At 40.8% G+C, this 120528-nt stretch overlaps 3 protein-coding genes, 1 long non-coding RNA gene and 1 pseudogene across 19 annotated transcripts; 3 read left to right on the top strand and 2 right to left on the bottom strand.

Annotated features, from left to right (window-relative positions):
• Positions 1-5944: 5944 nt before the first annotated feature.
• On the top strand, positions 5945-7326 carry LOC108403375 (protein N-terminal asparagine amidohydrolase pseudogene; annotated as a pseudogene).
• A 35412-nt stretch (positions 7327-42738) lies between these two features.
• CASP3 (caspase 3) lies at positions 42739-59113 on the bottom strand. The gene is made up of 7 exons (XM_036996542.2): positions 59002-59113; positions 51540-51607; positions 49278-49402; positions 46437-46565; positions 45930-46105; positions 45582-45702; positions 42739-44625 (listed from the first exon to the last, which is right to left on the bottom strand). Exons 2-7 carry the CDS (start codon positions 51590-51592, stop codon positions 44396-44398), a joined length of 834 nt encoding a protein of 277 aa, XP_036852437.2. The 5' UTR covers positions 51593-51607; positions 59002-59113; the 3' UTR covers positions 42739-44395.
• A 136-nt stretch (positions 59114-59249) lies between these two features.
• PRIMPOL (primase and DNA directed polymerase) lies at positions 59250-101479 on the top strand. Of its 13 annotated transcripts, none has more exons than XM_073219170.1 (18): positions 59250-59450; positions 62364-62469; positions 63912-64147; positions 65773-65870; positions 66717-66846; positions 71685-71832; positions 75993-76280; positions 77904-78066; positions 78825-78913; positions 80892-80981; positions 81057-81165; positions 84425-84507; positions 84588-84634; positions 87234-93146; positions 93352-93412; positions 93873-93963; positions 94763-94898; positions 95719-101479. In XM_073219170.1, the coding sequence occupies exons 3-14, from the start codon at positions 63968-63970 to the stop codon at positions 87483-87485; spliced, it is 1677 nt and encodes a 558-aa protein (XP_073075271.1). In that variant the 5' UTR covers positions 59250-59450; positions 62364-62469; positions 63912-63967; the 3' UTR covers positions 87486-93146; positions 93352-93412; positions 93873-93963; positions 94763-94898; positions 95719-101479. The 13 variants fall into 13 exon arrangements, with proteins under 13 accessions (XP_073075271.1, XP_073075273.1, XP_073075265.1 ...); XM_073219172.1 differs by having other exon boundaries at positions 87234-93963; positions 95719-95831; positions 98921-98983; positions 99314-101479; XM_073219164.1 differs by having other exon boundaries at positions 93352-93963.
• CENPU (centromere protein U) lies at positions 93721-118969 on the bottom strand. 3 transcript variants are annotated; one of them, XM_036996561.2, is made up of 13 exons: positions 117871-118195; positions 114311-114359; positions 112708-112825; positions 109533-109638; positions 105395-105455; positions 104776-105000; positions 101481-101544; positions 100368-100476; positions 97990-98068; positions 97778-97825; positions 96775-96836; positions 94916-95072; positions 93721-93938 (listed from the first exon to the last, which is right to left on the bottom strand). In XM_036996561.2, exons 1-13 carry the CDS (start codon positions 118017-118019, stop codon positions 93831-93833), a joined length of 1335 nt encoding a protein of 444 aa, XP_036852456.2. In that variant the 5' UTR covers positions 118020-118195; the 3' UTR covers positions 93721-93830. The 3 variants fall into 3 exon arrangements, with proteins under 3 accessions (XP_036852456.2, XP_036852461.2, XP_073075275.1); XM_036996566.2 differs by lacking the exon at positions 94916-95072 and having other exon boundaries at positions 117871-118969; XM_073219174.1 differs by lacking the exon at positions 104776-105000.
• LOC140845242 (uncharacterized) lies at positions 105492-109252 on the top strand. Of its 2 annotated transcripts, none has more exons than XR_012124031.1 (3): positions 105492-106242; positions 107944-108176; positions 108509-109252. It is a non-coding gene; the product is annotated as an uncharacterized lncRNA (long non-coding RNA). The 2 variants fall into 2 exon arrangements; XR_012124030.1 differs by having other exon boundaries at positions 107944-108260.
• Positions 118970-120528: the final 1559 nt, after the last annotated feature.

The following is a 120528-nucleotide window of genomic DNA, read 5'->3' as shown; positions in this document are numbered from 1 at the left end:
TTACTTTTAGTCTACTTCAGTGATCAACACGCACCTCTTAATAAATGCTCACTACATGCCAGGCCCTATACTAAACCTATCTTATTAATCAATTCTTCATTATTGGAACAACCCCATGTACTAGGTATTGATATTCCCAGTTTACAGATGAAGAAACTGAGGCTCAGAGAGATTATATAACCTGTCTAAAGCCACACAGTTGAGTAAGGGTATATAGAGAATACACACCCAAGTCTGTCTGTGCTGCGTCTTCACTACTTCCACCTCCTGATATCAAATTGAAATTCCTCCCTTTTTCCCCCTATAATTTGCTATTCTTTCATTCTTATTTCTGTCTCCTACTGAGGCTGTTCAGAAATACCACAGGATGCAGCTCTAAATTCATTCAACAAATACGCCTCGAGTGCCCACCTTAACACTTCATTCAGTCATTCACCAAGATTTACTGAGCCTGCCATGTACTGGGTACTGTTCTAGATGCTGAGGATACAACAGTGAGCAAAACAGACAAAAATCCCTGCCCTTGGAGAGTATACATTCAAGAAGGCGCAGGAAGCCAGTCATCATAAGAAGATACAGAGCGGTGGTTTAAAGATCTGTGCTATGGGAAAAATAAGAGAGGAGAAGCCAGAGAGGACCGTAAGTCTGTGTGTATGTGTAGGACTGCACTTTTAAATATTAAGGAAACATAACATTTGAGCAAAGACTTTCTGAGATACGATAGTTAATTTTATATGTCAACTTAGCTAGGCTCTAAAGCACAGGTATTTAATCAAACACTGATCTAGGTGTTACCATGAAAGCATTTTGTAGATGTGGTTAACATGTACAGTCTGTAAAGGAAGTCACCCAGGATAATGTGGGTGGGCCTCATCAATCAACTGGAAGACCTTAAAAACAAACCTGAGGTTTCCCTGGGGAAGAAGAAATTCTGCCTCAAGACGGCAACGTCAACTCCTGCCGGAGTTTCCAGCCTGCTGTACAGATTTCAGGTTTGCCCTCTCCCACAACTGCACGAGCCAGTTCCTTGAGATAAAACTCTTAATTTATCTCATATATATATTATGTGTGTTCTACTCTATATTCACATACATATGGTATGTGTACATGCATGTATACTAATATATACATGTGTGGTTATGTATATGTGTACACATACATGTGTGTATATACACTAATATATATGTGTACACACACACACACACACACACACACACACGCCTCCTACTGTCTATGTTTTCTCTGGAGAACCCTGACTGACACATGGAGTGAGAGTGTTCTGGGCAGAGGAGACGTGAGCCAAGGCACCCAGAGCTGGACACTGTGCTGGACACTGTGCTGGACGTCAGGCAGACGACTGTGAACTGTTTGGGTGTGTTTCCTTTCATCCTCACGCTTAGAGAGGAGTCAGATACACTGCCCTCTGACCCATCCGTCTTCTCCCAGATTCTCAGGTCTCTCCACATTCACTTGCTTTACTCCCCAGCCTTGACCCGCCATGGTCATCAGTTTCAACTCTTCTGTAACTGGCTTTTCTAGTTGCCCTGGCCTTTCATTACACCTGTCCCATTATTATCAGTACCAACTCATTTTTGTGTGACGGTGGAGTTTATGGAGTTTAAGAACTATGTTCACATACTTTGTTTTGAATTGCTCTCACAAAAACTGTCATGTGGGGAGGAAAGATAAAACTTTCCTTATTTTACAGATGAGAAAACTGAGACTCAGAGGTGAATCAACCTGAGTGAGATTACAGAATTAGTGAACAGCAGAGCTGGGTCCCAACCCGCCATTCACTCTTCAATCCATTTCAGTCTGACATTCCCCTCATTTCTGAACTAGAACGTTTTGCTTTATAGGGGTTGGGGTGGAGATTGTAGATTCTCATTAATTACATATATTAAGGATCTCTTGTCACATATATTACATATAGTAATGACATATATTAAGGGTGTCAGTCAAGCGGTGGGTTAGGAGAATTCTCAATTCCTTTTTAAGTCCAGGCATTCTTCCAGGGGTCTGTCTTCAAAACACATTAATAACCAGCAGTTGGAAGATCGTAAAAAGAGGGATCCGAGGCCCAAATGAAACCAAATACAAAACTGTAACTAGGAACAACCTTTCAAGGAAGCACGTGACTTTTCGAGGGTGAAATAACCGACATACAGCCCACTCTACAGTCTTCGGATTTCCCACTAAATGCTTGTATAGACTTAAAGAGAAAAAAAATCCACCACTCCAACAAAACCCAAGATTGTCGCTCTGTCTCACAACTGCCTGATTTCGGACAACTGCCAAGGGCGAGCTCACTTGGACCAGGGCATGGACGGGAGCGAGCCGCGGACACCGGGCGGGGCTTGCCTAGAGCCGGAGAAGCATTCCGGGCAACACCAGAAAACGAGGCAGCCGTATCTCTGCTGTAGGACTGCCGCTTTTTGCGACAAAAAAAAATGAGTTGCTCCCAAACGGCCCACAAGCCCCTCCCACCTTAAACTTTTTCTAGCCTTGGCAAGCCGGTTACCTAGGAAACGCCCCGGCCGGAAGTCGGGCTGCGCGGGCGGCCGCACGATGCATCCTGGAAGTTGTAGTCCGCGCTCAGAATGCGCAGGCGTGGAGGCGGGGTTGCCCAGGAACCTATCCCCATGGGAATTGTAGTTTCTCACGAAGTACATATATTAAGGGTGTCAGAAAGTCGGACGATTTAGGAGAGCTATCATTTCAGAGAGCAAGGGTGCTCTCTATGAATGCCGGTTGGACAGGGACACCGTTTGGGCACAGTGTGTCGTCCTCCATGCGACTGTAGATCTGAGATGGATCGAGATAGCCCTCAAGTGGGCAGAGTGGGACTAAGGACAAACCACGCGATCTGTTTGCAAGCACGACTATGGAACTACGAGAAAATATTGTAGAATCGGGGAAAGAAAGCCGTCCCAAAGACTCAGAGAAAGAACAGACTTCAGTAGAACATGAGAACAGAACCTCCCAGAACATTTTTGAGAAATTTTGGCCTCTTCTAAAAGGATACCAAAAAAGTTATGCATATGACAGGCAGTCTACTGATAGAATGGCACAGTCGGCAAGAATCTGATACAAAATGTTAAACATACTTGTTTTTTAAATGAGGGATTCCTTTTTTGCACGTTAGCGTATTTTCTGAATTCTTTGCAAGGGCTAAATATTCCCTTTTGGTATAAAATACTTAAGTATGAACAACACTAGGATAAAATACATAGTATGATACGGTTTCTGTTTACACAAAAAACTATATCACTTATATGAACAAAAATATGTTTGAATAAAAATTCATTTTAAAAAGGCTGGAAGAATCCACTCGAGACAGGGGACAGTGCCTAATTCCAGATGGAAGATTGGGATTCAGGGTGGTGGTCAAGACAGAGTTAGCTTAGTCTTACTGTGTAATTTTATAACTGGAATGTCATCTTCATGTATTGTTACTCATGCATTTTTTTAAATACATAAAATAAAAAGCATGAGGGAAGGAGAACAAAGCATTCAAACAGGTAAAGCACAGAGGAAAAATAGTAAAAAAAAGTTCCAAATATATTTTGAAGGAAATTTATCAAGAATTAATGATAACTCTTTTTGGATGATAAAGCTATGAATGATTTAAACTTTGTACAGTTCTATATTTTTCAATTTTTTATAATGGAAGTGCATATAAGAAAATTTTAAAAGTTTAAGAAATGGCTGGCAAATCCCAGGTAGGCTGTTACCACTTTTACCTCTGATCTGCCAGGCCGGGTACAGTCCATTTGGAGAATGAGGAAATTTCTGAAGGAAAAGTCCCATGGAAAAGTGGTATTTGACATAAGTGGCCCTCTCCTGATATCAAGTGGCAGACTAACACACTGATACGCTGGCAGTGAACTCTTAAAAAAAAGCCCTGATTTGTAGCACTGCCTGATTTCCATGGTGTTATAGGTTGAATTGTATCCCCCAGAAACATATGTTGAGGTCCTAACCCTCATTACCTCAGAATATTTCATTTTATCTGGAAATAGGATCATTGTTGATGTAATTAAGGTTAGATCATACTGTGGTGGGTGGCCACTTATCCAATATTACTGATGTCCTTATAAGAAGAGACACCTGGGAGAGTGCCAGTGAACACAGAAGCTTAATTGGGGTGATATATCTACAAGCCAAGGAATGCCAAGGATTGATGGCCACCACCAGAAGACAGGAAAAGGTAAGGAAGAATTCTACCCAGAATTTCAGAGGGAATATAACTCTGTTGACACCTTGACTTCTGACCTCTGGAACTGTCTAGGAGAATTCAGTACATTTATATCATGGATATTATGTTTATAATATCAATCAGTCGCATTATTACATTGGTTAAGAAAATAAACAACTAATAAATACATAAAATAGTAATAGTTAACTCTCAATTATTTTGAGGTTCTTTGTTAAGGCAGCCCTAGGAAACTAATACACATGGTATAAATACTTCTGTCATGGCCAATCGACATGACTTCACCGATTCCAAGTTGGGAAGGGGTCTACACAGCTAGTTTTTATGAGCCAGCATAAGCTGGCTCCTGCACTCCACTGAACAGCAGACTTGAGACTCATCTAAGCCACGGAGAATTCTAAGTTTTATCAGAGAAGAATGTGATATAGATTTGACTGAGACCTTTCAATGTAGATGTATTACCAGTGGACATTGTCTTATGTTGTATGCACATTACCTTTTCAAAGCTCCATGTTGTGTTTAAGAGGGATATGAACTTATTGCAGTTCCAAAGAAACAAATGAGAAGGGAAGGTAGCTGATAACCATCCAAATATCAGTGAAGACATTAATCTCAGATGACACCAATCCCTATGTATAATCGGTTTCATTTAGTTTTAAAACCAGCCAGCACTAACATATCAAGAAAGACAAACACACATGCAGTGATATTAGACACATATGAGAGTGTCAGGACGCTGGGGTCCTCCTGAAGAACCCCCTTCCTGCTCCTGTCACTCCAGTGAGGAACTGGGGCTTTGGAGTCAGCAAGACCTGAGTTCAAATTCCAGCTCTGCCAGTTACGTCCTATATGACTTGGGAGAATCTACTTAGCTTCCACCAGCCTCAGTCATTGTCTGTAAAATGGTGGTAATAGTGGAACTTAATTCAAAGGTGGTAATGATAGAACTTAAAGCAAAGGGCAGTTGTGAGGATTAATGTATTTAATGCAATACTTGGCGTATAATAATAAGTACTGAACAAATAATAATTAAGCATGGTACCAACTCCCTGATCTAGGAGTTCTGAGTCCAGGAGACGGAGCCACCCAGTACCCAGAGTCAGCTGCAGAAGTCTGTTCATCAGGTCTGACCGCAGCAAGGGAGGGAGTGAGGTGCCATACAGCCCAGGCGCTCTGCTGTCTGGTGCCCTGAAATGGGGGATCACTTGCCATCTCTCTGTCCTGTTTGAACCCTGCTTCCTCCCAGGGTTTAACTTTAACTCACCACTGATTGATTCAGCCCTGACCAAAGCAAACGGCAATGTTGAAAGGAAGCGACAAATAGGAGAGGTGAAGACAGAAAACAAGAGAGCACCTCTTTCAAAAGGCGGTGGAGCCCTCTGTCTTGACAGGCGTTGCCTGGCTCAGCGAGAAGTACATGAGCTCCCCCTTATCCTCAGGGTCTGCATTCCAAAGCCCCCAGTGGGTGCCTGAAACCAAGGACAGTACTGAATCCTACACACACTAGGCTTTTTCCCTGCGCTAATATACCCGTGATAAAGTCTAATTTGTAAGTTAGGCACAGCAAGACATTAACAGCAACAATAACAAAATAAAAGTATTATAACAATATATTGTAGCAAGAGTTATGTGAATGTGATCTCTCTCAAAATATTTTATGACGGTGGATACTCGCCCTTCTTGTACTGAGAAGAGATGATGAAATGCTGATGTGATGATGTGAGGCGGATGGTGCAGGCGTTGCGATGTAATGCTAGGCGACCACTGACGCCAGCATCGGAAGGAGAACCATCTGCTTCAGGTTGACCCTGGGCAACTAAAACCAGAGAAAGGGAACCCTGGGATGGGGGACTAAGGTATAGTATTAGAGGACAGAGTGCTGGTTGGCCGCAGGTGGTGGTCAGCCGATTACCAGAAACTGCCTAAGACTTTGTCTTTCCTGAATCTAGAGAATTGCTGAGGAGACCTTATGGTTTTAAAAGTAAAGACTGAATGATGCCACTATTTGGGAAGGGTGAGGAGCAAATTTTGCCTAATTTTATATGCACTTGAAATTCTCCATAATAAAAACTATAATCTAAAATAAAACAAAGAAAGCAAGTGTCTTGCCAATGGGTTTCAGCCCTGGCAAGTTCACTATGAATTCAATGTGATCAAAGAAATGATAGTAAAACGTTCTTGGGGTGAAAGGGTTATAGCCAACTTTGTTTCCACAGTGGTAGGTCAGTCACTAACATCCTGTTCACTCAGAGCGAGTGTGCCTGCAGCAAGCCAGTCCCTGCCTCTGGGCCTCTCTACCTGCACAGCCGTCCTCTGGGCCTCTGTCCTCGACGCTGCCACCACTCCAGCCTCTGCTCTGCCCTCCTGCAGCCTTGCAGCCGTGCCACCATGTCTCCCAGAGTGCTGGGCAGGGCTCCTTATATAGAGTCAGTAACAACATATTGCCCACAGGTGTGTAGTGAGGCAGCCAACCAGGGCCAGGTGAGAATCCTGGCCACAGGAACCTTCATTTTATCCACAGCAAGTAATGACTACAGGAATATTTCCCGCTTTTATTTGTTTTAGGCATCTCACTACTGCTGGAGTTGGGGGTGGAGGCAGCTTCCAGAGTCCCCCAGGACCTCGTCCAAACCCACCCAGTTCTGGAGGAAAGAGCTGGACTCCTCCAAGGTCAGTTTGTTCAACAATTGGACCCCAGAGCGTCTGTATGGTCAGCAGAGATTGCTTGCAGAGACCTCCCCAAAGGATGGCTCCATCTCCATTCTGGGTTCTGGCAGTGCCACTGCTTGTTACATGCTGGTCCTGAGGCACACAGGTGATGGGGGCTACCTGCTTGACATTGTGCTAGAACTGACACCAGAGCTGAGTTCCCTTTGATCACGAACCCCATCAAATCCTTTTCGCACCACGCTCAGTGCACTTGGCTGAGCGACAACAACTTTGTTGTTGCCAAACTTAATAACTTCGGAGTTGACAGACCAGAAGATGACATTCACTTAGTGACAGTAACAGAATTAAATAGCCGAGAAAAACATGAAAACCACTGTCCAATAACTTGTGGCACTGCTGTCCACATTAAAACTGCCCAGATTTACAGAGCCTCCTTCTGAGATCTTGGTGGGGAAGAGGGGCTACGTGCTGCGCAAGTTTTCAAGAGTAACAGCCACTCCTTTGAAAGGAATACCAGGCCCTCAGTGACCAGGATCTAACACACATACCCAGTCTCCTGCCTCTAATGTTCCATCTCCTGTTTCCCGTCCGCCCTCCAGCCACAGGGCATGACATGCGCTGCCTTGAAGGTACTCTGTCGCGTCATCGCTCCTTGTCCAGACTGTTCCCACCCCTTGGGCTGCTCTTCCTCCCCCTCCTGTCACCTCCTCGCCCTCAGGCACACCTGGAGCCCTGCCCCCTCCACAGGGACTTCTGACCTCAGAAAGACTTTCTTCTCTGCCCACATTGTACTTGGTCTCTATCTCTTTATAATATTTACCAATTTTTATTGTGATTGTTTCTATTTCTCCCCTCCAGGAGATAAAAACCTCTTAAACACAGAGGTGATCTTGTTTTTCTTGTTGGCCCTCCAGTGCTTGGCACATAGTAGATGTTTAAATACTATTTAATGAAACCCAGTCATTTATAAAGTGCTTGGCAGTTTACAAGGCTTTTTCAAGTGCATGATTTCTACTGATTCTAGAAGGGACTTCATTTTTACCTATTATTAGCACACCAGTTATTTTCAAAATGGGGAAGCTGAGGTTCATGGAAGGCAAGGAACTTAGCTTAAGCTATTCAGCTGGTATAGGGTCATACTGGGGCTCCAAAGCTTGGATCTACTTGACAAGAAATCTGAGAGGCAGAGAGGAGAAGCCTCAGATTGGCAGCTTCAGCCCACTGTCAAGTTCATCAGATCTTTTTGCTTAGAGCCCTTCAAGGAACGGAGGAGGCTGGGTATTTAAGCCTCGCTAGTTTTAAGATTTCAGCCATCCTGGACCTCAGTTTTCGCACGTAAAAAATGACAGGGTTACACTAAATAAATAATTCTCACTTATATTTCATGCCCACTAATCTTTCTATTCCAGAGATCCCTAAACTTTCTTGGTTCCTGGTGTCCTCAAGCCAAAAGAAATACCTAACAATTCTCTTTATTGAGTAGTAGATCTAAACTTCACGGTAGTAATTCATGTGGTGTCCACCAGATGTCTGTGTCCCTCAAAAACTTAAAATAACCCACAGTGCCTCCCTAAGTTTGAACGCGCTAATTGGTGTCCATGCTGCATCTAAGTTTATGATTCACTCATCTTTGAGGGGATTTCCTTACTCAGTTGGTTTCCCTGAAATATTGCATTGCTGTCTAGTAGTCAACAGTTCAGCATCATTCTTTTTTGCTTCAAGAAATAGAGAAAATGATTTTAGCATTTTAAGTGGGTTTTATTTGCCCATGTATATTGTTTGATAGAAAAATATATTATGTGAGTAAAGACTAGAGACATCTTTTTAAATATCTACTTCGTCTTGACTAATTTTAAGTTCAGAAGTATGAACAAATTGCAATTCCACTTATTTCTATTATATCATATGAGGTTAACCTTCAAGAACCTAATAGCGTTCATTCAATTTAGACTAGAATATCACAAATCTCTAGACTGAGTAGTATAATGCCCACTACTCAAGTAGAAGCATATTATTGTAATGACAACTCCAAACACTAAGAGCAGACCCACGGATGTTAAGTTGAGGTGTAGAAACCAGTATTCCCACTTGTTAATTTAGGGCAGAAATTGCCGAGTTATGTTGATTGCAAAGTAAAATGGACACTATATGGTGGACTGGGACTTGGGAATCCCATAGACTGCATGATCATTCCAGCCCTTACACATGCAAACTGCATGACCTTGGGTAGAGTTTGAATCTTACTTGCAAAATGGAGACTGATGTCTACATGTCATAGTTGACAGGGGGATAAAAGTCAACCAACACAAATGGCATGGTCCATGCCTGGTCCTTAGAGCACCAAGGTCCTAACAAATGTTAGCTCCTTTCCTGTCTTTGCTTTCCTTGCTCTACAACATTAGAAAAACTGTATTGGAGGCTCTTGTTATGAAAAGAGGGATCAGAAGAGTGTCAGTCTTGTGGCATGAGGGCTTGTTGGCATGCTTGGAGCTTTATGCCTACAAGATACTCACAGGACTTTCATAAAGAACAAATCGATGTCATCTTATTCCTCTGTCATAGCACTTCCTCCCCTTTGCTGAGATTTGTGGGCAGTGCCTTCTATGGCTCTCAATGCAACTCCTGCCCTACTGTCTGGGCGGCTGTCATAGTTACAAACCAGTACTTCACCCACAGATGCTACTACAATATATATGAGACCACAAACTGGAAATGCCTCCAAGATCATGCAATGGGCTTTTGGCAAACAGGGATGAAATGCCTTAAGTTTAAATTTCTACAAAATAGAACAGAAAATGATCAGTTGTTCCATATGTCTATCACGCTCTATTATATTTATATACATATTTGTGGCCTATTTTTGAGTGTAAGTTACATGAGAGCAGAGACTCTGTCATACATTCTCTGTACATCTGGTGCCTACCTAAGCATAGAGTACACCACAGGTGCTCCATAAATACTTTTAACATGTACTAAGACTGAATCTTGGTAGACATAACAATGCATGTGAGTACAGTCTGTTGACATGGCTGGGACTTCAAAATTCATTGTCCAACTGTCAAAACCTTACCCATCTTTGAAGGCCCAGCCCAGGAGTAAAGTCACTTCTTCCCAGACACTCCCTAAACCTCAACCCTGAGAGATAATCTTCCTCACTTCTGCATTTGAACATTGGCCACTTTCTGTCTTATGTTATAATCTGTTCAGTGGCAGGTATAAATTACTATTAACTCTTGCCTATTCATTGTTGTATCATCCTTAAGTGTCTCACAGTACCAATAGACAGTGGGTCCCCACAGATGCTTGTCAACTTCACTCCATATTAACAGCTAAGCTCTGAAGTTAAAAGCTTTAAAGTAGCTTTAAAACGCTTTTGGAAATAGGTATATTCATAACACAGTAAATATAGAAAAATAGTGACCTTCATATAATAGAAGGATACTATGTGGATTCACCTCTGGGCTTCATCTCTTACTTGCTGTTGGATATGGTCAAGTTACTTAGCCTCCTGTGCCTCTATTCCTTCATCTATAAAATGGGGGTGATAATAAAAATCCCTAACCCTTAAGGTCGGGACAACAGATGTAAAGGTCTTTGATGAGAGCATGTCCCATAGTGAGCACTCAATAATTGTTATCTACTAATGAAATAATAATAATAATAGACTCAAAGAAAGATTTCTACTTCATATCCAGCTTGTCAAAAGAATACCAGACATCGGAGATTTGGAAGGAAATGACATTGGTATGATTTTTTAAAAATTATATTGTGGTGAGAACACTTACCATGCAATTTACCCTCTTAACAGATTTTTAATATAATAGTGTTTAAAACATTATTGTTACCTCAAGACGATTGCTGGGCATAGAAGCCACAGGGCATAAATATGCAAAGAAGTAAAAAGCTAACCTTTTCAAACAATATGGCTTCTCTCTCACTTACCAACTTTACATTTCCCTTTATGGCCCCGGAAGATGACTGGTTAGCCAGAGACGGGTAAGATTCCTCAAGGGAGGAACAACCTAAGACAGGCACAGTCGCAGGGGGGCCATCAGGTAAGAAATTGGGGATCAACAGAGGTGAGGCTTAGAACCTCCCCCCCCCCCCCCCCCGTTCTGAGAGAAATCTGCTGCATCCGTGGATGTCTTATTGCCCTTGTCTAGCTTGGATTAGCACATAGTCTACAGGCACACACCTGATCATCTACATTTGCTCTCTTACAACACTAAACTATGTTTTCTACCTTTATCTTGCATCTACCTACCACTTCAGCATTTTATTAAAAATAATAATAATGATAATAATAATAATAATAAAGGGAGAAATGTGGTATCTACATATAAATCAAGGATAAAAATCAAACGAATATTCATATTTAAACTGATTGTTTATAGTTCATAATGCGTGATCAAAATCGAAAGTTTCTGTGACGACTGCCCTTGCACTGTTCACCATGTAAGAACTTATTCACTATGTAAGAATTCGTTCACCATGTAAGAACTTGTTCGTTATGCTTCAGAAGATTGGGGACTGATGAGAATTAGGCTTGGGGTGGATTAATGATTGTGCATTGAGCATTGACTCCCCTATACAGAATTTTATTGTTGTTAACAACCATTTGATCAATAAATATGAGAGATGCCCTCTCAAAAAAAAAAAACAGTATTGTTATCTGTAGACACTATGTTGTCCAGCAGCTCTCTAGTATTTTATTCATCTTGTGTAATTGAAACTTTATATCTTTTGTGTAGCAACTCCTCATTTCCTCCTCCCTTTAGCCCCTGGCAACCAGCATTCCACTCTGCTTCTATGAGTTTGGCAATTTTAAATACCTCCTATGAGTGGAATCATGCGGTATTTGTCCATTTGTGACTGGCTTATTTCACCTAGCGTAATGTCTTCAAGTTCACGCATGTTGTCACATATTATACAGGATTTCTTTCTTTTTTTAAAGGTGGAATAATATTCCATTGTATAGTTATACCACATTTTCTTTATCCACTCATCTGTCTATGGGTACTTAGGTTGTTTCCTCATCTTACCTATTGTGAATAGTGCTGCAAGGAAGATGAGTGTGCTAATAATATCTTTAAGACCCTATTTCAATCCTTTGGCTAAATTCCCAGAAGTGGAATTGCTAGATCATGTGGTAGATCTATTTAAAATTTTTTGAACAATCTCCATACTGTTTTCCATATTGCATTCCCACCCACAGTGTACAAGGGTTCCTATTTCTCCACGTCCTCACCAACTAACATTGCTCTCTCTCCTTCCTCCCTCCTTCCTCCCCCCTTCCTTCCTTCCTTCCTTCCCTCCATCCCTCCATCCCACCTCCCTCCTCCCTCCATCCCTCCCTCCCTTCCTTCTTTCCTTTCAGAACGACCATCTTAACAGCTGTGAGGTGATAGCTCATTGTCGCTTTGACTTTCATTTCCCTGACAACTAGTGATGCTAACATCTTTCACATACCTGTTGGTCATTCATATGTCTTATTTGGAGACATGTCTGTTCAAGTGTTTAGCCCATTTTTTAGTTGGAGTACTCATTTTCTTGCTATTGAGTTGTTTGAGTTCCTTATATATTTTGGAAATTAACTCCTTTCCTGACGTATGGTGTCCAAATTTTTTCTCCCATTCCGTAGGCTGCATTTTCACTCTGTTGTTGTTTTGCTCTCTGTGCAGAAACTTTTTAGTTTGATGTAGTCCCATTTGTCTATTTTTTGCATTTGTTGCCTATTCTTTTGGGGTCACAGCCAAGAAATCATTGCCAAGACCAATGTCATGAAGGTTTTTGCCTACATTTTCTCCTAGGAGTTTTACAGTCTCAGGTCTTATGTTGAGTCTTTAAATTGCTTTGAGTTGATTTTTTATAGGTGGGGCAAGATATGGGTCCAAGTTCCAATACATTTTTTTACATTGCTAGATTAGTTCTTTCTCTTTGCCATTGTTTCTGTGATCCCCACTTCAACTGCATGTCTGTCTTTTTCTCTTCTAAAATTTCTTCTCTTCTTGTAAGATTCATCCTGTAAGACAGGACCCAGTTCCCCTGCTCCACTTCCCACATCTTTTACTGTCCCAGATTGCACTGCTTCTGGTGCTTTCCTGCCCCATGTTCGGCCACCAAGTCAACAGGAAAAATTTCACATGTGATATTCTGAGATTCAACCCTGAGGTAAAAATTCCCCTGCTGTTAGTCATTCATATCCTTTGGTTCACAGAAATGTTGAGTCTAGTGCCTTCTAATTGCTGACCTAAATAGCATCCCTCAATTTTAAAAGATAATATAAAGTTTATTTTAGTAAAAACCGTGAATCATCAGAGAAGCTAATCAACTTGGGAATTCTATGAAATCATTTAAGCACACAAAGCCTATTTTCCCAGGTATTTTTCTTAGTTCAAGGCCACAAAAATTAGAACACAATGGAACTTGACTTCTAGCTCACATTTGCCTCATGTCTACATGATTATGAGTTACAAATCAGGTTAACAAATTGTTAAATAAAACATGTTGTAGTTTCCTACCATGGCATATACAGCATGGTGATAACTTAGAAGGCCGAGGGTGAAGTTGGTATTCTCAGGTTCCTTGGTGTTCTGTACAGGAATGTGGTGACAGAGGGAAAGCTGGCCCCCAGGCCTGGAGCAATCCCCCTCCCTTTCATCCCAGCCCTGTCCATCACAAAAGGGGCCTCGCATCCCCTGTGCAGTCTCCCTAAGCCCCAGGCAAGCTCCATCCACACATCCTCACCCCCCACAGACAGAAGCACCTGGAGTGTCCTTTGGGCAAGCACTGTCTACCCTTTGAAGATGGATTCATGGAAGAGGCCATGCGGGCTCAGGGCCGGTTGGACAAGATCCTGAGTGCCCAGAATGTGGTCCAGAAGAGAGGGTGCAAGCTCCAGGCAGGAGAAGGTGCCGCCAGGTGAAGGCCAGAGAGGCACCTTCTAAAGCACAGGGTTTAGGCAGGGGCCTTTTGCCTGAGTCAGCTCTCAACCCAGTGGCCCATCATGTCCTCCCAGCCCACTTTTCATTTCATTCTCAGCCACGGTGGATGGTTCCATGGAAGTGTAGACTGCTTGTGCTGTCAGCATCCTACCTGAGTGTCAAGCTGAACTCTGTGCCCACGGCCATCTCCAGTACTGTAGGAGTTTGCCTGCACACCAGTGCAACCCAGAAACACCTGACCGTTAACAGCCTCAGAGGAAGCCTCAACTAATACAAGGCAGGAGCAGGCAGGCAAATGCTCAAGCCTTCCATCTTTTTTGGGTGGACAATTCTGGACAGTTTTCTGTGAGCTTCCTTTAAGGTGCTGGTAGGAACAAGTCCGTTGCTTACAGCAGCAACCTCAGTAGCACATCCTTGTTCCGGCTGCTCCTTCTTCCCTGTCCCACTCTCCCCACTCTTTACTCTTGCTTCCTGGAATCACTTCCCAAATAAACCACCCAACCCAAGTCCTTACCTCAGGCTCTTCTCTAAAGGGTACTCAAAAGAATAAAGGGGATAAATCCAGGAAATAGAAGGAGCAGCTCCTTCCCAGTACAACCACATTGTCAGCACAACCTCCCCGGAATCCATCATTAGTTAAGGGCTTTTCCTTATTTTTTCTTAAACTCCTATTAAAGAAGCTTTTTTTTTCTTTGAGGGGGTGATCCCTTTCCTCTTATCTAAATTCCTTTTGTGAAGCCTTGCTTCCATGGTTAAAATTTCCCAGATTGACTTTGGGATACAGGATGGACAAGCTGCTTTTGGAAAATGAACAAGGGAAGCTGACCAGAAGCACATTGCTGTTCCTGTTTGACATCAAAGATACAATGAACAAGAGAAGTGCAACTGGTCCCTTTTCACAGCTGACTGCTGAAGACTGCATATACCAGATTTTCCTGAATAGATGATTTCACATTTTTGATGTGAGATTTATAAACACATTCCTCTAGATTTAAGATTTAGGAAACAGGTCACACGTAGCTGTGGGCAGACCAGGAGCTGTTTTCTGTTCCTGGGGCCCGGGCCTTAGGCTTGGCGTCCTCTGGGATGCATAGCACCCCACTCCTGGATGCCTATGGGAAGGAGCTCTTTGACAAAACCAAGAAATCCTTACACAGCCTGGCCCTGTTAGGGGTGCCCCATTGCAGAAAGCCCCTCTGGGCCAGGTTACCACTAGCTACTGTAACCACCTTATTTGGCACCAGCTTTTACCACCGGGCTCTGAGCAGAGAGCCCAGTGCCCAGACTTTGGCCCCTATGGGAAGTAGCCTACTACTCTTGGGCTGGCATGCCCTGGCTCTTTGAGTACCCTTGTGTTTAATTTCTGGGTAGTTTTTTGAGAGTTGGAGTAGAGAAAAGATTAAAAGAAAAAGGCAATTTTTTTTTAAAGAAAGAAGATAGGGTTACCATGCAAAAGATCATGGGACTCTTCTTTCTCATACCCAGATTCTTCCCTGAAGCTCCAGCCACTTACCTGAAGGTGAACCTGGTTTACTATTTTACCTCCATACTTTAAAAACCAAAAGTAGGATGGGTGGCAGAGAGAGTATCAACCTGGGAAACCATCAATCTTAGAGTTGGAAAGACCCTTAGACTTGCCCCTCACTTAACAGATGAAAGTCTGCTGTAAGATTATAGCCTAAGGTCATGTATTGGGTTTTCCTATGACTTTGGGAAAATTAATCCTAAAACCTAAAAGTCAACCATTTGTTACTTGATGTTTTCTACAAGCAAGGAAGGGGCTATTTTGTACCGTAAACTGGTGTGGAAGGATCCTGCAAGCTGTAACCTAATGGAGTTGATTTCATTATCTGTGCTGCCCCCCAGTGCTGGAGGTGAGAAGGTGCACCGAGGAGAAGGCGCTGGCATTACTGCACCCAGGAAACATGTTTACATACAGGAGAGCAGCCATTACCCACCATTATAATCAGTGCTACGGTAACCTCGTAGGTTTGGAATATCATCCCTACAGTCATGAATAAATACCTTTTTCAAGCACTGGAAAATCCAGTTTTAACCTCCAGATACAAGGTCATGGCAAAGTGTTTTAAATATTTCGAGTATTATTCAGCAAATGTTTATTGAAATGAAGCACAGACCAGGCACTGTTTAGACCTTTGGGGTTAGAAGATGAGGAATACAGGGCCTTTGGCTGCATGAACTCATGATTCTTGCCCTGGAATGCACAGTCAACAAAACATTGCATTCGGTGTAACGTGCTCGATAATAGACAGTATAATAATAATCTTTTCTTTTTCATATTTTTCTCCTAGAAACAGTGGCTCAACAAATTGTAAATGGAGGAGTACAGAGATACTCTCTACTCTCCTCTAACATCTGAAACAAACCATCCATAGCTGCCTCTCCAGGCTCCTCTTTTAAGATGCAAGCACTCCGTGGAAGATGATGTCTTTGTCAAATCCACCCCCCCTTCAGAGAGGTCAGCTAGAGATGACAGGATGTAACAGTACCCAGATAGTGTTTGCCCACCTTCCATAAACCTTTAAATCTAGTCTGTGAAAGGCTTTGAAGACAAAGTAAACAACAACAACAACAAAACACTTTCCTATTGTTCAGTTTTAAAAGCACCTGTTAATTTCATCTCTTTACTATTTTTCCAGTATTAGTGTAAAAGCAGCATATTGGCTTTTTAGTAGTAGTATCGTCAACATCAACCATCAGAGCTATCAGAGAAGAAAAATATAACTTGGTAACTGTAGGGTTGTCAGATCAAAACAATAGAAAGGGCAAAACCTTAAAATAAGCCTAATTACAAATTACATAGAAAATGGTTGGAAGTATGGTAGTGAGGCAAACAGAAAAAAAACTTAGCAAGCACTATTGCGAAAAGAAAATAAAAGTAGTGACCTGAACTTTGGGTGTCATTTTCATGCAAAATAGTAGAAAAGAAGAAATGTGCATTGACTTGAATGTAGTAGTAAAAAGTAAACTAAAATATATTCGTCCTTAGTAGATGAACAGGAATATGCTTTAGACTTGGGCAACTTTGGTTAAAATGATGAGAGCAATTTTGAGCCATTTAAAAAGAAAGCAATTGAGAGGCCAAAATTTAAGACTGATTTAATTTAATTAGGATTTAATTAGTGATTTAGGGGGAAATGTTACCTAAATAAGTGACAACCAAGGAATGACAGACATTCTAAGATAGCAGAAATTCACAGTGGCATGGATTAGACAGATACCACCAAGAAGGGACTAAAAATGATAGCTCTTACTCTTCAAGAAAATGTTAGGCTTTTGGGTCAAGATGACTGAGTGAAACTGGATCACAGATCTATCTCCCTCGATAATGATATAAACTACTTGAGGAGAAAAGCACAATTCCCCTTAAGTAACCAAACATGGAAAAGGGTATAGTCAAGCTATAATCTGCAGAAGCAGATTATGGCTATAACTGAAGAGAAAGAAAACTTTGGCAAGGTTCTGCCAGGTGTCAAACCCACTCTCATCAACAGTGAGTCCACTAGGCAGCACAGATGCAGAATCTAGGACCACAAACCATAAAGACTTCCGAAAATGTTTTCTACTCTCTCGAAATGAAAAAAAAAAATTTAATTTTAAAAAATCTCAATGCTATTTTATTAAAATTCCTTCAAATATTTTTATAGGAAAAGTTATATTTAACATGAAATATGTGATCGCTTTAATATATTTGATATGATAAAGCACAAGAGTGTCTCCAGAAATGAGTGTTCAAGACCTACCATATTTCTTACTGGCCTTCCTAATATGCCTCATGTCAAAGAAAAAGGGGCAAAGGACAAGTTTTACTTGGTCATGGAGCAAAAAAAAATAATTCTTCTAAAGGTCACCATTGATCTCACTTTCATTTCAGTCATTTTTTTTCAGTAAAATTCAAGCAAAATACGACAACTAAAATAAAAAATTTGCTGTATGTACTCAATAGTAGAATGGAAGTGACACATGATAAAAGGAGTGAGCTTACGAACTGTGAATAGAAATTATCCAACCTGAATACAGAGAGAAAATAGACTAGGAAAAAAAATGAACAGAGCCTTGGGACCTGTGGAACAATAACAAAAGTTATAATATTTGTATTATCGGAGTCCCAGAAGGAGAGAAGAAAGAGCGGGGATCCAAAAATTCATTTGAAGAAATAATGGTTGAAAACTTCCCAAATTTAGTGAAGGACATAAATCTGTAGATTCCTGAAACTGAATGAATCCCAAATCCAAGAAACCCATGCCAAGACCTATCGTAATCAAACTTTTGAAAACTAAAGGCAAAGAAAAACAACTGAAAGAATCAGAAAGAAATGATGCATTACCTACAGGGGAAAACCAGTTCTAATAACAGCAGATAACTCATCTGAAACCATAGAAGTCAGCAGGAAGTGGCACCACATTTTTCAAGGGCTGAAAGAAAAGAATAGGCAACTGTAAATTCCGTGTCCATAGAAACTATCTTCAGGAAGGAAGGGGGAAATAGAAACATCCTCAGATGGAAGAAAACTAAGAGAATTTGTCACTAGCAGACAGACCCTTAAAGAATGGCAAAAGGAAGTTTTCCAGATTGAAAAAATGATCACAAAAGAAGGGCTGGAACTTCAGAAAGAAAAGAACAGTGGGATGAATAAAAATAGGGATAAATATAATAAAACATCCTTCTTTCCATGAGTTTCTGAAACTATATTTGATGGTTGAAGCTATAATTATAACAGCATGTTTGGTGCTCCATATATGTATTGGGAATGCCTGAAACAATTATATTTTAAAGCAGGGAGGGTAAAAGGACCCCAATGGAAGTAAGATTTTCATACCTGAAGTAATTAAACATCAATACCAGTAGGCCATGATAAGTTATATATGTATATTGGAATATCTAGAGCAACACAAAGAAAACTATACAAAGCAATATACTCAAGAACCATATCTTAAACAAGATGCATCCTAAAAGAATGATCTAGCATCTCACAAGAAGGCAAGAAAAGAGAAAAACAAAGGAGACAAACAGAAAACAGATAATCTCTGTTACCTATATGTGTTATCCACTTGGGGAGCTTTGTTTTTATAACCTTTTGCTGCTTAACTGTCACACTTCACATCTCAAGTGAAAGTCACTCTTATGGGGGACTTTTCCCTTAGTACCTTGTGGCACTTGAGAGCAGACACTCAATTTAGAAGCATTTAAGTGTTTTGTATGTCAGTATGACAATTGAAGGAGCACATTGTTATCGTAACTTTTAGTTCCTGAAGACAAGACCACAGTAACTGTAACTGGGTCAAGGCATGGTATCCAGAGATACCTGGATTCTGGGTCTTAGCGTGAAGCTGCTTTACTTCCCTGTCACGACTCATTGACCAGCCCACAAAGTTCAGATGGAGCAATGCAGCAGAATGGCGGACATCATGGTGTGTGATCACTGTCATGTCCTGCTGACACTTGTGATGGGCCTAGGTCCTGTCTTCTTGTTGACAACAGGTAGGTTGAAAAGTGTCTCCTTGGAAATGTTCTTGAGTCTTTCCAATTGTATTGGGATAAACTTGCTTAGAGTTCAGGAAGATTGTTGAACAACATAGGAACACAGGTTGAGTTAGAGTAGCAGGACTGTCTTTTGTCCCTGTAGCCTCAAGTCACTCTTGGGACATGTCATGATGCCACTACTGATTGGAACTTGGTGGAGAGTGGGTTGCTAACCCCTGTGTTTAGGGAGAAAAAGACATAACAATGGAAGTGTATAAAATGAGTGGACTGGCATCTGCTTATTGTGGCAGGTAGGGGTTTAAGACATAAGAACCTAGCACTTGACAGACATATTAGTTATGGCTTGATGAAACCCCTTCCAGTGAGGTTTCAGCAATATGAAAACTTACAGCCCCAAATGTGAAACCACTGTTATTTTGTGCTCATCCAGATAGTTGGTTAGAGCCTTTCTTACTTGTAAATGAAATGTTGCATCTCCCATGCATCGTTGTTATCAAACACAACACCTTTTAACCCATGTATATCCTGCCAGTCATGCCTGGAAGACTCAAAGTCCTCCAAGCTGATATTTCATATGGGGAGAGTGCCAGTCTTTTATAAGCTTTAAATATCATGTTCATTAAAGCCATGGGCAGGGCCCGTTTGTTTTGAAGGGGTAGTATAGTTAACACAATATTAGTTCCAGGTATACAACACAGGGACTTGACATTTATATACACTACAAATGCTCACGGCAGTAAGTGTAGCTGCCATCTGTCGCCATACAAGGTCACCACAATATCATTGACTCTGTTCTCCCTGCTGCCCCTTTCATCCCTGTGGCTTATCTGTTTAATAACTGGCAGTTTGTACCTCCTAATCGCTTTCATCTATTTCACCCCTCTCCCCAGCCCCCTCCCCTCTGGCAACCATCACTTTGTTCTGTCTTTATGAGTCTGTTCTGGGTGTTCATTTGTATTGTTTTGTAGATTCCATGTATAAGTGAAATATGGTATTTGTCATCCTCTGACTTATTTTGAGCAGGGCTGGCTTTGACACATATCACGGCAAGTTTGTTTTTCAAAATGCAGTTTTGCCCTTTCGCTCTTCCTGTGGGTCTGGGTGGTGCAGGCAGTGGCGGCACTGTTGGTGTTGTAGGGCCTTACAGACTGTTCACACCGTCCTGTGAAATGGTGCGAGCAGTGGAGGCACTGTTGGTGTTGTAGGGCCTTACAGACTGTTCACACCGTCCTGTGAAATGGTGCGGGCAGTGGAGACATCCTGTGAAATGGTGCGGGCAGTGGAGGCACTGTTGGTGTTGTAGGGCCTTACAGACTGTTCACACCGTCCTGTGATATGTTGCAGGCAGTAGAGGCACTGTTGGTGTTGTAGGGCCTTACAGACTGTTCACACCATCCTGTAAAAGGCCCACTCACTCTTAATGGACTAGGCATTTTAACCACTAGAAAAAAGCCTTTTACAACCTTTGGCGAGAGGTATTTGTGTGAGTTGCTTCTACCCATCCTGAGAATATACAGTGACCAAAGCATATGTTTATAAGGATAACATTTTGTTTATCAGAGTAGATTGAATAATCATATAGCCTTCAGGGAGAAGGGTGTGCCGCCTTGTCCTTCAAGTCTTTCTCATCCTGGGGGCCTAAAAACCAGCGCAGTCCTCACAGTGGCCACACTGGCAAATTGTGGAGCATGTTACTGACTCTAATTATAATTAAAATTCCAAAGGAAATCCTTTGGGAACACCAAGCGGCCATAGAGGGAGTGCCAAAAGTAATTTGGGTACGAAGTCCCCCTGACAGGTTGCTAAGCATTTCCCTTCTGAATTTAGGGTTGTCAAAGAACTGGCTATTTTTTAAAAAATCAAGGGTCCAATCTGAGAATGAGGAACAGAAACGATTTGTGTTTGAGATCTGGCAATAAAATAGCCACAGAAGACAGTAGCATAAGGATCATTTGGTTATGTTAGCTCCTCCAGCAGTGAAGCACCCTTGAGGTTTTATGACCATCATTAGGCATGAATTACCCTGACACATAGCCAGCACAGTTAAAAGTGTTAACTTTTTTTAAAAGAAGAAACGGTGGTCACTTGAGGAAGAGCAAGTCCTGAGAACTAAGCGGTGGGTGGGGGGTGAGGGACTCAGTTTTTTCTTAAGCCAGTTTGGCTTAAGTGGGGTGGATATTGCCTAAAAGTCTTCTGTCTTGCTAGGCTCCCCTTTCCTGGTCCTTTGTTTTTTAGTCTGTGCCCATCGGCATTGCTGGTTGTCAGCCTCTTTTGTATTTGATCCAGGATTTATGAGACAAAAAGAAAACTCGGAACTGCCTGCCACATCGTTAGCTGGGTTCTGAGGTCACTCCCCAGCCTTCCTTCTTCTATCACCCTTAGAGTCACGTTTGCTCTGAAATGTCCAGGCTGTGTAGCTGTACTAGCAGGAGAAGTGTGCCTACTCCATCGGGGTCCCTACAGTATGTGTATGTCACTTAGGCAGGAATTCCCCTGGAACTGAGAAACAGCATAAATTTCAGATGTCTCTAGAGACTCACAGAGTGATCTAGATGAGAGTTTTCTTTAGTTGAACCCTGCACCTGGGTTGTAGAAAATCAGTGTTATTTGTATAAAAATGAATATTTTGCATAATTGAATGTGCTTCTTTTAAGACTACAGTTGATGAGTTTTGACCAATGTATATACCTGTGTAGTCCTTACCACCACCAAGATACTGAATATTTTCGTTATCTACCAAATCTTCCTGGTGTCCCTGGGCAGTTGATAGAGCCCCTGTCCCTGGCCAGGCAGGTACTAATACAGCTTAGTTTTTGCCTGTCCTAATGCTTTTTTAAATGGATTTGTATGGTATATACTCTCTACCTGGTTTCTTTCACTCAGCAGAATGCTTCTAAGATTCATCCATATCGTGTATATGGTGGTTTGTTTCTTTTTATTGGTGACTGCAGTCCCACTGTATGTATACCTTGGTTTGTGTATCCATTCACCTCTTGATGGACATTTGTGTTGTTTCTATTTTAGGCCATTATAAATAAAGGTGCTTTGAACATTGATGTACAAGTCCCGAATGGACTTTTTATTCTAGTTCTCTTGAATAAACATCCAGGAGTAGAAGGAGTGGCTCATATGGTAAGTGTATATTTAACTTCATACAAAACTGCCAAACTGACTTCACAAGTGGCTGCTTGATTTTGCATTACCAGCGACAGTGCATGAGAAGTCTGATTACTTCACTTCCTCGGGCTCGGGCTCTGGTGCCTGCCACCAACACCAGCGAGGACCCCACCAAAGCCAGCGTGTTTTCAGTGCTAGGCTGAGCCAGCACTGAAATTTTAGTACTTCTTACTAAAATTCGCCCACGCTTCCCCCATGTGGCTCTTTAAATTCCCTTGCCCTGGAGGGCTGAGTTGGGACAGACTCTGAGGTCTTCCCTCACACAGCCAAAACCTCTCTTCCCATTTGACTGAATTCTGGATTTTGAATCCACAAGTCTTTCTCAAGCCTAGCCATACTTTTTGTCAGCATAGAAGTCCCTTTTTAAAGTAAAAACTAACACTGTCAGGTGTCACTAAAAAGCTGAGCCTGAAAGAGATGTAAAAATCATTTGGACGGGTGAGGGTAGTAAAGACCATGAGACCAGTCAGGTATAGAATCTGAGTAGAAGGTAATTAACAAGATTATTTTGTAGCTATTTTACCTTGAAAGATTTATAAGTTATGTACTTGTAAAATGTGGTTTTTCTCATGAAACTTATTAATATTACAAGACTGTTTTTTCATTGCAAATGAGACAAAAGGCTATATGTAAAAGAAACATTCCTCAATTCCACTAATTCAATTTCAATTAATCTGAAAATAATTTTTACCCATCTCTTTATCTTTACAGTAATACTGATGCAGGAAACTAAAATGTATTTAGAAAATGCCTCAACCCACCCAACACTGGTAGTATTTTTTCCAATTTCTAGGTGTCACCTACTCATTATACCACTTGCTAAGAATCGTAGTTAACTGACATTTCTCTCTTTTGACAGCCAGAGTCACCCAGTCTGTGGAAATTTGAGGACATCACTGCAGGAGGCCCAGAACAGGGACCCTGATGAGTTTGGGCCTATCTGGGCCTTAGTTTCCCCATATTCAGATTGGGAGTATTTCTAAAATTAGATCTCGGGCCCCATGAGCTGTGTTGCCCTGGATGCACATTACAACCTCAAGATGTCTGTAGTAGGTCAGGCAGAATGGAACATGTGTGAGACGGTAAGAGGTGCTTCCTCCAGAGCAAAACATTTCCCAGAAGGACAATATTCTTTGAGGGTGTGCTATCTGGAATTTTTTGCTGTGATTCAATAGAACCTATTAATCTAGCAAGAAGAAAAAGCACAGTGTGAATTTCCAAGTGAATCAAGAGCTGACTCACAAGGCACCTGCCAAGTGTTCCTCCCCTTGTGTAAGGGTGGCCCTCCACCCTCACTTAGATGTGGGTGTGATCAAGTAGGTATGGTTGGCAGAGGTCTCACATGGCCCCCAAATTCCTGCCCCCTGGGCTACATGCCTTGTATGATTATGATTCTCTCCCCTTGAGCATAAGATGAGCCTGAGAATACAATGGGCTTTCCCTCTAGTGATGGACATAGGTTAGGTGGCAAAAGTGAAGGGATTCTGCAGATGTAACCAAGGTTTCTAATCAGTTGTCTTTGAATTAATTGAAAGGCAGAATATCTGGGGTGAATGTGACCTGAGCAGATGAATACCTCAAAAGGCAGTCCGAGCCTTCACTGAAGGAAGGAGATACTTGAAAGAGAGAGATCCTCCTGCCGGCCTCGTGAAAGCAAATGGGATGTTACGAACTGCCTGTGGAGGGGGCCACGTGACCAGGACCCAAGGGTGGATCTCAGTGGCTGAGAGTGGTTCCTGGCTGACAGCTGGCAAGAAAACAGGAACTTTAGACCTATAGCCATAAGGAACTGAATTCAGCCAACAACTTTTATGACAACTCAGACCTTCAGATAAGAAAACAGCCTGGCTAGCACTTTTATTTCAGCCTGGTGAGACCCTGAACAAAAAACCTAAAACTGTGCCTGGCCTCCAGACCGCAGAAACTGTGAAAAAACAAATGTGTTGGTGCCAGGTGCTCAGTGTGTGGTAAATTGCTCTGCATTAGGAAGATGCACATAGCAGGGAGCATTTGATACGAACACTCCCCCCAGCTTCTGCAGGAGCTGCTTGCTCCTTGACCGCAAGCACGAGCTCGGTGCCTTGCTCATAGTAGGGTAGCAAATCCAGCCTATTATGAGCTCTAAGAATCTGATGGAAACCATGCAGGATGCCTTCGCAAATACACAGGTCTCAAGGGAGAACAGAACTGATTGCCTGTTCAGTCCTAAGCTGTGTGTTTTAGACACATCATCTCTAATCTTCACAACCACTCTGCCAGGATGAGGTTATTTATTATAATCATTTTATAAGCATAAAAACTGAGATTCATAGAGGTTTACTCAAATGCCCAAGATCATGTAGTTAATGAGCAGAGATGTTAGCCTTCGTGGTAGGATTCATGGCCTGATCTTGCTGACTCCTAAGCTGGTGAACTTTCTATGTTACAATGCGGCTTTCCGATTCTTACCTCTGGTTTGCTTTTGCGTTCTAAGGGCCATGCTGTCACCCCGCTTCCCACGTGCCCAGCTCTGAGGCAGGCTCATGCCCTTTCTCCTAGCTCCCTCAGCTATAGCAGCGGCTTTGCTTTCTGGATCCTAGGGTAACCGATAAGCGAGAGAAGAATGGAGTTGGGTAGAAAATCAACAAGAAAAATAAAAAGGAAGGAAGTTATAGTGTTTAAAATGTACTGCCAAGAGATTTAGAAATTGAGTTAAGAAAACCCGTGTGTGCATCAAAGGATAAGGATCTGTCGATTTTCAACCAAAGTTGACTCTCTAACTCTGTAGCATTCCAACTCTAGCCTGGGACTTGTTCACCCTCCTTTAAGTTGGCTTCTTTAAATGAGGCAATGAAGTATGGCCCCTGACCATCTTGAGGGCACATTCTTGAAAAGTGAGTCTCTGCCATTTGTTCAGATTGTTTTTAAGAGTTTGAGATTTTTTTTCCTGCTCTTTCCTTCAGCTACTTCTCAGGAAAAGCCATGCCATGGCCCATTCCCTTCCAATCTTCTCTCAGTCTGATTGACTCCCTATATGTGCTGCTTCAGGTCTCACAGGGCCAGAGCTCTAACAATCGGGGGTAAGGTGTTTTCCCGACTGGTTTTACAGTTGCATGCTCTCTGCTGGATTCTGGTACATGCTTTACCTTGTGTTTTTAATTTGGTATCCTTTGGGGAAATAAGTCATGGGGGAGTAGTTGAAAGGGTAAAGAATTGGGAGTCAGAAATACCTGGGTTAATGCTCAGAAACTATCACCTACAGGCTGTGCAACTTGTGGCAGGTTGTTTAATGTCTGAGCTTTCATTTCCTCAGTTACACAGCTGAGCTAATAATACCTACTTCATAAGATCCTTGTGAGAGTTAAGGGAGATGATGTTTGTAAAACGCTTGGAATAGAAAAATTGCGTAATAGGAGTAACTACTATTATACTCAGGTGTGACAAGATGATGGTAGGAAATATTAACCGATGTGTTCCCATCACCTACATCACCACTTCCTCTTACTCTGTTCCTACTTGCTGCTCCCACTCTGTTCACTCGGCCTGTTCAGAGGCCTTCTTGGCCCCAAGGAGAACTGCTGAGCAGAAAGAACTAAGGACTCAGGGTGCTGAGCTGAGTTTGATGTTTGAGAGCCCAAGACCAGGTGTGAAACAGAAAGAAGCTAGTCTTCTCCTTCCCTCCCTGTCCCCTCTGCCACCATTCAAAGTGCCCCGAGCTGGGGAAGGGAAGAGACCTGGTGAGAAGAGTGAGTCAGGTCAGAGTGTGGGCCCCAGAAAGGGGGCCCGAGGCAGCCTCACAGACACCCCGCTTGTCCCACCCGGGTTCAGGAAACAGCAAATAGTCCTCCTCTGTGGTCTGAGGTGCAGCTGACTTTGAGGGGTGAAGGGTGGCAGAATGTGCTACCTTAAAATACGCCTCTTTGAAATAGGTTTATTTGGAGCTGATTAAGAAACTGCAGACACAGGAGAAGTTCAGAAAGCGAGTAGAAGGGACTCTCTTGCAAGAGAAACTTACATAAAGGAAATCTCCACTTGCAAGACTGTTTCCTTTTCTTCCAAGAAGAGAAGGATGACTCTTGATCACAAGAGACTTACCAATGGAGGAGGTATATACTTAAATCTGTATAACAGATCTGTTTACTCTGCTTTTCCCAAAAGGGAACTTAGCCATAAGGAGACCTCCAAATGGAGGAATTTTGGGTAGGAATACAGATATGTGTAAGAGCATAGCCAGCCAGAAGGGCCTGAGTATCCCCCTAGACAGTCAGTGCAATGCCCACAGACACAATGTGTTGGTTTTGCGTGAAGTGTGGGGTGGAGATCAGTCTTCCCCCATGAGGTCTACCAGGTAAAACCTTTGAAATTACCTAAGGTCGGACCTGAGAGATCATACAGGTTGTGGCCTGGAGTCAGACTCCTGGCTTCTCATTTTTGAATCTCTTACCTATAAACCAAGACCTAATTAATTGGATGTCAGTAGAAAGAGATTTATGACATCACACAAAAGAATTTCAGCTGCACATATCTTAGAAGGTCTTATTTATCAGTATGTATTCTAAACACACATTTGTTCATTCACTCATTTTTTCCACGTATACTTCCTGAGAATGGATACACCATAAATGTTTCCTGTATGGATCTTTATTATTATTTTTCTTAGAAAGCACAACATAAAGATGGTACCATACTTCTTTTCCCTACTTCTGAGGCACTAAATCTGACTTGTGTTAAGAATGGGAATAAATGGCCTGTTTTCACTACTTTCCACGGCTTACTCTGACATTGTGATCTTCACTCCTTTCCGGACTCGTTCATCACGTGACACCCAGTGAAGAAAACAACGCTCCCTCCAGAACAGCCGTGCCGACCAAGTGTACCTCGCAGCGGATTAAGGGGTCCTAAAAAGCTGAGCTATTCTGACCTAGTTTGGCCTTGTCTCTTTGTATTCTGGGAAAGTAGGCTTTTCCAAGACCCATCAGTTGACCTGCATTACAATTGGCCAGTCACCTCTGTTTTCTGAAGTAATTGCATCATCCAGATTTCCTTTGTTTTCTTTTTTGACAGGTAAATAGGTAGACAGGAAGCTAGCCAAAGGCTCTCTAGGCTAAGGCAGAATTCTCATTTCTGGAATTTTCTTTGACTTAGCTTACTTATTCTTACTGACCTAAAGGGAAAGGAAATAGCCTCTTATCATCAACTGTTCCCTGTTTACCTCGCCAACCATTTGACAAACTCCATGACAAACTCCACAGGGCATGAAATATGTCTACCTTTGTAGTGTTAGTACTTAACACAGTGACTGGCAAAGAAATTGTAAACAATAAATATTTGTTGAATGAAAGATTTAAATTCCCCAGGGATTGTCTGTGTATTTAGGGCAGAACCTGCTGGCACAGCTACCATCGGATCAAGGCAGCTTAGCATGATGGGCAGGTGGGTAGACTTCAGAACTAGACTCACGTGTTTTATGTTTCTGTGTTTTCCATCTGAAGTTGTATCAGCAGGAATGGCTCTGGATGCAAATGTTCAAAACAGAGACATAGCAGCACTGGCTCGAAACAGGGAACTACTATTTCTTCATGTGCCCTTAACTATATTATATTCTGGTTAAAAATTAGAAACAAAAAATAATATATGTGTATTTTCAGATTTTGAGCAGAATCATCATTTTTTAAGCTTTAAAAATAGGGAAAGCTCAATATGGGAGGGGAAAAAGATGGTAGTGTGAGAAGTGAGACAGAAAACTCCTCCCAAAACCACATATAACACAAAAATATAGCAAATACAACTAATCCTAAAAGAATGACCTAAAGACTGCAGATGAGACAGCCTACATCTGGGGAAAAAGAGAAGACTTCACAGAAAAGGATAAAGTAGCAAAGCTATGATCCAGCAGGACCCAAGCCCTCCCCTGACCCCAGCTCACCAGCAGGGCGGGTAGAAGCCCAGGAGGTAAACACCCACCCCTGGAGGTCTGCTCCAGGAGCACAAACCCTCATTACATGGTGCTTTGGAGATTAGAGGGGATGGAAAGCAAAGACAGGCAGAATACTCAGAGAGACTGAGATTCCAGCTGCTTGTGGAGAACAGGTATGCACAACCAGCTGCTCTGGGGCAAAAGAAAGGCAAGCACTTTGAAAGACTTCCCAACAGTGAGAGGGTTGCTAAAGGGGCAAGGATTACACCTAGCTTGCTGCTCAGGAGAAAGGACATGTAGACAAAATTGTCCTGGCACACACAGCCCAGCAGGTTGGAAACATTCAGGAGCTTCAGATGCTCCATCCCCCCACTGTGATATGCAGCCTGCTGCTCCTTTCTCCTGGCAGGCACCAGTCCTAACACCTGCTGCCCCCACAATCACTCCAGGCCAGCCAGAGGGTAGCCCTGCCTATGGCAGCTACAGGGGCATTACACAGAGACTCCTCCCTGCACACTTGGCCCACTGGCACTGCAGCCAAGAAGGACAAAAGAGCTCTTTCCTCCTGGCAGGTGCCGGTGCCATGAGCCTGTGACCCCTACCATTGCTCCAGGTGCTGGGCAGTTCCAGAGAGAAGAGCTTCTGGGCACTAGAGGGCACTGGCTACACAAAGTTATTATTTCATAGTAATCATTAGAAATATACAAAACTATTTTGTACAAACAAGAATCTCACAAACACAAGAAAGAGGGCTAAGTGAAACTGAAATCATCAGTCTTCCTGATAAAGATTTAAAAATAAAAATTTTAAACATGCTTATGGAGCTACAGAAAAATATTCAAGAGCTCAGGGAGGACTTCAAGAAAGAGATAGAAACCTTGAAAAATACAGCATCTGAAATGAAACATACAATGGAGGGATTTAAAAGTAGATTAGTTGAGGTATAGGATACAGTAAATGAAATAGAAATTAGAGAATAGGAAAACAAAGAAGCTGAAGCACAGAGAGAGAAAAGGATCTCTAGGAATGAAAGAATAATAAGAGAACAGTGTGACCAATCCAAACAGAACAATATTTGCATTATAGGGATACCAGAAGAAGAAGAAGAAAAAGGATAGAAAGTGTTTTGAGGAAATAATTGCTGAAAATTTCCCCAGTCTGGGGAAGGGAATAGTCTCTCAGGTCATGGAAGTGCAGATATCTCCCAACACAAGGGACTCTAGGAAGACAACACCTAGACATATAATAATTAAAATGGCAAAGATCAAGAACAAGGAGTGAGTATTAAAAGCAGCCAGAGAGAGAAAAAAGATCACATACAAAGGAAAGCCTATCAGGCTATCATCAGACTTCTCAGCAGAAACCTTACAGGCCAGAAGGGAGTGGCATGATATATTTAATGCAATGAAGCAGAAGGACCTGGAACCAAGAATACTCTACCTGGCAAGATTATCATTTAAATTTGAAGGAGGGATTAAACAATTTCTAGATAAGCAAAAGTTGTGGGAATTTACCTCCCACAAACCATCTCTACCGAAGTGCTCCTAAGGCTAAATAGCTGTCACCAGAGAAAATAAAGCCACAGTAAAGGAAATAGGCAAATTAATTACTAAACAAATGCAAAATTAAATCAGCTATGCACAAAGTCAGTCAAGGTATATACAAAGTACAGAATATGACACCTAATATATAAAGAGTGGAGGAGGAAGAAAAAGGGAGAAAAAATAATCTTTAGATTGTGTTTGAAATAGCATAATAAGCAAGTTAAGTCAGACTGTTAGATAGTAAAGAAGCTGCCCTTGAACCTTTGGTAACCACAGATCTACAGCCTGCAGTGGCAATAATTATGTATCTATTGATAACCATCCTAAATGTAAATAAACTGAATGCACCAATCAAAAGACATAGATTACAGAATGGATAAAAACACAAGACCCTGATAAGTTTTCACAAATGCTTAGGGTGCCTAACTGGTTTTCTTGGTTTCACTGGAGATGGCTGCTAATTGTAGGTCTGCTTTGCTTATGTAACTCTATTCCTATTATGTTAATGTGTGTGCGCAATTTAATTAGTAGTTTAAAACCTATACATGCTTATGTTACTCTACAAGAAGATATGTCAAAGAAATAGCCAATTTTCCCATGTTTTCTTCCATCTACTACTTCTATAGCTTTTCTTCTTCCTTCCTAATTACAACCCTTTTGTAGAATTCATGGCTTATTTTGAATTTGCCGAGTATCATAATTCTTCCAAGTGGTAAAGATACCTCAAGACAAATGCTGGGCATAAAACCCACAGGGCATAAATCTGCAAAGAAGTAAAAAGCTAACCTTTCAAACAGTATTGCTTCTCTCTCACTTACCAACTTTACATTTCCCTGTATGGCCCCGGAAGATGACTGGTTAGCCAGAGACGGGTAAGATTCCTCAAAGGAGGAACAACCTAAGACAGGCACAGTCGCAGGGGGGCCATCAGGTGAGAAATTGTGAATCAACAGAGGTGAGGCTCAGAACCTCACCCCCCCTGTTTTGAGAGAAATCTGCTGCATCCGTGGATGTTTTGTTGCCCTTGTCTAGCTTGGATTAACACATAGTCTACAGGCACACACCTGATCATCTACATTTGCCCTCTTACAGCACTAAACTATGTTTTCTACCTTTATCTTGCATCTACCTACCGCTTCAGCATTTTATTAAAATAATAATAATAATAACAATAATAATAAGGGAGAAATGTGGGATTCACATATAAATCAAGTATAAAAATCAAACAAATATTCATATTTGACCTGATTGTTTATAGTTTATAATGCGTTATCAAAACTGAAAGTTTCTGTGATGACTGCCCTTGTACTGTTCACCATGTAAGAACTTATTCACTATGTAAGAATTTGTTCACCATGTAAGAACTTGTTCGTTGTGCTTCAGAAGATCAGAGACTGATGAGAATTAGGCTTGGGGTGGATTAATGATTGTACAGTGAGTCCCCTGTACAGAATTTTATTGTTAACTGTTAACAACCATTTGATCAATAAATATGAGAGATGCCCTCTCAAAAAAATATATAAAAAACAAAAACAAAAACACAAGACCCATCTATATCCTTCCTACAAGAGACTCACTTTAAACCCAAAGACATACACAGACTAAAAGTGAAGGAATGGATAAAGATATTTCATGCAAATAATAGGGAGAAAAAAAGAGGAGTTGCAGTACGTGTATCAGACAAAATAGATTTCAAAACAGAGAAAATAACAAGAGACAAGGAAGGACATTATATAATGATAAAGGGGTCAGTCCAACAAAGGATATAACCATTATAAATGTCTATGCACCTAATATAGGAGCACTTAAATATGTGAAACAAATACTAACAGAATTAAAGGGGGAAACAATGCAATGCATTCATTTTAGGAGACTTCAACACACCATTCACTCCAAAGGACAGATCAACCAGACAGAAAATAAAGAGACAGGCACTGAACCACACATTAGAACAGATGGACCTAACAGACATCTACAGAACACTCCACCCAAAAGCAGCAGGATACACATTCCTCTCAAGTGCATATGGAACATTCTCCAGAATAGATGACATACTAGGACACAAAAAGAGCCTCAGTAAATTCAGAAGGATTGCAATTGTGCCAGCTAGCTTCTCAGACCACAAAGGTATGAAACTAGAAATAAATTACGCAAAGAAAACAAAAAAAAAAAGCCCACAAACACATGGAGGCTTAACAACATGCTCCTAAATAATCAACATCAATGACCAATAAAAACAAAGATAAAGCAATATATGGAGACAAATGAAAACAACAACTTAACACCCCAAAACCTGTGGGCTGCAGCAAAGACAATTCTAACAGGAAAGTATATTGCAATACAGGCTTACCTCAAGAAAGAAGAACAATTCCAAATGAACAGTATAAACTCACAATTAATGAAACTAGAAAAAGAAGAACAAATGAAGCCCAAAGTTAGTAGAGGGAGGGACATAATAAAGATTAGAGCAGATATAAATAAAATTGAGAAGAATAAAACACTAGAAAGAATCAATGAAACCAGGAGCTGGTTCCTTGAGAAAATAAACAAAATAGATGAGCCTCTAGCCAGACTTATAAAAAAAGAGAGTCTACACACATAAATGGAATCAGAAGTGAGAAAGAAAAAATCACTATGGACACCACAGAAATATAAAGAATTATTAAAGAATACTATGAAAAATTGTATGCTAACAAATTGGATAACTTAGAAGAAATGGACAACTTTCTAGAAAAATACAACCTTTGAAGACTGACCCAGAAAGAAACAGAAAATCTGAACAGACCAATTACCAGCAATGAAATTGAGCTGGTAATAAAAAAACTACATAAGAATAAAATCCCTGGCCCAGATAGCTTCACCACTGAATTTTACCAAACATTTAGAGAAGACCTAATACCCATCCTCCTTAAAGTTTTCCAGAAAGTAGAAGATAAGGGAATACTTCCAAACTCATTCTATGAAGCCAGCATCATTATAATACCAAAACCAGGCAAAGACACCACAAAAAAAGAAAATTACAGACCAATATCCCTGATGAACATAGATGTAAAAATCTTCAACAAAATACTAGCAAACCAAATTCAGAAATACTTAAAAAAGATTATCCATCATGATCAAGTGGGATTTATTCTGGGTATGCAAGGATGGTACAATATTAAAAAATCCATCAACATTATATACCACTCAACAAAAAGGACAAAAATCACACAATCATCTCCACAGATGCTGAAAAAACATTTGACAAAATGCAACATCCATTCATGATAAAAACTCTCAACAAAATGGGTATAGAGGGCAAGTACCTCAACATAATAAAGGCCATATATGACAAACCCACAGTCAACGTTGTACTTAAAAGCAAAAAACTGAAAGCTTTTCCTTTAAGATCAGGAACAAGACAAGGATGCCCACTCTCCCCACTTTTATTCAACATAACACTGGAGGTCCTAGCCACGGAAATCAGACAACACAAAGAAATAAAGGGCATTCAGATTGGTAAGGAAGAAGTGAAACTGTCACTGTTTGGAGTTAACATGATACTGTACATTAAAAAACCCTAAAGAATCCACTTCAAAACTACTAGAACTAATGACTGAATTCAGCAAAGTTGCAGGATACAAGATTAACACACTGTTAATTTCCTATTATACTAGGAAATCTGTTGCATTCCTATTATACTAATGATGAACTAGCAGAAAGAGAAATCAGGAAAACAATTCCATTTACAATTGCATCAAAAACAATAAAAGACCTATGAATAAACCTAACCAAGGAGGTGAAAGACCTATATTCTGAAAACTACAAGATGCTTATGAGAGAAATTAAGGAAGTCATCAGTAAATGGAAATACATCCCATGTTTGTAGATAGGAAGAATTAATGTCAAAATGGCCATCCTGCCTAAAGCAATCTACAGATTCCATGCGATCCCTATCAAAATACCAACAGCATTCTTCAACAAACTAGAACAAATATTCTAAAATTCATATGGAACCCCAAAAGACCCTGAATAGCAAAAGCAGTCCTGAGAAGGAAGAATAAAGCTGGGGGAATTATGCTCCCCAACTTCAAGCTCTACTACAAAGACACAGTAATCAAAACAATTTGGTACTGGTGCAAGAACAGACCCCATAGATCAATGGAACAGAACAGAGAGCACAAATATAAACCCACACATATATGGCCAATTAATATATGATAAAGGAGCCATGGATATACAATGGGAAAAAGACAGTATCTTCAACAAATAGTGTTGGCAAAACCCGACAGCTACATGTAAGAGAATGAAACTAGATTATTGTTTAACTCCATACACAAAAGTAAACTCAAAATGGATCAAAGACCTGAATGTAAGTCATGAAACCCCAAGACTCTGAGAAGAAAACACAGGCAAAAATCTCTTGAATAGAAACATGAGCAATTTTTTTTTGCTCATCTCTTTGGTCAAGGGAAACAAAATCAAAATGAATAAATGGGACTACATCAAACTAAAAAGTTTCTGTACCACAAAGGAGACTATCAGCAGAACAAAATGGCATCCTACAGTATGGGAGAATATATTCATAAATGACATATACGATATAGAAGCAACCTGAGTGTCCGTCAGTAGATGAATGGATGAAGAAGATGTGGTACATGTACACAATAGAATATTATTCGGCCATAAGAAAGAAACATACCCTACAATTTGCAACAACATGGAGCTGGAGGACATTATGCTCAATGAAATAAGCCAGGTGGAGAAAGACAAATGCCAAATGATTTCCCTTATTTGTGGAGTATACCAATGAAGCAAAACTGAAGGAACAAAATAAGAGCAGACTCAGAGACTCCAAGAAGGGACTAGTGGTTACCAAAGGGGAGGAGTGTGGGAGTGCGGGTGGGGAGGGAGGGAGAAGGGGACTGAGGCATATTATGTTTAGTACACATGGTGTGGGGGATCACGGGGAAAACAGTGTAGCACAGAGGAGGCACACAGTGGATCTGTGGCATCTTGCTGCACTGATGGACAGTGACTGCATTGGGGTATGAGTAGGGACTTGATAATAAGGGTAAATGTAGTGACCACATTGTTTTTTCATGTGAAACCTTCATAAGAGTGTATATCAATCATACCTTAATAAAAAACTTAAAAAAAAATGACATATCTGATAAGGAGTTAACATCCAAAATACATAAAGAGCTTATACACCTCAACACCCAAAAAGCCAATAACCTGATTAAAAAATGAGTGGAGGATCTGAACACTCTCCAAAGAAGAAATTCAGATGGCCAACTGGCACATGAAAAGATGCTTCACATCACTAAGTATCAGGGAAATGCAAATTAAAACCACAATGAGATATGACCTCACACCAGCTAGGATGGCCAACATCCAAAAGACAAGGAACAACAAATGCTGGTGAGGATGCAGAGAAAGGGGAACCCTCCAACACTGTTGGTGGGAATGTAAATTAGATCAACCATTGAGGAAAGCAATATGGAGGTTCCTCAGTAAACTAAAAATAGAAATACCATTTGACCCAGTAACTCCACTCCTAGGAATTTACCCTAAGAAAACAAGATCCCTGATTCAAAAAGACATATGCACCCCTATGTTTATCACAGCTCCATAACCAAGACATGAAAGCAACCTAAGTGTCCATCAGTAGATGAGTGAATAAATAACAGATAGTACATATACACAATGTTATATTATTCAGTCATAAAAAGAAAACAAATCCTACCATTTGCAACAACATAGATGGAGCTAGAGGGTATTATGCTCAGTGAAATAAGCCAGGGGTAGAAAGACAAGTACCAAATGATATCACTCATTTTTGGAGTATAACAAAGCAAAAGTGAAGGAATAAAACATCAGCAGACTCACAGATTCGAAGAAAGGACTAAGGGTTACCAAAGGGAAGGGGTTGGGGAGGGTGGATTGGGAGGGAGGGAGAAGGGGATTAAGGGGCATTATGATTAGCACACATAATATAGGTGGGTCACAGGGAAGGCAGTACAGCACAGAGAAGACAACTAGTGACTCTACGGCATCTTACTATGCTGATGGACAGTGACTGCAATGGGGTATGGGGGGGTACCTGATAATATCGGTGAGTGTGATAACGTCAATTTTGCTCATATGAAACGTTTGTAAGATTGTATATCAATGATAAGTTAATAATAAATAAACAAATAAATAAATACAAGTTTTTTTAAATGGGGAAGGCTTTTGGAAACCTTGAAGGCCCAGAAATAAATAATACAAATGAACAAGAGGATCTGGAAATATTTTAATAAACTCACGTAGAAGACTTAGATAATATTAGATATGGATGTTGCAGAATATTAGGTTTTGTTTGCTTCCTGGCATGTCCCTCGTCACTATCTCCCAAGCCTCCAAACCTGGGTCACCTCTGCTTGTTCTCCTGCCAGTGCATCCCTCTGTTTTCCACCTTTACTGCTTCTGCTCTGGCCAGTAATTTTTAGATACTGAGACTGATCATTGTATACATTGTATACATATACATTGTATACACTGTATATTGCTACCTGCAAGTACAGAGGTGAGCTTTAATGACAGGACTTCCACTTACACCTTGAAAGCAGGAGAGAAAGGAAGATGGAAGTTTCAAGTCCAAACCTGAATTGAGTGAATAAGTAGCAGAAAAGCTGTTGGCCAAAGCTTTCCTCTCATTTAGTTCCTGGCTAGGACAGATGACCCTCAAGCAGACCCCCAAGAGTGTCTCTCCAAATATCATCTGGGAACAGTGACCACCTGAGGTGCTTGTTTAGCACAAAGATTCCTGAGCCTCATCCTTGACCTGCTGAAGCAGGATCTTGGCTGGTATTTTCATTTTTACATGATGATTCCAATGCTTGCTTACTTTTGAGAAACTACAGCCCAACAAGATGAAGAGTTGTGGACCATCTCTAGACATGCTCAAAGTGCCATTTACTCTTATGTATGAAGTCAGCACTGAAAGAGTCCATGGAAATCCCAACTTTACAGATGTAGACACTAGGGAACAAGAAGTTGTATTTGGCAAGATCTTTCTACTTTTAGTGTCCTAGTAGAGACTGGGCCCCAAATATCCTCATCCCTAACCACCCATATGCTTATTGCACTGATCTGAATCTCTTATCTTATTATTTTTTATCATCTGTGCAATGGACCAGTAGGTCCCCCACATCAACATGCACTTTTTTCTCTAGCTCAGTATCAACTGAAAACTTAGATAAATCTGAAAAGAAATAAAAACTTAAACTGGAATTTTATCTGTGGAAATTTCTGTCAAATCACAAATAATGATCACAAAGTAGTGGTGCCCAAGGAAACTTCCTGGTAAAAAGATTTCTGTTGAGATAATTCTGTGTCATTTCCAATCTGCTGCTTCTCATTGTCCAGTCTCACCAGGCAAGGAAATTTTTAGGAGTACACATTTATTTCAAGTGGCATATGAAAATTTATATTAATGGACTAGAGTAGTGCCTCCCAAATGTTAAATCCATAACTCTGATTCTCATACCAGTTCCAACATCTGTGGGGTTTTTCCCCAACACCAGGTAATTCTTGGACACCAGCTTGGTGTCCTGCAATTCAACTCAATTCTGACACTACTTGGAGGCAGCATCAGATCCCGCAGCTTAAGGGCTCAAACCTGTAAGACTGCCACCATCCCCCCCATCCTCTTTCAGACACCAATTCCAAGTTCAGATTGCTACCTGTGTTCCCGATGACTGTCTATATTTCAGAGGCTCCAACAGTCCCCTCCTTGGATTCAATTTATTTGCTAGAGTGTTTCACAGAACCCGAAGAACATTTTGTTTGCTATAAATGAATATAACCGAGAAACAGCCAGATGGAAGACATGTATAAGGCAAGGGACAGGGATAGGGCGCGGAGCTTCCATGCTTTAGGTACACCGCTTCCCAGCATGTGTTCACTAGCCCAGAAACTCTCTGAACCCAGTTCTTAGGGGTTGTTACGGAGGCTTCACTGCACAGGCATGACGGATTAAATCATGGTTCTTTGGGAACTGCATTAACCTCTTGCCCCTCTCACCTCCCGAGGTTGGACGGGAGGGCGAGGCTGACCCACCTCTCTGATCACATGGTTCCCCTGCAGGCAGCCCCTATCCTTCAGTTTCTAGGGGTTTTCCAAAAGTTTCCTCACTGACATATAAAAGACCCCATTATCTCTCTCATCAATTAGGAATTTCCAAGGGTTTTAGGAACTCTTGAGCCAGAACAAGGATGAAGACCAAATATATATTATTATAAATCACAGTATCACAGGGACCATTTCAACCTGCAGGAGGTCTGATCCTAGCAAAGTGAGTAAAGATAATAGAATGTGTATGTGTGTGTTTATTACATACACCACCTTTCCTTGGGGACTATTATCCTTTAATCTGAGACCACGTCTCTACTTTGGGGCTCAGGGAAATGAGAAGAGGGGAGTTAAAATGTCTTTTTATGAATAATGGTGGTAAAGGTGGTACTTTAAAGTGTTATATGGCAACAACAAACAATGGATTGTTTTTTAATCCATAAAATCAAGTTGTAAACAGCTAAATTTTTTGCATTTTCTTATTAGTCTACTTCCACATATTGAATCTCATTTCTGCAAATCAGCGCCTATATGGAGGACACTTCATCCTACATTCTTACCCCTTAGTGCCATGACCTCATTTCCAAAATGGGCTCTTTCATGCTATTTCATCCTTCTACTTAATCAGTCACATCCTTTTCATGATCTGATTTGCCCACGTCCAGTCCGTTCTTGGACCAATATAGCCCATCACTTGTCTTTTCATTCCACTCCCGGCACTACTGTGGTTATTCAAATTCACCACGACCGTCAGGCCAGCACTCTTCTTATTTCCTAGAGTTAGTCCCTTTGTTTTCATTTCCCTCTGTCCAGCTTAAATTCCATGCTTTGTCAACTCAGCGATTCATTTCTCAGAAACCTGAAATCCGTGGCTCCTCTCTTTTTTAAATAAATGTGGGCAAAAGCCCAAAGCTGGATGCAGCCAACACATGTCCATTCCAAAGCCTCCGAGTTACTGGAGAGGATCAGAGGCAGGCTGGTACCGGTGCTCATGGCAGTGTTCTTACCCAGCTTCACTGGTCAACTCGCCCTCCCACTCTTGACAGTGACTGTTTCAAATCTTCTTACTTGCAACCCTTAAACCCACAATCACCTCCCTAACTTTGAGCAGTCTTCTATTTCATAGAAATATGGAAACCATTACAAGGGAAATTCCTGCTGCAAAAACAACCACCTAGCTTCATTTGCACCCAGACTCATACTTGCCCCATTAAAAGAAAAAGTGTCTACTCTCCTCTTCCCCCCAGATGCTCAGATTTACCCTTCTCTCATAGACCAAGGAACCCTATACTGGTCAGGTACTTTTCCCTCAAGTATTTTCAGTCTTACTCTTAATGGATTTTCGCCATCAGCATTTAAACATGCTCAACTCTCTCCCGCCTGAAACAAACATTTCAACTCACTTCCTCTAGCTACTCCGACTCTCTCTCCTTGACTTTCAAAGCCAATTTGTCAAGTTTCCTATACTTGTTATTTACATTTCTTTACTTTCCACGACTGCCTAATCCACACACTAAGCTGGCTTCTGCCTATTTGTACACAGAATCCCGTCAGGATCACTACATCCTCCAGTCACAAATTCAGTGCGTATTTAAAGCATTTGTTTCCTCTGGATTCTCAGAAGTTTGTTCACACGGGCGGCTTCCTCCGGAAACAGCTTCTCCTTGGCCTGCCTCACCCCATGCTCTCGTTTCCACCTCCGACTTCAACTGGGCCTTTCCGTCCCCTTTCCTAGGTTTAGATGTTGGAGCCCCCGTTTCCCTTTCATGCTTTCCCTGGGTGGAACCCCTAGGAACAGCACCCACAGCCCCCCTCAACCTCATCTACTCTCCCCTTGATGACTGTCCTCCAGCCACACTGGCCTCTTCAATGTCCCCTGAAGCCTGCCAAGGCAGAAACGAGTTTTAGGGAATATTTCAGTAAAGTCAGTGAAGTAGCTTTCAACACATTGGCCAACCATGCATCTAAGCAACACATTGGCCAACCATGCATCTAAGGAACGTGTGTGTGTGTTTGTGTGTGTGTGAGAGAGAGAGAGAGAGAGAGAGAGAGAGAGACAGAGACAGAGACAGAGACAGAGACAGAGAGACAGAGCTATAAGGTCCCTGACCTTACATTTAAGTCACCTAAAAACAAAGCATAAGGGGTAGATGAGACAATGGACTCTTTCAGCTCAAATATGCTGCTTAATAGCTTTTGAACCAAGTTTAAACTTGGCAAGAGCATTTTCTTAAGAGATGCTCACTTTTCTGAACATTCTTAAACATGCTCAGTTCCTCTCATTCTCAACGTAGCAAAGATGGTAGAGGTTCTGTGCATTGGACATTCTTTTGTGGATTTTTGTTGGCCAGCTCATCATGTGATACTATATTGTAATCATATTGCAGAGAATAAGGATGGAACAATTAGAGCATAAATCAAGAAACTAATTTGAATACATACCCTAGTTTGTTCTGTCAACTAAAAAGCTGATACTGAGAATTACTTTAGACTCAAGTTCTAATGTTAAGCAAGTTATGATTTCTCAACTAATACCTACAGAGGTTGAGGCAAAGAAAATTAAGCTGGACAAAATCCCATAGCATGGCACTTGGAAAGCCATGGCACCCTCTCCACCCCTACCCCTGGGACAGACCCAGGGTCTCATCACTCAGATAGTTTGTGCTACTTCTACCCTGGTAAGTCCATGGTTGAAGCCAGGTAATACCAAGACACGGTTCACAAAAGTCAAAATGATATAGAAAAGTAAACACAGGAAATGGAGGTTCCTCAAAAAGCTAAAAATAGAAATACTATTTGACCCGGGAATTCCACTCCTAGGAATTTACCTAAAGAAAACAACTTTTCAGATTCAAAGACATATGCATTCCTATGTTTATTGCAGCACTATTTACAATACCAAGATATGGAAACAACCTAAGTGTCTATCAGTAGATGAATGGATAAAGAAGATGTGGTACATGTACACAATGGAATATTATTCAGCCATAAGAAAGAAACAAATCCTACCATTTGCAACAACATAGATGGAGCTGGAGGATATTATGCTCAGTGAAATAAACCAGGCAGAGAAAGACAAGCACCAAATGATCTCCCTCAATTGTGGAGTGTAACAATGAAGCAGTGCTGAAGGAACAAAGCAGCAGACTCACAGACTCCAAGAAGGGACTAGTGGTTACCAAAGGGGAGGGGTGGGGGAAGGTGGTTGGGGAGGGAGGGAGAAGGGGACTGAGGGTTATTATGATTAGGACACATGGTGTGTGTGGGGTCACGGGGAAGACAGTTTAGCACAGAGAAGACAAGTAGTGACTGTGGCATCTTACTACACTGATGGACAGTGACTGCAATGGGGTATGGGTGGGGACTTGATAATATGGGTGAATGTAGTAACCACATTGTTTTTCATGTGAAACCTTCGTAAGAGTGTATATTAATAATACCTTAATAAAAAATTGTAGTAAAAAAATTTAAACAGTATATTCTTTAAAAAAAAGTAAACACAGGAGAAATCTCATTTCCATCCCTGTTCCTACCCACCATTTACATTTTTATTAGTTTCTTTAATGCTTCTGGTATTTCTTAGTACAAATGCATATTCTTATAGCCCCCTTTTTTTACACAAAATACAGCATACCATCTACAGTGATCTGTGTCTGCTCCTTTGACACTTAGTCATATATGCTGGAGATCTTCCCCTGCCAGCTGAGGACCCTCCTCAGTTTTACAGCAAATGGTGTTCCATTGTGAGGATGGATCATGTGTATTTAACTTGTCTTTACAGTTGGGCTGCTACCATTTTTTTAAACCATTGAAACAACGTTGTGATGAGTAACCGTGTATATAATTTTGTATATGCACGAGGTGTATGGGTAATTTGGATTCTAAGAAATGAGATTGCTGCTTCAAAGAGTAAATAACTTCCTAGGAAGTGCCACATTCCCGTCCAAGGGGAATTATAGCATTTGCAGTCCTGCCAGTGGGAGAATACATTTCCCCATAGCCTGGCCAACAGAATGTCATCAAACTAGGGTTTTTGTCAGTCTGATAGATGACAGATGATACCTTAATTTAATTTGCATCTTAGTATGATGCAGATTAAGCTCTTTACCTGAGTAAAGCATAAGGGACCTTTGGTCTTTTTCAGCGAATTGTCTGTTCATGCCCTCATTTTACCAGTTTTTCTGACTTAAAAGTAATATATGTTCATTACAGAATTATTGGAAGAAATTTAAAACACATGTTCATACTTATATTCCTTTCTAAGAACATAAATAAAGAGGGAATATTTCCCTGTCACAACTCCACCCCAGAAGTGACCACCAGTGATCTGTTGCACATCCTCAGTTCATTTTCTCCCATAACCCCACTTAAAATGCATGTGGTGGCACGTTTTATTTTAGCAGTACCCTTTATACTCTGTTACTCACCATTCCGCACATTACCAACCAAAAATATGGTCATATTTAGGGACTGTGATCTATGCAAACCTAATATCCTTCCTGGCGTCATGGTCATTTTAAGAGCAGGGCCCTCTAAGCAGGCCTGGGAAGAAGAGAGATCTGCTTATCTTATGCAGTAATTTGCCACCTCAAGTATTTGATTATAGGGTCCTGTTGTATCCTCTTTGATTAAAAACATCTTAACTTTAGCGCATCACAAACAACAACAAAAAAACCCCTGAACAGCTGGTAATTTTAAGTTGGTGTTTATATTTTGAAATAAAAATTCACAACAAAATTTTATAAAATTGTCACATAGGAAACCACCTTAAGATACCATTACATGCTTCATTTATTTAGAAAAAGCCACAAATAAGGTTGAAACAAACAGCTGTCACTTTTGTACATGAGTTCCTTTCTTTGAGCAAAAGAAAGCTCATGTGAAGCTCAGAGTGAAAACCAGTGAGTTGTGTTAGCCGGACACAAGGACGCAGGGACGGCTCAAGCCCTCCCTGGGTGAGGAGAATGAGCCTCCCTGGGGGCGCCGGGCTGCTTCTCCTTCCTCCCTGGCTTTCAGCCTCCCGCTGCACCACGGCAGGGGAAGGCTGGGGGACCCATAAAGTTCTGTGTGCCACGGTCCTTTCATTTCAGTCTGTAATTACAGTCTCATTTTTTGATTGTAAACTTCAACAGAAAATAACATGCTAATAATTTTACTACAGAGTACTATGATTTTTGTTGTGATGGTCAGAAACTTTCCTTTTCAGAACTTTCTGATTTGGTTCATTTTCTCGGAGACTCCTGGCTTGCAGGCAACCTCCATGCACACCAGTACCAAGAAACAAGTTATTTTTCTGAAGCTGTGGCCTATGGCTCTGCCTCCATCACACAGGCTGTACTGTGTCTACGCTCAGGCTCAAATCATCTTCTGATCTCAGGGTGCCCAGATGATTGATTTATTGTTTCTTCCTTATAATCTCACTGTTTAATATCAAAGTTGTATTGCCGTATATTCCCATAGAGTTTCTTCAATTCAGCTGCTAACAGTTTGATCCACACTTTGAGGTTTTTACGTAACGGCTCCTCATATATTCTGCTGGTATGTGAAGCCCAAGACCGTAGAGGGACAAAGGCCAGGATGCATGTGCTGGTGGGTAGGCTGCATTTCAGCACCTTGGAGTTCTACTGCTGTCCCCCTCTACTCAGGTTGCATTTAGCCTTAGAAGAATCGACTTGTTTGCTCACACTTTCTCTCAAGTAAAATATTTAGTTTCTTTTTCAACTTTAGACATGATTTTTTGGCAACAACGACATGCTCAGGACAAACATCACAAGACCATGCACTCAGATAAAAGATCTAAAAATACAGTTTACTTATCTCCAAATACCAGTTCTAAATCAAGGTCTCCAAGCCTTTGACCATGTCCATGGGTCCCCAAGTTCTAGGATACATTATTCTACATCATCATTTCTATGTTTGACAAAAACTAGAATGCAAACTCTTAAATGGGTGCATATTGCTATCATTGAAATTCATTACTTCAGTGTTTAACTTTTCCTATAATTACTTATAAATCCACAGTATCACTAATTATGAGAACTGTTAATTTGTAATCATTTCCTCTCACAATAATCATTTCACAATCCATTTTTATTTATTCCTAATTTTTTTATTCCTATAAAAAATAAATTAAAATAATTTAATTTATTCCTAATTAAGTTTCAATTTCAACTACCTGATTCTGAGTTTTGAGGTAGCTTCATAGTTTTGTTACAATGAAAGTGGCATGTTTCAAAGTACCACCTGGAGCATTAGATGAGATTTAAATGAGAGGAAAACATAGTTATCAGTTATACTATTTCCTCCTTTGGCATATAAACTAAAAAACAAAAAATCAAGCATTTCTTTAGTGATAAAAATACAGTTCTTTTGTGAGCATAGACACAATACATGGAATCTGTTTCTTTGCATGAAGAGCGGAATCATGAGAGTAAGACTCAAATTCTATTGCTACTTTCCGGTTAACCCGAGTAAGGATGTGTATAACCTCAAGTTTGTGAGCGTACTGTTTGAGCATAGTACAGAGTGACTGGATGAACCAGGATCCATTCCTTGAATTTCGCCAAGAATAGTAACCTACGAGGCAAAATATAGCCAAAATAAAATGAATATCTGATTTTACAAATTATTTTATAATCATAAAGATAAAAAACAAGCATAAACTTCACATGGAGGGAAAAGCAACGGTGCTACGCATATAACCTGTGCTTCTGGCAAGAAAAAAGAGTTATGGGCTAACTTCACTGACTCACTGAGAATTTTACTTTCTGGGCTTCCCTTCCAAAGGTATAAAAAGTATGTCCTAAATTTGTCTGTAGGGCATCCGAATAAAGTATAATAAACACATTACAAAGTATTAAAAAAGTTTTAAGAAGGGAATAGTGTATTTACTGTACTTTTTTTATCCATTGCTTTTAATTTAGTGCTTTACCAGGAAAGATGCCTGGAGGTTAAAAGAAATATTAAGCATATTTGAAAATGTAACACTGTTAAAAAATGTTTGTCCTGTATTTCCAAACTTTGTGACACCCTAGTTAGTATAATAATAGTAAGTATAATACTATAGTAAATAACTGTATGATATTTGTTTATATGATGACATGTACAACACAACCGTGGAGATTAATAACCTGTTCATATATTATTTACTTCATTTCTTTTCCCTCATCTCCCTTCTACCCTCTCATATACTATTCATGTTTATCTTCCAAAGAATTCCTGGAAGACATAACCTCTCTCCTCTTTCAGGAAGTGGGTGAAGCTCTGACTTGGCCCATTTTACTACATAGTATCCTATCTGGCTTTACGTTCACGAATGCCACTTTATGAAAGCATGTAACAGAAGATCCTTTATATAGGTGTAGTAATGACGCTTGTGTAAGTAAGCTTTTTTATATATGCATTATTTTTTAGCCCAACTTTGCTAAAGACAACTTTCTGAGACTTCTCTGTGATTAAGGTAGCTGTTTTTTTGAACAAACTCTTCATTGTTTAAATGAACATATAACATTCCTTTTTTGTAACTTTCTTACCAGGTGCTGTAGAATATGCATACAAGAAGTCGGCCTCAACTGGTATTTTCTGACACCCCATGTCATCCTGAGCACTACTGTCAGTCTCAATACCAGAGTCCAGTTCTGTACCTCGGCAGGCCTAGAGGTTAGAAAATAAACACTAATTTAAAAAAATATGTCTGGAAGCACCTAACTTATTTCTAAAGGCTGTGTAAAAGTTTATGTTAATTATGCAGAACCTTATTGATATGTCTAAAATTAAAATGTCTATATCTAAGTGAGTAAGAAAGTTGTGATAGTTCAGTTGATAATCCACAACTGGTTAAATTAATCCTCAGTAACCCAAGGTACTCAGTTATCTATTACCTGAATAATGAAAAGTTTGGGTTTTCCAGTTAGACTTCTACAACAATCCCCTCTGAAGAAACGTGTTAATTTTTTCAGGTCAATAGGTCCATCTGTTCCAAAAATTACTCCTTCATCACCATGGCTTAGTAGCACGCAAATGAAACTGCTCCTTTTGCTATGATCTTCTTTAGAAACTGGAAAATGTTTACAAATAAGAAAAAACAAAGCAACAAAAACCAATGCAACTTTTTTGAACTATCTCATATATACTGTGTGGGAGTGGGAAGAACAAACTTGAAGTAGAACTAAGAGATCATCTAAACCCAGCAGGGGGCAGAGCAACACACCTCAAACCATTTCAGGGCATTGGCATGAATATCTTACTTTACTTCTACAAAATATATAGAGAGCAGGATTACCATTCAGTATAGTTCCACAGTTCTCATGCTTTGTTATATGTTTAATTACAGCTAGATCATAACACAATATTGGACAATGAAGGTCATTCTTTCAATTATTTCTTACCACTGTACATCAATTCCATAATTTGCTCGCATGTAAGATCATTTTTATTCCTGACTTCATATTTCAAGTTTGTGAATGTTTCCCTGAGGTCTGCTGCATCAACATCTGTACCAGGCCGAGACTGCATTCCTTGGAACAGAAAGAATTACTTTTAGTTGCATTAAAAGATTAACTGCTCTGAAATGAACTATTTAGCCATTCATACAATCCATGATAAATTCTTCTTTTCAAATGCTAAGAAAGTTCAATTATTCTGATCATGGTGACACAAAGTCTTTTTAATTTCTTAGCATCTAAGACACTAAGCTATATCTGTGTTAGTCATGAGGTTATCTCTCACAGTTGCTTAGATAGTGAAAAAGAGAAACAACTTCAATGCTTAATGAGAGGTGTTTGGTTAAATCACTTATGACTCACTTATTCACTTAGGACTGGTATACTATGTTGCCATTAAAATTTTTGTAGACAAAATCTTGCCATGGGAAAATGGCCATTGTTAAAAAAAATGATCCTACTTTTATATATATAACAATACACACATCTCACAAACTCAGGGGAACTGTATTTCTTTAATTTTAAGTTTCCAATAATTTTAAGATACTCCTTTCGTAATCTTTTCAGGAAAAAAAACACAGACCACTACCACATTTATATTGTTCACCAGGCATTCTGCTATGGGTAATCTTCTTTAATCCTTCCAATCACCAAGAGAGTTATTATGTATGACTGGCTTCACTTGTACAGATGTGGGACATGAACACAGAGGTGTTCAGGGACTTGTCCAAATTAACAAAGCTAGTATTAGACTATATCCCAGGGTCCTGGACTTTCATTATTCCTTGTAGTTCCTTCCACGTTAAATGGACACGTTTATTGTATGATGTACTCAGACTTTAAGAAACTTAAGCATTAGGGGAACATACCTTAAAATTGACTTAATTTAGTATGAACAGAAAAGACTAAAAGTCTGTATCTCTGCTGATTGTATCTGAGTAGTGTGATTTTAATTTTTTTCTTTTGCTATAATTTCTCAAGTTTTTATTATGGCCATGTATTATTTTATAAAATTAAAATAAGCTCATCAAAGTTTTGACATCGGAAAGGCTGAGAACTCTATGCAACTGTATGACAGAGTGGCTGAATTCTGATCCTGACTTGTGAGTCACTTAGTAGCTGAACAGAAAACACAAGACTATCAGAGAATTTTCTGAGGACCTGTGCTTCAAATCTCAAAGCAGAAAAGGAGCTCACTCTAAGGCTAAAGCCAGACTAATGAATCTAAGTTTTGTTGTTTTTTTTTTAAGTTGAATGACATGCCCCCACCCCCCACTGTAACCCCTTAAGAACAAGTTAACAATGTAAAATTTTATAGGAAGAGGGCATCATAACTAGCAATGTGAGGCAGAATATCAAATGGCTGAACGTGGTGTGGTATCTTAATATATAACCAAAGCAATAAAATGGTACCATTCAGATTTAGACACCCATTTTCAACTATTCTTTATTCACTCCTCATAACTAACCTTAACACCAAATCCTGCTTATCTTTCTAGAACACTTTGGCTTCTTTTCACCACCACTATGGTAGAAAGCCTCTTAAATGGGATCTGCTACTTCTAGTTTCCTTAGTTCAAAATTAATTCTAGTATGACTAATATGACAATTCAAAAAATTATCACAGTATCAATTTAAAAATGAAAAATGGGAAAAATAGGCAAAATACTCATTTATATGGTAAATTATTCAAATTAAGTGAATGGAAATTAAGGGAAGGGAGTATTATGAAATCATTAAAATAATAGATATGAAAATTATACAGCAACAAAAAATGCTTATTTTACATTAAGTGGAAAAACCAGTATACAAAATATTGCTTGCATGTTAAAAATAAAGCTTTGAAAGAAACTGTCAAGGAAAAAATATCAAGTAATACATCAAGATGTTAATTAGCTTTTTAGAACAGTGAGGGATTTTATTTTTTATATTCTCTAAACAAAAGAATCTGAACTGTATTATAAAATTTAGATTGTACATATATATACTGAGAAGGGGATTTGCTGATCAGGCCAAGGTTTTGCTAGGGGAGCAGTTTTAGTAGTGGCAGAGGCAGAAAACGGGTCCAAGAGAGGTGGACAGAAGTGAAGATGGCAAGCTTAAAGTGTGTTTTCAGAGTTTAGGAAAGAAGACCAGTATTACACCAAACTTAAGAGGAAGCAGAGTAAAAAAAGGGTCGCTTTAAGATGGGAGTCTGTCATCTTTGTAGCGTAAGAGGACAAAGTACACAGAGCAAATGTGGACACAAAGTAGTGAAACAGCTTAGAATGTGGCCTCTGAGCTTGGGACGGGGATCAGCAGCACCCGGGTTGAGTCCCAGCTCTCCTACTATACGATCTGCATGACTCCGTGGAAGGATTTTAACCTTTCGGTATCTAACTGTGGTTACTTTTCAGTGCTGTTATAAAAACTGAGACAATACCTGTGAGGTGTCTTGCATAGTTCCAGGAAAGGAAAAACACTACTTAACTACTTGTTGAGATCCCTCATTAGCATAAAAGAGGGGGCAGGAGGATACAGAGCAAGCAGGGTTACAGAGCAGTCAAGACAGAGGAGGTCAGCACACAGACAGGAAGAAGGCCAGCGGCTGGAAGGAGGAGATGATGGCAGGAGAAGACTGAGGTCATGTTGCAGGACCTGCAGGGTCCTGCACTGCGTCCACTGCATGGCTACTCTGTGTCATACTTTACTAACTAATAACATCAATACTATTTTAAAAAATTATTATACCAAATATAAATGGCATAAATATTTGAAAAGGATTAAAAGTTATGGAAAGATACATACCAGTACTTTCATCAAAGTTCTTATTATTAATTATTACACATAAACCCATTTCAGGATAATCCATTTTGTAACTACTGTCCAAGAATATTCCAGAGTCCACTGACTTGCTTCCATGAAAGATCTTTCTGTTTGGAAATCAAACAATAATTTTCAAAGGTAGAAAAAAATGACCAATGATGTTGTTCACATTTGTATTTTAAAACACCTAAGAACTTTTATAACTAGAAAAATTTTAGAACTTTTATAACACATAATATTTAACATCCGTTGACTATTGTGTGCCAGGCCTTGTGCTGCAGGCTTTTCCTCACTTAAGTTTCACAAAACTCATTTCACAGCTAAGGAGATGTCTGCCAGAAGACTAAGCGACGCGCTGACAGCTACGCAGACACTGTGTCAGAGCCAGGGCTGAACGTATCAGTTGGACTCACTCGGAGTTCAGGCTTCTCATTTCTACATTTTATGTTTTCTTCTAAATTCTACAAAATTTCTTATGACTCTGCAATATTTTATCCTTCAAGGTAAGAGTAAAATCTTAAAAACTGCCCTGAAATTATTGGAAACCAATAAAAGACAAATATAATTCAATTATTTATCATAATTCCTAAATTACTCCTTAAACCCTATGAGCCAAACAAATACATATTTATTAATACAGAAAATCACTATTGTAAATAATTGAAAATACTTGTCTGAAGGTCACTTATCCAAAAACTGTTATCTAGAACAAGGTCAGTAAAGTTTTTCTCAACAGGCCAAATGCTAGCTATTTCAGGCTTGCAGGCCAATGTAGTCTCTGCTGCAGCTACTCCATTCTGCTGGTGAAAGTAGCCCAGGACAATACGGAAACAAATAGGTATAGCATGTTTCAATAAAACTTGACCGAAACAGACCGTAAGCCTGACCCTTGCTCTAGATTAATAATCAGGAAATAACAGGTCTAGGAACAGCCAAACATCAACACCTGAAGTCCATATACTTACGTACTTAAACTGAGAGTATTTCACATTATACACACTTCTAAAATAGTTGTTGGAAAAAGACTAAAATACTAAATGAAAGCAGTTACAGTCAGAGACAAACTATGGTATTTAGCTAGAGGTGAAGATCCCCAATTTTAAAGGTGAGAAAATACAAACCCTGAAAGCCACATGACTTGTTGAAGGTCATATGGATAATGGATCACAGAACTGGAAGTCCCACCACCTCCTGATGCCTTCTTAGGAGGCAGGTGCTCCTCTACCAGCCATATGACAGCTACCAGCAACAGGAGGGGGCATGCCTGCTAAAGAGCAGAGCCTCAAAAAGCCTAGGAAGTGGAAGATAGCCTATCGTACATATGAGCAAATCAGGCCTAAATCTGTTTGGGGTTCCGATGTAATTTGCCATTAAATTCTGTTCTATGTGATATGAAAAGGTAGGAAAATGTGTAAATTATTCTAAAAGGGCTTCAAACAATCCTGAAAAACCTCTGAAGTGAGGTTGCATTTCAAAAATATAATTTCCAGGAAAATTCCTTTGCTAAGCAAATATTACTAAATCTTTACTGATAATCTGTTACTAGTATTGCTGTAATTCTACTGTTTAGGACTAAGGTCACTAATTCCCTGGGTGGTCCAGAATAATAATACTGGGTCTCAGAAATAGACTTTTAGAACTGGAAATATCACAAGGGATCCCAAATGGATAATAACAGATGCAAATTAAGAGTGAGTTTTATTTTTTCCCTTTCTCTATCTGCTGGTTATTAGAAACATTAATAAGCAGAATATTCCCAAAAGGAAGACTGAGAAAAACAAAAGGTAAAAGGTATTCCAGAACAAGGCAATTCTTCCCCAGACTGAAAGCTGGAATTTCATTTTAGTCTTAAAACTCATACATCAACAAGAGGCCAAAAAAACTCCCCCGAACACAAAACCTCTCATCCTGTAGAGATCTGGGAAGGTACAGAGGCCCCGAGCCTGAGTCCACCTCCTCTGAGGTGACCTTTTGCTTCTAGGACAGGGTTGCCGACTATAGGTCAGGCACTCGGCCTGGCCCTTCCCTCAAGCCTCCCCACAGTTCTGTGAAAATTTTTATTTTTTAAAGACGAGATTCAGAGAGTGTAAGTAAACGTATGTAAAGTTACAGAGCTGTTGATGCAGGACGCCCACTGGTTCCTTGTGACTCAAATCCCATATTCTGCTTCCGTACTCCTTGAAGTTTGTCATTAAATCTTTCCATCTTTCTGTGATTATATAAGGATTCCATTTAAATACTCACGTTTCTGAATTTTTAATGGATTTTGAATCCACTGAGTTTTCACTGGTCTCCATGGATACTTTTATGAACTAAAATATAAAGAAAATAGTTCATCAAAATCAGTCACTATAAGATCACTGCATTATTTAATTATTCCAGTGATTATTTCTCCAAATTAATACTTTAGATGGACGTTTTCACATTAGCATTACCACTCCTTCCCCAGCTTCACCTCTACTGTTAAAGGTTTCGAGTCAAACCCAAGAACAATAATCCTTTGCAAACGTAAGTGTAATGTAGCCCATCGCTTGCTCTCAATCTCTCTTACAAAACTGAGCTATGAAGTACATATAATGCTTAGATAATTAGTGTGCAGCTCACGTCAATTTTTGTATTTGTATACCCCTACCATATCAAGAAACAGATTGCAACTGGTTTGTATTCCAACAGATGAGGTCATTGGTAATGACTCAGCCTCCCAAGTCAATGCGGTTAAAACAAAAACATCCCAGCACAACGGTGTAGCTCACTGCTACACTGCTTAGATTCCCAAGAGACACAGCACCGGCATGTTCCAAAGCTCCCTATTTTTAAACTGTGCTTGCCTGAGAATCCCAACTTCTCATTTCAGGTAGTGGAATGCCTAGGAAATCTGGAGGTTTCTGCTTTCATTCTTCCATCAGACAATCCCATTATACTATCTCATGCAGTGAACATGTCCTTATAATCATGGCAGCTCCCACTTACTGTATGCTCATTAGGTACCAGGCACTGTGCTAGGCACCTTATCTTTTATCTTCCCATTAACCCTAAAAGTCAGGAAACCCAGCTTGTAGTGATGAAATGACTCCGTCCAGTGACAGAGGCCCTTTTCTTCCACTCTGCTCTGCTGCCTCTGTATAAGCCAGTCCCTTCCTATTGTCTATGAGAGATCTACCAGGTTTTTAGCTTTCCAGAAGCCAAAGTACTTTCAAGGCAACATGCCTCCCTAACTAAAGAAGACAAAGAAAGCAAGGACTAAAAAATCTTGAGTTTCACAGCCTCTACGAACCCTGGCTATCTCAAAAATTTCACACAAAATACAACTTTAACTTAACTCTTACGCCAAAATCAGAGATCGTTAAGAAATACAACTCCATCAATAGGACTCACTCAACCACAAAAGCCTTTATAGAAAGTCCTAGCCTCCCTCTTTTTAAGTTTGTGTAATTGTGATAAAATATACATAAAATCTACCATTTGAGGCATATTGCTCAGTGACATTAAGTACAGTCACGTTGTTGTGTAACCATCACCATCCATCTCTAGAACCTTTATCTTCCCGAACGGAAACTCCACACCAAGCCGCCCCTTTGCGCTCCTGAAAGCTGAGAAGCCCTCTTCTCTTCTCCAAAGTGAAGTCCCCTCCTCCCTCTTCCTGGGCACTGTGTGCGCCTATGGTGGGAACGATGGAAGAACACGGAGAGGAACCCATTCGAGTCAACCACACAAGAGAGCAGTGTTTCACCTTCTCTCAAAGCTAGTCTGTTTGGCATTTCTACAAAGGCTCTTTGCTTTTCTACCATCTTACTTCCTACAGGCTTTCTAGAAAACTAAGGGAGGATGGTAAGTACAACTGGGATGAACCACCTTTTTAGAATCAGTAAGCAAATATTTAAGTTAGCACATACTTTGTGCCAGGTACCATTCTAGGCACTAGGAGGGTGGATGACAAGACAGAGTTCCTACCTTCAGCAGGCTTTCGTTCTAGAGAGGAAGAGTAACTACAGATGGATAATAAGATTTCTGATACCAATAGGGGTTATGAAGAAAATAAAATGGGGTAAATAGAGCGACTGGGAGAATGAGCTATTTCAGGTATGGTGAGTAAGGTGGTTGGGGAAGGCGACATTTGCACTGAGATCCACGTGGCACAGAGGTCACCAATAAAAGCTGTGCTTGCTAGGGAAGGGGCCAGCAAGCACAAAGGCTGTGAGAGTGCCTGGGGTGTTCCTGGTACAGGAAGAAGACCTGTCTGCCTGGTGCCCAGCCATGGAAGGGAAGGAACGAAGGGAGATGAAGTAGGAAAGGCGAGATCACACATGCCTCAGGAGCCGAGAGGAGCTTTGATTCTATGCTGACTGCGAGGAGAAACCACTGGGGTGTTTTAAGCAGAGGAGAGACAGCATGCTTTAAAAAGATCGCTCTGGCTGCTTAGTGGAGAATCAACTGCAGAAGACCACTCAAAATCCTTTAGGAATAGTTCTGGAAAGAGATGATGGCATGTAGGACAGGTTTGAACAATGGATATCTATATGTAGATATATATATATGCAGTAGGATCCTGGAATTGAGGACTGGAGATGACCTGGAGCATTCTGGTATTTACAGGGCAAGCAATGCCAGCACAGGACCAAAGAGAAGTGAAATGGGAGAATCAGGTACATGTGTACCGAGTGTATGGAAGTCTTTGAAGGAAATACTACTTCCAACAAATTTTTGTATCTTGTCGGCAATAAAGCTATAGGATGAAACAATTCTATCCTTGTGAAGGGTACTAGAAGGTTTAGATTTAAGTAGTGACCAGCTTTTCAGAGTTTTAAAATATTTGGCTTCTTGGCTTATTCCAATATTAAGACTTCACTAAATATCAGGTGACTTTGTCATTCCCTTTTCATAAACAACTTTAACTAAATAATTCTTAAAAGTTAGAAAGGTTTTAGATCAGTCTTAGTACGAGTAGTGTAATGCAATTTCTGGTATTAGACATGAGATAGACGACTTTCAATAAGATAAGCTTGTGGCCAAAAGGAAAAAAACATGAATTCTTTTAGGATAGGACTTAAAAGTGCCTTTCTATCTGATAAGGCTTTCTCAGCAGCAAATGCTATAATGTATTTCATTCATTTCATTATTAGTATCTGAATAATGTATATTGCAACAGTATCAGTTGACTTTCACATACTATTAAAAATTTATATGAAGGTAAATACAATCATTGCATCAGGCATGTGCACATTTGCTTCCCACTTGTCACCATCTGCCTTTTCCACATGACAGCACCAAACCCACGCTCCTGGGAACACAGCTCTGCTTCTTGCAGAAAGTATTACACTTAGCATGACCTCACTTCCATTAGCTAATGCCTCGCTGCACACCAATTACTCTGGCGAAGGTGAGCTCATCTTAGAAGGATAAAAAAAATTATTCCCCCAGGGAAATATTTAATGCCTTAACAGGAGGTTAAGTTCTTAGAACATTTTCATTAGACAAAATATAAATAGGAAAATACACAATAAGGGGTGAAAAAATATATTCTAGCTCAGCAATGAAAACATTCTTACTCTATGCATGTATATAGTTCTTTCCATCAATTCAGGATGCTGATGATATGAAAGTAAATCTCTGAACATGTATTAGGTCCCAGAAAAGGTCTAAGTAAACCAATTGTCCTTAGATGGCAACCCAGGACTGGGGTCTCAGGATCACATCTCTAGTTGCTCGTTCTCTTTAACACTTGGCACCAAAGCTACAGCAGTCAGATGTATCGTGGTGACTGGGGTCAGGATAGACGTACTGTCACTCTAAAATAGACATTTAAACACTTCATCATGTGCTTTCCCAAAGAAGTGAAAAGTTGTAGTATCTTCCCTATTTATGGTGTGGTTAGTCAACTAAAGGGACTGTTGTATATTATGGTACTGAAGTAAAGCAGAATAAATTATCTGCAGAGTTAAGGCAGAAGGGTAAAAATTTCTAAAATTGAAATTTCTATATGAAGGTATCAAGTATTAAAATTTTGGGAAAAATTATTATAAAATCAGTATTTTAAAGGGTGCCTATGGTTGAGATTTCAAAATGAGATATTAAATTATAACCAGTTTGAGAGATTCCTATGCAGCTAACCTGGCACCCGACAGTAGGCTGTTCTTGGTATCTGTCCTACAAGGAAACTGAGATAAGGGATAAAATCCGACCTCTGCCCTACACCAGGTTTAAAATCTCAAAATGAGACATCAGAACCACCACTCCTTCCATTTTTTCAATCATTTCCATGAATATATCTTAAAAATATATATATAAACTAAAATAGGCAACCAAAAAAAAAGTCAAAAAAGTCACAAAGCTGTATGCGATTTGCATGTTGTATACAAAATGTTAGGTAGCGACAACAGCCCTTCTCACCACCAGTTCATGTTATGTAGACTCTGAGCTAAAAGGTACCTTCACGTATATATCTACTTATGTATTTCCAGTTAGTCCTTCCAACGATGCTCTGAGGCATGATCCCCATTTTTCAGGTCAGTTCACTAAGGCTCAGAAGAGCAGGTAAGTGGCAGAGCCAGGATAAACTAAAGTAAGTTCAGTTATGCCCCCCAAACAAATAAAACCATTCTTTCCTCCTCTGTTCAAAGGGCCACACGACCAGAAGACAGGCGGGAAATGCTCCCCACTACTCAAAGCCATGAGCCAGAAAGAGCATAGTACTTACTATGTGCTAGGGGTCTGTCTCCTCTCACCTGAGATCCTAAGATGGTATCGTTGGAGGGACAAAAGGGGAAATGGGAAAGTCCTTGCACACCCAAATATTTTATATGAAATAAATGTAGAACGAAGGATCTTGGGTGCCTTTTATAAAAATCAGAGATAACCTAGAAGGCCTCCTCCCTCCGAGAACCAATGTAGAAGCACATTCAGGTTTACAACCATCTGACTAAAGAAATCTTACCTGCTAGAGTTTTGAAACTGTGAAAAGTCAGCCAGGAGTATTTATTCATTTGTGCCGTAATAATTTAAGGAACAGCAACAAAATACTGTAGTAAACCCAGAGGGTAAAGTAACAGAAGAGACAAAGATCCTGTCCCTGTGTGGAACTTAACCCCGATGCTCACTGGTAATCAAAGCAGCTCAACAAGGTAGATGCCAGTGCTCAGTACCTACCAGAAAACTTCATCTTACTCTTCCCTATTCAGAAGCCCTACAAGCAATTCGAAGGCAAGAAGAAACAGGCGGCGAAACACCACGATGCAGAGATTTCCGAAGCACTGTCCAGACATGGCCTCATCTTACCTCACAACTGCCCAGGCACAGAACTCTGGGAGGTAGGTTTACTACTTAGGCCTAATTTATGGATGAGCTAGTAAGTGTCCCCCTTGGGACCTGGCCTCAGGTCCTTGGACAACAGAGTACCTCTCCTTCTCCATTAATTTCTGTTTATTAAATCTGTACAAAAGAGCATCTAACAGTTTAAGAATTCCCACAGCTTTTTTTAGGCTAGAACACCAACCACTGTGTCCCTTCTTTGAGGCAGAGCTGAAAGAACAAATACTGGGCACCAAAACTGATTTAATGCCATTCATCAAAGTTCAGGCTGCTTTCTAGCATGAGAAGGGAGATGAAGCAGTAGGAGATTGTGTTAAATTATATTCAAAAGCAAAACAGTAAAGCAGCATTGTAATTGCCTGTATCAGATAAGATGTCAGTCTCTTCAAAGGGTAGGAAGCAAGGCCTTTTTGTAGAATAGAAAAAACAAATCCAATTTTGTTAGGTACAAGGTTTCATGTTTTTAAAAAGAAGAACTGAACAGGTTTTTTCCCCACACTCCAGTAAGTTGTTCATTAATTCCTTAAAACACATTTTAACTTTCAAAAGTCTTTTGCAAAAGAGAAGAGCAAAACCAAAGCTCAAACATCAGGTTGTGATAGGGACAATTCAGGCTTTGCATTTCATTCCTAGCGATCACGTAACCACAACACATTCAAAGTGGCTGAGCACATTTTGATGCTGGCTGCTGGAACCTCCTTATTAGCAGGCCCTACTACTGTCTTGCATATTCACATTGTTACAGCAACTCCTTACTTCATCTCTACCATTCCTTATAACCCACATCTTTTAATTCTAATTTGCTGAGTAATTTTAAAATAGGTTTATTTTTTCTGGAAAAGGCATAATTATGAAAAAGGATAATACTGCAGTATGGGCATTCACTTGGGTCAGGCCCCGGAAATGGGGAATGACAACAAGGAACAACATAGCAAGATTAAATACAGTCCCTCATGGAACTGCTTACAAGCTTGTAGAGAAGACAGCAAACAGCCACTGCAAAGGATAAGACACTTCCCTTTCAGGAAATGCCAGATGCATAAAGACATAATAGGAAGACAACACTGAAGTGTTTACTGAGAACAGAAACATAAGCAGGAGTTGCTTAAGCAAATGTTAATGAGACGAGGGCAAGGGAGTGTAAGAGTGTTCCAGGCAGAGAATGGGTATTAAGATTAGTAACGCTGTGCAGAAAGTGAAACAGCACAGTAATTAATGAAAGATAAGGGAGGGGAGGGGACAAGGAGTCAATCTGTACTTGGCCCTGTTAACCATTTTAAGGGACTGGGTCTGTCCTTTGGGCAAAGGAAACAGCTTTCTAGATTTTTATTTTGTAACTATCACTCAGCCTGTGCAGTAAAGAACAGACAGAGAGGGGCAGAGGCTCTGGGAGTATGGCGGCCAATGAACAGGTTGCTGTAGCCAAGTGAGAGCCCAGGGTGGCTTAAATCAGAGATGGAGACAAGTGGACAGATCTGGTGGATATTTAGGACGTCAAGGGGCTTGGTGGCTCACTGGGGGAGGGGACAGGAGAGGTTGCTGAGCGGGCTGGTTCCTGGTTTCTTGGCTTGGGTACCACTTAGGGAGAACAGGGAAGAGACGGCTGTTTGAGAAGTGAAGCTTGAGGGCGGACCCGAAGAAACTACGTGTGACAAGTGTGAGAAAAGCACTCTGGTTCAACATGGCCAGAGGGGATAGCAAAGCAGCTCCTAGGTGACTTCTGCCCATGGATACAGTCACAGGGACGCGCTGAAACCTATCGGGTCTGAAAAGGAATTGGAGTTTAATGCTTGAAATTACGTTCCCGGAAAACCGAGTCACACAGTCAACCCGGTTAAATATGGGCCTGAGCCAGAACAGGCGGCACAGACCAAACCCTCGGTCGAGAAAGGGAAGATCAGCTCCGAGGGCGGGCGCCTCCGGCCGGCTCGGGCCAGCCTCCGACCTCGGGCACCGATTTTCGGAGCCGACCCTGCACTCCTCCCTTCCCGAGCCAAGCCTCAGCCTGCCGTCCCGCCCGCCCTCACCGGCCAAGCATCCCGCTGCTCCCGCCCCAGCTGCCCGGCCTCGATCCGGCCTCCGGGCTCGGCATCCCCAGCCCAGCCTCCCCTCCTCGGCGTCTGCTGCCCGGCCTCCACATCCCCTGCCCGGTCTCGCGCCCCCGGGGGCGGGGGAGGGGGGGGTCTTTCGCTTCGCGGGCTTCCGCACTTGTCCTGCACCCGTCGTCGTGGCAAAACAAAGGACTTGCCACCCGGATCGCACGCATCTCCTCCGGCCCCTGAAGCAGCTGCAGGCCGGGGCCGGTCCCCGGGGCGAGCGCTGAGCTTGGGAGGATGGAGCGAGCGTGGGGAGCGGGCCGAGGGCTGACAGCGGCGCGGGTCGCGGCGACGGCAGCACTCACCGCACGGGATCCACAGCGAACGCAACACCACCGCCTCACGCAAGCTCGACTTCCTCGCCCTCAGCTTTAAGGCTGAGCTCGGGGGCGGGGCAGGTCCCGCCGTACGCTGGCCCCGCCCCGCCGTACGCTGGCCCCGCCCCGCCGCCTCAGCGCCGACGCGTCCTTGCCCACTCTGTCCGTCTGAGAGCACCGCCTCCCCGTGCCGAGCGCCGCTCCCTCATAGGTCGGCGCGCTCCCAGGGCCGCTCCCTCATAGGTCGGCGCGCTCCCGCCGCACGAGTCCTGCTCCCTCACGGGCTGCGTGTACCCGCCCGCCCTCCCCTTCCCGCTTAGACGCCGCGCGCGGGGCACTCACTCGGGCCGCGCCTCGCGCCGGCTTTGAAAATTCCGTGCAGCTACGGTGGCGGGTCGCGGACTGGGAGTTCCCGCCCACGGCGCAGGTTTCCGCAGGTAAACGAAGGCGGACTCGAAGGCCGCGCGGCGCCGCCGCCCCGTGTTACCTCCGGGAGGAAGGGAGCGGGCGGCGCCCGGCACTGGTAACCTCTGCTCCCTTCAGGTGACCGAGGCCTTTCCTTCAGGTCGCCCCCAATTCCCCGACCCTAAATCAAAAGCCTTAACTGCCCTGCTGGTTCCCCGCCTTCTTCCGAGTCACTAACTCCTTTCAGACCCCATGCAAACCGACTCGTGTTCACAGAAGAACGGAGCGACGTCATTGAACATGAAATTCTGTACCAAATTCCAAGAGGTTCCCGACATTCTGGCAAGTCAGGGGGTCCTATGTTGAGAGCTAGCCTGCCCCCAACTCTTTTCGCCTATTCGGGTGTAAATCCGGGGCAATATTTTGTGCATAAATGTGCAAAGTTTTATGTAACTACCATTTGCTGAGTGCTTGTTCTGTGCTCCAATTTTCGCAATGTTCTCTTGTTTTATCCAAATTTCAACAGCCCTCGGAGGTGGGAATTCCAATCCCCACCCGGGCCTCAAAGGTCAAGTCGTTTGCGGCTGTTAAAAGGGGAGTTACAGTAGTTGACCTCGGGTCGCAGGAATAAAATTTAGGCCTTTATCCCTCGCAAACGCCGCGGAAAAGCTGAAGGAGGGGACCCCCCGCCCCCCAGCTCCCACGGCGGCCCAGCGAGCGGCTCTTCCTCAGGGAGGCCCGGGGGGACGGGCAAGTCCCCTCACCCCACTGTAACAGAACAGTTGGCTGGGGACAATGTCTCCTGAGTTCGGTAATTTCTTTTTACAGAGGTGACGCAGGTGGCAGAATTGTACCAGGGCCTGGAAGGGGAGGAATTTGGGGAAGGCGAGAGGGGCGCTCCAGGGGCGGGAAACAGGCGCCCGGGCTTCCGGAGGGCGTGGGCCGGGCGCAGGCCTGGTCCAAATCACTGGGTGGGCGGCTGGCCGGACGTGGCTCGGGGGCTTCGGGCCACGAGCGTTTGGATTTCTTGAGGAAAATCAGCGTGAGTTAAGTGTTGCTCTGAGCCATTAGTGAGTGTCTCCTATGAAAAATTAGGAAAATGAGCTGAAGGGTAATTAGTCTGGCAGAGTTACATTCCTCTGATAGGGGAGTCTGTGGGGATGGTAGAAAGGGGGAACGGGAAAAACACTACTGTATGTTTTCTTATCCCATCAGCAGATTTTGGGGAAATTTAAATATGAGTTCTATTCAAGCACAGACAGGCAAAGTGGCTGGAGTGGAAAAAGAAATTCAGTTAGTGTATTTAATTTCTTAACATGTTATTCATCTGGGAACTAAGTGTATATAATATTGTAAATGAATGTTAATTACACACTTTATTGTGAATACTTTAGCAGTGGGAGTAGTAGTATAAAATGTATTCCAAAAGACCATAAAAGGGATTATATTAAGAAAACATTGACAAGTACAGGCACCAGAACATTACTAAATACTAGAATTAGAGTCTCGTGATGAATCTGTTCTCAGGGCAGGGGGAGAAGTTGGGCTGGGGAATAGGAATTGACTTGTGATTAGACAAAAGATGAAGGAAACTAGGAAAGCTGGCCAAGGAGAACTGTGGCAGGGTGGGCTTCAGATCTTCCTGGAAGCCAGTAATCATGACGCATGTGCCCCCTAGGCCAGCTGCTCCTGGGAACCAGGCCATCAAGTGCCACAGGCGGGCCGGTCTAGGCATAAACCTAGGGAAGCAAGGCTGCCCGAGTCACTTCACCCCCATCCTCAGGGCCCCTTCTCTCCTTGCAGTTACTCTGAAAGGGCTAAGCAAGCCTTTTTTCTAGCCTGACCGCATTTAGTTGTAAGAGGTATCAGGCATGGTTAACTAAATATTCTCATGCTGTTGTCAAGAAATAATAATAGTAGAGGTCTTCAGCCTACCATTTTAAAATACAACAAATGTTTTTCTTTGGAATTTAGAAACTAGTACCAAAAATAGTTACGATCCTTGTATAAAAAGGGTTTGGATGTACAATTATACAGGACAGATAGATTCCTTCCCCACCAAGAATGGAAAGCATTTCTAAAATGGTGACATAATTTCCCAGAGGGTAGGAGCAAAGAATATGATACCTCAGACCAGAATGCCAGATGCCTTCCTGTTCTCCATTTCCTTAGCTTTTGTCCTTCAGCCCTCTTGCTCTGATAGCCTAAGCCCAGTTGTCTTCTAATCCTCAACTCAGCTGTTTTCAAACTGGAAAGAACACAAAGGCATGACATATATTGAACCTCTGTTTTCTCTGCTGACATTCATGGTTTTCTTAGTTCATTAAGTCAACATCGCTTTCCTTGAGGACTTCTTGACTGTAATGTATGACACGCTCCCATGGACATACTGATATTCTTAGAAAACCGAAATATTTTCCTGATGTTACTGAGTGTGAACATCCACATGATTATTCCTGGTCGGTTATTGGTTAGTATTAGAGCTATAAATCACAGCTGATTGCAATCTGTGTTATTGTCACCAAGAGGTCGGTGGGCTTCATTAAAAGTAAATCAATTTTATAGAAGAAAGTCAGTTTCTCAATTAGGTTGTATAAAGGTAGGGGATTTTTATGGGTGTGTGACATTAAAGTAAACTGAATACTCAGAATCTACTTAGCAATAAGGAGCCATATCACTTTGTATTGAAAACGCAGTTTTATTAAAAATGGCCCATTTCTTCAATCCAGCGAAATTATATGCCTTTCCTAGGCATATCTGTTAAGAAATTTATGTTGATACTTATAGAATTATATATTTTGCTTTGTACTTCTCATTTGGATTAAGTGTAACTGAAAGAATAATCTTTTTTAGATCTGTTATGGTTGAGTTAAATTTGAAATCTAACAGTGTCATGACCTTCCTACCCTCTTTTAATCTTTAGTGTGGTTCTGTTTTCCTTCCAGGGAGTATATCACTTGCCAGTGAGTTTGTTGTTGCAGTTTCCTGCTAAAATTCAAGAGAATATTTATAAACTTGATAAGGGCAAGTACTGGAGAGGCATTGCCAAAGGTAAATAAGAATTTCACCCTCAAATACTTTAGTATATTATTTTTTCTATAAATACATTGTGACATAGATGTTAATGAAGAGGGAAACTATCACTTACCTGTTTTCTATGTAAAAACCAGGCCAAAACTTACTGGCTTAAAAAACAAGAAACCAAACCAACGACAAATTTTTTCTTACAGTCTGTGGGTTGGCTATAGGCAAGTCTTCAGCAGATCTCACCTGAAGCCACTTGGGTTTACTCTGGACTTGAATTCAGGTGATGGTTGGCTAATCCAAGATGGCGTATCGCACATCTGATGTTGCTGGCTGTTAGCTGGGGTCCCGTGGTTCTCCTCCAGATGGCCTTTTTATCTTCTGTGAGGCCAGAGTTCCGGCATGACAGTCGCAGAGCAGGACTCTGGGATAGCCAAATCTAATGCAGAAGCACTTCTTCAACTTTTGCTTGCTTCACTTTGTTGATGTTATGTTGGCCAAAGCAAATCCCATGGCCCAGCCCAGACTTAGTGTGGGAGACGAGTTAGATGGTGTCTCCTGATGGGAGGGATGGCTAAAGATTTGTGAACATTTTTAATCTACAATGGAAGCTTTTCCTTCTTTTTCTTAAAAACCTATCCATTTTCCTTGGTAAGTAAACTGTAATTCCCAACTGGAAAAGTATTGCCTGGCCCACTTATCTTGGTATGGCTAACATGGAAGCATTATAGGCAAACAAAAACTTGTATCTTTAATAAGCAAGGATTAAAATACAATCATTTCACATTGACTAATCACAAAATTATGTTATTAAATTAAGATCGATTCATTCCTTTCTTTCATCATGCTTATGGTTACCATAGATGTCCCAAACCACAACTAGCCAGTGTTGTAATTCCCATTCATACACTGAGTTATCTTTCCAGCTTACAGGTGTATTGGGAGAAAAGAAGAGCAGTGGACAAAAACAGGAAAAGAACCCGCACAGTGGTGCCTAGAAATGACCTCTGCACTAAGAAATAATAGCATAAGAATGATGCCCAATGTAGTAACACCAGCTGGGCAAGGTAGATGGTATTTAATGCATTAAATGGCTATAATAAAAGCAATGATACAAAAAACCCTTATATAAGGCTTTGTAATTTACAAAACATTGTCATATGTCCTATCACATTTATCTTCAAGATAACTACATAAGGTATTCAAGATGATATTGATTCCCATTTTGCAGTCGATAATGATTCGGAGAGCTTCATTATCCTGTCCAAAACCATACCATTATTAGATGAGAGAACCAGGATTTAAAGATTTCTGACAGCCAACCCTGTTCTCGTTTCGCATTAAAGCTTCATGCAAAGCATAAAATGTAAAGCAGACAAGGATGTAAGCATTAGGAAATGAGTTTAGAAGTTTTACCAAACTATATTCTAAGCCAAGAAACACATGTCCTTGTTTGTTTGTTCTGGTAGTAATTGATGGAAATTGTACATGGGGCAGGATTTAGCCTCCCCATACTTCTGAAACAATGAAGAGAAAATGGGAAGCCAAACTGAAGCAAATCGAAGAACGAGCATCACAGTATGAGAGGAAACCATTGTCCTCAGTGTACAGACCAAGATTGTCCAAGCCGGAAGAACCACCCTCCATTTGGAAACTATTTCACCGGCAAACTCAAGCTTTTAACTTTGTCAAAAGCTGTACAGAGGTAATTTCCTCATCTACTTTTTTTTTTTTTTAGTGCTACTATAACTTAAGAGTTCCAAAAAAACTTCTGGTCTGTCTTTTAGGTGATGTACTGTGTCAAAAGAATTGCGATCTTAGTATCACACTATTTTGGAAAAATATCCCTGTGAATCTTTAGCATTTGAAAAAGAGTGACCAACCCAGGGCCAATTAATTTACGGAATTTGTAATAACATTTAAATGAAGCTATGCTTAGAGGAAGAGTGACCATATTCATGGACTGAAAAATAGTAACATGAGTTTAAGAGTAAAACTAAAACAATACCTACAGAAATATGAGAAAATGAAGGGGTGGATAGTGTGAGATTTTGAGGATGAAATAAAGGAAAGAAGAACTGAATTTAAACAATAGATGAAAATGCCTCACATATTATACTTTACAGTATGAGCTTCAGACTTTGAATTGTTGTATGGAAGCGCACATGTATTTCTCTTTGTACTTTCTCCTGTGCTTTGGAGTAAGGGAGTGGGTTTAATCATAATTATTTACAGCAGTAGGCAAGTTGATGTGCTTGCTGCATGCTCAGCTTGCAGAGGGTGTGGTGTTCAAAAATAAACAACTACTGCACAGCATTTGTTAGCATTGCGGGAAATGTAGAGGAAAATATAAAGAAAAGCTGCATTTATGAAGTCTAGCATAAATATACTCTGATTCTGATCATTGATGCTACATAAGAGTCAAAGTGCAGAAAGTTTTAATAGGAAGAGGACCCTTTGTTCCCTAGTGAACTCACTAGATCTCATCAGAATAGTTTAGGAAATAAAAGAAAAACCTTTTGTGCTCATTTTGCGTAAACCTAATTCAGGTATCATAAATTAAGATACAGATTCATTTATCTTGAATTAAAAAGTACATAGAAGTATGATAAAATTTATAAAAGTCTATGCAATTTATCTCAAGATCTTTATCAGGCGACTTAATTCTTCTCTGACTCCTCACTTATTAAAATGGAAGTTTAGTTCCTTTATAGGCTCATCCATTGCCTTTAGCTAAGTGGAAACAAAAGAACTTTATTAGAAGAAACTGTGACAACAGATACGGTTAATAGAGTGCCATAGCAGTTAACATTAAAAACAAAGTGGTTTCTTATAGAGAAAATAATTTATAGTTACTTGTTAAAAGCATTTTAAAACTTAAGTGTTTATGATTAACTTACAAATATTCCATTAACAAAATTGGTTCTCACATGCATTTTTATATGTACTAGATAATTTATTAATTTTAGTCCAAATTCTAATGTTAAGGTAGTTTTGAAGATTTTTAATTTCATAAACTGGCAAATAAAACTATAATAGGAAATCAAACTAGAGTGGTTTAAAAGTGATTTTTCTCTTTTTAACCTGAATATTCTAATTGTCTCTTGAATTAGAAATGTATTTCTTGAGCATGTATTACTTGGGTGACTAAAAGTAAATAAAAATAGCTATTTTGATTGGCATAGATTCAGTAATTATTTTTCTTGTTTTTAATAGTACAATTAATTCATTTCAAAAGTTCAAATGGTAAAGTTATTTGTGAATATTGAATAGTTGATTTTAGATTTACATTTTATTAATTTTTCAAATGTTTTATTTGATTTTATAAAGGATGTTCATGTGTTTGCTTTGGAATACAAAGTGGGTGATGGGCAACGTGTTTATCTCGTAACAACCTATGCTCAACTTTGGTTTTATTATAAATCCCGGTAAGTAATTTGTAAAGAAAAACACAATAAACTAAAGTTAGTTCCCTTCATGTAGTAATGTTTGTGAAATTCAGGTTGCACTGGCTCTCATAGTTCTGTCACACAGGTACTCCTTTACTATTAGAATCGAATTCTGTAGTTCCCTTGTATAGCACCATTGAATTATCTCAGCAAGTGCTGGGAGGAAAAAGTTGTGTGTTTTGAGTTCCTGTACAAACCTGTGCCATGTGATGACACAATTCCCCCATCACTTTTCCTTGTTCTTATGACTACAAACCTTTTCTTTGATAGGATGTCATCTGAACTTCACTTAACACAACTTATTATCAAGGCAGCATCTATTCTTATTAACCCATGTTGGGGTCATACCCCTTGATGCAAACTTGAGCATTGAAAGCTCATTGAAGTCAAGTGACTGAGTATGTTTTTAACCAATTTAAAAAATATTCCTAATTAATATATGAAACTTAAAAATCCTCATTAAAAAAATTCTTGGACATGCAAAAATATGTGATCCTGGGACCCCAGTTTGAGAAAGTTCTTAAAATCTGCTTCATGCTGATAGCAACAACAAATACACAGGTGTGATGCAATAGCAAAACCATCTGAATAAGTAACAGTGTGAAGTTGTCTATATTCTCCAGGTAAATAATGTTGGAGAATATGATAGATCTTATTTGATGGAAATTCTTGACACCATGAACTATAAACCCATCCTGAGCAGTTGTTCACTTTACCATGTCTTATTATGTTGTAGCTAGTTATTAAATCACAGTTAAGACAGTATCCTAAGATAAGATTAACTTATGCCATTTAAAAAACCTTTTCTTGAATTGTTCAATTCAGAAAAAATCTCTTACACTGCTATGAAGTCATTCCTGAAAATGCTGTGTGCAAGCTTTATTTTGATTTGGAATTTAACAAACTTACCAATCCAGGAGCTGATGGGGAAAAGATGGTTGCATTACTCATCGAGGTAATTAACAGACTCAGTGTTTTCTCCTTACACTGTCTGCCTATCTGTTCATTCACTCATTATTAAGTGAACTCAACCTATGTGATACGTGGATTCAGTGTTTCTTTTTCTTGCCACTTTTCCTTTTGAAATGACTTTCATTTCTTAATTTCACTTCTCTGAGTAAACCTCTAAAAAGCAGGAAGTTTCGGTTTATGTCCTTATATTTTGTAATATTAGTACTTGTAGTTAAAAAAACTGAAAAAGGGGGTTTGGGGATTTTCTGCATTTTTAAATTACATATTTTCTGGCTTAAATCATAAATAGCTGACTGGGAAAGGTTAGACAAAGTAATTTTTACTGTAAAAATGGGATACTGAGATGAGCTTCAAGGAACCTTTGATAAAGGATAGTATCAGAATTTTTGAACTGGCAGGAATTTTGGAAATCATTCTATCTGGGACTATCATAAATGAGGAAACTAAGGCCTAGAGAAACTTAATTCCTACTTAGGATCTTACAGCTAGTTATGAGCTAAATCTGGTCTAGACTTAAAATTATCACTGTTTTTAACAAGGCAAAAAGAGTATATAGCTCTAGAATATATTTTTGGTTTTGCAGTGTCAACCATGAAGTTTCTAACAGAAGGAATAATAGATTGTGCAACCAAGCTTTATTAGGTTTGTTTATAGAATCCTTTGCTATTGTACTGCATTAAGGCATATTAAAATTACATTGACTGTTTGGTCTCAGTTAAATCAAATGTTAATACCTATTTTTACTTTTAGATGTTAACTGTAGACAACACATTTTATGATTTTAAAAATACATCCAAATTAAAATGTTTTTGATAAAGAATATCTGCTATATTGGATCTCTACATATTTTAAATTTATTTGAAAAATTATGCAAATACAATTTTGTAAAAAATTATATAACGTTAGCTTTCTCCTGGCTTTGAAGAAGAAATAGCATAAGTCCCCCCTCTCCCCCAAAAAAAGTGACAAAAAGTTATTTTTTTAAAAGTCATCATTGGACCCTTAAAAACATATTTAAATGTTTCATTATAGTTGTTGGTAAACTACTTAATTTTTCATCTTAATTATGTTCTTAACAATTCATAGATACTGACTTTTTTTCTGGTGTGTAATACACGCCTGCAATCTAAGGTAGGATTTACTCTGTGGGCTCTGTGGGGCCGACAAGGAATTAAGATTTGGAGATTTTTGCTGGCAATTTAATATGGTGATACCACTCACGAGGTATGACATCATATTAGAAACTACAACTGTCCCTGATGGAAACAACACTAGTGCAAATCCTGTTTGTAATATAAATTAATAAGCACTGGTGAGGCAAAGATCATGTAGGTGTTAAAAATCTTTTCTGTTTTAGTTCTTTATACAATCTTAGTCTTGAACAGCTAATCTACATCAAAGTTGGAAAGAGATGTAGATATCAGTTTAAAATTATACATCCATTTCTGTATAACGTATTTACCATGTTGACAAAAAAAGTTATTAGGATTATATTAATATAATCTTTATAAATGGTTATATTGAAACTAATTTCATTTGTTGGTTACTTCATAACGTGTATAATTCAGTAAGTACTTTTCCTTTTGAGTCTCTGAGGAGGTATAAATTAGGCTAGCTCTATCTTAATTTAACAGATGGTTAATAAATAACTGGCTAGTAATACCTAGTGATACCAGATAATGCCCTTTGATTTAGTGACTTAACTGACAAATTTCAGTAAGCCACTTCTGAAATTTCAGTAAGCCACCAGAATGAATTCTGGTGTTGAAACAATTTATAAAGCTATGTTGACAGGTAAAATTGTTCAAATAACTGTTTTTCATTTCTGGATTTTACAACTTGAAAAATCTAATTTAAAATTTTATTTAAAGTTTAACTTGGGAAAGAGAACTTAGAAGATTGTGATTACTTTTTTATGGAAGTATAGTTAATACACAATATTGGTTTCAGTTGTACACATAGTGGTTGGACAATTACATACATTATTAAATGTTCCACAATACTTGTAGTTACCGTCTGTCATACAAAGATACTACAATATTATTGACTATATTTCCTATGCTGTACTTTCATCTCTGTGGTTATTTTATAATTAGAAGTTTGTACCCCTTTATCCTCTTCACCTATTTATTTCCCCCATCCTTCCACCACATTCCCCTATGGCAACCACCAGCCATCTCTGTATGTATGAGTCTAGTTGTTTGTTTGTATTGTTTTTTAGATTCCCTATATAAATGAAATTATATGGTATTTGTCTTTTCCTGCCTTACATATATTATATTTATCTTTTCTCTGCTTATTTCATTTTTGTATATATCCTCTAGGTCTATCCATGTTGTCACAAATGGCAAGGTTTCATTCTTTTTTATGGCTGAGTAATACTCCATTGTGTACATGTACCACATCTTCTTTATCTGTTCATCTATATCAGTGATCACTTAGTTTCCTTCCATATCTTGGCTATTGTAAAGTTGCCATTAACATAGGTGTGGATATATATTTTTTTGAATTGGCAATTTTGTGTTCATTGGGTTTCCCAGAAGTGGAATTACTGGGTCATATGGTATCTCCATTTTTAGTTTTTTGTGGAACCCTCATAATGTTTTTCATAGTTGGCTGCATCAGTTTGCAGTCCCACCAGCAGTTTACAAGGGTTCCCTTTTTTTGCCATATCCTTGTCAACACTTGTTATTTCCTGTCTTTTAGATAGTAGCCATTCTGACTGGTGTGAAGTGATACCTCATTGTGGTATTGATTTGCATTTCCTGGATGATTAGTGAAGTTGTTGACCTGTGTCTTCAGAAAAATGTCTATTCAGGTCCTCTGTCCATTTTTTAGTGGGATCATTTACAAATATATTCTCCCATTCAGTAGGTTACCATTTCTTTTTGTTGATGGTGTTCTTTGCTGTGCAGAAGCTTTTTAGTATGATGTTAGTCCCACTTATTTTTACTTTTGTTTCCCTTGCCTGGGAGACATGTCCAGAAAAAAATTACACTGATGTTCAAGAGTTTACTGTTATTATGTATAGAGTTACTGCATTTATTCTGTATAGCTCTAAAGTACAACACTACAGTGTTAAAAAATTTTCAGCCTCACTGTACCTAGGCACTAGGGATACAATAGTTATCCCAAAGAGAGGTGGGCTTCTGCCTTCATAGAGCCTATAGTCTAATGGACGGTAACAACGTAAGATAGATTTAGTTGCCATAATAAAGACCTAAAATGTAAGTGGCTTAAACAAAATAGAAATTTATTCCTTTCTCATGTACTATCTGGATGTTGTCCTACTGTATTAGGGAATAGGTTTGTTGCTTTGCATTTCCTAAGATGTCATCTTTATATAAATTGTCCAGGATGGCTCACCACCTGCAGTATGCCTGCGTTCTAGTCAGTAGAAAATGGTGAAAGGCAGGCTTGCCCTTGCCTTTAAAAGTTTCACTTAGAAGTGGCATCCTGTCCTGCTCATATCATTGGCCAGAACGTCATCATGTGGCCACACCTTACTGCATGGGAGTCAAGGAAATGTGTGTATTCCACTTGGCCTCCTAACTAGCTAATAGTCAGGGTTCTATTCCTACATAAGCAGGAGAGAACAGATGGTGAGGGAGCACCCTCTGTAATATGGAGGAAACAGATGTGAAAATAATTACACAAGTTAACATAAAATTGTAGCTGTGCAAATACTTTAAGGGGGAAGTGATGTAGATAGGGAGCTGAGGAAGCCCTCTGAGGACATGAGAGCTTGCTTACTGGAGAAGAGTAGTAGTGGAGGGCATGGGGGTATGCTATAATCATGCCAAAGTTATACTGATAAATACAATTTATTACATACCTATTAGGTATCTTGGTGCTTAGCAGTTTACAAACATTTTTGCTCACCCCAAGATAGTTCTTAGTAGCTTCATTCTGCAGATGAGGAGGCTGAGGCTTCAGAAGTGACTTGTCTGCCTGCAAGTTGCTGCTCTTACACAACTGCATGTGCCAGGTACAGTGTTCTTCACTCTCATTTTCTTGTTTACTCCCTACAACAACCCCCAGGTTAGGTCTTATTATTATCCCATTTTGCAGTGGAGGAATGTTAGGTTTGGACTTGACCAAAGTCACAGTGCTGGGCAATGGCAAAGCCAGAACTCAAGCTCAGGTCTTTGTGATTGCACACCTTGTGCTCCTAACCCTGGGCTTGTTTCTTCCTCTGAGGCATAACTGCCTTCAGTACCAGCATCAGCTCGCCCCAGGGGACTCAGTGTGCATGAGGAACTTCCTGGAAACTAAAACTATTCACAATGGAATTAGTGACATTTTAACTCATAGGTGGTATTTAAAGAGATGCCTAAGAAGAAATGTTTGTGTTGTATTTTAGTGGAGATAACTGTATAAAGTAAATTGTTTGACTTCTAAGAAGGTTTTAATCATGAGAGCCTATAATGAAACAGGTAAGTCATGGGGATGAAAAGTACAGGAATAGTCAATAATATTGTAATAACTTTGTATGATAACAGATGGGAACTATGCTTATTGTGGTGAGCATTTTTATAGTGTATATATTGTCCAGTCACTATGTTGTAAACTTGAAACCAGTATGTCAACTACAATAAAAAAATAAGAGCCTATGAATTTTTTTGCATGAACATATATAATATAAATATGTGTTTTCAATGCTTAAGTAATTTGGTAAAATCATTATGTAATAAATATTGGATAGTAAATCAAAATAATAAATGAGTTAAGTTTGTACCAAGATACTTGAATTTTGCTCATGGAAATATTGTAGAAGAAACTAAAAAATTTTAATTGTTTACATTTTACTTGTGTTTTTAGTATGTTTGTAAAGCCCTTCAAGAGTTATACAGAGTTAATTGTTCAGCTGAAGATGTTTTCAACTTGGATTCTAGCACTGATGAGAAATTTAGCCGACACTTAATATTTCAGCTCCATGATGTGGCATTTAAAGATAACATTCATGTTGGTAAGTATACTGCTTAAAAAGGTATAGAATTATATTAAGAGCTCATTTTTCTTTCCCTCTTAAAGTTTTGTGGATATTTGTCAGGTTTGATGGTCATTAATGTATCCTAAAAAATGAAACATGATTTTTCATGTTTTCAGGATTTGCCTTTAGTTCTAGACCCATCTTCCCGTTCTAGATACTGGCGTGGCCACGCGTGCCCTGATACTGATTTCTGCTCTAATAGTCGCTTCAGAAGTTTTCTGGGTGATACATGCGAGGCCTAATTCAAGTCTCAGCTGTGGTGTCTCAGAGCTGCATTTCAGGCCGTCACCTCAGCCTTGCCTTAGTCTTAGCTCTCAGTATGTGAGGGCTGGGCTTGGGTTTCAGGCCAGACCTCTGGGTTGTAAAGAAGTCTAGATGTGTAAACCTGAAAGTGTAACCAGAATGTTCCAGGAGTGGACACTTAAGGTACAGGTCCAGGTATCAAGTGAAGTCGGTCTGAAGGGGAACAAATAGGCGGAATGGGAACACTGCAAACCAATGTGTAAACAGAAGCCCAAATCCTGAGTATTTATCAAAGCAGGGGCAGAGCAAGAATTCCTGGTCCAAACAGCAGATGATTGACTTCAGGTAACAGGGAGTCATTTCAGAACTCCAAGTTCTGACAGGAACTGAGGGTAAAAGGTGTGAACATAGTCACTGCAGGACTGGCATAGGAGTCGGGAACCTGATTGCTGGATTAGGGTGACAGTAGGTCACAGTGACCTAGGGTGCTGTGTACAAGGGGCTCTGTTACCTCCCCGTTTTCTTTTAGCTTAGTTGGACAGTCCTTCTGTCTTTTTCTTTCATTGCTTAGATATTGGTAATCGTAGAATCTATCCTTGTCCTCCTTTCACTCTTGTTTGGAGCTTGGATGATCTGCCCTATCCAAGCATCGATTATGTGTTGTTGGGCCCTGGCTGACTGTGAGCCAGGGCTGCTGGGTAGCCTGGAGAGACTGAAGAAAAAGACCTTGAGACGGTGGTGGAAACATAAACTTATTGGGGGAACTTACGTGCAGGGAGTCCAGGAGCAGCCAGCTGGACAGAGCATCTGCTCCTGGGATCGACATGCAGCAAGCTTGTATAGTATAGCAACTATTGGGGGCCCCTTCCCTCCTGGCTTGGCCAGCATCCCAAGGAGCTCAAAGCCTGCCATCTGGACATTTTTGGTTACCAAGGCGATGCTCCAGGTTGGCCAGCCCCAGAATCTCTGACCCTGGCACAGCAGACATCATGTTTCACTATATCTTGCTTGGTGGAAATACAGAGGGAGGATGGAAATTATGCATTTTCAAGGTAATGAAGACCTGGGGCATTCAGGCTGTGTGCACAACTACCGTACAGATTCACCATTTATGTGCTGATATCTCTCAAATCTTTTATCTTCAGCCAAGATTTTTACGGACCCCAGACCCATAACAGCCAATTGCCTATTAAACATCCCCACAGAGACACCTCAAACTCAGCACATCCTAGACTTAACTCTATCTTTTCCCCAAAACTTGCTCTTTGTCCTGTGATAAATAATATTGGTGAGTGGCATCACTATCCACCCAGTTACCCATGTGGAAATGCCAGTGTCATCTTTGACCTCTGTATGCCCTTAGCTTAATGAGCTCACTTGAGTGATCTGATTATACCTCAGACCTCTGTGTGTGCCTCAAACCCCTCAAGGATTAGCTATTCTCTTCAGGAAAGAGTTCCATGTCTTGGTTTGCACGGAGGGCCCACTGAGCCCTCCCCTCTCCCGCCAGGCCACCCTCTCTGGTCCCTGGGCCTGTGTACTCTTTGAGGCTGTTGTCTGAATAGATGCATCTCCAGTGCACCGGGTCAGTGAGGGCTCAGAGTAGCTGTCATCAGATGAGAAGCAGTTTTGGTCAGTGTTTCTGCTGGGCTGCAGGTAGCACCCTGGGCTTATCGGGTCATAGCACCCACCACTTCCTGGGTGCTTCTCGGTTCTTTCATGTTAAAACTTAACACTTCTTTGAGGCAGGGACTGTTTCTTATTCACTGTTGTTATTTCCTGGGCTTAGCATATAATAATATCCTTACTGAATTAATAGTAACAGCAGTAGCAATAATAAAAACAAATAGGCATTCAATAAATATTTGCTGAGTGAATGACAGTGTTATGGGCTCTACTGTCCTAAGGGTGTGGGTGCAGAGTCGTAAGTAAAATATATCTTTGCTTGTGTTTAATCCCCATAGCCCTGTCTCTGACTCTAGCCACAAGGCTAAACGTTGAGATGTGTTGCTGGGGAACAAGAGGAAAATGGAAGTTTGTCAGGTAATCACTCTTTACTGCAGATGTCTTCTGAAAGCAGGAGAGAGACATTCAAGCTGGAATGTCTAAATCAAATTCCATCATATAAACAAAAGTGAGAAAGATTTTTGTTGTCAGAACAGCATATGCAAAAGTATAGATACAAGTGAGTGGCTAATTTGGAGAGCAGTGGGAATCTAGTGTGGCTGGAGTGAGAGGCACAGTCAGAGCTGATAAATGGGATGTCGTCCGAGGCTTCTTTCCTCTACGTCCTGAACTGTCCGAATGAGAGGTGCAGAAATTATGAAGTAGTCCAAAACTTCCCCTTCAGTTCGCCTCCCTCAGTGTGTCTTCTGGGGACATTTCTAGTTCATGTTGTCAGCCTTTCGGAAAGGGGATTAGGGCAGGTGTGAGAGGTCACAGAACGTTCACAAAACAGAAACATTTGACCTGCCCCAAACACTCTTCTGCCAGCCTGCTGAGGGACCTGCACATTCTGGGACTGATACTTTTTTTCAGTATTCCCATCTGATAAAACTGTCCTGGTGTTAATGATGAGGGTGGGGGTAGTGAGATTGGGGAAGGGATGTGGAAGTGGACTAGGTGGCTGGAAGCTCACGTTGGCACTTAGGCTGGTCACACTGTCGTTGGGGCCTGGTGGCACCGGCTCCTTGCCAGAGGTCAGGGGCCTACATGGCCACCTTAGTGTGACCTTCCCAACTTCTCTTACTGCCTCGCGTCAAGTAGACTTTACATGTCTGGGAGGATTAGCTTTATCACTCTGTTTTCATTGGCTTGTTGCCCTTTGATACAGCATGGTTTCTTCCTGTTCACTAACTACCTTATTGCCATGATTTGCAGAGATGGTCATTGCAAAGAGCAATACTTTTGGTTTCATTTTGATGTTTAGTGTTTTACAATGTAATGGGTTTGTTCTTGAATGGAGAAAGAGAATTTTTAATTTAGAGCATATGTATCATATGATTTAAGGGTTTAAGCTGTCTGGTACATAAAGTGATAGATCCAGGCTATACCAGTTTTAGAGATTAAAATTATGTTTTCTTACAGTATTGCACTTCTCCAGTACTGTTACACACAAAGCAGCGTAACCAAATTACTACTTGATTTTATGTTATAAATAATATATGAGAATATAAAGAAGTTCCAGAGTATCATACTGTCTTTTCTTGGTAAAGATAGGACCAGTGATATTTAGAGCTGTTCGAGTAATGTTGAAATACAGTAAGTGTATTTAATTGTTTTAGTTCTGGACTTTAGTGATTAGGCCACAACCCATCTCATAACCAGCTGCAAGGAGAGGCACGAGGCGCTACAGCTATGGGACTGTATGAAGGTTGGGCTTCTTGGGGCAGATAATGCAGCTGGAGAACAAGCCCCTGAGAAATGTGCTGCCATTCAGACTCAAGGACAGGGCAGAGATAATGTATTTATGCATCACCTTAGAGCACCAATTACTCTTACAAACCTTTTGTTCTGTGATTTTTGATTGTGAACATTAAGTTCTACTCAATTTTTATTAACAAAACTGGTGCTTCTTTGGTGACGGGACGTTAGGCTCAGGCCCATACTAGCAACATGGACACATCTGATATCAGCTTTCCCTTCTAAGATGATTTATAAGTGACAACAAGCTCCCCAGTCACTGGGATCTAAAGAAGTAAAAAGACTGCACAAGAGGAAGGAAGGGAGAGGAGGAGCATGTTAGTTTGTAATAAGTCAGTTTTAAAACCAGAAATAAAAAACAGAAGCCTTATACTATATAAAATTGTCATGTGTGGATTTGTGCCTATATCTTAAGTTACGGTTTGCAGAAAAGAAGAAGCAGATTAATCGTATTATTATTTTTTTTTTAGGTAATTTTGTGAGAAAAATTTTGCAGCCTGCTTTTCACTTAATTGCCAGTGAAGAAGATAATAGGATTCCAGAGACAACAGGCCATGGATTTTCCCATTTTTCTGAAACATCAGTTAAACAAGGAATTTCAGTGAGCAGAGTGTCTGCAGATAAGGCTTTGGGAGAGAATTGGATATTGAATTCTCAGAGGCTGGAGGGGCCCGGGTCAGCTAGGCAAAGCAGCCCTGACCTTTCATTCTTACTGGTGAAAAATAGCAGAGGAGAAAAGCATCTTTTTGTGGATACAGGTAAGTAAGACCAACAGCTCTCTGTTACAGTGTCTTTGTGTACTTTTGTGAGAGACCCATCCATGCCCATGTGTCACCTGGCTTACGATTCTTGCTACCTGCCCTGCAGCACTTCCTCCTTTTTTCTTCATATTATTCACACTTTTAAAGAACAGTGTGGGTCACCAGCAGAATGTGATCAGTGACATTGTTGGGAGTGCCACTGTTGATCTGCCCCAGGTGCTGGGAATCCACCAGGCCTCTGTTCAGAGGTCTTCACTTAGGCTGGCCTGAGCTCCAAAGAAAATGGACGTGGCTGGCATTTGCTTGAAATGTCCAAAGATTAGTATCAGGAGTCTGGGCAGCATCTCCAGCACTGCTAAGGGGTTTAATTAGATTTGAAGTAAATTTTTAAGTTAGACAACATAAAAATGGTACTGTGGTGTGGCAGAGGAAGCTGGTGTTTTTCACTGAAGAGCTTGGCAATTGTAACAGGACCACTTCATCAGCTTTCCTACTGTGATAAGACTGGTGGCTTCAACCCTGTTCTGTCCTGTCCTGCTTGCTTCTATCTCTGGACCTGAGGATGTGTGAAGCACTGGGCAGCCAGAGCTCTGCCTGGCCAGGAAACACACAGCCTATCAGGACCCCTGATTCAACCAGCGCTGATCTGGTGAACCAAATCTCATTTTTATATTGAGGTTTTAGCTTGTGATTCAGAAAACCGTAAGAGCAGCATTTTTGCCACTCACTGTTAGAGCAACTCCGAGAGCTTTGATGTCTACAGTTTGAGGAAAGTAGGTTTAAATTAGAGGCAGGGTTACCAGGGCCAGCCATGCTCAGAGCAGGGCAGTGTCACCACTGTATTGTGTATCTTTCTAGCACCCCTGAGAACCATGTGCTGGAATTTGGAAATAGAGTCAGATAAGTGCAATGTGCTGGGTTGGGTGTGAGCATCATGAGTTACGAGTAGAGGAGCATCTTAAATGACAAATGCCATTAGCAGAATGTCCTCTGTGAGTTGTACTAGCTTGCCATGAACTGGGGAAAATGCGTAGCAGGAACTTGATTCAGGGAGAGCAGCAATAGCCATTCTGTGTTCTACCTCTACCCCCATATTAAAGACCCCAAACAATATCCCGACCATGGCAGGTCTAGCCTTGAAAGTGAGGTTACTGGATCAGCAACAACAGTTCTCTAATGTATGTGAAAGAAGTATTTCAACAGGATACCCAGAATTATTTATGTACCAGGAAGGTTGGGAAAGTCATTCCTAAAGTCCCCTTTGAGAAGCTCAGGTGTGGGATTGAACCTTCCTCCAAGGTCAGGGTTGCTGTACCAGGTGTGGTTTATGGAAGGAGTGGGTCTCTGTCTTCTACCTGCATGAGGTGGTTTCTGTTTCATTTGCCTGATATGAAAGGGTCACTCCACCAGTTCTTAGTTTTTTTCAGAGGAAATGGCGCCATTCATAGTTGTAGACTGGGTGTGTCTGTAGGAGGAGGTGAGTTCAGGATCTTTCTGTGTTGCCATCTTGAACCAGAACCAACTGTTTCTTCTGATGCTATACAAAACTATTATTTGCTGACTGTAGAAACGAATTGTTGAAACCATGCATTCATATTGTTTTATTAATTTTTGATACAGGAGTTTATACAAGGAATAGAAACTTTCGGCTGTATAAATCATCAAAGATAGGAAAGCATGTGGCCTTGGAGGTCGCTGAAGATAACAAATTTTTTCCTAAAAAGTCAGAGAATGTTTCTGAAGAAAGTCAATACTTCCTCTCTTCTTTGGTCAGCAATGTCAGGTACATAAACCGTTGTGTATTCATGAGTTTTTATTAAGCAGTGAATGGCATTGTACTAAAATGTGAATTGTGTAAATTCATTCTACCTTAAGAAAAAGAAAATCAGTTATTAAAATTCTAGGTTAACTATTCTATTTTGTCCATTAACTGAAAAATAATGGAAAAGTTATTTTTTAACTGCTTAGTTTTCTCTTTATATCCTTTTATGATTTTAAATTGTATCTATTTTCTAGTTTTCCTAAAATGATTATCACTTCTATAAAGAGAATTGTATTGCATTGGAAACATAATTACTAACATCTCATTTTCTTTTCTTATATGCACTTACATACATATAATTTATACTCCTTCATTCAAGACTTACTGAATCCATTTTTCCCTTTGCTCTCATTCCTCTTTCCTCCTTTTTTCTTCATATTATTCACACTTTTAAAATGAATCAAAACTTTCAAAGTCTCTTTATTATATTTGGGGAATGCAAATATACTTCATTCTGTAGCTTCAGCAGCCTGAATGCCCCAGAGACTTCTATTTATTCTGTAGTTGAGGGGAAAGTATTTTAAGTGTTCACCAACTACTCTTTTTTTATATGGGTAGGATTGATGCTTCTGTAGACAAATGCGGTATAAATGTCCTAGAACAATTAGCTATTGAACAAAGGATCTTAGTATGGAACTATTTGAAATTTAGTTTCCTTTCTGTAGCTGTATCTCTTTAATATAATGTTACTTTGTTCTTGTATATATTTTCCACTACAGATTCTCAGATACTTTACGAATTCTTACATGTGACACATCTCAGAATAAACAAAAAGGAGTTGAATATTTTAACAGTACCAGCCCTCCAGGTAACTTTAAGAAAACAATTTCCTATGAAAATTTAAGGATAAACAAATTGTTTTGCCTTAAAACTCTTTAAGTATTTATATCTACTGATCCTTTTAAACAGCTAGGTTTCTATCCAAAATGGAAAAGGTATAAAAAATGTTTTTTTAAAGCTTATTCACTTAATTTTATGGCTTAATACGTGTTTATGGTGCTTGAAAAAAAAGCTATGAAAATAATGTAGATTGTTTATATGAAATAAACATGCATTAAAATAACAAAACTAAAAGTTCTGTTGACCACTCTGACCACTGTGAAAGATGGGTACCTGCAGTTCCCTGTTATCCCAGCAGAGCCTTTGCTGTGTCTCCAGTGTATGGAGAGCTTCCTGATTCTTTTAATGTCTGCATAGTTTTTCATGAAATCTGTATGTTCTTCATTCCTTCATGCTAAAGAACATATATGTTTAAGATTTCATGCATGAACTCTAGTAAACACTTTTATACATGTATTTTGGCTATCATTATTTATAATAGTAAAAACTAAAATAATATGAAATGTACCACAAAATGGGATTGGTCACATACAATGAAATACTCTATAGCCATTTAATTTAAATTTACAGTTGACCTTTGAACAACATGGGATTGAACTGTGTGTGCAGGTCCACTTACAAGTGGATTTTTTTCCAATAATCTGAAAAAACATTCTTTTCTCTAGCTTTATTGTAAAAATACAGTATGTAATGCATTCAAAATGATGGTATGTAATAACACACAAAATCAATTATATGTTATTGGTGAGGCTTCCAGTCAACAGTAGGCTATTAGTAAAGTTTTTGGGGAGTCAAAAATGGTATGCGAATTTTCAACTGCACAGGGTGGGGGTCAGCAACTCTAATCCCTGTGTTGTTCAAGGGACAACTGTATAAAGCCCATATAATAGGGAAAATGTCCATTAATACTGTTAGAAGAAAAAGTAGACTCTAAAATTAATATGTGGTATGATCATAAGTTTATTAAAATTGAATAACATTTCATTATATGTTTATTTTCTTCTGGTTCAACAATTATCTCTAGACATTGATTTGGAGTTTTTTTCTCATTTCTGCTTTAATATATTTTCCAAACATTCTCCAGTTATATATATATATATATATTACTTCTATAGGTGAAATATAGGCTTTAAGAAAAACAGGTTATTGTTTTTAATTTAAAAATTTTAAATTTAAACATTAAATGAGATTTTGAATAAATTATTTCAGTAGATTCTTATATGCAAAATAGAACTGGTCAGTGTCCTACAGCTAAACACCAGCAGAGAACACACCTGTAATGAGCAGGCTGAGTATTGCTGGCTGCAGTGACAGGGAGCACATACCAGAGGGAATTGGGGGCATCTCAGCACAGGGTGTTAGAAAGTGTTTATTACAGGATTCAGGCTTGAGTTCAGTTGCTTCTGAGGAGCGTCCAAGGAAGTGTGTCTTTGTTTTGAATTGGGTGCTATTGGAGACAATTCTGTGATCGAATCTTTCCTGGAAGGCAGGAGACTAAAGTTATCATTGGTAAAGCAGCAGCAGTTGCTTACGTTAGACCAGATAGTGGGGTGTTTGGTCATTTTTGTGGTTTGGAGAGAGAGAGGCCTTATCTGATGTTGAAATTCTGTGAAATAGTTTATGGTTAACTGGAGAGCACCAGGGCTGGGGTGTGAGCGTCCAGCCAGCGTGTATCAGTGCAAAGGCTTAGCTGGTCGTACTGTGCCAGCTCCCAGACAGAAGGGGCTGCTCTTCTCTTTACCACAATGAAAAAAGCAGTTGTAACGATTATAAATGGCTTAACTGAGAGGTTTGAATTTTACCTGCTTCCTTGTAGGGTAACAAATCCATAATTGACTAAAAGACTGGGTGTGTTACAAAACCCATAATTGTACTAAGGAACAGTTTAAATCAAACTCTTCAACTTTTAGCCATTATAATTTGTTATTAATTTTTCTCTCTTGCAGTGGAAAACCTTGAAGGTTTTCAGTGTTCGCCCTACCCTGAAATTGATCAATTTGTTCTTTCTTTGGTGAAAAAAAATGGCATTAAAGGAGGTAAAGATAATCTTACTGTTAATTAACTGCCACACTAGGGTAATGACACCTTTAGAAACATCATTTGCATTTTAGAAATTCGGCGTTGGAACTACTTTTTCCCAGAAGAACTACTGGTTTATGACATTTGTAAATATCGCTGGTGTGAAAACATTGGAAGAGCCCACAAGAGTAATAATATCATGTAAGTAATATTGTTTGTCATTGAGTTCTGTGTATTTAACCAAATTATTTGTAAGGTTTAAAGTGAAGAATATAAAAATTTTATTTTTTAGATTTAGTTGTAATTCAGTTGATATTGTAGTTTGTGTTTTGTAATATTTAATTTGAATATCTTTATTATCTTCTAGCAATATGATCTTTATTTGTACTTCATTTCGTTAAATAATCCTTTAGAGAGTATAGTCTTGAGAAGACAAAGGTAGCTTGAGTGGGCGAGAGGCAGGGGGTGTGGAATGAGCAGGGGCGACTGGAGGCTTGTCTCCTCTGCTGCCACCGGCCCTTGACACCTGGTGGGGTCTCATCAGAATCAAGCAAATTTGGGCAAGAAAGTACTCAGTGTTATGTTAACATGTTCAAGACAAAGAATCATATATTATAAGGGAACCAACATTTCTTGAATACTTATATGCTAGGCCCTGATTTAGGAATTTTCTTTAAAATGCCCCAGGGCAACAGGAGAGGGAGGAAAGGATAAGTAAAACCAGAAATAGAACTTGGTTATGGTTAGAATAGTGATAAAATAGAAACATAGCTCTGAGATATTTTACTCTGTTTTATTTGTCAAAATGAGACTCCTGCATATCAGGTGTACACGTCAGTCATGCGAGACATGGGACAATGACCATGAAGCTTTGCTAGAAGCTGTAGAACATGATTCAGGGCTATACTTATACAGAAGATTTGTTCAGTTTAAAAAAAAAAAAAACCTTTGAAAATTAGATGCTTTGAAAAGTACATGAAGATAAACAGAAAAACAAAGGGAAAGTTCACTCATGGCACCAGAACCGGTGATAGCTATGGTTATGATGGTCTGTCTTTCTAGTCTTTTTTTCTATGCAGAGAAGTTAACCAGATAATCATTACCCTAAAATGTGACCATCTTTTAAACAGATTCTCAGTTGCTATGTATTTCTTTCTGAAGAATTACTAGGTTATATTATGTATCCTTAAACTATTTTTTCTTAACTGTGAAATACATCACACACATGGAGTGTGTATATAATGTGTATGCACACTTTAAATGCTGAAATGACAGCTCACCCTCTCTGCCACCCCCACAAGAAACAGACCTGGACCCAACCTGAGGAGCGCCTGTGCCCCCAGCCCCAGTTTCACGGGGCCCTTGTATCTTAGTAGATTGTTCACATTGCTCTGAGGATGAAAGAAATACCTAATAGTTCTGTGTATTAATTAGTTTCAAACAACTTAATAAGTATTTATCCAACTTAGTAGCTATTTAAAAAAACTATATTCATCAATTGAAATATTTTTATTTCACTTTTTTAAATTGAGGTATATAATAGACATATTAACATTAATTTCAAGACCAACACAGTGATTTGGTATTTTGTATATAGTGTGAAATGATCATTATAAGTCTAGTTTATAGTTAATGCCCACTGCCATGCATGGTAACAGTTTTTTTTTCTTAAGATGAGAAATTTTAAGCAACTTCCAAATACACGGTACAGCTTTTAATTGTAGTCTTGGTGCTGTGTGTTACGTCCCTGTGACTAATTTATTTGTAACTGGAATTCTGTACCTCTTCACCTTTCTTAAATATAATTTCTTACTAATAGAATATGTGTCCTTTTGAACATTGTATATGCTCTTAAACCTTGAACTTAGGTTGGACACTGCCACCCCAACTGGTGCCTGTCATTCCACGTTGACATTTAAGGTACTTTTTGTCATAGCCACTGCCAAATACCCAGCTCTACAAAGATAGGGCATCACTGAGAGCAACGAGGGTGACATTATACTGAAGCTGAAGGCAAGCCAGTAGTTTGCAGGGTACAGGGGGCATGACAGACATCGAGTATCACTGTTTCCCTAGAAAAATAAATGCCTTACATTGCCAGGGGGTACTTTGGTGTACAGTTTGGGAACTGCAGCTTTAGTCTGTTAAATACAAAGTCTGTTGGAATGTTTATGGGATGATTAGACTGGCTGCGTGCATTTTTCTCTCCTGGGCATGTCCCACTGCCACATGAAATGTTAGCCATTTTACGTTTCCTTTGCTGGAGATGTGGGATGATTTTAAACTACCTAATCAAATCTAAAAAGTTTTAATTTTAGTGGTTATGGGATTGTTTAGGTTTTCTGTAACTTTTTGTTTGCTTAGTTGGTGTATTTTATATACCATTATATAGTATTATATAGGGTCTAGTATTTTGTGTTTTACCAAAATTTTCAATCTTACTGGCAAAAGTTCATAATGTATTTTTAGTATAGTCTGCATTTGTAGTTATGTCTGCCCTTAACTTCTAATAACATTTGTGTCTTTATCTTCACTTTTTGATCATTCTTGCAAGAATTTTACTAGTCTTCACATTTTGGCCTAGTTGATTTTTTAAAATGTTTGCTCTGTTACTTCTTCCTTTTATTTTATAAGGTTTATTCTATTGTTCATTTTCCAAGTTAGTGACTTCACTCATTTTGTCTTCAGCCATTCTTTTTTGTAAATAAGCATTTAAGATTCTGAATTTTCCTTTAAAGATCATTTTAGCTCTATTTTATGTATTTTAATGTATTTTTCAGTTTCATTCAGTTTTAAGCATTTTCTAATATGCATCATGATTTTTGTTTGACTCATTGGAAATTTAGATATTTTTAAGTCCCAAGTTACAGGTATCTATTAGCTATATTTTTGTTATTCTAAGTAATTTGCTTTGAGATCAGAGAATGTGTTGTGTGAACTAATACTTCTAAATTCAATAAGCTTCACATTATACCTAGCACTACCAATGTTTATAATTTTTTATATGTGATTGCAAAAATCTAATTCTAATTATTTGAAGTAATATTCATTACACCTATTAATATCAAACTTAATTTTTATGTCATTCAGATTTTACACATCCTTGGTTTTTTTGCATTTGTATCAATTATCAAAAGAATGTGTTTTTTAATCTTACCAGTAGATTTATTTATCCTTGAAGTTCTGTCAGTTTTGCTCACAAATACTAACGCTATCATAATCACCAGGTACAGGTTGAGAATTGTATCTTCCTGGGAGGAACATTGGTCAATAGACACTTTTTTGTCTAAAAGTCCATTTTATGTGATGGTTTTCTTTTGACTGGTATATATTCATTTCCATCTTTTAACTTTCCTCCACCTTTGAGAGTCTTAGGCATATCTCTTGTAAACATCATATAGCTGAATTTTCTATCCAGTCTGGCATTAAGTAATAATTCTTTTTTTTTTTTAATGTAAAGGATTTTGGTTGATCTGAAAAATGAAGTTTGGTATCAAAAATGTCATGACCCTGTATGTAAAGCAGAAAACTTCAAATCTGACTGTGAGTATTAATTTTTGCATTTGCAACAAAGTAAAAATTAGGTATCAATGTAAAATAGTTTTACTGTCTTTCTGATTCAGGTTTTCCATTACCTGCTGAAGCATGTCTCCTTTTTCTTCTCAAAGAGGTAAGTGCAGTTTTTTGGGGTTTGATACCTTGTTTTCACTTAGGAGTATGTTGTAGCAGTTGCCCCATCTCCGCAAGTAGCTGATAATATGCACTCGTTCTTTTTCACTGCTGCACAAGAAACTGCACTGATGTCTATTCAGCCGGTCCCAGACGTGCAAGAAATTTTTTTGCTTTGCAAAGTATATCAAAGTATTCAGCTCTGTGTTTCTTTAAACAGCCCTATAGAAAGAATTACTACTAGAATTGTCAAAGGGTATATGTACTCTTAATCTTGGCAGATAGTACCAGATTGCCAGACCAAAATTTTTCTTTTAAAAACTTAACTCACATTTATTGTAGAAAAAAGTTAGAAAATAGAAACAAAGAAAAATGAGAAAAACAAATCCTCACTTGTAGCTTGACCACTCAAGAGATAACTGATAAAAATGTTTTGACATGTATCTCCCAGATTTTGTGTGTGTGGTTTTTTTTTTTTTGAGTCATAGAATACAGAGAACACTTTTGTAGGCTTTTTTTCCTACTTAAACTCTCACAAATATTTGCAGTAGTATGTATTACAAGTTGCTCTCCATAAAATGATAGGAAATTAAGACTTCACAGTTCAGTAGAGCACCTATTACCCAACACTTGTGCCAACATTATTTCTACATTTTTTACCAACCTGGTAGGCAAAAAGTGGTATTTCATTCAGCCGTATTAATTTTCATTTCTTATTCATAAAGTTGAACATTTGTCAGATTTACTGATTGTATTTCTGTTATGGAGTGTCTGTAACTATCCTCTGTCTACTTTTCTATGAGGTTTTACTAGTATTTTGCAAGAATTTTTTTTTGAGTAGTCTTTTGTCATGTTATTTTCTAGACTTTTTGATTTTCAGTGTTTCTTTTTCCTACATCTGTCAGCCTTTTCATTCATAGTTAAAATAAAAGGGACCTGCTACAAGCTGAATAAGTACTGGAGCTTACATTCTAGATAATGGCCTGGTACCTATTCAATGTGATTTTTGAAAATGTCTTCTCAAACACTCATACATCCAAGACTGAAATGGCAGAAATCTCATTCTTGGTCTGTAGGAGCTGGAGATAAAATAGCTGATAAAGCCAGAGTCTCTGGTAAACTACTAGGTTAAAGGGGCTTTTAAGATAACCAAGAACAAGTTGAATTTTTAAAAATACACTGTGCTTCTAAGAGGCAGAGGACTGTGTCGTTCCTGGCTTGCTTAGGGCTCTACTTTGATGCATGTCTGTGCTTTCAGTGGACTTCTAAAAGTTACTTTTTTCCGCTCATCTAGTAATACCTCAAAAATGTCAACTAGAAAGTACTTTGGGGACAGTGTTACCACTGCGTGGACATACCTTAGTTTGATTTCTTGTTATTTAAAATATAAAAAAAGAACAGTATAATGAATACCCATGTACTGCTCACTTTGTTCTACCAATTAACATTTTGTCATTTCTGCATCTGATTTTTGTTTGTTGAATTTTAAACAATTATACCAATCAGTATTATTTGCCTGTTTTTCTACTGCATTGATCATCTTAGTTTTTTTAAGTTCTATTAATTTTTTTGACTTACAGAAATGTTGCACACAAACAAGGAACTCTCCTCTATGCCTGTCACCCAGGATTTGTGATTTGTTAACATGTAGCTACCACATTTGTTTTCTCCCTCTACTCTACACAAATGCTTTATTAACTTTGATGAATTTTGTCTTAGTCATTTCTGGCTGCTATTAACAGAATACCATAGACTGGGTGGCTTCTAAACAACACAAGTGTATTCCTGACAGATGTGGGGACTGGGTAGTCCAAGGTCAAGGCCCTGGCCGATCTGGTGTCCGGTGAGAGCCTTTTCTCTCCCTCCGTGCCCTCAGGACCTAGTCACCTCCCAGGACCATCACCCTGGGGGCTGGCGCTGCAGCCTAGGGAGCTGGGGGGACAAAGACATGCAGTACAGAACAAATCTCTTGAGTGGAAGTTGCAAGCATCAAAACCCTTAATATTTAAATTTAAAATTTTTAAGATTTAAACTTACAGTGGAGAATAAGGACACTCTTACAAAGCTATGGTAAAATTATTAAATTCAGGGAATATAATGTTGAGACAGTATTATCTAATATATAAATCATAGTCATATTTTGACAGTTGTTTCAAAACTCCTTTATAACTATTTTTTTTTCAATTCATGTTCTTAGTTTTCTCAATGCCTTATAAATACAGCAATAAATCTGTTAAGATGGGAGATACATTTTCCACTTTGCTTTCAGCTGGACTACCCACTTCTTAGAAAGCTCAGCCTACCCTTGCTCTAGCCCCGTCTGTGTATCCTGAAGAGTCCCCAGGAACTGCACACATCTCCCATTTGGATTTTTAAGAAATGTCTGAGCTACAGTGGCAGCAACATTCAAATTAGTGGACTCATGCGCATGGTGACTATGTTGGATACCATATCATCTAGCATATTCATTTTAATATCTCTTAAAGAACTAGTCTTAATTCAATATAGATGGACTATATAGTGAAATCATTTATTCTGACTAGATAACCTTTGTTTTCTAACTCTCCCTTTCTCTTTTTCACCCTTACCCCGAACTAAAGGAAGAGGACTTTATAAAACAAGATGAAACAATGAACAGTGAAACCAAGAATCCTTATAAACCGTCATCTAGTACATTGTCAAACGGTGTAATTTCTGATGCTGACTGGGATAATGGCATTGATGATACTTATTTTTCGGAAGCTACTGAAGATGTTGAATTAGCAGAAGCTGTAGAGAATGGTGTTCTTAGTTATGATAGTGGAATGGATGAAATTCCTGATGAACTCATTACAGAAGTATTACAAGACTAGCTAATTAACCGGGGGCTCTTACATAATCAGGCTGTAATTTGCCTGAGCACAGATTAAATATGTAAAAATTTAGTAAATTATGAAACCAGTTTATATCAACTAAGTCTTATCACTTTTTCCAATTCTTGTATTTTACTGAAATAAATTAGTTTTACTGAAAATTAGCTTTGATGTACTGAACTTCAGTAGAAATCTCCTTATTAACCAAAGTTAGTCGGTGTTCATATCAGCTTAATTTGGCATGTTTATGTATATTATTTTCAAATTATTTTTTCTTATTGAGGTGTAATTGATATACATAGCATATTTGTTTCAGGTATACATCATAGCGATTTGATTATTTTTATATACATTATAAAGTCCCCACAATGTCTTGTTACCGTCACCATACAAAGTTTATTGACTATATTCTCTATACTATAAATTACATCACTATGACTTATTTATAACTGGAAATTTGTACCTCTTAAACCCCTTCACCTATTTGGCCAACCTTCCCAACCCCTCCTCCTCTGGTAACCAACAATTTTGTTTCCTGTATCTGAGTTTGTTTCTGTTTTGTTTTCTCTGTTCATTTGTTTTTTAGATTCCACATATAAGTGAAATAATGTGGTATTTGTCTCTCTGACCTACTTCACTTAGCATTTAATACTCTCTAGGTCCATCCACATTGTCACAAATGGCAAGATTTCATTACTTTTTTATGGATGAATAATATTCCTTGGTGTGTGTGTATGTTTGTACACCACACATCTTTCTCCATTCATGTATCAGTGGACACATAGGGGCTTCCACAAGTTGGCTATTGTAAATGCCACAATGAACAGAGAAGTGCAGGTATCTCTTTGAATTTGTTTTCTTGCTTTCTTTGAATAAATTCCCAGAAATGGAATTGCTTGATTGTATAGTAGTTCTACTTTTAATTTTCTGAGGAACCTCCATACTGCTTTCCATAGCTGCTGCACCAATCTACATTCACATAAACTGTATTCTCCACATCCTCACCAACACTGTTATTTTTTGTCTTTTTGGTAACAGCCAGTCTGACTGGCATGAGGTGGCATTTCATTGTGGTTTTGGTTTGCATTTCCTTGATTAGTTGAGTCTTTCCATGTGCCTGTTGGCTCTCTGTGTGTCTTCTTTTGAAAAATGTCTATTCAAGTCTTCTGCCCATTTTTTTTTTATTTTTTGGTATCATTAGTATACAACTCTGCCCATTTTTAAATTGTGTTTTTTTTATATTGTGTAAGTTATTTACAGATTTTGGATACTAACCACTTATTGGATGTATCATTTGCAAATGTATTTTCGCATTGATGGTTTCCTTTGCTGTAGAAAAGCTTTTTCGTTTGACATGATCCCATTTGCTCACTAGCTTTGTTGCCTTGCCTGAGGAGACTGGCACCAAAAATCATTGCTAAGCCCAATATAGGAGCTCACTGCCTATGTGCTCTAGGAGTTTTACAGTTTCAGGCCTTACATTCAAGTCTTTAATCCATTTTGAATTTATTTTGGGGTATGGTGTCAGATACCGGTCCAGTTTGTTTTGCATGTAGCTTTCCATTTTCCCAGCACCACTTATTGAAGAGATGGTCTTTTCCCCATTGTATATTCTTGCCTCCTTTGTCATAGATTAAGTGACCATACATGTGTGGATTTTTTTCTGGGCTGTTTTATTCCCCTGATCTGTGTGTGTTTCCATGCCAGTACCATACTCTTCTGATCACTATAACTGTGTTGTATTAGTTTGAGATCAGGAAGTGTGGTACCTCTTCTGGCTTTGTTCTTTCTCAAGATTACTTTGGCTGTTGGGAGTCTTTTGTGATTTCATGCAAATTTTAGCATTTCTACTTCTGTGAAAAATGTCATTTTTATTTTGATTGGGATTGCATTGAATCTGTAGATTGCTTTGCTAGAACAATATTAATTCTTCCAACCCATGAGTATGGAATATCCAGTGGAGTTATGTTGTCTTTAGTTTCTTTCATCAGTGTCTTATTTTCAGAGAACAGGTCTTACACCTTCTTGGTTAAAATTATTCCTAGGTATTTTATTCTTTTTGATGCGACTGTAAATGGGATTTTTTTTTCTTAATTTCTCTTTCTGATAGCTCCTTAACAGTACATAGAAATGCGACATTTCTGTATGTTTTGTGTCCTGTGACTAAGGAATTCACTTACTCGAAGTTTTTTGGTAGTGTCTTTAAGATTTTCTTTATATAGTATGTCATCTGTAAATAATGAGTTTTACTTCTTCACTTCCAACTTGAATGACTTATTTCCTTTGTCTAATTGCTCTGGCTAATAAGACCTTCAGTACCATGTTGAGTAAAAGTGGCAAAACCGCACATCTTTGTGTTCCTTTTCTTAGAGGAAAAGCTTTCAGCTTTTCACTGTTGAGTATGATGTTAAGCATTTATCATGTATGGCCTTCATTATGTTGGGTACATTCCTTCTACATCTTTGTTGAGAGCTCTTAACATAAATGATGTCACGTTTTGTCAAATGTTTTTCTACATCTATTGAGGCGGTAGGATTTTTATCCTTCATTACATTGTGATGTATCGTGATGGATTTGTGGATGTTGAATAGTCCTTGCAATTCTGAAATAAATCCCACTTGATTGTGGTGTATTTCCTCTTAATGTATTGTTGAATTCAATTTGCTAATGTTTTGTTAAGCGTTTTTGCGTGCTTGTTCATCAGGGATATTGGCCTGTAATTTTCTCTTTTTTTGTAGTGTCTGTCTGGTTTTGGTATCAGGGTAATGCTGGGTTTGTAAAATGCATTTGGAAGCATTCCTTTCTGTTCAATTTTTTGGAATAATTTGAGAATAGGTAGAATTCACCTGTGAAGCCATCTAGTCCTGGAATTTTGTCTTGGGAGTTTCCAAATTACCAATTCAATTTCATTACTAGGAATGTGTCTAGACTTCTATTTCTTCATGATTCAGTCTTGGAAGGTTGTGTTTGTAGAAATTACCCATTTCTTCTAAGTTGTCCAATTTGTTGGCATATAATTATAGTCTTCTCTTATGATCCTTTGTATTTCTGTGGTGTCAGCTGAACTTCTCTTCTTTCGTTTGATTTTATTTGGGCCTTTTTTGTTTGAGTATGGCTAGAGGTCTGTCGATTTTGATTATCTTTTTAAAGAACCAGTTTTTAGTTTCATTGTTTCTGTAATTTTTTTTAGTCTTAAAATTGCTTATCTCCATTCTGATGTTTATTAACTCCTTCTTTTTTCTTCTTTTTCTAATTTCTTTAGGTATAAAGTTAAATTGTTTATTTGGGATTTTCTTGAAGTAGGCCTGTATCATTGTATACTTCCTTACCCCTTAGAACGGCTTTTGATGTATTCCATAGATTTTTGGCAAGTTGTGTTTTCATTTTCATTTGTTTCAAGGTATCTTTATTTACTATTTGATTTATTTGTTGACCCATTGGTTGTTTAGTAACACGTTTAGGCTCCACATTTTTTTGTTCCAGTTTTCTTCCTATAGTTGAATTCTAGAGTCATACCACTGTGGTCAGAAAAGACTTGATATGATTTCAGTCTTCTTTAATTTACTGAGAATTGTTTTGTTGCCTAATATGTGGTCTACCCTGGAGAATGTTCATGTGCACTTGAAAAAACTGTTTTCTGAAGTTTTGGATGAAACGTTCTCTACATATCTATTGTCCATGTGGCTTAATGTGTCATGTAAGGCCAGTGTTTCCTTACTGATATTCAGAGTGCATGGACAATCTACTCATTGATGCAAGTGGAGTATTAAAGTCGCCTCCTAGTATTTTATTACTGGCAACTTCCCCTCTTAGTTCTCTCAATATTTGCTTTGTATATTTAGGTGCTCCAAGGTTTAATGTGTAAATATTTATGAATATTATAGCCTCTTTTCAGATTGACTCCTTTAACATTGTTATGCTTTTGTTAGTCTTTGAAAGTGTTTTGTCTGATGTGAGTATTGCTATACCAGTTGTTGATTTTATGGAATATCTTTTTCCATCCCTTCACTTGCAGTCTGTGTATATCTTAAGTGTATCTCTTGTAGGTACTTTTTTAATCCATTCAGCCATCCTGTGTCTTTCAATTTGAGCATTTGGTCTATTTCAAGTAATTATTGATAAGTACTTATTGCCAGTTCATGTTTTCTGGTTGTTTTTGTAGTTCTCTGTTCCTTCTTTTCTTATCTCTTCCCTTGTGGTTTGCTGCTGTTCTTTAGTCTTATGTTTAGATTCTTATTTTTTGGTATCTTTTGTAGATTTCTGGGGTGTGGTTATGAATTCATATGTATTGACTGTGTTTAGCTTTTAAGTTGATAGCTACTTAAGTTTGAATACATCCTAAAAGTACATTTTTACTCCCCCCACTTGTTTTTTGATGTCTTATTTTACATCTTTATCCTTTAATTTTTGTAGCTATAGTACCTTGTGAGTGACACACCACCTTTACATATTTTACCTTTACATTGAGATTTATACATTTGTATTCTCTTCTTACTAATTATAATTAGCACCTATTTTTTTTCTTTTAGCTTAAAGAAGTCCCTTTAATATTTCTTGTTAAAGCCTGTCTAGTGGTGGTGAACTCTGGCTTTTGCTTGTCTGGGATGCTGTTTTGCCTTCAATTCTGGACGATAACCAGGCCAGGTAGAGAGTTTTGGTTGGAAGTTTTTCCTGTTCAGCACTTTAAATCTATCCAGATGCTTCCTTCTCCCCTGCAGCGTTTTTGCTCTCAGATCAGCTGACAGTTGTCGTCTTGGTGCGGATCTCTTTGGCTTCTTCTTGTTTGGGTCACTCACTGATTCGTGGACCTGGATGTCTCCTCTGGGTTAGGAATGTTTCAGCCATAATCTCTTCAACTAAGTTTTCTGCCCTTCTTTCTTCTTCTGGGGCTCCTATGCTTTAATACACTTGACGTCCCAGAGGCCCCTTAATCTATCTTTTTGCCTTCCAGATCACTGATCCATTCTTCTTTGTCACGTACCCTGCTGTGGAGTCCTTTTAGTGTATTTTTCTGTTCAGTTTATTGTATTCTTCAGCTCTGGGACTCTTGGTTCTTATGCCCTGTTGAAATTCTCTGTGTGTTCATTCATTCTTCCAAGTTCAGTGAGCATCACTTTGAACTCTTTAAGGTAATTTACTTACCTCTGTTTTGTAAGGGTTTTGTTTTCCAGGTTTTTATCTTCTTCCATTTGGAACCTATTCTTCTATCTTTTCATTTTGTTTAACTTTATGTTTGTTTCTATAAATTAAGTGGAACAGTTACTTCCTAGTCCTGAAGGAGTGGCCTTGTGTGGGAGTGTCCCACGGTGGCTGCAAGCCTGGTTTGAACTGTCTGGAGAGGCCAGGATTGCCCTGGTGGGATGGCTGGAGCAGGCGCAGTCTGACCTGACCGGGGCTGCTAGAACTGGAGAGGGGGAGGGCTGCGGAGTCTCAGCGCATGGCATGCTGGGGTGTTTCTGGCGGGACAGCAGGAGCTGGTGTGGACTAGGACCCGTGGCTCACTGGGGCAGCCCTCACAGAGGGGCTAGAGCACTTGGACCCTGCTCCGATCTGCATTATCAAGGTGGACAAGGAGCATAATGCTACTCGCTGGCATTGCCGGCACCGCTGACGTGGGAGAGAGTTCCAGCAATTCCACCACCATGTGGCAGATGCTGTAAGGTTAGTGAATGTGTTTCATTCATTATTATAGTTTAGTTGCCTTTTAAGCGATTGTTTTTTGTTTGTTTTTGCTGTGCCCCAGGGTATGTGAGTCTGCACATGACCCCTCACTGATATCCCTTCCCTACTGTCTGTCATTGCTTTGGGGTGGGGTTCCCCCTCATCACTTTATCTGCCTCTTCCCCTTTGCTTTGTAAATCCCTAGTTGGCTGCACAGAAGCTGGTCAGTCAGTCCACAGATGTTCTTCAGGAGGAGATGTAGCACGGTAGGTGCAGTTTGCTGTGTCTACCAGGAGGTGAGTTCAGGATCTTTCTATGGTGTGCCTGGGACTGCCTCACCCACCCATTCAGGGTAAAATTGTGATGGCCTCTCAAACTACTATACAAACTAATGCCACTTAACCTTTTTCAGTCATTTAATTTGAATGACCAAGTAATGTTAAATTCTGACAGGGCCACACAACCAGCAAAACTGAAAAGGTTGCTGCAACAGTAAGAAATGTCCAACCCAAATAAAGTTTGGTTTTTTCTCTCTGGTCTCCTTTGTGGAAAACTGAAGTAAAAATAGCTACCCTTCTAAGTTTTCAAAAACAGTTTTTATTTATAAAAGTACAGTTTCAGAAGGCAATCGGCAGAAACATGAGACTGGTCAGGTAGGCACAGTTTAGTAGACTGGACTGTCTCCTACTCAAGGAGCTTTTCTAATTGATGGTTGATATTTTGCAGATGACTTTCCGCTCCCAAGAGGGTTCTTGCTTTGAACAACATAGCTGGAAGGCTGGACGAATCATACTGTTAAAGGAAAATTACATAACAGGTATAAAAACTCTATCTACATTTTATATAGCTCAGTGTTTTGGGCAGTTTTTAATCTTTCCATAAACTATTCCTTTCAGTTTAAAAAAAAATTAGGACCATTAAGGAAATGGTTTAACTCCATTTCTTTATTTAAGGTTGCAAGTGAACTAACTGCTCTATAAAGCTTGAGTTGATCTCGTCTTCTGGGATGAGAACTGAGGCGTTTGAATTATTTAAAAGTCATGTCTGGTAGCGACCAACACTTGGCTTGGACAAGTCTGCTAGAGCTCTGGGGTCTGCTTGGCCTCATGCCTACTGAACACAGGAAACTGTAAGGCAGATTTACCTTTGCTATGAGAACACCAGGCCCATGAAAGTTTATGAGGAGGAAAAGTCCATCTAGAAAATTTACTTACTTAAATGTCTTAAAAGTTTCCTTTCCTTACTTACTGGGAAGATTATTGGAAACTTTTAATAAGACCAAACTAGAATACAAATCCAACATAAAATAGAAAACGTGACTCATGATTTTGAAGTAAATTTCATGTTGTAAATTGTATCAAAGGGAAAGTAAATTCTCCTTGCAGAATCTTACTTAATATCTGTTGTTTACTAGCCTATTTTCAAGGTGGTTTTCTTAGTAATGAAAGTTGAGCAGAAAAACTGTCAGACTATGGCTACCACCCCCATAATAATGGAATTCTTTCTAGAATATAGTAACCTACATCACTATGGAATTCAGTTTTACAGATATTTTACAGCCTAATGTGTTCAAGTTCTCTGAGGCATAAATATCCTAAGATTCTTCTCTATTCTAGCCTTGGTCAGGTAGCCAAGGAAGTGATGGTAGCACAGATGCTGTGGGTGGACTCAGTACTGCTGCGTCTGCATCTCCTTCCTCAGTGCTCTGGCTCTCCAGCCTGCAGACCTGTGTCGCCCAAAGCACAACGGAAGGTAAGAATTAAAGTTACCGTTTCTTTTACATTTGGTTCTTTTTCCTGAATATCTGAATAATCCTGATGAAGCTGTTTTAAATTAGATAAGAAATATGCTGCATTCCTAAGCAAGGATCTTCTCTCCTCGAGTTCATCATGTTTTGTTTGTAGTTGTTTCAGCTGAGGTTCTAACCTGAAACAAAAACATTTTTCCCCAAAATAAATGATGTATGATAAAGTGTTAACAGTATAGTGCAGGAGATCGAGTATGTAAGTGTACTGAGTGAGGTTAGAAAACTCAGGGGAGGTGGACTAGATATTATAACATAGCTTCAGCTCTGAAGTTATCAGTGTGTGAGAGAGTCTAGATTCAATTTAGAAAATACACAAAACTCTGAAATAGGATGCACAGTGAAAATAGCAATGAAGTCCACAAAACAATATGCATTATATAACCTAAAATTCACAAAGTCATTTTCAGGGTCTGGGAACTCCTAAATTTAAACGTCTTATAGCCTCAGCAGGAGTAAACAGGCCCTGCAGCTGAACAGCAAAAGCAGGCAACTGAGGCTGCCCTTTGGCCCTTCCTCTTATCAAGGCCTTACCCCTTCCTAAGGTCCAATGAAACCATCACAGTGTCCGGATGAAAAACATGTGGCCTTGGGCAAACTACTTGCTTTATCTCTCGGCAGTAACCTATCCAAAACGGATAGCTTGGGTTTTAAGGCCCAATCAAAAGGAGAAGGACACTTGTCAGTGTTTTGTTCTTTCCAAGTACAGATATAAAGAGCAGCTTTTCTCTAATACCATAATTTTACAAAAGAACAATCTCTTGACAGTTGTGTACATTTGAAGACCACTAGTACCGATAGGACTGTGATTGGAGTCCAGATCTGGGGTCCATCTGCAGCCATCAGATCCTGGCTCCCCCACTCCCCTGGGGTGTGACTGGGTAAGTCATCTCCCCATGCCTTAGCTTTTTCACATGCAAAGTTAAAATAATGATATACCACATTTTTTTCTTTCTATGCCTTTTCAAAATACACTTCTGGAAAAGGAACTGAAGGGGCTGGCCTTTAAATCATGTCTGAGTCATCATACAGAGCTATTAGTGACCTTTATCAAAGGATGATTAATGAGCTAATGGAGCATTTAGGAGTGCCCAGCACACACTGGATGCTCTTTAAGTGTTAGCTGTCACTATTAATTTTCTTACTTTGGCCTGGGCTGATGAAAGCTTTATCAGGGGCTAGCACCTGTCCATACAGATTTGGAAACCCATGGACTGCACAGCTTCTAGGGCAGTCTTTTCTGATAATACTGCTTCTCAAGCTATTTCAAAACTCCTTATTTGTGGAGGCTATGTTTGATACTGCTTATTTTCTCACTGCATTTCTACTAATCCTGGGGCTCGCACAACAGGAGTCCTGGCATATGGAAGACCACCAAACAATAAGTGGCTGGCTGGTGGAGGTTCCACGTGAGTGCCAGGCCACCGTATACGTTTCAGCAGTAACTCTGAACAAAATCCTTAACATTAACGCAGCACTTACTGTATGCCCAGCACTGTGAAGCCCTTTTTGTGTAGTCAGTTGTCACAGTGCCCTGGGAGGTTACCAGTAAGTGGTAGAGCCTGGATTCAAACCCAGGCAGTTTAATGCTAGAGTCTGTGCAGTAAGTCTCTAATGAGGCTGCCTTTCAGGCCACGGCTGAGAGATCTGACATCCACACTGAATTCTCCTTTTCTAAAAGTTCCAATTCAGCAGCAAAACCTGCCATCCCCAAGCTGCTAAAAGCACAAAGGCAACCTGGGGTTTTCATGCAATGCAGCAGCGAGTTTTACCAGCCCCACATGACACTGTGAGCTCCCCAAGAGGATTTTGGTATTAGCTTACCGAAGCAGTTCACCTTGGACTTCAATCAAGTGCTGCCTTTTCTTGTCAATATCTGAAGTCATCTAAGTAATAGAATAATTTCTTTGTTAAAAATGCTTGAGTATCATCAAGTAACACTGTGCCAGGTATTGGAAATACAATGGGAAATAGACGCCACTCTCACCATCATGGAACTTTGGTCTAACAGGGAAGACAGACATTGTACCCAAACAGTACATAATCACCACTTAGAGTATGTACTGCAGGGAGACCTTACTACTCTGTAAGCTGTACAGTAAGGCATTTCAGCTTATCTAGGTACACTAAGAAAATCTTAAAGCAGGAGACTAGCTTTAACATGACATGATCTACATTTTTGAACATTTCAATATAATACATTTTGTTATCCTCAGTGCAACATCCTAATATTCCATTGCTGGCCATTCATACTATTCCCATGTGTTGTAAGTAATAAGAAATTAAAACTAAAACAAAGGTTTATAATCACTAAAAGGAAAACCTACATTTCAAGTCCTTTTCTGAGGTGAAGGTTGAGGGAGCTGTTCTTCAGCTCCTGGGCTCATGCAGGTTCAGAGCTAGAATCCCAGAGGTCTCTGGTCCAACCAGAAACTGATGGGGACAGTTTCCTGGCTTGTTTCTCCTATACACAGTGGTGTACAGTTTTCAGAAAGGTGGTATGGCTCTGAACAGGCAGAACCACAATAGGAAAGGAGGCCTCCTGGCCCTTAAGCAGGCTGTCCTTTACCAGGGACAGCTCTTTAAAAGGTTTGCTTTTTCACATCCACAAAGGTGATACACGCACATTACTTAATACTTAGCCTCAAAATGGATATCCACTTGTATGGACAGCTAGGATGCCCGTTTGTTAATGTGCAGTCAGAGTACTCAACCACAGGATCAGCCAAGTCAAAGTCTGATTAGAGGCCATAAACCCAGAGTTGAGTCTTCACCCTGCATGTGTTCGTGTTCTTTCTAGAAGATCATGTGCTCCCAAGTGACTTACCTTAGCATTCTTCCTTTTCAGAGTTTTCAGTGTCTGGACTTCTTTAAGCTACACAAAATAAAAAGTATCACGTGTATTTTCCAAATTAAACCATGAGATACAGAAAGTTCTTTACCGCATTGTCAGCAAATGCCATCTTGCCCGGCGGTTAGTTACTGCCTCAGGATTAGTTACAAAAGAAACTCAGATCAAATTTAAGTCAGTGAACTTACTATTTTGATGAGTTCTTCTTTCATATTACAATGAAACTTGTTGATGGCTTCCTTACAAATTTTAGATTCTATTTTTTGTCTGTATCAGAAAAAAAAAGATCAAACTATCACATAAAGGATTTGGAAAGATACGTTTCATTTGCTAAGTACATCAACAAGCAATTTGGCATATGCCATTTTTAATATCTAAGATGGCATACTCAGCTTACAGCCCTTTTCTCAGGCTTAAAAAATATTGGAAATGTCTCAACAATGGGAAAAGAACAGGAAATATTTTTCCCTAAACCTTCAGGTGGGTGGTTAGCTTTGCTCCAACAATGGCCACATGCCCCGGTGAAGGCAAGTGACATACCAGTGCCCACAGCCAGTCCCCAGATCCCTGCCCGGCAGACTGAGTTCCTCCCTCCTGCCAGCTGGAGGAGTAACTGCATAGTCGTGTCTGGACTAACCAACTGTAAGTACACAGAAGCCAGCCACCCACTGCTCCAAGCAGGATAAAGCTGAGCCAACAGACGGACTGGCTTGGGCCCTGTCACATCTAGTCGCTCAGTCTGGCTCACTCCTCGCTGAACGGCAGGCTCACAGGGACTGCGCAGGAGCAGCCAGACCCCAGCTCTGCCCCAGCGCAGTAGGACACTGCAGTTTCCAGTGCCCTTGAACTGACTGTAATACATCTCATGGATCAAAGTCATTTTTCTTGGGGGCAAATCCATAGAAGTCGCCCAGAAGAAGTGTACCAAGCCCGTGGCCCAAATTTTCAGAAGCTAAACATAACATGAGAGAAGGCCTGCTCTTTGGACACAGTTCTTTGTATAAGTTCTCATCAAAAAATGGGTGTTACTATTTCTAGTGACAGCAAGATGGTGGAATAGGAAGCCCCCAGACCTCATTCCCATACAGGGAAAACAGCTTAACAACTATATAATTCCAGAAATCACTTAAGAAGTTGCAGTACCCCCAGCAAGTCCAAAGCCAAGAACGGTGCATGGAACAGGTAAGAAAAGCTGTTTCTATCTCCTGTGTCAGCCCCTCTCCTGAGCCGGCACAGCTGTGGGATGGAGGCTCAGCTCATGGTTTCTCCCTTGAGGGGAAATGGAGTGGCCAGTGTGTCTGATGCTGGCTGTTCAGGGGGCTGCCTTGCCCAACTGGGAGTGCAGACAGGGTCCCAGCATACTCCCGATGCCTGGGGGCCACGAGAACAAGCCATCTCAGTGACTTGTTACACAAAGGAACGACCTGCAGTGCTGCAGATGGGCTGGCCCAGCTCATGCCTTCGCCCTTGGGAGGGAGAGAGAATAAGTCAACCAACATTCCACTTTTTTAGGGTGCTCCCTGGGGCATGGTTTCTGTGCCACCTGAACTAGTTTGGATGCCTGGGGTGGCAGAGATCAAGAGGGAGCTCCGCAGCTTGAGACAGCGCCGGAGAACCTGCAGTACCACAGCCCAGACACTAGAGGGAGCTCAACCCTCTTAACTCGTGGAAGAGAAAAGGCAAACCTCTCCAGTTGCCCACATGCATAAGCTTATGCCACATGCATAAGCCCACAGAAGGTACAGCCCAGGAAAGAGAACTGAAAGACTAAGCTGATTGAAAACCAGTCTGCAAAGACTGGAAGAATTGGTAGCTTTTTGAAATACACAAAACAGCAAAAACAGCACAAGAAGAAAGGGGAAAACATAACCCAACAAAGGGAACAATCCCTCCAGAAACAGGAAACCGGTGAATTACCCAACAAATTGAAATCCATGCCAGAGAACAAGATAGTAATACATTCTTCCAACTATGTTGTTAATTACAACAAATATGAGCAGACTAAAAGTCAACAGGTGAAATCAAAAGATGAACACATTGGATTTTAAAGAGATATTATAAAAAATATTAAAATTTAAGGTGAAATGTCAGAAGTAAAAGTAAAAAATGTAAAATCTGGCATAGACTACTACCAAAAGAAGTGTAGTGACACAGTAAGAAAATGTTCAGTCTACTAGACAGCAAATTTTAAGCCTGTTCTAATAAAACAGTCTTTAAACGTATCTAAATATATATAGCATAAATTGATGGAAGTACCAGGAAAAATTGAATACTGATTCTGTACAAATCCAAGATTAAACATAAACCCACTAGAGATTCCCCACAGATTACATACTAGGCCATAGAGAGCCACAAAATTGCCACACACACAAAAAAGGTATCCCCAGCCTATGATATTCAACAAGATATTTTGAGATAGAAGGTTAAAACAAAAATTTTAAGTCATATTTGGGCATACAAAAACACTACTAAATTCCTGGGATGAAAGAAAAAAAAATTAACAATAATGAGATTATATGTGTCAAACACTGGGATGAGCAGAAGTGGTACTTCAAGGGAGACTTACTTATATCCCAGAAGGGTTTCCTCAAATGCAGACAAAACAACGTCTAACTCCATAATGTCACTGGTTTTCTTTTCTTTTAGACACCAAATATGTACATAGTCAGGAAAACCTAGAACATTAAGTCAATTTAATATATTGCCAGTACTGGCTCTTAAGTCCAGGGTTCTGAAAACCAACAAAAAAACTATCCCACCAAGTTGCTAAAAATAACTCCAACTGAAGCCGTACAAGGGGGGAGCCGTACTCACATCTTCCGACCCCGGGCAGGGGGCACTCCCAAGGCCCTGTCTGTGCCTCCCTCTGCCCTCTGCTTGGTTCTCCACATCTGCTGAAGCAGCCTAAGCCCGCTGCCCCTCAGCAGCCTTACCGTGCCTTTCCCTAATAGTCTGTTGCCCCATGAGCTGGTGATAGAGCTCTTTGTTAATCGGCACTTCTTAACTTACATAACAGGCCACTTTTAGAACGCAAAGATTACTCACTGTACTGACTTAGTTAATATCTAGTAACATTAAATACAGTACAGTCATGAAATGAAATATTGCGTATTAAAATGGTACTGTACAAGGCTTAGTGACAAGTTGTGATCCCATTTAGGGGGAGAAAAGCTCAGCAAAAGGACTGAAGAGTAAAATTCAAAAGCCATGATGGTTATTTTGGGGTGATGGAATGGCAGGTAATCTTATCTTCCCATCCCTCAAAATTTCCTAAAATAAGCATTTTTATAAAAGAAAATATCTTTTAGAAGGCTGAAGGAGAGAAAATGCTTTTTGTGTCAATGAAAACGATACAGAGTAACATGGATGAATCTCAGTTATGTTGAGTAAAAGAAGCCTTATACGAAAGAATACACTCTGTGCTGAAAAAGTAAAAAAGATTACTATGAGAAAAATCTAGGTACTGGGGATATGAACTTATATTGTAAAATTCTTTCGCCTTTGTTGTATGTTGAAAGTTTTTATGATAGATATTGGGAAAAATCAGTTACTCCAAAGTCAATACTTTTAACATTTTAAAGTGGCATTTTAAAATGTAAAACATTTTAACATTTTAACAATATGTTCATTTAAATAAAATTTTTGAATGATTGACAAAGTATAAAATACTGGTCTGTACCTGAGTCTATGGCTTTGCTTCTTGACTTCTTCCCTTTGTCACAAAACACCTTTCTTCGAGTTTTCTACCAAAGAAAACACAGCAAAGATTTTTATTTAAGAAAAGTTCTTCTCTTAAAACATCAGGATTAAGAGAGTATCTCAAACACTGTTAGGTAATATTTTAGCTATTCTCATTTAGTTCTAATATATAAACTACCTCAAAAAGTAACTAAAACTTTAAGTTGGCTTTTAGGAGTGGTTGCCTTGTTATTTATAAGACGATGACGTGTGGAATCAGCTCAATTTCTGCTCCGAGCTATGAGGAAGTAACAGCTTCTGAAATGTTTTGCCATAAACCACCATCAAATTGGGGGTGGGAGGAACTAGATTCAGGCATGAAGACAAAAGGCCAAACAAGGCTGGGTACTGGGCAGGCAAACCCTGTGAATGCCTGGCCACTCCCTCCACGCCCGGAGCAGCTCCAGGCTGCACTGCTGCAAGCTGAGCCCCTGCAGAGCCCTGCGCCACCGCTGCCGAGGCGCCAGGGGAAGAAGTCACAGCACAGCTGGGGGAGGCCCCCCGAAACTTCCTGACTGAGTGCTTCCTGTGCACAGAGCCAGACCACATCACGTCTGCTGGAAAGCAGCTGTCATGGGATTAAGAACCTAACAGGCAATAGAGGACAAGCAATTCTGGGAGAAATTAGATGTAGAAAGTACAGACCTCATTCAAACTGAACACCTGAGTTAAGAGAAAGCCTGCACCTTAGGAGTAAAAACCACTCTCTCGAGCGTACAATCTCAAACAGGGCCATGTTTTTCCCAAGGGGGGATGTAAAGGAATTCTTAGATACATTTGTGGCCCTCCAAAGGACCCCAGTTCGTAAACATATACAGCATACTTGTATTGATGATACAGTTTAATGATTTCACCCCCACAGTGGGGGTGAAAAGGAGAAGAAAATGTCCAAAACCTTATTTTTATGGAAGACAAAAGAATTGAAAACACTGCCCTAGAGTGTAGACTGACCCTAAGAAAGCATCAAGCCAGCCTCGGACCAGATCCAGCAGGGAGACAGACTAAAGGCTGTGGGAGGCAGGGTTACAAGGCGAGCCCCAATGGTTTGTGGAACCCCCTCCCCTTGAAATGGGGGGTGGTGCCCGTGAATATAACAGATGGTCCCTCCCTCGCTGAGTCACGTCACCTGAGACTCCCTTGCAGCTGCCTGGAGAGAGGGCAGGCTTTGAGGACGGTAGCTCTGTTCTGTGACAGGCCACGTGACTGGGCCCTCAGGGCGGGCACCAGGAGCCGAGGTGACCCCAGCTTCAGCTGGAGGAAACGACCCTCAGGCCCACAGCAAGGAATCAACTCCACCAACAGTCTGGACCATCTCTGACGGGGACCCTGGGCCGCGGGGATGTCAGCCCTGCTAGTCTCCTTATGGCTGCCTCGGGGGCCCAGCGGGGAATCCAGCTCAGGTAGGCCTGGACTCCTGACCCACAGAACAGAGACAAATCCACGTTTTAAGTCACAAAGCCTGGGGATTTGTTCTGCACCTGAGAACGCACAGGTTGCATCCCACTCAGACCTGGAAAACCGCAGGCTTTCCACAAACGGAGACAAAAATAAAACCAAACCCGGTGAGGTTCAAGGTGATCTGAGCCGTAACCAGGCTACCTATTAAGGTCACAGGTTCTTGAGACCCTGAATTCTGTTAACAGCGTCCAAGACACAAATGAAGAGTTACTAGGATAAAACTGTTTCCCAGAAAGTGTGGCCCAGAGTCAAGGCAGAAATAGTAGTAAAAAGAAACTGACCCAGGGACAGCAGGTACGTGACTGAGAAAACAGACTTTAAAGCAGCTTTCATAAATGTGCCCAAAGAAGTTACTGACTAGGAGTGAGTAAATAAAGCTGAGGGACCTCATCTCTAGGTCTGCCTGACAAACCGCAGCGGCCTTCACACTGAAACACAAGGACAGTAACCAGTAACACAAACACACACAACACTGGGAAAGGCAAGTACGGTCTGACTCAGATACACTAAAACGGTATCAGGGCCAAGTGCTAACCACTCTAAAGGGTAAAGGACAAGAGTGTTAAAAATAATTACAGCTAATTTGTCAATCAATAAACACTATGAGAATTTGGCTATGTTGTGACATCAAAGCAAGGGAGTAAAAGGGGTAATTTTTTTTTTTTTGAGAGGGCATCTCTCATATTTATTGATCAAATGGTTGTTAACAACAATAAATTCTGTATAGGGGAGTCAATGCTCAATGCACAATCATTAATCCACCCCAAGCCTAATTCTCGTCAGTCTCCAGTCTTCTGAAGCATAACGAACAAGTTCTTAGATGGAGAACAAATTCTTACATAGTGAATAAGTTCTTACATGGTGAACAGTCCAAGGGCAGTCATCACATAAACTTTCGGTTTTGATCACGCATTATGAACTATAAACAATCAGGTCAAATAGGAATATTCGTTTGATTTTTATACTTGATTTATATGTGGATCCCGCATTTCTCCCTAAAAGGGTTAATTTTTATATGCAACTAAAGTTCAGTTATCTTAAGCATAAAACAGACATGCATACAACTTTTACCTAAGATACCAAACGCACGCCATGTTTTGTGTAAGCCTCGTACTACCCGTATGGGCAGGGACCCATCCTGAGGAACTAGGTACACTTACCAGTGCGGCGCATGTTCAGTGCGTGGGGAAGGTGAAAAGTGAAGGTGGGGTCACAGAGACACCTGATTCTTAATATTTTTGAACATGATAATTGTTTATTCAAAGCATCAAACCAACTGAATAAAACGACATAGTAAAGGCTTGGCCAAAAGGTATGTCAAGAATCTTATAACATGTGGAATGCAGAAATTTTATAATGACTATTTTTCAAAAGAATGGCCAAGGGTGTGCACATTTAGCTAGAAATTTGAAAAGCACTAAAAACTTACTAATTGCAACGGTTGATTTGTAAGAGATTAAACTATGGCGCCCTGGAGAGTGTCACTCAGCCATCAGGGTGCTGCTGGAGGGCACTGAGTGACAGGACGTGGCCCTGCCGGGCAAGAGAGGCTCGGCGCGGAGGACAGACCAGAATCGCTGGGGTTATTTTTGGGTGCTGGAATTATAGATGACTTTACCTCACTTCCCGTTATCTTCCAAATTTTCTACACTACTTATAAGAAAACTATAAACTTCATCTTTTAGAATGAACTTGAGAGAGAAAATGCTTTATTTTCCTCCTAAACATTTTCAATCAACTTGTTTTTGTTGATTGGGGGATGGCAGACAGTCTCTTACCAGCTGGCCTTCTGTCGCCAGGGTCCCGTTCTTCACAGAGGGCGCGGCACGGCGGGCCCCCGCCTTCCGGGGAGCCGCAGGCCGCGCAGGTGTCCCGGAGCGCTGTGCACGCCCCGCCGCACGCCGCCGCGCGCCTGCTGCCTCTGCCGGGGCAACTTCGCTGCCTCCGCCACCGTCTTCCGCGCTTTCGGAGTCGTCACTAACGGGCAGGGGCTTTCTCCCTGGCTGCACCGACAGGACAGCTTTACTAGGTACACAGTACAGATGCGAACCGCCCTCACGGTCTCGTTTCTAAACTGGACGTGATCAGCGGACACGACAGGACACTAGCCTGAAGACCTCCAGGTAAAACGCCCCCCACTTCGCTCGGCCTCTAGATCATTCATCAAAGGCATTACTTGAACGCTATGAAAACTGGTAAGGTATCCGGAGATGTGATGAAAGTAATGAAAAATACTTCAGATATAAAAATATTTCCTTGAAAAACGCTGCTGCACATTTGCTCTATTTATAGCTGATCTAAACAGGATATGAAATATTTTACAGAATTTCTGATACCTGTATCCAATCTAAATAGGCTATGAAATATCTTACAAATTAAGAGAAGACGCCTACATACCTTTTTTGCACTAATTTCTACAGACTCATTTTCACTTGCTTCAATTTCAGAAGTGTCTGAACTGTACCAAAGAAACAAGCCATCAATGAATACCTTGAACACATTTCAGTTTTTTAATTCACTTCTTCTACACACTGCTCTTCCGACACGAAAATATGTTCCGTTGAATGAGATCTCCCCGGTCAGGGTGGCCCGTGACCCTCCCCGACTGAGCGGGCGCCCCCCGCCCCGGACACCCGGGCCAGTGTACCCGGCAGGCCGGAAGCGTCCTGTCAGGGCGGCACCCTGTGGCCGCTCTGAGAACTGCGCCTTCCTCCCAGAACCCTACGCTCCCAGGGCGCCCCCGCCCCCCGCGCCCGACAGCCGATCTGCAGACAGGGCAACACCTTTTTTCCCTTGCATAACCCTCAACTTCAGAGACACGAGAGTCAGCTCGGTTTTTCATTCCATTCAACACAACAAACATGTATGTTATACTGACTTAAAAATGCAAAGAACAGTGAGTAGAAATGACTTGAGAAATGGGGCCTTCCTGTAACGCGTTCACTGTCCAGCAGGACGGCCGCGCGGGCACCGGGGCTGTTCATTCCCGCCTGACGCCAGGCCCCTCCGGCGGGCGGTCCCGCAGAGCTCGCGGCAGGCCGGCCCAGGGGTGAGGCTGCTGCACGGCGGAGGCCCCTCCGCCCCAGCCCGGCTCCCCACCCTCACCTGCCACGGCTGTCACTAATGAACCTCCCCAGACTCGCTCTGCCTCGGCGTCTCCTTACCCGATGATCCAACTGGAACAGAGGCCTTCTCGGCCATGCATACGGGCCACGGGGAGCCCCTAAAAGCGGTCAGCATGACAGGTAAGACTTGCATTTCAAAAGATCCCGCCAGAAACTGTGCGGGCAGGCGGGCCAGAGGCAGGAGCGGTCCCAGAGAGAGGAGCCTGCAGGGGGAGCCACGGCAGGGCCGCTGGCGGGGGGCAGCGGCAGGGAGACGGCGGGGTGCGGACAGGAGAAAGGGGGGTTCTCCAGGAGGCCACAGGCCAGAACGGTGGGACTGGTCAGAGGGCAGAAACCAGCAGCGACTCTCAGACCGAAAACAGAATGGCCTGATGACCCCGGAGGGGGGAGCACAGGCCTGGGGGGCTCTGCCCTGGCGACCCCGACGTGACCATGGGCATCTGGCAGGGCGTTCTGGCCTCAGGAGGAAGGGGCAAGCACAGCCCTGGGGGAGGAGGGCCTGTGGGGAGCTGAAACAGGCTGCGGCAGGTGGGTGGACAGGGAGATGAGCAGAATCACCCACACGCCAGGGGCAGCGAGGGAGAAGGCCGGGGACCAAGAACTGAACCGCCCTGGGAGGTTTTGGGGCCTGGATGCCGAGGCCTCCGCGAGTCCTAGGAGATGCCGATCCCTCTCCGTCCAGTGCACCCCTCTGCCCGGACCTCCTTGTGGATCCATGGACAAACCCTAACTTGCCCAAATAATATCTTCTGTTTGGACTTATCACACCACCACCACCACGATTTCCAACTGCATGTGACCCTCCTGACCCCACACCCACCCCACCCTGTGCCTGTGGACAGACACGGCTCTGGCTTTTCCTCCTCCAGCCCCGTCTCTCTCTGTTGCAAGCTCCTTCCCCCCATCCACATGGGGTGGCTTTTCTGAGGGACGGCCTGGGCCTCGCCTCCTCTCAGGCTACTGTCTCTGTGGCCTCACCATGCCCACAGCTCATGTCACCTACTCACAGACAAAGTGGCATGAGCCCCAGTGGACAACAGGCCCAGGCACCTCCACACCAAATCCACCATGGCTGTGAGGACGGGATGCTCCACCTCTGACGACAGCCCCCCATCAAACACTCCCACACGCTGGAAAGCCACGGCGGCAGCCCCGCCCTGCCCTCCTGGAGCCCTGCCACCAGCGCTGCCACCCTGCTTCCTACCCACTTCTTGAGCCCACTCACTCTTCTCCAGTGGCCCCAGTCCCCCCTCCACCCCCGGCTACCACAACGGCTTCCACACTGGCCTCTGCAGTCCATTCCTGCCTCTCTCAAATCCCTTCTCCACATGCAGCCACAGGGAGCATTTTTAAATGCCGACCTGAGCATGTCACTCCTGCTCAAAATTCTCCAACTAACAAAATTCCTTACCCAGTTAAGATAGGATTAGGTACAGCTGCAAATGGCAGAAAAACCACCCCCAAACAGTTTATACAAGATATTCTATTTCCTTGTCAGCAAAACTCCAAAGACAGCTTGGGGCTGGTTTAGCAGTTCCACCATCAGGAGAGACCCAGATTCCTTTTACCTAATGATCCATTTTCTTAGTATGTGGCCTCAGGGCCCAATAAGGTTGCTAAGCTTTGGCCATCACATCCTATTCCAACCATAAGGAAGGAACAAAGAAGGGCATAATCCTCCCTATAAAGACACTTTCAGAAGTTATAGATATTTCTTTGGCTAAAATTTAATCATATAGACAATTAGCTGTAAGAGAAGCCATGAAATATTTATTCGGCCAGCCATCTGCTCAGCTAAAATCAATTATTTTATCACTAAAGAAAAGGGGAAGACACTGGGGTGGACAACCAGCAGTCCCTACAACCATGACGAAAGAATAACCACCTGCAGCGTGCCCCCCTGCATGCTATTTACCGACTCACCACGCCTCCTCCCGCCATGGTGCCTGACACATGCCGTTCACCGCGTTTGGTGACCTTTGCATAAACAGACTCTGGAATGGCCTTGGCCAACCCGCCCCTGTGCCACAGGGAAGGCGAAGCTCCAAGAGCCGGTATGTAAGCACCTCTGACGTACACTCAGTGAATAAAGCTCGGCACCACGGCCCACGACTTCTCCCATATAAGAAAGCTTGAAAGTACGTATTCCTACTTGCTTCTACATGCACACAGAGTCTGAAAGGACAGAGAAGAGATTAATAATGGGGGAGAAAGAAGAAGGGGGTGCAACAGCTGCATGTGTTGGAGATGAGATAGACTATTTATTGGGAATCTTTTTGCATTTTTAAACCACGTGACTTGTGTTATCTATTCAAAAAAATTGCTCTTTAAAAATTACATCATCGTTTAAAATAAAGTGTGTGTTCTTCTGAACATTTGGTTTCAGTAGTGATTTTCAGTAACATCCCATGGAAAACCTGGAGTCTCCATACTGATGGAGCACCGTGAACCCTCCCGCCGCAGATGACCTGAGACCTTCTGATGCAGACGTCCGCCCAAGAAGAGTACTTGTTTGTAAAATGCCGTTTTTCTACCTTCAATGTATACTCAATAACTAGAACTGACTTATTAACTAATAAAGGTCCTTAAGTCGAGAATTTGCTCTCACAATTTATAATCAGTACTACGGTTCCTGAAGGGTTCATTATATAATTTGACCTCCAGTTGCCTCTGTGGAGTTATTTTCACATGACCCACGCCTTCAGGTCAATTTGTAAAACTCAAACCAGAGCTTCCTAGGGCCAATACGTCTGCGACACACAACAGACTGCGTGTGTCCGTGTACGCGGTACCCCCTGCTCCTCGGGGCGCCATCTCCTTTGCGACAGAGAACTCAGAAATCAGAAGGACCTCTCAAAGTCACCTACAATTCTATGCCCATAAAACCTCTCCCTCCTTCATTTGTTTTACCTTCACAGGCATGCATTCCAGGATAATCAGCATTTTTTGTTATTAAATTGCACTTCTATCCATTGAGGTACAACTGACATATAACATTAGTTTTGGGTGCAACATGATGTGATATTTGTAAATATTGCAAAATGATTGCCACAGTAAGTCTAGTTAACATCTATCTGTCACAACTAAAAAGTTCATAGAGAATTCTTTCTTGTGATGAGAACTTCAAAGATCTACTACTACCAACTTTCAAATATATGATACAGTGTTATTAACTACAGTCACCATGTATACATTTCATCCCCATGCCTTTTTTGTACTGGAAATTTGTACCTATAATTAGTAGTAAGTAATGTCAATTAAAAAAAAATTACTTCTTATGTACTACTAGTTCTCCTGAAAGTTGGCTCAAAAGATCTTTAAAAAGCTCTAGTTTTTATAAGCTTCCATCTTAAAGAGCTTCTAGGAAACCCCATTACCCATGAGTAAACAAATGTAGAAACATAAGGCACCTTATTTTTGCTTCTTTTCCTTGAGGAGGTGAAGGGGTAGATGATCCACAGAGTCTGGAGAATTCTTCCTCATCAGCATATATAGCCGTGCTGTGTAAGGGGGGATCTAGGAAAGATGGAAAACAAGGGGGCAGCGGTAAGAGGCCGGCTGCTGGGCCGTGTTTGAGTTTGTTCCTTTACAAGGGGGCACAAAGCAACCTCTGTCTCAATGGCTCACAGAATCACAGTCAGTCACGCAGGCTACCTGTCAAAGATTTTTGATCTCACAACTCAACAATGAAAAATTCAGACCATTTCATCAATAAATACATGGATGTTTATCAACAATAACCTGTATTACTGTCCTTACATATTATATGGAAATTTTTTAATGAGAAAAAATATAAATACACCCAGGAAGTCTGGCATTCTCTTCCTTCACCCAGTGGAGCCCTGCACCCTCCCCCAGGAGACTGCATGAACCCCAAGGCAGGCACTCCTGCGGCTCCATTCCCTCCCCAAGTGCAGGGTCAATGTTTGTGGATGAATGGCCTCTTGGGGGTGGGGAGACAGTCCCCCCTCACCTCCCTGGTCCCTGCTGTCCTCTGCAGCACTAGAGCCTCTAAAATGAGGAAGCCGATGAAAGGGGGGACCAAACGGCCCTGGCGGAAGGCAGGGAAAGGAGGTGCCGAGAGGAGGAGGAGGTGCCTACCTCCTTGGGAAAGTGTACCTGCGAGGCCTGGGCACCGGGTTGGGCTCATGGCAGGGGTGCAGGTGAGGGTGCTGGGCAGGGGGCCGGCAGGGCGGAGCCAAGTGACTGCAGGGGCTGCCTGCGGACAGCAGAGCAACCATCCCTTCATGCTCCGATTTCAGCAAGGCAGTGCAAATTTAAGTGACATGTTTTCCAATAAACAGCTGCTTAAATAAAGCCCATATCAACTGCACAACTGTAAAGTTAGTAACACACTCTGCACTGCCCTCAACCAGGCAAAGGGATTTACTTACTACTTTGAGAAACAAGAAAAATATAGACTAATCCTGAATCTCTGTATGTAACCAGTCAAATAAACTGGACTCTTACAATTCAATAAAAAGATAAACAGCCCAATTTAAAAATCGGTAAAGGGTTTGAACAGACATGTCTTTAAAGAACATAATACCAATGGCCAGTAAGCAATGAAATGCTATTCAACATGGCTAGTCATTAGAGAAATGCAACCCAAACCTCTGTGAGATACCACGTCACATCCATTAAGATGGCTATTAGCAAAAAAAAACAAAACAAGTGAGGATTTCGTGGAGAAATGGAACCCTTGAGCACTGCTTGTGGGAATGCAAAAGGGTGCAGCCGCTGTGGAAAAACGGCATGGCGGCTCCTCAGAGGTCCGAACACAGAATCACCATATGATCCAGCAGTTGCACTGTGGGGTACGTTTCCAAAAGATGTGAAAGCAGGGACTTGAACAGATATTCACAAGCACCGAAAGGTGGAAGCACCGAATGCCCACTGACAGATGAATGGACATGCATACAGGATGGAATATCACTGTTTTAAAACGGATACTGAAGGACAATCGCCTGATTCAAGGAATGAGAAGTTGGGCTTGGGGGGTGGGAGCTGGTGTTTAACGGGACAGGATGGACGGTGAGTGACGGCACACTGTGAGCGCATGATGCCACGGACTGTATGTGAAAAAACGTAAAACGGTGAATGTTATGTTATGTATACCTTACTGCACAAACACAATGAGGTGCCACTTCACACCCACTAGGAGGGCTAGAATCAAACGGACAGTAACAGGTGTTGGCAAAGATGTGGAGAAACTAGAACCCTCGGACTGCTGGTGGGAATGTAAAGTGGCACCACCGCTTCGTTAAACAGTACCTCGGAAAGTTCAAGTGGAACTGTCACATGACTTAGCAATTCCACTCAGGTACACCCAGGAGAAAAGAAAACAAGTGCACAGAAAGACTCGTACACGAATGTTCACAGCAGCATTACTCATAAAACAAAAAACAGAAACAACCCAAATGTACATCAACTGATGAATGGGTGAAGAAATGGAGCATATCCGACCAGTGGATCCCTGAGCTATGGAAATGGGCGGGAGTGAACGACTGACATTTGCTACAATACAGATTGGTCTGGAAGGTTCTAGTCTAAGTGAAAGAAGCCAGTCGCAGGTGGTCACACAGTGCACAATCCCATCTGTATGAACAGGCAAATCCACAGGGACAGGAGGAAGATTTGGGGCTGCCAGGGGCTGGAGGAGGGATGGGCAGAGAGTTTCTTTCTGGGGTAATTAAAATGCTCTAAAATAGATAATGGTGATGGCTGTACAATTTTGTGAACACACTGAAACACCACTGCACTGTACACCTTGAAAGGGTGAATTTTATGGAAAGTGAATGACATCAATTTTTAAATGATTGGACTTCTTTCAGATTCAGATCTTTTACATTTAGTTTTCTTTTCAGTACGTAAGCAAAACATTTTTATCAAGTCATGAAAGATGTATTCTGGTAATGAGTACTTTTCGCCTTGTAAAATTCACAAATCCCTTATTAAAAATACGAGAGAGGGTATATACATTTTCAAAAGTCCCTTAAAACTTATTCTGGCAAAAATGTCTCATCATGCTGTTCTACATATGGGGGCACTTGGCACTTTATCACTTTTGGCCTCTGGAGTGCCCGGTGACACAGAGACAGAGGCAGTGCTATCTGGACAAGCAGGTGCCAGGCCTGTTTTCCTCACACTCCCAGGACACAGGCGAAGCTCGGCCACTGCTGACCTAAGCATCCTCTGGCCTCTGTGCGTTTAAGAACAGGGCAAGATAGCCCTCCTCGCCTCCTGAATTAAAGCCCCTCGCTGAATGCCTCTGCCGTATGGAGTGAGAAGTATGTTTTATGTCCGTCGTGTTACACTGTACTACAAGAGGTGTTCTAATAGCTTATTGACAGATGCTACTAGCGGCGTTCTACTTTGATATTTAATAGAGTGCTTAGTTCCAATGGACCTGGAAGTGAGAAAAAAGTAATTCAAAATATCAAGTACTCCCTAGAACATTACACTCATGTGGAAGACAATGATTTTCATATTTGAAGACATTTCTCTATTTTTTTTTTTAGTAATTAGTCTAAATGCTGTTGCTTAAACTTCAAAGTTTTTAGGATAAAGATGTATAATACTAACCAAAGGTTTCATAAGGTTCTTCATCTTTCTCATTGTCAACCAGCCTGCTGATGCTTGAGATATGAGAACCATCAGGAAAATCAAATACATTGGTAGGCGCGGGCTTTTCACCAGCTTTCTAAAAGTGAATAAAGTCCAAGTCATTGAATTGGCGCTAACAAACAAGAACATCACAAAGGCCATTTATGTAGCAAGACACTCCTGGTATCACTACTGCCCAAAGAAGCGATCTTTAACACCGTTGGGGGCACACAAGACTCCTTGCGTATTTCTAAGGCAGGGGCGCTGGCAAGATTTTCTACAAAGGACAAGAGAGTAAACGTATCAGACTTTGTACACCGTAGGGTCTCTGTTGAAACTACTTAACTCAGTCGTTATGGTGTGAAGGCAGACACAGTAAGCATGGCCGTGTTGCAATAAAACTTCATTTCTGCATATGGAAAGCTGAATTTCATATCATTTTCACATGTCATGAGACATTATTTCAACCATTTAAAACTGTAAAAACCATGTTCTTAGCTCACAGAGCTGTACAAAAATAGGGGACAAGCCAGATTCGGCCCAAGGGCCATGACTGCCAGGCCTGGGCCCTCTCCCAGTGATATGCCCATACACCTGAAAGGCCATCAACTGTTCTGAGGAACACCGGGGCAAAAGCTCCTGACTTGAGGCCGGAGACATGATTTACAGTTCCATATACTAATAAGCCCCATGAAATTTACCATCCTCAATCCTCATGTAAGGCCAAAACATACAGAAAATGAGAGAAACTTCCACAGCAGCTCTGGAAAATTGGACGGGCACCATTGGCAGACAAGAAACCATGAGAAAATTCTGTACAATTCAAAGGAGATGGAATAAAACTGACAACAACTTCAGCCGTCAGTGAGCGCTCGCTGAAGAGTCTCGCCTGGAGGGCTCCCCGCTGGAAGGCAAAGAGGAGCTGAGTTCCCTCCACCCTCCTCCCGCCCTGAAGCATCAGACCTGCCTTCCAAAGAGGGCACCCGGTCAGGACAGCTGGGAAATCCGTCCCAGGCACACTGCGCTTCAGCCGCCTGGGGCTGAGAGCTCTCCATCCCCAGGCAGAGCCAGCTCAGGCCGGGGCGGACACAGCCCCCTGGGCCTCCCTCTGAAGGCCAGGCGGCTCGATAGCCAGGGGGGCACCCAGCACCCTCCTGCGACATGGATGAGACTTCCCAAAGCAACTGGACTGGCCATTGCAAAATAACGTGGAGAGTGGTAAAGAGATGAAGCTGTGCCCTCGAGGCCCCACCCTAGAGTGCAACTACAATGCGGATAACACAGGGAAATGGCTTTAAGTGAGAAAAGCAAAATACAGCAAGCTGTACAATTTTTACCTGATGTCAATCACCCAACTGAAAACACCACCAACTCAGGTCCAGGAAAAAGATTCAAAATGTTAGCAGTGGCCATCTGCTTCATTACATGGGAAAGAGCGGGAGGAAAAGGAGTAACTTGTTCATTCCAGTGAAACACTGAGCTTATCAAACCAAGTCTAGGAAGCTCTGAGACCCCCACAACCTTCTATTTTGTATTACGACTATAAGAATATTACATTTGAGATATAAAAAAGATGACTTACATCTTTTGTGGACCGTGCCCTTCCTACAGTGTCCTTTGACGATCTCACACTATTAAACAGCAAAAACACACGTTAGAGTTAGGAAATATTTAAAATAACTGGGGGAAACACAACTTGCAATCCCTTCTAAGCGTTTTTTTCCCCAAAATATAATTCTCATTAGTTGCACCAAGACTGGGCACTCAAGTTTGGGCAAAATCGCTTTAGAAAGCAGAACCTGTATCTCACAAACTTAATTATATTTTTTACAGGTCAAATCATATCACTAATGTATAAAACAGCACCTCTCTCCTCAGGTACATAGAAAACTCCTAAACGTGTTCTTGTCCTTGTCCCTGAGGTCCCCATCAATAGCAGTGCCTCACTGTCCCTGCAGACTTGAGCAAAGGAGAGGTACATTAACATTTACTAAGCACCTGACACCCGCTCTACGCTGTGCCTGGCTCCTGAAGGTACATTTTCCCATTTACCTCTAACAGTCCTATAAGGGAGAAGTGAGTCCCATGTTACAGACATGCATTTGCCCAAATCAGCACACAGCCAGGAAGGAGAGGGGCCTGCCTTAAAATCTGCATTAGTTCAAAGCCAGAGCTGCCACCTTCCACCCGCCCCACTTCTCCGCAGTGGGTATTAGCATAAAAGATGAAGTTGCCTATCTTCAACAAGCTGCAAGTAAGTGAGATGTAACAACAGTGACCAGAATAAAAACTGGAAGTAAGAGTGGCATGGAGTAATACTGTCAGGGAATATGCCTGGAACATCATCTGTGCGTCACGCACTATACCAGGCAGCGAGGAATGCCCTGGCAAGATATGGTACTCGGCGCTGGACTACACAACGTGCCTTCCGGTCCCCATCTGCGGGTAGCAAAACAAGTTTGGTGTGTCTGAACCAATATTTCTTTGAGTAACTTTTTATTTGATACACTTTCAAACTTACAGAAAAATTACAAGAATACTAGAAGGCCCTTCTATACCCTTACCCAGGTTCACCAATTGTCTACATTTTGTCTCATCTGCTTTCTGGGTGTGGATGTGTGTGGTAAACTGGGGACACAGAACACCTTTACCCCTCTACACTTCAGCCGGTCTTCCCTGACAGAGAAGGCATCTCTCTCTCTCTGTGATCTTGCGTAGTCACAGTACAACTTCCAAATCAAGAAATTTAACACTGATATGATTGCCTAATCTACAGTACATATCCAAATTACACCAACTGCCCCATAATATCCTGTAAGATTTTCTCCCTAGCATTTTTTTTGGGGGGGGGGGTGTATTTTTATTTCTAAGACAAGGTCATCTCTTCTGAGAATAATTTGAAGACTTTACAGAGAAATAGTACACATTAGAATGTTAGGAAAACACGCATTCAAGGAATTACAAAAAAATTGGTATTTTTAACACATTTTTCCAACTATGTCATGCATATACATAAAAACGCATGTACTTAAAAGCATTGCTAAAAACAAAAATTCATACATTTGTTTTTAATACCCATCGATCCCATCTTTCTCTCATTGCATTTATATAGTCATGTGCATCTTCTTTTCTACCTACCTCATGATATCATATTACACATCCTAACACCAAGTGATTTACTTTATTTTATTTATTTCTAGTTAAAATGACTTGTTACATGATAGGAAATTTCTGCCTTTTGGATTTATATGTATGTGTGTGTCTTCTTAAATAACAAATTATGTATTACATTTAGGAAATTATCAACTTGGACTGTCAAAAACAGATATTCATTCATTCATGTATTCTTTTATTTACTTATGGACAAATGATACATGGTTGGTCTCTGCTTTCTCTATGAAGATTGGGGCTATTCCTTATATAAAACTGATATTTACATGTATGATGATTTATCAATTTAAAATTCTGTAGATACTGTCAATTATCTAGTTGAATTACCTTGTATCCTATGTATTTTAATAATGTTTAATTCACTTGACTTTTTCATAACTATCCTCCTTATATTCTTTTCTGTTAAATTTTGCTTATATAAATTTTGGTTTTATGGGAATGTGTGTACAATATTTTATTCAAATATCTCAGCACCAAACAAGTGGAGAAATAGTACTACTCATGTTAATATGCACACCTTTCTCTTTTGTTTGAGTCTGCCAGCTATGTTTTGTCTGTTTTTGTCCCCAAGGCAGAAATGTCATGGATCTACCACTAAGTAAACTGTGTGGCTTTGAGAAAGTTATTTAGCTTTATTCTGATTCTGTTTTCTCTCTTGTAACACAGTAATAAAATAGTACCTATCTCATGGAGTGATTAACCAAAAGTAAGATAAAAATCGATGCTGAGAACCGTGACTGCCACGCATTAAATGCTCCATGAATGATTTCTCCCTATCATTTTTTAAAAGGAAATACAAAATAATGAAATTTAAGATTGCACCGGACAGAGCATTTTCATAAGCCCCTTCTGTTATGTTGTACATATGTGTGTGTGTAGTAATCGTGATGTAAAACATCAGTACTGTGAATCACAGAAAACAAAAAAGTTGGAGAACGGGAACAGGGGTTTCTCAAATCGCAGACACCAGCATCACCTGGCTTGTTAACATCGACGGCTTGGCTTCAGCTCAGACGGTCTGATTCAGTAAATCTTGGCTGAGGCTTGAGATTTTGCCTTTCTAACGAGGTTCCTGTGCTGCTGACGCTGCTGGTCAAGGAACTACACTTTGAGAACCACTGCTTTGATTTTCAGCAAAAAATAAAAATAAAATAAGGGAGAGAGACACACAAAAACCACCGGCTTATCTGCTAAGTTTAACTCTCATCAGCTGAGGTTCCAGGCCAAGCCTCTTTCCCCACTGGCCCCAGGAGACCAGCCTCCATTTCTTCCGCCTCCTGCTCTCTCCTGCTCCGCCTGGCTCGCCTTCCATACCACCTTCTCCCTCCTATCTTCCCACGGCCCCGTCCTCAGTTAAGACCTTGTGAACCGACCCCAGCAAGACCCCTGCAGCCAGGGCCAGACCCGGCCTCTGGACGCTCTCCAGGCACCGCCGGCGAGACAGTTGCCAATGCATCCAGGAATAACATTTTGCAACCTTTTTTCAAAGGCATGCCCTTTTTGATTTAAACAAAAAAACGCTTGCTTATCCTGGAGTGCCCCTTTTAAGAATAACAAGAGGCAGATGGTGCCCCACCGGTGATTTGACTCAGCTGGTTTGTTACAAAAACAGCAGGATACTGAAAATAACACTGACCACCGGCCCGAGTGTAAACGCCACTAAAACGCAACACCTGGCAAGCAGCAGGCACTCCACAAATTATGCTGTTTCAAAACACCTGGAGTCCACTTGCCGCTCGCACAAAAACAGCTCCAGCTTACGGTCTCGCCTGCCCGCCGGGCAGCTGTAAACTACAATCCCTTGTAGGTAATCCTAGGAGCTGGGGCTATCATTAGCCCCATTTTACAGACGCGGAAACCGAGGCCCCGAGCGAAGAGCTCCACGCTGCCTAGCCAGCCAGGAAGCCGCGCTCCGCGGCGGGAGCAGCACAAACCACCGCAGGAGAAAAGGAGTAGCAAACAGGCACTTACCCGGCGCGCCGAGTCCGCCGCGGTGGAGCCATGCCGACCGGCCGCTGCCGCGCAGGCGGAGCTCCCGCCAAACCTTGAGCCGCTCCGAGCGGCCAATCGGAGCCGAGTGCGTCACGCCGCCACACCACGCCCCCGGCCCACCGAGCCATCAGGCCCAGGGCTCCTCCCTGTCCGGGAGCGCGAGGAAAACCCGGCCTGGAATAAAAGGAAGGCGAAGGTGGAGTCCGCGCCTTACAGCCGGCTGCTGGCGTCCTCGGTGCGTAAAGATGTGCCAGGCTTTCCTCCCACCGATACTCCGCGCCAGTTTTCCAAGGCTCCAGCTGTGGGGCGTGGGCTCGTCACGAGGCGCGGGGAAGGGGCGGAGCCGGGGCCTAAAGGGCTCAGGGACCGGCCTGGAGGAGGCGGATCCCTGCCCGGGGTGGTGCGCCTGCGGCTGAGGCGCCTGCGCGGTTGTCTAGGTTACCGCATTGCCCAAGCGAAGAGGTTGGGCTTCGAGTCGGCTACTGTCTCTACCAGCCGGGGCCTTGGCCTGTCATTTTACCCCCAGGCCCAGTTTCCTCATTCGGAAATGGAGAGGGCCCCTTGTGGAGCTAAGAGTCTCTGATTATCACTCTTTCTGTTGAAATATTAATTATTCTGCCAAAAAATGATGTTGGACGCTTACCACGCCATTAAAAAACTATATATCTAAGGCCTAAACGTGAGAGCTGAAACTATAAAACTCTTAGAAGAAACGGCAAAAGCTTCAAGACACTGGATTAAGCAATGATTTCTTGGATATGACGCCAAAAGCACAGTTTGGGGTGATGAGAAAGTTCTGGAGATGGATAGCGGTGAATGGTTACATAACAATGTAAATCTGTACATAAGCAGTGCCGCTAAATCATACAGTTAAAAAATGGCTAAAATGCTAAATTTTGTTATATTTTACAATAAAAAATAACACGTCATGCCTACAGAAGAATACAGCATAAAGTTAAAGGGACCACCATGTACTCACCAGTGGATGAAGAAATAAATCATCATAACTCCCAAGGATAACCACCCTAATGGTTTTGTGTTTATCATTCCCATGCTTTTCTACCTGGATATATCAATGTATTAATTATTGCATGTTTCTAAACTTTATATAAATGATAGTTGGTATGTATTTTGCAAGTGCTCTTTCTTACTCAAAGTTATGGTTTTTTGGGTTTATCCACAGTGATGCCCGTAGCTGTAGGTCATTCATTTTCACTGTCTTCAGAATGTATTAAGTAAATACACCACATTTTATTTATTCATTCTCATGTGTATGGATACATCACTTGTTTCCGGTCTTTTTCTTGTTACCAACAACGCAGTGCTAAACATTTACATTCTGCAGGGCATCTATCTAAAAGATTTCTAGGAATGGACTCAATAGTAATAGTACCGTCTCAGGATAAACACTTTTTCAGCTTTACATGATAATGCCCATTTTTACACATTGTTTATAGGCTGTACAATTTACACCCCCTTCAACAGTGTATAAAAAAACCCCTTGGCTCCACATACCTGCTGATACTTAGAATTTCCAAGATGTATTTATACTACCCTGAAACAATCCCAGTGGCCAAGGAAATGGAACATACTCACTAGCTGCCTGGAACCACATAGATTCCTGCTGGGGCTGGTGTGGTGGATGGCGGATGTAAATTGGGAAACAGGAAATGGATGCTATGGGAAGAGAAAAATCAAGTCCTCTACCGAAAGTTGCCCAGGATTACAGAGCTAGTCATGGGGAAGCCAGGATTCCAACCCAGGCCTTCTAACACCCAACATTTGTTTGCCTCCACAAGGCTGCTTTTTCAGCTAAGCTATTAGTTTATTAGAGCAGTGATTCTCAGTTCTGTTGAGAGACAGGAAGAGGAAAAGGGGCACATTCCAGGATCTCTGGGGCATGTGTAATAGGATAAAGCAAGTCAAGACTATAACATGGAGAAGACTCCCAGTTGGCTCTGCTCAGAGGTTGGAGGGCACTTTGCCTAAGAATAGGATGATGAATAGCAATTTCAAAGTTGCTGGTTATTTGCAGTGCTGGGGGTGGGGCCAGATCACCTTCAGGAGCACCTGAACTATAAAGCTGGGTGCAGAGCCCCAATTGGCATGGGAGGAGAAGAACACAGACACTCTTCCTAAGACATTAATGGAAACATGGGGGCTGGGGGCTGGCAGCTGGAGAGGGAAGGGTCAGTGCAGTGAAGCTTCAGCCGAGGGAAGACCCAGTCGGTGAGAAACTCCGCGGAAGAGAACAGATGACTACTGTTTAGGGAAGCTGTGGCCAGTACATTCTATTTTAAGATGGTGCCTGTGCTGTGTTGTACTCTTTCCATCACTGTTAACCTTGTGGGAGTATTTGCTAGACTCAACAACCTTGTTGCAGTGTATGTAGCAAGGCTGTGAAGACTTAGGGATAGTGGTCAGGATGGGCGCTGGCCGAGCCCTGGAGGTCACCTGGGACCACAGAAGAGGTGGGAAGGGCAGAGACCAGTGACTGCAGGACTCCGGAGGGCATCTGAGCCATGCCACTTTAAGTTATGTAATATAATTTCACATTTGGAAAATGAAAAAAAAAAACACCTATTGCTTTTATAATACAGATACATAAAGTAAAGAACTACAAAACGTATTGGGTCC

Source organism: Manis javanica, chromosome 12 (genome assembly GCF_040802235.1).
Source record: "Manis javanica isolate MJ-LG chromosome 12, MJ_LKY, whole genome shotgun sequence".
In the NCBI taxonomy this organism is placed as follows: Eukaryota; Metazoa; Chordata; class Mammalia; order Pholidota; family Manidae; genus Manis; species Manis javanica.
Note: the sequence above shows the minus strand (reverse complement) of the source record. Positions and strands in the feature narration are given on the sequence as shown.

Coding starts and splice junctions, on each gene's coding strand:
- CASP3 (XM_036996542.2), bottom strand. CDS start 51,592: ATGGAGACCAGTGAAAACTCAGTGGATTCAAAATCCATTAAAAATTCA. Junction 46,566..49,277: donor GAACTTTGATGAAAGTACTG/GTATGTATCTTT, acceptor TTCTGTTCCAAG/GAATGCAGTCTCGGCCTGGT. Junction 44,626..45,581: donor TGCATATTCTACAGCACCTG/GTAAGAAAGTTA, acceptor TTTGCCTCGTAG/GTTACTATTCTTGGCGAAAT.
- PRIMPOL (XM_073219170.1), top strand. CDS start 63,968: ATGAAGAGAAAATGGGAAGCCAAACTGAAGCAAATCGAAGAACGAGCA. Junction 66,847..71,684: donor TGGTTGCATTACTCATCGAG/GTAATTAACAGA, acceptor TTGTGTTTTTAG/TATGTTTGTAAAGCCCTTCA. Junction 80,982..81,056: donor AAAAAATGGCATTAAAGGAG/GTAAAGATAATC, acceptor TTTGCATTTTAG/AAATTCGGCGTTGGAACTAC.
- CENPU (XM_036996561.2), bottom strand. CDS start 118,019: ATGGCTCGGTGGGCCGGGGGCGTGGTGTGGCGGCGTGACGCACTCGGC. Junction 100,477..101,480: donor AAGCAAAGCCATAGACTCAG/GTACAGACCAGT, acceptor TTAATGTTCTAG/GTTTTCCTGACTATGTACAT. Junction 96,837..97,777: donor TGAAAAGGAAGAATGCTAAG/GTAAGTCACTTG, acceptor TCTATTACTTAG/ATGACTTCAGATATTGACAA.